This window comes from Strix uralensis, chromosome 21 (genome assembly GCF_047716275.1).
Source record: "Strix uralensis isolate ZFMK-TIS-50842 chromosome 21, bStrUra1, whole genome shotgun sequence".
Taxonomy (NCBI): domain Eukaryota; kingdom Metazoa; phylum Chordata; class Aves; order Strigiformes; family Strigidae; genus Strix; species Strix uralensis.
In genome coordinates this window covers 5,156,541-5,300,719 of record NC_133992.1, presented here as the reverse complement: position 1 = coordinate 5,300,719, position 144,179 = coordinate 5,156,541, and the positions used below count along the sequence as shown (strand labels likewise).

At 44.0% G+C, this 144,179-nt stretch overlaps 1 protein-coding gene across 1 annotated transcript; it reads left to right on the top strand.

The window, feature by feature from the left end:
- Nucleotides 1–26,691: 26,691 nt before the first annotated feature.
- BRINP1 (BMP/retinoic acid inducible neural specific 1) lies at nt 26,692–116,280 on the top strand. Its single transcript, XM_074891341.1, has 8 exons — nt 26,692–27,064; nt 55,854–56,121; nt 88,172–88,362; nt 93,559–93,728; nt 94,953–95,058; nt 101,668–101,904; nt 107,904–108,126; nt 114,604–116,280. Exons 2-8 carry the CDS (start codon nt 55,904–55,906, stop codon nt 115,742–115,744), a joined length of 2,286 nt encoding a protein of 761 aa, XP_074747442.1. The 5' UTR covers nt 26,692–27,064; nt 55,854–55,903; the 3' UTR covers nt 115,745–116,280.
- The last annotated feature ends 27,899 nt before the right edge of the window (nt 116,281–144,179 follow it).

Here is a 144,179-nt window from a genome sequence, read left to right as displayed (position 1 = left end):
CTATAAATCTCTCTCAGTCAGAGAGGAAGATTTATACTCACAGCTTGGAAACAACGCCTGTAGCATACATACACACACACACACTTACACGCACACACATTCCCACCCGGCAAAAACCAGCAGCTTTGCCAGAACTGAAACTGAAGACAAGGTGCAGTCCCAGGAACAGCTAAATTGCTTTCATGACTTTCCAGAAGCATTTTGAAGACAAATTGGGGGCTTGTGTTTTAAATGTATCCCAAATTTGCATTTTGATTGGCTAACAGGCCATGCAAATTCCACAGTAAAGTACTGATCTGTCAAAGGCATCTGACAGTTTTCAACAATTGCTGAAATGGCTTTAAAACAGACCTGAGAGACCTGGGGAGAGAAAAAAAAAAAAATCAAAAAACTCCGCCTGATGAGTGAGTTCTTTCATCTGCTAAAAGCTCTCCAAGCCCACAAGCCTGAGGCTGACTTTCAATAGAGTCAATGGAGAAATGTCTTCTAGACGGGGAATGATGAAGCCCTCCAATAGTCTCTCTCCCTTTCATTCACACTCTCTCTCTTTCACACATGTAACCATGTGTGAAGTCTCTCCTTCTCCCTCCAGAAAAAGTCCTATCCAGGCTGGTGCTGGGTCCCCTCACTTCTCATGGAAGTCGGAGATGTGTCTGCCATTCAGCATCTCATGGGGCTGAACGTTAGGATGGTCCTGCAGCCACAGGATCATGGGATCTTCTCCAGCGTGAATGATGTTGAGGCTTTAAGGTAATTTTATTATGAAGTAAAGGGATTCTTCACTTTACAATGTCTTTAAATGAGTCACAAGGGATTTTGGCACTTGGTTGCCTGTCAGACACAACCTGTTTCTGGATTCAACCAAGAGACAAAATATTTCCTAAGGACATGCCATAGGGAGGCATTAAACTACCCTGGATTCCACTTGGCAGTGTGAGATGAAGCTAGTTGCATGTTCCCACAGCAGGCCACTGCACAAGCACGTCAGCCAGAGCAAAAGAGGCTTTGAGATGCAGTGGCAAAGGGCCCACAGGGCTCTTTTGCCAGTTTGTCACAACATTTTTGGGAGACATAAGGCAACAGAAAGAGCCTAAATTTTCGAGGGTTCTACAGCTGCCCTGAGTTACATCTGCAAGCATTTTGTAAGTTCAAAAGATGTTCATATCCTGAAGCAAGTTGCAAAAACAAAAATTCAAGTAGTCTACAAAGTCAAAATGAGTAAAAGAAATATATAAACCCGATGTCTTTTGGTCAAGTGAAACTTTCTCTTTCAATAGGGTATAAATCTTTTTCTTTCATTTTGTCATGTATTGACAAAGCAAACAGAAGCCCTTCAATCCCATAATTTGCTAAGCTACAAAATGAGAAAGACATTGCGAACTGTCATTTTCCACATTGCACAGGAGATATCCTTTGGATGGTTTCCATCACCACCCCAAATCTTTGAGTGAAGAAGATATTAAAACTGGCCCTATCTCCATTTTAAAAAGACTTCAATCAATTTTCAGTTTGGGTTGAGAGAGTCCTGAGACAGTCACATCAAATAGAACCTGAAAAGCATTTAGAAGAATGATGGATAATGAAAACTGCAGTTTCAGGATACCAAGACTTCAAACTGTTTCTGAGTCCAGGGACTGAAAGATCTCACCCACTCCTTTTCTGTGTGAAAGAAGTCAGCTCATCTCTGGATGCCTTTTTATAGATCAGCCCGCGGACCTCTGCGGAGCCTTTAGGCCATCTCCATGCACAGTGACATAACAATGATGGATAAGAATCATTTACCATTTGTGGGGAGCGGCAGAGCAAAAACGATGTTTCTCAGGCCTGCCCCAAACTGTGGAGCCCAGCTCTGCACCGACCTGCCCCCTTTCCCAGAGCAGTGTGCAACTTCTCAGCCCGACAGCACATTCCTCTCCCTGCCCTACAGCTGAGCTCTGATACCCCAGCAGCTTGTATACTTTTGACCTCACACGCATTGCACAATCTGCCTATGAGTCTGTTCTTCCTTTTGCTTCATCTCAGTGATGCAGCATCAGCCTTAGGCGAACTCAGCTGTGAAAAAATGACTATGCCTTGAGGCTGAAAACCTTTTGAGATATGCATGCAGACTCTACCAGCTCCAACAGGTACTTTTACCTACTTGCTTCACTTCTCTTGCTCTTCCTGGTTTCAGGTGTGATGCATTCCCTCTGCGTGGTTCCTAGCACAAATCCTGCTGGATTCTGTTATGTGTCGTAAGGTGATATGTAAAATCATCCATAACATGGTGGGATGAGGAAAGAAGGTTGGCACTGAACTAGTGTGGTCTGGGAGAGATCAGTGGTACCTTTGGACTAGCTACACTGAGAAAAAAATAAGGTAATGTGTTTCGGACATATCTGTGAGAATGACAAGGCTGTGAAGGCAACATACTCTTTGTAGCGTGGTGCGATTCTCAAGTGCTTCAGGACTTGGGATCTATATGTCCCATGGGGATGGTGAATATTCCCTCCATGCTTGTCCCAGGTGACATGATCCCACCAGGATAAGGAGACAACTGAGTCTGGTGTGGAGGTGCAGAGGAGGAAGAGCTGCAGTCAAGGGCCCCCATCCCAGAGCTAATATCCCTGAAGTGTCTGATTCTGACCCAGCTCTGCACAATGATGTATGGCTTTCCCAGCCTGCATTAGCCTTGCATTAGCAATGACTGATGAATCTCTGCACCACTTGTCTTTGCATGCTCTGGATGAGGCCTCAGCAAATTACCTCAATCATCCGCTTCTCCTACACACAGCTTTGGCCTCACTGCACCTCTCCAGTCACCTCTTCCCCTTTTCTGTTCAATATATAGTCCCCAATCTTAACTTACTGGTTCCTTCCTTTAGTGTTCTCTCCCTATTTAACCCAAGCACATTAGTGACTTGGGTACCTATTTAATCCTTAGCTAAGGTCACTGGAGTTGTATCCTTGAAAGAGGAAAGAGCATGCAAGGTATTTTTCTCACTACATTCCCTCCTTCCCCAGGCCTCCCTCTAGGAGGATTTCCCCTTGGCCTTAGCTAATCAGATGATCCAGCTCAGTGAGTGGGGAGAGCTGCCTCAGGACAAAGTTCAAGCCTTTTTCTCCTCAACAGGTTCTTTGTGACAGTTCCCATTCAGCCTTTAGCAGCAAGTAGTTAGTTATTAATTTCCCATCTCCATCAGGTGGATAGTGCACAGGGTTGGCTGGTCTTGGGGCTTATAGACGTTTTCCACTCGGGAACAATTTTTTTTAACGTGTTGCCCTTGGCACAAACTGGATATCTTGGTGGGTTAAACACAAAGATGAGGAGGAGGTTGGAAGGAGAGGACAACGTGACTCCCATGCGCAACTCAGCGATTAGAACTGGATTTCTCTTTTCTTGTTCTTTCCCATTCTCCTCTCGTGCCTTGTAATGGTCATTGGTAGCAATTTGTGTCATGCCGTCCTGGGCTCTGAGATTCCGCAAATCCATTCATTACGGCCCCTAGGAACAAATCCCATCAAATCACCAGTCTATAAACTGCATTTCAGATATGTTATATGAGCACTGATTGCAAATCTGAAGACATTTCCATTTTGCCTGAGGCCAAGATTTTTAATTTAAAAAAAAAAAAAAAATCCCGTCAGGGTCTGTGCAAAGGCTCTTTAGATATTCCAACCAGCACAGTTTATTTAAAAATTCAATAAGGCAATTTTCATGCCAGCAAGGAAAAAGCAGCAGTGCTGGTGTCTGCACACCCAGTAAGGAGGAAGAAGCAGCCAGGATCTCATCTCTCAGACCCACTCAAGCCAGACTATGCTGCTACCTCATTTTAGCTCCTAACAGCCTACAGCCCAAAAATCAAGGTACCCTTTCTGCTTGACAATTAAATTTTCTCCAACAGTGGAACAAGGATTAGGGAGTGGAGTGCAGAAATGGCCCTTTTAGAATAATCTGCTGCCCAGGAGACACATTAGCTAACACAGAGCAAATATAAATGATCAAACCTATTTCTGGACTTCATGAGGCTGGTGGCAATGGTTAGGAGAAGTGAATGGTTAGCTTTGTGTAGACATAGCCATGGGAAGTGGACAGAAGGTAAGTTGAATGCATATCAAAAGCAGTTATTTGCTGCTTTCTGTGAACCATAAGGGGCTCCTTGGGAAGTAGAGACAAAACTGAATTGCTGTATTTAGACCAGAGATGAAGAAACATCCCTGGCTGCTCTAGAATAGTAGTAAAGGTAAATTCTACCACCTTATGGCCATTGCTATCTTGCTATCTGTTCCTCAGTCAGGCACAGACAACAGCCAAGACATCCCCTTGCCTTGACATGGCATCAGGACACGCCCAGGCCCAGTCTTTGGAGGTTTGGGAGGTTTCTATCCCATCGAGGAAAGAAGTAGCCAGAAATTTGTGGTGGTTACAGAGAAGAGAACACAGAGATCTCTATCCCCTATCCTTCCCCTTGAGACTTTAGCCCAAACACCCACCCCACCAGAGGAGCAGAGGCACCTGTGTGACTTCCCCCATGATAAGTATTCAGGTCTCAGCCCACTGGCAGAGGAGCTGAAGGACTTTCTGAGCCCGCTGCTAACGAGATCATTAAGACAAACACAGCGATTACATGAACCTTTCCAGTCAGAAGGATGAGGTGGGGTTTTAATTAAGGTAATTATACTCAGCTGGAAAGGCTATTTGCAAAGGCATTTGAAGTCTCTAGGAAGGTGCTGTGCTGACAAGCTGGGTTTAAAGATAGTAATACTGATAAAGTGTGTGAGACCTACTGCCTGGGTGGACCACTGGACTCAAGCTACCAACATTGTGAGTGTCTTGCTTGAGAAACCTGATGCTATGTGAGAGGTAGGCAACGCTTTGCCAGTGGCAATGTCAAGGATGAGTTTGTGCTGAAGCATGTCCATTATGGAGAGGACACTGCTCCCCAAGCTCAGGGGAGTTTTTGGTGTCAGCACTTTTTTCTCACCAAAGAGGACAAAGACTTTTAACTTCAGAAATGTTCCCAGGTCAGTAATTTGTGGGGAGTGGCCAGTATCTGTGTCAGGTCAGCTAGCATTTTGTGTTTGTAATTGAGTGGTTTGGGTGCTTTTTTTTGTTGTTGTTGTTGTTGCTAAACTCTTTTAGTGCGCTGATCTACGATTTCTACATGACAAGCCATTGCAACCTGAAATTGGGAACTTGACACTTTGGCAGTGTCACACTTATGACAATTCAAAACTTTTATGAATTGTAGAAAATGTGTCAGAACTGACCCTGGCCTGCAAGAAGTTGGGATTTTGACAAATCAATGCTTTCCTGTACAAGCCCCTATGGAAAACTTCTGATCACCTCTGTTTGTGTCCACTTTACTCCCTTTTTTCACTTTTTCTGACTAAAAGCCATTTACAAACCTATCACCCCTTGTTAGAGGCCTGTCTTTCTCTTCCTTTGTAACAGCTTTACTGAGTATTGGGGGTCCACAGCAAGGACATCTCATTGTTTCCTTATCCTCAGCAAGAAAGATAGAACAGATCAATGTGACTTACACTTTACCCTTTCCCATTCGGTGCTGCCTCTCATTTTGTTCTGCTTTTAATATCATCTTTATTGCAAGTCTGTTCTAATGCTGCCTGTTTATTTATGGCTATTACTGAGACGATGCTTTAATTGTCGGATCAGCGCCTCCAGTCCATCAGCAAAGGAGCAGGCAGCTCTTTATAAACATCATTTTTTATTTAGCTATGCCACATGCACGCACAACACACACACACAATTAGGAACAACAATGGTGTTATTCCCAATGAACCCTTGTGCAGTTCTTTGTCCTTTGCAAGACGGGGTAAAATTACAGCCTTTGAGTCTGTTTACTGTTCTTTCTGCACTGAGCATTTTGCCTTGTAGATCTGGAAAAAGGAAATTTAATTAGAGTAGTATTCAGGATGGTTTTTATATATATTTTCTACCAATTAGCATTTCATTAAGGCAGTTAAATTGCATTTGCCAGAGACAGACACAACCCATTGCAGAGTATTATTTTAAGATCTCATTTCTTTTTTTCATCTTGCAAGCTGAAAATGAAATCAGGTAGTGATTGATTAATTATTAATTCATTACTAGTGATTGGGTTGGGTTGGAACTGGTCGGGAGTGTGTGAGAGAGAGGGAGAAGTGCTAAGACACAATCTTGTTTTATTTCTCTGGACAACTTTGTGGGAGCTACCTGAGATGGACAGGCTCATCCTAAAGCTGAGCAGAGATGCTGGGCTGCCTTGTATGCCTGACACTGCCTGCTGCTGAGTGTTTCCTCACCCTGACCTCCCTGCAGGATAGATATGGTAGATAGAGAGTGGTAATATCTCATCAGTATCACGTCTGAAGCCTTTTGGGCAAGAACCATCCTACTCCTTGGTTAATGCCCCTCTTCCTCATGATGCAGCCCATCAGTGGGATGGATGACTGCTCTGCTGCTCTTTCTGGAGGGCTGATGAAACAGGACACATGCCCACATGTGGTGTGCTCCTGTTGGCTGGCACCAGCTCTCCAACCTGCGCCTCTGCCTTGCTCTAGAAGAGGGTTAAGCTTGCCTTCCCTTTCCTTTCTGCTTGCTCTGAAGGCTCCTCTCCATCCCTCCCTCTGCTTGCAGCATGGCTTTGTCTCTCTTCATTGCTCTCAAGGTCAACATTGATCAGATTGAGTACTTTACAGCTGCAGCCTTGGACGGGCAGAAAGAGAAATTGATTGCAGTCAATTCAGCAGCAGATTGAACTGTATTGACTTGTCCCCTATTCATGCAGACGTGGAACTTTGCTACCTTTTAATTACCACGGCTATCCCTTCTCAGCATCGATGGAATGGTTGGGTGTGTGCACAGGAGTGTGGGTGTTGTGGTTTAAATCCAGCTGGCAGCCAAACACCACGCAGCTGCTTGCTCACCTTCCATAGCCTGGGCGATGGGGGAATGTATTGAAGGGGTAAAGGGAGACTCGTATGTTGAGATAAAAACAGTTTAATAATTGGAATAAAATAAAACAATAATAATAATAGAAAGTACAAACGGGTAATGCACAATGCGATTGCTCACCACCTGCTGACTGATATCCAGCCTGTTCCTAGCTAGCAATCCCAAAATACCAAGATCCCGTAATTGCAATCCCAGAAGTGAGAGAGAATCCCCTCCTTCCCGGCCACCCCTCCTTTATATACTGAGCATGATGTTACATGATATGGAATATTTCATTGGCCAATTTGGGTCTGGTTCTCTGGCTGTGCTCCCTCCTAGCTTCGTGTACACCTGTGCATGGGCAGGACATGAGGAGTTGGAAAGTCCTTGATCTCATAGTAACACTGAAAACATCAGTTTATTATCAACATTCTTCTCATACCAAATCCCATACTGAATCCAGACCACAGCACTATTCTAGCTACTAATAAGAAAAATTAACTCTATTCCAGCTGAAACCAGGACAGTGGGGGACCATATGACCTTGAGGAAAGACCTCTCTGGAGGTCTGTAGGGATTTTTTTTTTCTGACCAGTCAGGACCACATGAGATAGAAGGACCAGTGCTGGTGGCCGGTGAGGGAATCCCAGGGATAGAGTCATCTTTCTTCTGTTTATAGTGACTCTTCTTGGAGGACTCTCTGACGTTGGAAGTGATTTGTTTTCCATAGTGGAAGCCGGCCATTTTCAAGAAAGTGGCATTCTGCTGAAGAAATGGCAGCCACTTGTGATATAAGGGTGCTGCTCCTTTGAACTGGACACACTTGGCAAGAAAGGCAGAGGTTCATCTGGCAGAAGTCACACTGTGAGAAACATTGCACTTTCCCTGTCTTTGAGCACACAGAGGAGGGGCATGCTGCTGCAAGCTTTCTCTAATAGCTGGATAAGCCAGTCTCCTGTTTAGCAAAGCTCTTTGGCCAAATCCTGAATTCTCTTGAGGAGGAAGAGCTGGTTTTGTGGTTCTTGCTAACATCTAGGAATCAGGAGAGACTGGGATGTGTTCAGCTGACTCCTGTGGAAAACAAGATGTACGTGATTGATTTCCATGGAGCTGCTCAGGCTTCTCACCCTGGACTCTGCTTCTGGCTCTGTCCGTGGGCTTGCAGGCTTCACCAGCACAGTAATTCATCGCTATCATAGAAAGTGCAGTTGGCATTTTTGAAAAGTGCAGGATTGGCAGCTTTAGAAGACTGAAATCCTCTGTTCATCTACTGAATTGATGCCAGTAGTACCAGCACTAGGAGTGAGAGAAGAGTAGTGATTCCAGCAGGGCTGGTGAATAACAGCTTTTTCAGCAAATTGAAAAGTAAAAAGGAAACCAGAACAACAAAATGACTTCCATTTAGGGTCAGAGAAAGTATTGCATTTTGATTATTTTCTTACCATTAAAACCATTCTGACTAAGACAACAACATTAAAGGAAATTTCAGAAAGAGGTAATTTTCAAAGTAGGGCTAAAATAAACACTTTAAAGACAAGTGGGGGAAAAAAGTTGGGTTTTTTTTTTTTCCCCCATCCCCTCTTCTTACACAGAGATCAGAAATTCTGTGCAGTGTGCTGATGTGACCAAATACACCATTTTAGCCTCCTTCCTGGGACTTATGTCCTACACACTTCTCCTATCTCCAGGACTATTTAAGTCTGGACCAGACACTTTTTGTAAGGATAGAATCACAGAATCATTTGGGTTGAGAGGGATTTTAAAGATCATCCAGTTCCAACCCCCCCGCCACAGGCAGGGACACCTTCCACTAGCCCAGGTTGCTCAAAGCCCCGTCCAACCTGGCCTTGAACCCTTCCAGGGAGGGGGCAGCCACAGCTTCTCTGGGCAACCTGTGCCAGTGTCTCACCACCCTCACAGGAAAGAAGACATTAGGATGGTAACCCCTGGCTGGGTTTGAGCACTATGTGTCCAGTCACTGAAAGCTGGATTAAGACAAACAATTAATTTTATATGAACTATTAAAACACCATCAGCTGGTCACAAACACAGGCCACAGTTTTTCTTAGAACCCAGACTAATGACCTGTAGGACTCTTTCCTAGGCCTCTCCATATGATGTGGGGTGGTTTTTTTGACTGACTGGGTAGGCAGTGATGTAGGGATCCTGATTTAGAGGCTTAGATGAAATAAGCGAAGGGGCTTCACCTTTTCAATTACCTGCCAAGGATAATAATCCTTTCTTCTAATCTTGCACCAGGCAAATGTACTGAGATGACATGTTTCATATCTGTATATGCATGACTATGACTTTAGCCCCTGCTTTCCAAAAAGTCATTGTATGAAAGTCATCCCTTGTCTTAGAAAAATCACAAACCCTCTGGACAGAATGGGCTCAGCCCTGTGCCAACTTCCATGGTGGAGGGATGGGGTTGTTATTGTTAGCAGACCAATGATATCTGTTGACTATTGCAATCCAAACATAACATAGACCAGCTTTACAGTATACAGCCCTTCCTCCTGCCCTTGTAGAGAGACCCTTCCTCTTTTCTTTGCAGCATCCCAAAGCGAACTGAATTCCAGCAGTTTAAAACTCCCAGGGAGAGAATGTACTGTGATAATCTCCCCCAGTTTCTAGCTGTTAAAATAAATTCTTCCCATGTTAGTAAGACTCCCCTGAGGCCTCAGGAGAACAGGTGCTCACTTGACCCAAGTGTCACCTGCACCTAATATATCACATCAGCCTCAGGGGAAAAAAATGCAGCCAAAGCTTCCCTCCCCACACCCACCCAGGGGAGGCCTGGCTCAGCACAACCACAGATGGAGACCTGCATGTGCGCTAGAAACGGCACAGAGCACTCCTCGCGAGGGAGAGATGGGATTTGCTCATTGTGTCACTTAGCCAGCCTGTCTGCTGCCATTTTCGAGGTGAGGCATGTATACCAAATGTCCTTCTACCAGGTGGCCATCCCCTGGCTTTTTGAAGAAGGCCTCTGGGTTCTTATGGCTTTCTGCTGCATAGCCAGTACTGCTGGTCTTGGTCATGGAGATGAACAGCTTCCTCTGATTTTGGTGAATGAGCATTTTCTTGTGCAACCCTCTCAGAAGTAGAAGGAAGTCAAACAAAAATTTTCTTTGGGGATTACATTCCTTCCTGCTGTAGAAAGTCCCGGGTCATCTAGTAACAACAGCTCTTCTGTCTTCTCCCACAGCAACATTAAATTGAAAAGTGTCACTCGAAGTAGCTTCAGTGATGATGCATCCAGAGGAAGACAATTCAACTACAGAAATCCAGGCCTGAATATGTGATTCTAGAGGTGTGTGGGAATATTATGATGAAAATAACAAGGCATGTCCTTTGTACACATGGTTCTGGTTGCCCACCGTTAGTTTCTAGAGGTGGGTTTAAAGGACAGTAAATCCTACCTCTTCTGAAGTTATTGGGGACAGAGATGCTATAAAAAGAAAGTAGAGAAGATTGCCCCTGATATTAATCAACAAGGGATGATAGAAGAGAGAGAGATGTCACTTTATCTGAATAACATCAAGACCCACATTACATCATTACAGCAGTTACCCCAAAGCCACAGCAGCCAGGTTATGCAATGATGGGCTTAAAACATAATTTGCATTCTGATCTTGTTCACTACAACCCAAACTCAAGGAGCACACATACTTAGGCTCTCATTTTTGTCCATATCTAATCATGTGTGCTAATTATTTAGCAGGTTATTAATTATTTTGCTAATTATTTAGACTCTGCATGTGACTGGTCATTCCAAATGATGTACAACATGGGTTAATTTCACACTTCATGCCATGTTTATGCCAAAGTCAAAAAGACATGTTTTTTTCATGATTAGAGAGGTGATTGTGGAACAGTTGTTCAACACAAGGTTCCTGGGAATCTCAGCTGGAATTTCTAAGTAGCCATCTCTCTTTGTGTTCGCTTCCAGGCTACATGAAGCTGAGCAGTCATGTTTTGCTGAATGCTATGTCACATGAGGACTTGCATAAACTTTCTATGAGCCTCTAGTTGCAAGTGTTTGGGAACCATCATCTAATATGGAAATAGGTTCAACAGGACCTTATGATTTAAGTGACCAATTGCTGCACAGTAATGATCAGCTTGTGAACAGTTCGAGCATCTGTTAAAAGAGGAGTCTGGGTTGTGAGACTAATGGTTTTGCACTGCAAAGATGCTTCAGAAAATTAAAATCTGTTCATGGAATACTCTGGCAGCAGTGAAAGAGTTTATATTTGTCTTGTAAATTCTTCACCAACCTCTAATAACAAACTGCTTGCAGAAAAAAAAATGGGGATGCACACAGAGAGACATGGGTAAATAGGAATCACTGCATTTATTTGGGGTGCAATGGTGAGCAAATGGAAGCAGATAAGAAATGCACTGATGCTTTCAAAAGACTTGAAGTCAGTTTTTCTGAGTGGCTGTCCATAATTTACTTCTCTGCCTCACTTCCCATAGAATCACAGAATCATCTAGGTTGGAAAGGACCTTGAAGATCATCTAGTCCAACCGTTAACCCAGCAGGGACAGATCCCAACTACACCATACCCCTCAGCGCTATGTCAACCCGCCTCTTGAACACCTCCAGGGATGGGGACTCCACCACCTCCCTGGGCAGCCCATTCCAACACCTGACTACCTGTTCTGTGAAGAAATACTTCCTAATATCTAGCCTAAACCTTCCCTGGCACAACTTGAGGCCATTACCTCTTGTCCTATCACTTATTACTTGGTTAAAGAGGCTCATCCCCAGCTTTCTGCAACTTCCAAGACATGTCTTGGCTAATACTGATACTCATTCAAGGATGGACACAGGTCCAGGGGGATGGGATGGGAAAAGAGGAAGAACAGAGAAGCGAAATAGCCTTACATCTCTGTCATGTCATCACAGTGCACACCAAGGAACTGCAGAAGAGAGGACAGTCAGCTCCAGAGTATGGGTGGAAAAGGCATGGACAAACTCTTTCCCATGATTCTCATTTCACTCCCATTATCAAGGCACGGGAAAAATACAGTCCTCAGTTGGGGAGCTAAAAGCTTGTGTGAGTTTTTCTTTGTAATCAGACTTACAAACTTTACCTGAGGGCCACCCGTAGAGCAAAACCCTCCTCACTGCAGCCATCTGGGAGTCACTAGAGGCAGGCTGAATATTGTTATTATTTATTCCTCTATTTGCTGTAACCAATTAAACAAAAGCTTACTCAGTCCATGAAGAGCAATAGCCTGGGGAGTGTGGGAGGGAGAGGCATTGTGAAGAGGCATTTTATCTTTGACACAGGCTCCTGGGCAGAGGATTGAAGGTCAATGCGTACACGTCATACTGGGCTGATTGCAGTGTTGACAACTGTTTACTTAATTTTATGAAATTATCAATTGATCTGTGATTGCAGAATCTAATCAATGCTGAGAAACTACAGTGTGTGGAAAAGCCAGTTGGGCTGGATTGTTCACCCTTCCCTGGCTCTGTGGGAGGGGTGTCTCCAGGAACCGTGCAGCTTCCTGGGACATGAGTTAATGCCACTTTCCCTTTTACAGTTTGGTAGGATGACAACCTTTACTATCAAATGCCTTGTTTCTTAGCTGACAGGTCATCCTGTCCTATTGTGGTTTAATTCAAGGAGCACAAATTTGCTCACCCACTACAGAAAATGACATAGAATTTTGAACGTATTAATGTTATGAAGATACTCACTTGGATTTGGCTCTGGGTGAAAAGTTTGCATATCACAAAAGAAGTCTCTGGCAACACTTTAAAGTAATTGAAGATCTCTGGGTATTGGCAATTCCATATCCCCAAGAAAGCAGTGCGAATTTCATCTTATGACAGTAATTATTAAAGAATGTTCAACAAACTTCCCATAAAAGGAAGCCACCATCTCTGAAACAAGGCAACCCTTGGGAATGCTCAGCAGTGTTTGCTGGAGCCTGAGAATGGAGTCAGAAAGGAGTATGGAACATCAGCAAGGGAAAATCTGATAATTTGTATTATTTACAAAATAATGAAAAGTGCAAGGTTTATCAAAAGGCATCCTGACAAAATATGGGAAAAAAGGACTTTATCAGTAATGTGCACTGGTGTAATATTAACTGGGTTGTTATAAATCTCATAATATCAATTACTTTCTGAAAGACCCAGATCCAGGTGTCATGATTTGGATAGTTCATCTTTTAGCTACTTTAAGAATCAAGTTTTCTGTTTTCATAGCAGAAAAGTTAGAAAATATCTTTTGTGACCGTTCTAAAGAATCAGAAAATAGAAGTAAAATAAAATATCTTTTTCTGTTTAAGTTAGTTTTGTATTTTTGAGAAAGTACCTTACACAGACTGTAGAGAAAAATGTTGTAATTCTTTAAATGCTTGAACTTATCAGTACTGAGCAACATGGAACTGGTGTCAACGTATGGATTTTTCTCCTGAAGCTTTCCCTTCAGAAGACTGAACAACCTCCTACGTCACCATTCTTTTTCTATCAGGATATAGTATTTTTTTAGCTATCTATACTATTTTTTCCTATATTATTTTCTAATCTAAGTACACAGCACTTCCCTTTCAACTCCTTTGCTCTGTCACTGGAAGAGAAATTATGCAGAAGTTGCGGTCCAGCGTTAACCAACCATTAATTAAAAGAATAATGGCACAAATGTTACTTCTACACTTTTGTAAGCATTCCTGCACACCTCAGCCTTCCAAAGTTGGTAAGCTTGACAAGATCCAGAACGCCAGGTGGGGTGATATTGATGATTTTGCCTGCTCTGACTAACCTTCAAAAGGCAGAAAGAACACGCATTAAGAAACCTTAGGAACATTCTCCTTGTTTTGTGTAGCAACTGATGAAACTACTGCAGTGAAAAAAATCAGGAAAACATTTCCATTAACTGCTATAGGAGAGCAATTCAGAGTTCTTGCAAAGACCAGGGCTCTATTGTACTAGGGGATGTTAAGACACATAAGTAGAGACATATCTGGTCCGAGGAGATTCCTGTCTGAATAGTCAGATGAGTTTTTGGAATCCAGAATATTCTAAAATTCTGTTTTCCAAGGTAACAGTACTGACTTAAGAATACAAGGCTTTTAAAATCAACAATAATAAAGGGATTTGGAATGGTGGAGTGTGACCTTTCTTCTGCAACGTAAGATTTGTTTGTTGGGGTTTTGGATGTATAAATGGACTGTTTTTTGCCAAATGATGGAAGCAATTCTCGTGTAATCAAAATGAAGCAAATAGACAAACCCTTGACATAATAGACATTAAACAAAGCCCTGACAGTAAGCTTCAGCTTATTGAAGCTCCATACATATGGAGCTTATAATGACAACTCAGACCAAAACAAAAACCCTTCTCTGAAATAGCAAAGAAAAAAAAACAAAAAAGGAGAAATTAGTTTTTCCTAGTCCCCTGCTTTGCAAAAGTGAAGGTAACTGTTCAGAGTCATGCTGGGGGTTGCTCAAGCAGTGAAGTTGTGATAATTGAAATTGGTACCTGTGTTCAAACACCTGCCAGAGTAGTTCTCTACCTTCATAGCCAGGTTTCTAAGCCTCTCTGGTACCCTACCACCAGTTGGCAGAAAACAGCTGTATCTGTTAAGTCCCACTGCTTTATTTCCAAGACCATGGTTCTTCTCAGAAGGCAGCAGAGAAATTGGAGAGGTTATCCCATGCCCTCTCCTGATCTGATTGAGGTGGCTCTAGGAAGCAAATGTATTTCCACTCTCCTTTTAAAATGTTTTACAGTTTAATAAAATGGAAAATCAAATTGCAAGAGAACAAAATGATTTTCATAAAAATTGTTGTGGGCAAAGGGGTCCTTTGGATAATAGCACTTTTATCTCTGTTTTTGAATCTTCAGGCTGCCCTAAATGCATGTAATAACAGTAAGTCATTCACAACATGCACATTCTCACAGAATTACTGTATTAAACAACTGTGTTAAACTGGTGGGGAGCAAAGGTATATCTTTTTTTATTATCCCTGCAAACAGAACAGAAGCTGATTGGTAGAAGCTGGCCTTGCTGCCATGGATAGATAAGATCTAAGCTTATGGAGGTCAGCTCGGACAGTCATCATTTACTGCTCGGAAACACTGTCCTGCAGTCACACAAAACTGCAGGTGGAGGAATGGAAATACATGGTGACATCTGGGGAGCCATAGTGGTGGAAGGGGCTTTTTTTTCTTTCATGGTAGAGATTTATACTTATAGACTACAAGTCAGACTGGAGAGCCATGGAGATGAGTCTTCCCTCTTAATCAGAAACGTTAAAACAAATCCTCAGTCAACAGTCTCTGCACAACCTGTACTGTTACTAACTAAGTTCAGGCTCTGGCTAAAACTAAAATGACTTTTTATCATTACAGCTGAGTCAAAGAACTGGAGAGCACTGAGTAAGCTGGTGATGATGGGGTGGGACTGTTGTCCTCAGAGCCCCTCTCCTTGTCCTGTCTCAAGTTACTTCTGCAATACATTGTCTGCAAGGGAAAGGGAATGTGACTGTAGATATGTGTGTGCTCCAGAGGCAAAGCATGGTCATTCCTCAATGCCAGCCCCTGCTCAGGGTTTACAGAGCAGAGATGGACAGAAATCACACTGCAGTCCTGCTATCTGCATTTCCCTTTGTGTGTCAAAGAGCACAGGGACTGTGGTTCTTTTCCCCCCCTACCTTGAATATCAGTCAGTAGGACAGAGGGTCAAGCACAGGGGATGGGAGGAATGAGAAATGCATAAGGCTGATCCACAGTGTCCTTTCCTACAAACTGTATCTCAAGGAGTACTCTGCTCAGTACTCAGTAAAGATCCAGGGAGATCATGTGAGGACTAAGTAAGACCCAAGTCAGAGTCCCAGACTCTGACCTCCTGGACTCATCTGCACAACCCATGGTGTCAGACTAAAAGTTTCTTTCTCTTTGTTTTTACTGTAAGTAGAATCCCAAGACTGAGAAGTTTTGTTGAAGTGAAAACCTTTTCCCTGCAAAGTTTGGTGTCAAAAGACTGACATTTTTGAGTGAAAAAACATTTCATCAGGGAATGTACATCTATCTCTATTCTGTAGGTATTGGTCAGTTTGTATGTTTATAACGAGTGCTGAGAAAGGAACATTTTGTCTCCTGTGAATACGGCCTGTTTGGGGAAACTATGTTTTTGATGGATTGCTCTCAGACCCCTCTGTTATTAGAGATGTTTCCCTGTTTGGACTCCAAGGGGTGGAAAAGTTTATCTTTAACAGCAGGAAGCAGATATATCATCATGTGGTAGAAATATTTCCCTTCATGTTGAGAACTCTTTAGTAACATTTCGGTGGAGAATAATTTTGAATTTTTCCTTTTCCCTTAAATTGTGAAACCTTTCCTAGTAGACCCTCAAAAGAAACACTGGCAGAGCTGAGGTGGTGAAAATGGGAACAACCTGTTATCTCTAGGGCCTCTAGACTTCCTTTATACACAAAGCCATGTTAGTTAATTCTTCACTTATTTCTGATGATATGAAGTCTTGGGTTTTGGGGCACTATGGACTGAAAGCTCCCATTAGAAGGTTGATCCAGGGCTTAGGAAACAGGCTTTCTATTTTGGAAATAATGGTTAAATTTGCTGTCTGGACACATCTTTTCTATGTTACTTTAAGGATAAGTCCCCTCAGGTTGTCAGGTTCTCATATATAAAAATGATAAGAATATTTCCACCTTATTCTAAATGTGTTATGAAATAAATCTAGAAGATTGAGGCTTTCTGTCTCCCTGTGTGCACACATATACATACCTACACTCCCTCCTCCCTTTCTGCAGAGACATTACTTCATTCTTACAGTAGATGCACAGCTTCTAAGAGGCAAAAGTGTTGGCTTGTCCCTGAACCTTCTTTTCTCTTTGCTGTGCAAAATAACATTCTAAAGATGACACAAAATTCTGCCACCAGACATCAATTTCACGGTGCTCTCTGTAGCTGAGGCACATCCTGGTTGAATGTGACTGTGAATAAGCTCATCAAAAGAGGAGTTTGTCTGTCCACTAAGATCTGAATCAAGTGGTACATAGTATAACAATGTGGGTCAAAATTCATTAACTGTATTTCCTAGTTATAGTTATGTATAATACATAAATAATGCTCAAATATTAACCAAACGATGTATTATTAATTATCATTCCTATTATTTGAGTCTGAAGAACGATAATATATTTTGGCCTAAACATAGGTGCTTTTTTGCTCTTCTTTTAGTCTATAACAAGCTGATGTATTTCTGTGTGGAGAACACAAAGCATGACATTACAGAACTGGGCTGGGAAAGCCAAAACCTGTTCCAGTGATCCACGGGGCAATTCTGATTAATGCTCTGACAGCTCTTGCTTGAGTTTCCCTACCTGCAGAAGTAATATGGAAACGGTGTCTCGTTAGAGTGAAGCTAAATTTATGTTTGTTAAGTACCTTCAGAATAGAGGTGTTTGGAGCTATACAAAGCAGCTAAGTGTGCATCTATGCACATTCTGACATACACTACCCTTTCTCAGGAAAAGACTGTATTAGAATATTTTGCCCAGTCAGAGGATTTGAGTCTACATCATCTTCAGCATCAGGGTCAGCACAACCTCATGTCCTAACATATTGCTCTTCTAAGAGTCTAGGGAACATCTCACCCAAGGGAACCTCAGGGCGCTGTGGATATATAAGCAGGGTCTCACCATATTTGGGGTTATCTTGTACACAATTCTCCACCTACCATTTCACTGGTGAGTGCACCGATTGGGAGTTTTGTCTATGGGTCCGATTAGAAACCCACTTGAAATCAAGAGGAGTCTTTCCTTTCAGCAAGCAGGATTTGAATGTGATAGTTTGCAAGACTGCTTGGGCCTCACTGGGATGAAAGGCACCGTCCTGAAATGTAATACAAAAAAGTTCCTTCTTCCACACATTCCTATTCACATGAATATAGGTACATCCACCTACTTCAGTACACTGAAATGAATATCTGCTATAAGAATAAAGCTTATCAAAGCCTAAACACAGTACAATCAGCCACGGTACAATCAGCCTTCTATGTAGATGCAAAACCTTACTGAGCAGCAGCAAAAAGAATTAAACTCAACAGAGGAAGACAGAGACTCATTAAAAAGAGTTATAACAAATCAGTTATCAGACGTTTAAAGAATAAACTTGTTAGAATAAACCTGTTAAATAAATCCTCAGCAAAGCTAATTAGGTCGGTGTTACATTGGCACAATGGCTCCCTTCTTCCATAGAAGACTTAACGATAGCATAAGCCTGTTAAAGGAATACACTAAGTATACAATAAGCCAGCTATTTAAAGGATACCTCAGTCAGTTCATCCTCTAAATCTGACCTACCTACAAATTGTCACTGGTGAGAAATATCTCCCAGGCTCCGAATGCCTATTGAAAACGCAGGCCCGTGTGCCTTGTCGTTTGTGAGAGAGACATCTATGGATGCACCCCTTTTTCCAAACAAAGGGACTGGTGACAGTTGTTGAAGAACTACATGATTGAGGGGTTTTTGTTTTCCTTTCTCTCTGTGTTGTACTCAAGGTGCAGATTAACCAACTGAACCTATTCTGAAAGCTTTAATGACAATATTGATCAACTATTGGTGAAGCAGCAAGGAAAGAATGAGAATAAAAATAATTACTTTGCCCCTATATAGTGGCTTTTGTCAGTGCATGTGTAAGGATGGATGGTTTGGAGATTAAAGATGTTTAACTGAGGCTTAGAATATCTGGGTTTGTCCCAGTTCTGCCTCTGGTTTTGTGTAAAACATACTCTTTCTACATCCCTCTCATAAACAACAGGGTGAACAGCAGGGTGACAACTGCTTCCTTTTGATTTCACGTGTTGCAATACTGAGGTCTGTGAGGCAAGCCTTAGAACTTCCCTCAAGATGATCTACAAAGCCAAATGAGGCTTTGGTGGAGTGTGTTAGCATTCCTGGATTGGCTTAGTCTTGCTAGCGTGGGTAACTGCAGGAGTAGAGATGTAGGTGCAAACCATGATGCTTTCAGTCCTAAGATTTTTGCAAATACCTCAATATGTTGCTACCATCGTGCCTTCATGCTGCTGTGTAGACAAAAATCTGGGTGAGTAACTGCAGTCAGCTCAGTTCTGGCTTCTGGGTGAAAGTTATACAAACAATAACCCTGCCAAAAGGAGAGCATTAGATTGGTGTATTATCACTTATATTACATAAATGGAGGCAGAAACGAACAAGAGTAAAGTGAACCCCTTGAGATTATGTGGCCATCCAGCAGCAGAGCCAAAAAGAGAACCCAGGTGTCCACGCTGGTCCTGCACATTTTATGCAATAGATCACTCCCTCCATAGGTGAACTGTTTCTTTTCCTCAAGAAACATGGGAAGAGTTAAATGCTGACTGGCTTGGAGGGAAATGATCTAAAACTCGCAGGTAAAGAAATGTTTATTTCTGGAGAAGGTGTCACAAGCAAAAGAAAAGCTTGAAAACAAGAATTGAACACTACATAAAGAAACACTTGACAGGCACAGCCCTTTAAGTTGCCTTGAGTGTCTGTGTGCAGAATTCATTGCTGGCAACCGAAAAACAGTGTCGGCTCTAAAGGCTGAACCTAGGGTAGGAATCTGCTGTAACAGCGCTGGGACACTGGGGATGACAGTGCTCCAGGGGAGACATCTGGGCTGGTTCAGAGCTGCCATGGACAAAGGGATACCAAGAGGGGAAAAGATGGGAAATAAGAGCCTGCAGGATCCCCTAGACTGAATTTCTGCCTAATGTTCAACCCACTCCTGAAGAAGTGCAGTGAATGAAATGTTCGGTATGGAAAGGTGGAACATGCTGGTACTAGAGTGTGTCTGGACAGCAGGAGGTGAAGAAGCATGTAGGCAAAGTTCCTTGTTAGTAATATTAGCATTAGCACGGAAAGGTAGCAGCTGAGTTCAGGACTGCTCAGGGAGAGGTGTGCATACACAGAGTAAGTAGCAGTCTTTGCTTTGGGAAGCATCCAAATAAAATAAACAAGATGGAGTTTTTATACACACTCTTTAAAATGCTGCTTGGGAAACTGTGGCATAAAAGCTACATCTAAACCGTCTGGCAGTTTCACACTGCACACTAAGATCTTGGTCCTAGACACCTGGGTAGGGTACACTGTGGCCTGTTCTTGGTTTACTTGACCGTGTTTCTGGAAACAGACTCATGAGTATTTTGCCTTGTCCTTTCCTGATTGGGCCCCTAACCAGAATGGCATGAGAGGCTGTGTTTATGCAGAGATTTTGTAAAGCACTTAGATGTATGTCTTTCAACATAGTTCTTGAAAATCGATCACATCAACTTTTTCTTAACAAGATGAAAAGTCACTATTGTATGTGAGAAATAACGTTGCTCAAGGCATGTGGTGACTGTATGGTAACAATAACCCCGCTTCTCAGGGTGCTGGTATGCACCAGCTATCAACCTTGTGACTCACTGCATACCTGAGGCAAAGTGCAGTTATCTCAGAGTAGCAGCACACTCTAAAACATGTAATTTCTTAGTGATTCAGATTCAAATTTTCTCCCAAATGAATAATAAATGATACCCCGGGGGGGAAGAATACTTCTTACTCCTCTTCCTATATTCAATATTTGCCAGGTATATCAGTTTGTCCAAAGATAATGGTGATAGTCCATTCTGACTTAGACTACTGTTGATGAAAAAGTGCACTTTGGTTGCCTGAATCTGTTGTAAAGTGGCGGAGTCCCTGCCCTGGTGATGTGGATCCTTGGGCTCCAGAAAATGGAATTTACCCCCTTTGTTGTGTGACAGATACCCAGGTGGCTTGGTCATTATTTATAAACCGGAGATAAAAAGACAAAGCCATGTTTTCCAGATGCTGAAAAAAAAAAAAAACCCTGTACAATTACAATATATCAGCATCAATTTAACAGTCATGCAGTTGAATGTGTATATATGTTATGACCTGATTTTATGCTGTGGGTGGTACCATTGTTCAGTACTACCATCTGATCATATGACCTTAGCATAGCCCTGCTAGATGTGCACTGGCTTTTCTTGGGTAAATCAGGAAAGAAGCACTGATCCTCTAACTCTCACTGACATGATTCAGAATTGGCTTAAACTACAGATGACAGTGGCTGTCCACGCCCTCCAGCAATCCCTGTTGATCAAGCTAAGAGATCTCTTTCTCATGCTTGGTTCATAAACATCAGGAGATATCAGTGCCTCTTGCTTTGCCATCTCCTTTGCAACGAACATTTTTGGGGCTGTGGGAGATACAGAACAGATGCAAGAACATAGATATGTTGGAGTGAGGAATAAGGAAAAAAAAGCTCAATTGAACATTCTAGTCCCTGCATTTGACTGCATGCGGTTTTCATCTACCAACATTTTTTTTGGAGTGGTCTGAAGTGCTGAGTGATTGCAGGTAGAGGCAGAGCGAGGCTTGAAGCCTTCTGTGCAGTGTACAGCTCATGATGGGCTGGGAGTTACGAGTAGTTCCCTTTTGAAAGCCTTAGTCCAAGTTCAGAAGGAAACTAAGCTGCAGGTGATGAATACTGATGACTTGTACTTGGTACCACACAATAGTAACAATAGAGAATATGAAAGATTGTTAATAAAGAGGATGGATTTATGACTAAGACGGGAAAATCAGCAGACATGGGTTCGTTTGCTTGCTCTTCCGTGCCCCTCAGCATTAGAGGAAAGTATTCAACTCCTCTAGCTTCATCCCTCTAAAATTTAGGAATTCAGTCTGAGCTGCTGATTTGGTTCCCTTTAGAGTCAACACAGAAAGAGCCAATTTCAGAAGGAAATTCATCCCATGTTGAAGATAGTGTCTAACATAACAGGAAGATTGGAGTTAAAATTACCCCTTTCTGTTAACTGGAGAGAATATTTAGACAAAAGCCTGACGCCAAATGCCTAGTCTGTTCTAATTCTCCATGAATTCAATGGATTAAATCATTAATTTTGCATCAGTTAGCCTTGGCCAGGAACCTTCATATCAATGACAGTTGGGAAGCAATCTTCTGAGCTGGAAAACAATCAGTTCTCACTGTTCTTTCTGCCCACTACATTTTCCTAGAACTGACCTTATAGTGGTCGCTGTCTTATTTTAGTCTCCAATGAGAGACAAACCATTATTATTTCTTTTTCACAAGACATCTGCTTCCTACCCGAGACCAGTAGGGAAAATTCTAAAAAAGCTAATCAGAAAGCTAGATCTCAGGAGATTGAGAATCTCGTTCTGCAATCCCCAGAAGCTCATGGGGCTCAGAACAAGTACCCTGAAAGGTGAGTGCCTAGGACAGCTGAAGTTCAATTTTGAAGCTGTGACATTTCTTCCTTTGTTTGATGCTGGAAAGGGATTTATCTCAAAAGTTAAATTTGGGATATGTTAATTTAGGAGCAGTGCAAAGATGGAGAAGCACCTACTTTAAGTTTAGTGAGTTCAGTGTTTTTCAGGCTTCCAGAGCTGCACTGAGGATGATTCAGTTTAATGCAGAGGAACCAGCTGTCAGAAACTCCTTTCAGGAAAAAAAAAAAAAAACACAACCAATTCTCAACCATTTCTTCCCACTCTGCTGGGAACTGCCAACATTTTTGCTTAGCTTGGCAGGGGATTCCAGCCTTCCCCCCAACCCCTGCTCAAGCCTTGACTGTAAACCTTTAATTCTGCATTGGGAATGGTGGAAATAGTCTTTGCTAGCTCCTTGCCTCTTAGCCCTGACACTTGAGCCCACTCCCAGACTTCTTCCCACCATCCATCAAAACAGCCTGGTATTGTCTGGCCACACAGCCCTTCATATCACCCATCCTGCTTTGTGAACAGTGAGACACCCACCCATGTGCTAAGGGGTACCAACAGCAAATTAATATGGTTGGTGCTTAGGAGTTAGATATCTCTGCAGCCAACACAAAGCACAGTCTAAATAAGATCACTACTTACTGTGATAATGTTTGCAGAGGAGAAAGAGGAAATACATTTCACAAGAGACTGGGAGAGCACCAGAATATCAATACAATGCTCACAAAGCAAGTTTAATCCATTTTTAGCCTATAATAAACAATGAAGTCTGCAAAACCTTGACAAGAATACATTCTGCATCCTCAAGGAGGGCAACACAACAGGATATGTGGAAAGAAAAAAGTTTGCCAGTAGCATGAGAAGAACGCAGAGTAGGATCTGATTATTTTCACCAGCTCATGGGACTCTGAAGTGAGTTTTTGCTGTAGAAACACAAATAGAAATGAAGTATTCACTGTATGCAGTTGGCTCATACAGCTCCTTTTGCACCAGATAATGGCACTTTGTACTGGCCTGTCTGGGATAGAGTTAATTTCCTTTATAGCAGCTCATGTGGCTCTGTGTTTTAGATTTGTGACCAAAACAAATGCTGTTAACACGCTGATGTTTTAGCTATTGCTGAACAGTGTTTGCACAATATCAAGGCCTTCTCTGTTTCTCACTCTGCTCCCCCAGTACATAGGTTGGGGGGTGCACAAGAGGTTGGGAGGGGACACGACCAGGTGAGTGAACTGAGCTGACCAAAGAGATATTCCATGCTATATAACATTGTGCTCAGCAATAAAAAGGGAAAAAGGGGGATTTTAGTTAAGTTAGCCAACTTTTACTTGGGAACCAGCTGGGTATTGGTCTACCCGTGGGAGTTGGTGAGTGACTGACTTCGCATCACTTGTTTTGTTTTCTCTTTCTCATCTTCTACTGCTCCTTCAGGTATTAACAAATTTTCTTCTGGCCACCAAGTTTTCTTGCTTTTACTCATCCTTCCCTCTTCCCCCATCCCACTGGAGTGGGGGGTGTGGGCAGCAAGCAAGCAGCTGTGCAGTGTGTAGTTGAATACTGTAGTTAACCCACACCCACAACACACTTGGAGCACACAGTGGAAACCCATTTGCTCATTTTAGTGGCAGCTGTTATGTGAACAACATGGACACTTCTCTCTGCTTTCTAGATCTCTCAGTTTCATGTGATGTCTTCCTAAACTTCTAATTGACCGTCCAAAATACTGTTTCTCCATCCTTGCCACCACCATAATTTTTCTTTTTTTTTGTGTGTGTAGTGCTTGCAAATGGGAGACTCTCTTTTTACAGCATGTGTGTTGTGAATTTCTGTTCTCCTTCATATCCTCCCTTGATTGACTAGTTTCTATTTTCTTCATGGGAAGAATATTATAGTTTAAAAAAATCTAAATATTGCTTTTAAGACAACTGTTGAAAGAGGAAAAAAAAAAAGGGAGGATTGGACATGCTGAAATTGTTAACAGATCAAAAAAAATGCTTAGTGAAAAAAGAAATAGAAATTCTTGTTCAATGGAGCTTTGCTGATTTGGGGTGAAGATCCAGGCTTTGTTCATTGCAGGGAGAAGGTGAGTTGAAATATCCAAGACTTAAAAGAAGAGACCACTGAAAAGAGAAAGCTACTGAAGTGAAATAATTTTGTTTTTAAAAATGGCATCCAGAAACCTTATCTTTGACACATAAGAACAGACACATAGCTAAATATGCTGTAACCTGCTTAGGTTTCCAAAGCAGCAAATTAAACCAGTGGACTATGCAGTGAGTGTCCATTCAGATGAGCAAAGCTCATTGAACACAACAATACTGTAAGAGAATATGTTGAATACTCAATGCACCAAATAATCCTCTTTTGATACAGAGACAGTAAAAGCTTTTGGGAAAGAGGCAGCAATAGTGTATGAATGAATTGGGGGGAAAAGAGAGAAAACATTCTGGGACAGGAAAATGATGGGCAAAACTACTGTCTTTGCTTTGTTTTATATTTTCCTCTTATTTTATTTTTATGACATTGATAGCAATTCTTATTTCCAGGCAGGACACCGATCCCAAGAGTTTGTTGACTCTTACTTTCTGGAAGAAGGTGTTACTTTGTAGAGAATATTTGAGTCTTTCTCTAGGTCCGTGAGATCTTTGGGTGCCTGAAGAGTATCATCTTACCTGTTTTCTCTCACTCCCGCTTCCCAGGAATATGAAATACCAGGCTGGGTGGTGCCAGGTCCTGCTAGGCCCAATCGCACAATAGCCTGCTCAGATGCGGTGCGGAAAGACACCCAGTATTGTTGCATTAGTTGAATCGGTAAATCCTGTGTGACTACAGCGCTTGTTCATGGAGCCTTTGCTTTGATCTCAAACAACCTCATGTAGGACAGAAGGATTCCTCTTCCATTTCTGGTAAAGGCCAAGAACACAATGAAAGAACACACTACTGATAACCCCAAATACCATTTATTTGTTTAAAAAAGTTGCTTTGCACTTGTTTATATGTTCTGTATAAGACCTGATCCCTCAATCTCCTCTGCCATGATGTAAGCCTTCTCTGTGGCCTCGTACCAGGGCAATCTGTGAGAATCAATTCAGCCTTTTATTTGAGCCGATGTGACAGGATCAGGGGTGGCTTACCAGGAAGTGTGCTTTGCAGCTGAACAGTCACTTGGAAAAAAGTAAAACTCAGGAGCTTTGGGTACACTGAAACTGAGATAAGCTAAGCTTCAGCCCTATCGGAACAGCCTGGAGTTTAACCAAACAGCTTCTAATTCTGCTTAGGAAAGATTTACTGAAGATTTAGCTTAAGACAATGTTCTGTAGCCACAGGGGATGGATGAGAGAAGGGCAGAGTGTCCTTGCAGGCCAGAGAAGGGGGATGGAAGGAGGGCGTCTCCCATTGCCCTCCTCGCCCCATATACCCTGCATAAGGTGATTTTTTTTCCCTTCTGTCAGCACAGCACAGCTTCTCCGAGGGGTCCCTGGCTGGAACCCTCACATATCGGCAGCAATTGTTAAACCCTCTTCCCACGCTGGGCTGCCTTTGCTGAGCTGCCGGGATTGGGCTGGATGGGTCATGTCCTTGAGGCACCCTCGTCTGCCTTCCCCATCCCAAACCTTCCCCGAGCCCAGCGGTGGGAATTCCGCCGGCCCTGCCAGGCGCGCTCACCCCAGCAGCCGGGCCCGGAGCCGCCGGGACCGCCCGCTGCCTCCCGGGGCGGCTGGGCCGGGCTCGGCTGGGCTCGGCTCGGCTGGGCTCGGCTCGGCTGGGCCGGGCTCTCCCGGTGGCGGGGGGGGGCGGAGCCCCGGGCCCGTCACCGCCCCCCCGGGCCGACGCTGTCCGCGGTGCTGAACCGCGCCCGCACGGCCGGGCGGGGGGGGGGCGACTCCTTCCCCCGCCCCCCCGAGCGGAGGGGGCACCCCGAGTGTGGAGTCGGGCTGGGGGACAGCCTGCCCTCCCCACATCACCCCCCCATACTCCCCCACACCCCCCCGCCATCAGCTGCCTGCTCGGCGGATCGGGCGCCGTGCTGCCTGGCTCCGGTGAGGAGAAAATCGAGGAGAGGCGGGGGGAGAGAAAAAAAAAAAAAAATTAAATGGGGCTGCCTGGAATCGCAACCTGTCCTGATGTAGTCTCCTCCCCAAATCCGAGGGGCAGACAAGTTTAGATCCCCCACAGCCCCGTCCAGCGGCCCTTCCCGGTCTCATCCTCCCTTCCCACAGCCCAGGCTCCGTCTGGCCAGAGCTTAAGTCCCTCCTTTTTGCCCCCCCCCCCCCCCCCCCCAGCCCCTCCTCTTCCCTAATTATATACAAAACAGTTCTTAGAATAAAATGGCCAGGCTGGGGCTCCTCCCTGCTTTCCTCTTCCCCATTCATCCTCTCCAGACCGCTCCAAGCCCCTCCCCCGGTGGCAAGCCCAGCCTCTCGCTTCCCTCCTGGAGCCCTTTTCATTTTTATTTCTAACCCCCTCTCCATTCTCCCTGCTGCCTCTGCTCCTTCCCCCGATGGCTACGAACTGAGCAGCAGAAGAGAGGGGGGGCACAGGAATAAGGGAAGGGGGAAAAAAAAAAAAGCAAGAAAAAAAAAAAAGGAAAAGGAAGAGAGGGGAAAAAAAAAAGGAATTTTTTTTTTTTTTTTTGCCTCTGCCCTTAATGCCCGCGATCTGGATCAAGGAAGGGGATTTTCTGTCTGAGCATGAAAAGGACTGCTAGAGCCCCAGGATTTTCACGCCTGCATTATCAGCCCAGCACCCAGTATGCGAGCTGGACAGAGAAGCTCTCCCACAAGTTCCTACCGAGCCGAATAAAACCCACGGGCGACCCGATCTCCGCCAGAGAGGGACATTAGCATCAGGTAAGGCGAGCGCTGCGCTGCGGCTGCAGCGATGTCCCTGCCCCGGGCTCCCCGTCCTGCCTCGGCCGCGTTGTGTAACGCGCCCCGCGGCGCCTCTCCGCGCCCAGCCGCGCACACCTTCGCCTTCCGCGTTGTACCCCCGCCCTGGGCAGCGCGGAGTTACGTGGGGGGGGTGGCGGGGGGGTGGATGGCAGGAGTCCCGCAGCCCGGTAAGCGATTGCGTGTGCGTGCGGGTGGTGAGCGTGGGGCCGAGATTCGCCGGCACTGGGAGGAGTGGGAAGACTGGGAGCGCTGGTTCCGACGGGGGCAAGACGCAGCCCCCGGAGGATGCCCGGCAAGAGGGGTTCAGCCCCCGACTCGGCTGGGCTGGCGGCGAGGCGGGGGTGGGAGGTAGCCAGGCTCCATCTGTATTCCGGAGTATCGATACATCCCGGAGGGGGGGGACCGTCCCCAAGGAGATGGTGTCATCTCCACTTAATCCACTGCTCCGTTTTAGCAAGTGACAAGCAAATCGCGGAGGAAAAGGAAAGTCTGTCGCCTTGAATCCCACACTGGGCTGATTGCCTCTACTTCTGGTAGGGACTGGGAGACAGCGGCAGAGCCGGGGGAGGGCAGCGATGGGGGGGGGGGGGGGGGCTGCATCCCACAGCGCAGGAGATTGGTTTTCCCCGGCTCAGCTCTCAGCGCTGCTCGCGAGGCTGGTGTGGAGCATAACTTTGCCTTTTCCAGTCTATGGGGAATAGGGGGACAGAGGGCATCTCCACGCCATTACATCATCCCCGAGGTCCAGCACAGCCTGGGTCTAAAGACCCCGCGACGATCCGAAGAGATCTGTAGGTGTGAGAGTGTGTTTTGGCTTTGGAGAGTCCCTCCGTGCCTTGACTTGGGAGTGGGGAAGGGGAGGGGATGTCACTTCCTAGGTGCAGTCTCCTCTCCATGGAGAGAAATAAGCAGCAGATGAACCGCTGGCAGTCTTAATGTATGAATTTAGCCTTGTGATTGACATCTGCACCAGGCAGGACAGAAGGGTCCTTCATGCTTTACTCTGGCTGCTCTTCTGGGTGCATAATAATAATTTGTTAATGGCAGTAAAGCTGCTTTCCCAAGAGTTGTAGAGAAGTATTTGGGGGATGGTGAGAGGAGGAGGTAGTGAGTAAAGAAGAGATGAGGCTTTGGTGTAAGAAATATGAAAGGTTGGGATTTTTTGTGTGTGATTTTTTTATTTGTTTAAATTCCTTATCAAGGAAAAAGATTGATCAGATCTGCTTGTGAGTGACAGACAGACAAACCTGGACTCTCTCCCTCCCACACACCGCACAGACGAGCAGTCGTGGTCTGCCTCGCATGCATGTACACGCTAAGCACACAAAACACACGCTGTGGGGCTCGCCCCGACCACCCCACGCTTAAACGCAGCATCTTGGTCTGGCTCCCGCATGGATGCAAGCACCTATTCAAGCTGTGCAGCCCCGCAGTTCCCCCGCACTCCGACACACAGACTTGATCTACAGATGAGCACACACCGTAACATGCAGAAATAACTGCTTTGATATTCTTTTTATTCAAACCAAACATTTGGATATTCACAGGAGCACACTCATGCTGTCGTCTTTGCAGGTCTGTCAGTAGGTGTTTGCTCCTCCAGCATAGTCTTCTCCCTTGTAGTTAGTCCCAGGCATCGATTTGGGGTTTGTCTGACTCCAAAGCCCTTTGCGACTCAGCAGAAAAAGCCTGGTCACATTTTGTGTGTCCACGTTTGTTTTACTGCTCTTTGCATGTTCCCAGGACTCAGTAATGGTTCCAGTACTGGAACAGACAAGCAGCAGCCAGGGGACCAGGGAATGGCTGGGGGAGCACTGGCAATCCCAGACCCATCGTGCCCTCTCTGATCAAGAGCTGGAGTCTGTGAGTATGGGAAGTGCTCTGCCAGAGTTACGCTGCTTTTTTCGTCCGCGAGTGTGTATGTGAGCACACGCACCTAGAGCTAAAACACGCGCAGTGCAAGGCTCCACTTCAGCCTTACCCTGGTTCAGAGCAGAACCCTCCCATCCTCAGAGTACAAATACTCCCGTGCCTTTGCAAGCCCCTTCAGTCAGAAAGGGCGCAGGGGAGGTGATGTCACTGCTGTTAGATGTATTTAACCAGCATCCCCCTCTGACCTTCCTCCCTTTCCCCTCTTTCCATCGGGCCTAGTGAGGAGGCTGTGCACCCCTCCAAGAGCAGGAATATAATAAGGCCAGCTCAAGTCTGCGTTAAAACTTTGGCAAGGAGGAACATATGATGAATTGGCCTGCTATAGGTAAAAGGTGTCCCAAAAGAGGTGACAGAGAGTGTATCTGTGTTCCCTCCTCACCTCCACTGTTTACTACATTGGAAGTATGTGTAAGGCTGACGCTAAACACTACGCAGGAATGGGTCTGCCAGCAGACAATAATCATTGTTGTCTGTGTAACAGAAATAGTTCAAAGCCAAATCCTTCCGTCTTTGCTCAGGCAGAAGCGCCGCTGCCTGCTCTGGGTGCCTTGCTCAGGGAAGCGCTGCAGAAACTGCCTCCAGTCCAGAACCGGCGCATCCGAATGCCTCTCCCTGCCCGCCTCCAGAACGGGATGTGGATTTATAGAGTTTAGCCAGGGCTCTCTGGCGACACGGCGTTTGCAGCTGCTGCAGAGGCGCTAAGAAGACAGGAAAAAATAATTAAAAATAAAAAAATCTCTAAAGATCAGAAATGAGGGTGAAGAGCCCCAAAACCAGCCCGAGGCGTGACATTCGTAGACGAAAAAGCAGGGAGGGAGCCGCTCCGCCGCCGACCCCCCCGCGGGAAGGACACCCCCCCTCCGCGCAGCTCCGCGCAGCTCCGCGCCCCGTTGCGCCAGCGCGCAGCCCCTCCGCGGCGGCGGAGCGGTCGGCGCCGCTGTGGCCCAGGAGGGGGCGCTGTGGCTCCACGCAGCGCCGGGGCGCGGAGCGGCGCGGAACGGCGCGGAGCCGGGGAGGAGGGGGGTGTGTTCGCCCGCCTCCCCCCTCCTCCCCACACCCCCCCCGCTCGCCTGCCCCGGCCTCGCGGAGCCGGAGCCAAGCGCTAATAATAATACGGGGGCGGGAGGGGGGGTGAACGCTAAATAACAACAGGGCTCCTCTTCTCCAGGCAGCCCAGGTGCAGCTGAATGGGCCGGGGCCGGATCCTGCCCGCTGCAAACCCGCCGGGGCGGGCGGGAGCTCTGCTGAGGATCTGGCCCCATCCATGCAGGAATCTTTTGCCCGGTGATGAAATGCAGCTACTTCTGGGACAGAGCCCAGCAGCTTTTCCGTGCCAGCAAATACTACAGGGGAAGTGAAAAATCACTTCATGCATTGAAAGTGCAGAGATGAACTTAGTGAGGCAGAATATAAATTACCCGGAGTTAGGTAGCTTGTGCCCTGTGGTTTGATTTACACCATCCCTCTTGCTAAAGTATCACGAGATTTTTAACAACCCTAAGGACCTTGGCCCATTTCCTTCCAGGCCGCGCTGAGCGGCTTCCCAGAAAGGGAGAATATCCCTGCTCAGAGAGATCTAAACAGACCCACGGACCATGGTCCGATCCTGCCGTTCTTCCTCTCGCCTGGAAGATGGCTGCCGTCCGGCGCAGGATGCTGAGCTACTGACTGGTGCTGAGCTGTGTCAGGGCAAAACGTCTCCTCCCAGCCCTGTGCGATGCTCCAGAGCATTCCCTGATGCCAGGGGAGGTTTTTCCCCGCTTGCTGTGCCTCTGCACTGCCACGTCCAGCCGACCTGGTGGGACTGGAGCTGGGTAGGACAGGGCTGCAGCAGGCTTGCGGCTTGTAATCGGTGAGGAAGAGGGAAAGAGTATCAAGCAGAGAGGCCTGGGGAAGGAAACTGGATATATCTACTGGATGCTTCTGTCTGGAGAGAGTGAAATATGGGCAGCGCTGGACTAGACAAATGAGGTGACATTCACCAGGGTTCAAGAGTAGGCGTAGGATAGCTGTTGCTGACTTGATGGGCTAAGCTGTACTGCTTCAGGGGAGAAAAAGTGCTAGGACTAGTGAGAGGGAGGAACAGGAAAAAGAGCAGGAATCAGAGGAGCAGCTGATTTAGACTGAGCTGAAGACAATTAAAGGACTCAAGTTTACTTCAGGGATGCTGGATCAGATCCTAAGTGAAGGTGGCATAAATTGGGCATAAACGTCATTTTGAGAAGGAGTTAAGAGTCAGGATTCCCTCTGTGGTTGGGTCGGGGGGTTTAATACAACATGTCTAAACCTTTGTGGCCCCCCGCTCAGTGAGCTGTTTTCTTGCAGCCTTGAAGCAGGACCTGCAAGCAGCATCGCAGGAGAGAGAGAAAGACGCTTATTTATTTTTGTTATTTGTTCTTCTGAAGTCATGTGCTCTACATCCATTTTATTGTTGCCTACAAGGCGCAGCTGACAGAGCCCACCTATGCACCAGCCGTGGCCGTGTCTGCTGACAGGCCGGCTCGAAGTGCAGTGCTGGGTGAGACTGGGACCCATGGCGGCACCAGTGCCCCTGCGGCTCTGGTGACGGCTTGACTCTAGGTGTTGGCAGAACATTCCCTGATGCTTGAACTCTCATCCACACGATTCCCTGCTCCCATTTCAGAAAAACAACTAGTTGCGCTGCTGATGGATCACCTCTTACAGTGGCAATAGAAATAACAGTAAGTCAGTGCAGCAGCAACTGATGGTAGCAAATAATCTAAAACAGCTTCAAATGGTGGCCTCCAGAGGAGGACAGAGTGAATGGCCTTTGCCAGACACATACTGTTGTTGTCCACTGTTTATATTGGTGATAGAAATGCTGGGCAGAGGTAGAAACCCAGGTGCCAGGAGCACCAATACAGCTTTCAAGCCCTAGAAAAAATTCTCCCTGTGTGTTAGCAGTGGGCAGTCTTCAGGGGAGTATTGCCATCACAGTGACATCTTTCCTCCCAGAGGTTCACAAATTATAACAAAGCCAGCTCTGGGATGACACACACCAAGCAGTGACACAAAAGCTTGCAAACCAAGCTATGAGAGGTTCTTATTCATAAGAGAAGCTCCAGAAGAAAACAATTTGCTCCAGGGCTTTTTGCTGGAAATCAAAACAGACTATAGGAGCAGAGGGAGCTCTCACACTTGCATCCATTCTCCCATACTGTCCAATTTCCAGCAGAGTAGCTCTGGTTCTTGCAGTCTGGTCATGCTTGGGACCTGTCTCATGGCTATCCTGATGGAAGGTGCACTCTTTCACCTGGTGGTTATAGAAGATAAAGCCTGGAGCCTTATGACAGGTCTTCTTATAGCTTGGACTTTTATATCTATGCATATTACAGCTGAAATATGTTGTACAGAGAGTACCTGTGAAAAGCTTGGAACCGCTTGCTGTAAATCATCACAGCCTGTCGAAGCCAGGGGAGTTAACTGGCTTCATGGTGAGTGAGGATCTCTTTCTTAGGGTTTGATTTAGAGTGTGATTTAGAACCTGGCCTGTGCTCTAGACTCTCCTGTGTCCATCATGATTTTGGATGCAGTTTTGGCCAGAAGTCCTGAGTTGGCACAACTGATCCTATTTAGCCATCTCTTTACCCTGCTGGAGCTGTGTATGAGGTTGTCAGATACATTGCTAACATTGGAGACCTTTGTGGTAATTTATCCTTGCAGTTGTGGATGCTGACTTGCTAAGCAGGGTGGAAGACGGGGAGGGTGAGCTTAAAAACCATTGCCTTGCACGGGCAGTACATTCCAGGTGTGGCTGCAGGGCCAGAAGAATAAATAAAAGAAGTTTCTTCAATAGTTCGGAGCAATAGTTAGAAAATTACACAGAAACCAAAACTAACCAAGGAAGGACGGAACAAAATGAACTGTGACCCTAGGGAGGAGGGTGACGATTCAGGGCAGGCCAGAGAACCAGGACGAGCAGGTGTGAATCTTTAGCTGGACTTCTGGGATCAGTGCAAGGGACAGCAGTGAGGCGGGCTACGAGTGCCGGAGCAGCCTGGCTGCTTTCGGCATGTGACTGCTCTTCACGGAGGTACAGATGGTGAGCGGGTAAGCGAAGCCCTCAGACATATGCTGGGGTACATATGTGGCTGTGGGTCCCTCCTGGCTAAGACCACCTCCTTGCCTAGAACATGAGGTTGGTAGAGTTATTCCAGACATTTCTCACACTGGCCTGTGCTGGGGGAGATTTGCAGTCAAAATCAAAGGTGTGTTTTGAGGGAGTGGGAAGAGCTCACAAGGTACAAGGGGAGACTGAAGAATGCTTGAGAAATACTGAGAAAGTCAAAGGAAAGAGCTAACAAAGACAGCATAATGTTTGTGCTAAAATTGTGAGCGGAGATAAAAAAGCAGCAACGAGGATACATGTAACGTAGCCTTAAGACCAGCAGCTATTTCTAGAATTGCTTATGTCATGTCGTCCAGATTCAGAGTTGTTTCTGCAAAACAACTCCAGGCTTCGCTGTTTTATGCCTGAGAATGCTGATAATGTGTTTATCTGCCATTTCCACTCTCTTAAAAGAGAACTATAAAGTATTTGAAAATGATGGTGGGTTGCTATACCATATTTTAGGCCAGTGAATAGATAAATCTAATCAGCCAGGGAAAAGCCACCAGTTAGTATTCTCCCACAGTATTTGTATGCTGCTGGCTTAAAGTAACCTAATAGCAGTAATTTGAGTTCTCCTAAGTATTTGGATAAAATCCTTTTTGTGCATTTAGAGATACATGTGTATCAATCCTCTTTGCTTTTTTTGGGGGAGAAGAGTTAATGTTAAAAGACAGTGATTGGAACTGGATGTGTTGCTCGGGGTATTTGCTGGTGACATGGAGGAAGGGGTGATACGTTTTGGTGATGGAGCTGAATCGGGCCTTATTAAGACTGGGAAAAATTGACAAGTGGTCTAACCAAACCAGTAGGACACAGAAGGGATCAGAAAGGCATGGATGAGTGCTATCACTGCTGGGATAACATTTCAGCTGTTGGGGGACATGCAAAGTCAGTAGTCGTCTCAGGACTGACAGTGTCACCAGGAAGCCTAGCTCTTGTGGCGATGGCTGTTTCTTTATTCAGTCATTTTATGCATTTGGTTTTCACGATATTCTGCAGTAATGGAATTAGTTATGAATTGCATGCAAACGTATTTTTTCGGGATTTTTTAGATCTGGTACCACGCAATTTCCTTGGGTGTCTCCAACTTTCTATGAGCAAGAGAAGGAGTGAATAACCATTTCCCATTGTCCATCTCTCCTCTGTTTGTGAATGGATAGACATCAAATCATACCCCTTGTGTAAGTGGCATGCAGGCCCCGCTTCTGCAGGGTATGGAATTGAGTGCTTAGATATTGCTCAAAGGATATCAGATACAGGCTTGCTTTCAAACATGCGCTCAAGTGTCGCTGACCCAGTGCAATCATGACTGCAAAGGGCCTGATTCTGCAACCTGATTCACGTAGACAAATTTTTAATTACAGTCCCATGGACATAATGAAACCTGTTTCCAGGATCAAAGTCTAAGCAACAGCAAATCCATACACATGCTGAGTGCAGAGTGAATCATGTTTATGATCTGCCGGAGTTCAGCTTCTTTGTTCCAAAATGCTGGCCAGGAAAGCAGAAGAAATATTCCCCGGGATATTATAAAGACTTACTTATCATCAGAGGGAGAATCAATGGAGATTGATGGCAAATTAGATGGATACTTGAGACATTAAAAGGAAGGATGGAAAATAGAAGTGATATTATAATTGAACCATATTAATATATTTTAAATGGCTTTACAAATATTAACAAGTTAAATAAGGAAAGTCTGGAAATAATAGTTTATTTAGTCCGGGAAAGCTAGGAGTAAGAAGGGACATTTGGGTTCCAGTACAAAAGTATATGAAGGTTAGAATGAAAAGTGATCAGAAGCATTTTAACGCTTTGATGATACAAGAACAAGGGGACACATCAAAATTAAAGGGCACAACTTTTAAAGCAAATTAAAAGGAAATAGTCCTTTCTTCAGTGTATAGTGAAGCTACACAATTCCCTGCTGCAGGATGTCGCTGAGATGAAAGTCTGGATGGATTTGAAGTGTAAAAGGCTACATAACTTTGTAGCAATTAATAGCATTTGCAGCTCTGCAATCTAGGACAATGGTAATCAGATCTCATGCTTCAAAGCAAAAGCTGACCATCTTCTGGGGTCAGGAAGGACATTTTCTCTCTGCATAGAAAGAACATAATATGGTTGGCCAGGTAATATGACTGGATATGGTCGATCCTGCTAGAAGCTATGTCAGCAAGAGATTAGCAAATTGCTTCTGTGGGTGCTGGATTAAGGTATTATAAAAAGGTTTTCATCAATGCCAGACAGAATATCAATCCAACAATCTCTTCTTCTGTGTCAACTCCCACAAAAGTAATTTCACTGATTACAGCAGATATTGAAGTAGGACATAAAATGGGTGGTTATAAGCAGCGGCAATGACCCTGAGCTGCACGTTTCAGTTTCCTCTATCACCACTGTTATCTGCAGGATGGTGCAGAGCTCAAATGAGCCTGGAGTCTTCCAGTGCCAGGTACTGTGCAGATGCAAGCTCCCTGCCCTCGAGGGCCTGCAGTCCAGACAGAGGAGGAGGAAAAGAAGCAGGGAATGGCGTCACCTCTGCTCAGTTCCAGAGAAAGTGCAGCACAAGGCTCAGGGATCAATTGAAATCCTATTAGAGTCAGTGGAAGCATTTCACTTTGCAGGAATAGGGGCTCAGGCTTGGCCTTGACAGATTTTGAAAGCAGTTGGTGGGAAGGTAACAGAACATTTTAGAAAACAGGACCCTAAATATCACAGTGGGATATGCTGAACACTTGGAAAATCAGCCTCCAAGGTGTTTGTAAAATGTCACCTTAAAGAATTTGCCCAAGCTTACGCAGGAAGGCTGCGTCAGAGATAAATGCCTGGGTGCATTAAATGTAGAGATTTAACCAAACTAGGCTTGTAGGAGTGACAGAGTGGAGAGAGATCAGTTACGGAGCCCATTAGTGTCCCATCTCCTCTCCCCACATTTCCTCTCCAGTGCCACAGCCCCCCGCAGCAGAGGGTCCCAAGGTGCCTCCCCCAGACAGAGGTCCACCCTGTCTGCCATGTGCTGGGCACAGTCCTGCATCCTGCCCATGCTCTTCCACCATCGCTGGGTCCATGTTGGTGGGAGGAAGAAGGAACCTGCCTTTCGCCATACTCTTCCTCTCCTATCAGCCATTTTTTTGCTGTTGCTGAAGACAGACGTTCAGCTGAAGAGAGAACAGGCTGTCGTAAACAGACAGGGGTGTTCAGCTTTGGCAGGTGACACTTGCTGAAGGCCACACGTCCAGTGGCCATAAGCATCTCTAGGTGAGCAGAGAGGAGACTACTCTTCCACGGTTTTCTGCACTGAGGCCGAGACAGGTAATAAAACTGGATTTCCTTCAGAAAGGTGGGAAGAATGAAAAGCTGATGGCTGTGAGGAAAGCATATATACTAGATGAGAGAGATGTGTGATGGGCTGGGAGGGAGGGAGGGGAGAGCTGGCAGGTAGGAACACAAAGTTCACTGGCAAGGCAAGTGTGAACGCTGAGACGAATTGCCACATCGGGACAAATGATTCCTTGGCTTCCTGGATTGCAAACAAGAGAGAGATGTGACCTGCGGGTGCAAGCCTGCCGATGAAGTGTTGTGTAGGTGTGATGATTACTGTGCTTACAGGCTTGGCTGGAAAGGGGAAGGATGGACAAGGGAGCTTTTGTTCTGCAAAATGCATGAGAAAGATGCATGCAAAAAAAAAAAGCTGTGAGGTAGGATTGCAGTTTACCTGCATTATTGGAAGACTGATTTCTGATGAAAGGAGCAGAGAAAGGAGGGGAATAGAATTTTATAGATGGCAAGAATGGGGATCAGAGCTTTAAAATGGCAGTTATGAGTTAGTATTCTTGAAGGATTGGTTGAAATGTGACTGCAGAGACCAGTGCTAGTTTCTGATTTCCAACCATCTACATTTAAAAAGAGAGAGAGAGAGACACCAGCAGACTGGACTCAGTGAAATTCTGCTGGATTTTCCCCAGGGAATGAGAATTGTCCCTGCATTTCGAGTACCTGGAAGACTTAAAACACTGACAAGGCTGAAAGGTGAGGCGAGGGTCGAAAGGGAGAATGGCTGGCAGGAATAAGTAGATTGCAGACTAGGCTGGATAATTCAGGGATCTGTAATAAAACTGCATGGTGATGGATAGTGAATAAAAGACTATAGGTATATTATGGTTTACGGAGCACAGGACAGATGTGTCTCTAAGGAGACTGTGATAAGGAGTGGAAGGTAGCAGCAGACCAGGAGCAGCAGCTGTTTTGGGATGCAACAGCATCGTGTGAATAAAGCAGCGCTGTAGCAAGCTAGTTCAATCCTGATGCTGTCACCGACTTGTTATATATGACCTTGGGCAGGTCACTTAGACTGATATCTTTCAGAAGAGCTTTTTAAATGCATGTGTTTCCATGCATAGGAGCTGAATTTCTTACAGTCAGTGCTGCAGTTCTGAGCCCTCCAGCTCACACAGTGGAAGTGAACCACCCAGGGAACTCGGCTACAAGTTTGGCATGAGGAAAAATCTGTATTTTTTTTAAGAATTCAGCAACCTGTGTCCTCAGGAAATATAGCCCCCCGAAGACTGGCATTGAGCAGTGCTGTGTCTTTACATTTCCAGTGCTAGGCAAAAGCAGCACTGGATTGCATCTATCTCCCTTCCACCCCAGCAAAATGGCGCAACGTTTAGAAATCTGGCCTGAATTAATTTCTCTTGTCATTGCCTAAGACCACTAATGAAGTTGGCTTTTACTGGAATATGTAAGGGAAGAATATGCTGATTGAATCCTTTTCCCTCCCTTGCACACAGATATGGGGCTTTTACTTACACAACACACACGATGAAGTGTGCAAGCGTGCATGTGCACACACACAAACACACACACACACACACACACACACACACACACACACACACGTTGTGCTTTAAGAAGCCCGAATCAAGACTGCCGTTTCAGTGCAGCATATTAGCCTTTTTACCAACTTCAGCATTTGCACTAAATAGCAATTAATGATAAAGCTGCTTACATTAAAAAGAAGAGCAAGAGAGGCTGATAAGTCCTTCCTACCAGTGGATTCTCCTGCAGTGCTTCTCATTACTTTGTTTGTTTTCAAGTTTGAAGACAGAAATTTTGCCCGTGGCATTTTTTTTCTCACTGCTTTTCCTCCAAGGGAGCTCCTTCTGTAGAGCCTTGAGACCAGCGAAATACAGTCCCCAAACCCTTCGTGTCTCAGATAACAGGGACACTTCTTTGATGCGGGGGGCATGACCCTCCCTCAGGTGCCATAATAGAGGTGGACAGAAGGGCTGGGGACAAATACACACTCTGCTGCCCTCGCACAGCATTACTGCTTCTCTGCAGACCTCCATAAATAAGATTTGGAGCTGGGGAAAAGGAAATCAACAGGAGAGCTGAGATATACTCCGGATTTTATTTTTATGTGTAATTTTAAAATTCCAGGCTCTTGAAAAGATATGAGGGCTGATTTCCAGCTCAATAATGCAGTATTTTTTTGGGTAAGATGCTCAGGATGCATTTACACGCCCCGTGTGCACTTGCAGAGTGTCTGAGTGTGCAGTGTCTTCTGGGACAGCGCTGAAGGACTGTGGAAGATGACAATAAGCCGTTGGAGGGTTTGTGCTTGCTCATATTGCCCACAACTGATGTTAATAAAGCAAAATAGACCCAGAACTGGGTTTCTTCTGAGTGGAAGCTTGTTTCCTCCTGAAGAAACCCCAAAAGCAAACTAATAGAAATGCAATGTTTATGGCTAAGGAATGCAGGAGCCAAGTTCTTTGACCATATAGAAACACCCAGAGATATTTAGATGCCTAATTCCTATATATGTGCCTGATTTTCTTTAAATCCACTGGATGCAGGAAACTAAGCAGGTGATGCTTCCCTAAATACCTCTGGGACTGAGATTGCCAGTGGGTGGCTGTGAGCAGGGTCCTACGCTTGAGAGATCAGATGCAGAAATGGATGCCAGACGAAGCCTGAGGAGCAGGATCCCCAGTACATGCTGTTCCCATCCCTGCGTGTCTGTGTCTCACTCAGAGTGCACTTCGGTGGTTCGAATCAGGGATGGCTGATTGCAGGGAGCTATGCCTTTTTTTTTGCTTAATGTCAGATGCACTTGGACCTCACACGTTCCAATTTCCTGTAGGGACCTCACGCCTATTTGGTTACATGTTAGAGACAGTGGTGCTTAAAAAAAAAAAAAAAAAAAGGAGAGCCAAGAGAAGCAAAAAGAAAAAATGCAGAGAAATAGAGGGTAAAAAGGGATGGTGTGACTGTCTTAAAATAAAACAGCATTACATGGCAATTTCTAATGGAAAAAGTAAATCCAGTCTCAGATTATTTCCTGGGAACTTTTCTTTCATTTTTGACACAAGGATTTGCTCATTTATTTTTCTGTAAATCTAATTATTTAACTTTAAATTCTCTGTTGAATGCAGGTTTAGACTAGAAGAGAGCAAAGGACTATGAAAATCATCAGCTTAAGAAACTCACAGAAACTCAGCCTTGCTGAGATCCCTCATGTTGTTATGAAGATCTGACAGACAGCTATTGTAATTCCTCGTAGGGATAGGTGAATAATGATTCTTTTTTTTTTTTTGGTCAGTTTGCTTCTGAAACAAAAAATGAAGGGAAAAAATAATTTTAGCAATTCAAACATAATTGGGATTGGGGGCAAAAATGAAAATACTTTTTTATATGTAGGACTAGAAGGAAAGGAGAATAGAAAATCACCTCAAAACTTCAAATTTTGCAGAAATGCATAGATTTTTTTCTCAACTGTATTATTTAACTTTTTTTAGTTGTTTGGGTTTTTTTTCCCCTTTCCTTCTAGATCCACTTTGTAAACATCTCAATATGGAGCGTTTAACTTAAGAAGTAAGTCATGTACTTTGATTCTTTTAAATTTTTCCCATCCCATTTTTTGTCAGTAACTATCTAATGGATTCAACCTGAATTAATAAACTTTGTCAGTCAATCCCCAAGCACTTTTTTGTGCCTAATTTTAGTATGTGTTAACAATAATGTCTCGCACCTTTAGTGCGTATGATTGCAGTTTCCTTTATGCTACACACAGTTAAAGACAATCCATACCTCAAAAAACATATACTCAAAGGATACACAGCAGTGGGAGATAAAAGGAGAAAATAAGATCTGTCTGAAGTTACAGAGTAAATCTGTAGCAGAAGCATATAGGGAAGCCTATGGTCTTGACTTCCATTCCCCCGCTCTCTCACTAGACTGTGGATTAATTATAAATCTCTTTCTCACCCATTAGATTTTTCTCATACTTCTTCTACTCCTGCACTTTCTCATTCACACCTTCAATTCTTTGTTACTCTTCCTTTAATTCAACTTTCCTTACTCTCCATTTTTGCACGCTTTTCTCTTTTCTCCTTCTCTTCCTCTCCTGTAGAAGGTTCCTAACGAAGTGGCAAGTGTTAATAATGTGTCTTGGCTGTGCCTGCTGTGACGGATAAAGAAGGAGCAAGGTGGGTGAAGGAGAAGACTAGCAAAGAGGCAGGGAAGGGGGTGATCTGAATTGATTTCAGACTCCAGGTGAGGGTGTGCAGGAAGGCAGAGGAACCATCTGTACACTCGGAAACCCTCACTGCAGTGGGAGCACAGAGTCCAAACCAAATGTCTAAGGAGGAGAGCATAAGCATATCTGAAAGGGGGGACTTGTATCCTCAGGGATACAGGAGCCAAAACGAGAGCAGGGATTTACAGGACGGGGAGATGTGTGGGTGAAGGGGAACCAGCAGATTCCTTCTCATTGCTGTGACAGGGCCTCAAACGCGGACGTCTCGCATATGATTTATCTCTACGAGTTTGTGTGCAGGGACTTCTAGTGCTTGAGTAAAATCAGATGCAAATATGCATATTCAATCAGACAGGGGTTACGGGTGCTCTCTGCGCGCTGGGCATTGCATGCTGGCAGGGATTAGACCGCCATCTGCTTGGTACAATGCACATCACAGGGTCGGTACCTGAATCCAGGATGTCGCTGGAACTCCTGCTGACTTCCTCAAGTCCTGCAGAATAACATTTTTGTCACTGGAGCCTCTGTTGTGTGGTTAATGGACAAATCTGGACAGAGCCTATGGATTTAGGGAGGAGAAGCATTTAAGGGGCAGATAGGAGAAGAGGCTGAAGAATCCGTACGTTGGGCTGACACCTATAGCTCCCTGAGGAACACAGGCCAAGCGCACAACAGCTGGTGGGGGGAAACCATGTTGATACCGTGGGAACAAAGATGTTGTCTAGTCTGCAATCCAGGCAGGAGGAGGGAGAAAAGAGAGATGTAAATTAGGAGGAAGCTTCCTCGAGCTGCTTTGGTCCAAAAATATTATACCAAGAATAAAATGTCCAAGAATGGCTGTCTGTCACTGTAAACAGTCACATTAGACATGATAGATAACTTCAGGCTATGTCTTCATGAGCACAGTAGACTCTAAATACCATTCTTTCTTTGGAAACTCCTTCCAAACACCTTTGATTTCACAGGGATAAGCCAGCTAGCTGCATTCCTGTTCTGCATTTGATTTACCACTCACAGAAAATTATTTATCTAGCTAGCTATTTATCATCTAATTCCATGGCTGCAATTGAGGAAAGTCTGTTTATTCCTTTTCCACAGCAGTGTCTCTTTCTCCACAGCTCTGACTAGCTGCTAGGTGCCCTGGGGAATGTCGAAGCAGAATTAATTAATCATGACCAACGATGGAGGTGTTTTTCAGATTTGGATTTGGCCAGCTGATTTCACAGGATCTTTCTGGGAGTCAGGCTGTTGAAGAAACAAATGTGACACCTGCTCTGGATTGCTTTCAGACAGAGTCACTTTGGGAGGCTGCAGAGACATGTAGGATCTGTCAAGCAGTGGGAGAAATCTAGCAGAAGTCAGCAGTGGTGGAGGGGACTGCTCACTCTCTTTGGCAGGACACCATGCCAATGAAACTGTAAACTACATTTTAACATGTCCTGTCCTGTTCCCAGCCTGAAAAGGTGTGAATCTTTTAGCATCTACAAGAAGGTCTTCTGAGCATTCATTCTGAATGTCCCCTTTGGAGCAGGAGCTGTGATGGCACCTGGCACATGCCAAACTGGAAGTCACCCCTTCAGCAGGCCCACGAGTGATGGCAACACTGGCCAACTGTACAGGCTGTGTTGAAGCAGCAGTGTTTGTTTTACAAATAGCTCTGAATTCTTCCAGACCCTCTTCCCTCTCTTTGTAGAGTCTAGTAGAGCATGTACTCTTCTTCCTGGTCAATGATTTCCTCCTGGCAATGGAGAAAGGTCAAGTGTCCATGCCAATTCTTTTTCATCTGTCAGCAGCCTTCAAATCCTCTGGCAATGAAGGGCTAATGATTTGCAGTGTCTGGCATGGATGGGCAATCTCTCCCTGCAGGAACATTCCTCCTTTCCAAAGAGACACCACAGTGTGGCTTGGAGTAATGAAGCATTTCCCTCAAGGACTCTTCCAGGGGGTAGTTCAGTGCTCGGTTGTACTGTTGCTGTCAGAGGGATGGGGCTACAGTATTACGGATGTGTTGATGACAAGGGAGAAGATCAACTTTAACGTAAATAATCCACAGATTTCAGAATTCATCATCCTCAAACATCTTTTTCTGCCTTGAACTTGTTCCATTGTTGCCTAACACAGAAACAAATTGAGGCACTTTTCTCCTTTCCTACCCCAGAGATGAGGCCACGTGTACAGAAATGTTGGCTGGGATGGAGCCATTTGTGGGGTGGGGAGGTGGAAACATCAGCTTTTAATGGAAGTCTCAGACTACAGCAGTACTCACTATTAGCAGAAAGCTGTAATCTATAGTGACAGGCCAGCTGGAGCAACAGTGGATAACCAGGCGAATCTGCATGCAGAGGTGCACTTGGAGCCGTTGCGTGGGGGAATTCAGATTTCAAATTGCAGTGCCTGGCGGTAGAGGCACGTCCCTTTAAGAGGAAAAGCAGACAGAAAAGCCCCCCGCTACTTTAAATAAACCTCCAAAGACTGGGGATGCTTCTTTTTATTCCCATTGCACAGAACACCACGCTCACCCCTGCGAAGCCCACACGGTGCTCAGGACTAACCCCTCTCTCCGAGGGGTTCCGGCAGCCTTGCAATGGGAAGGAGCAGCCCTTCCTGCCTATTTAAACTTTCTTTTAGCCTGATGAAAGGGAGGAGAAGGGAAACGAGGGTGGTCATGCATAGCCGTGCCTCTTGCTCCATCCACCATCACGCCCAGCCTTGTAATAGGGCCACAGGGCCCTGCCTTTGTGTACATTGTTCTCTGCACGTACGCTTAAAATGGACTCTCTGTCCTCTCGCGTTCAGCCCTGCAAAGGGGCACTGGCAGCCCTGCAGCACGCGGACCTCGGTACCGAGACCCGCTGCCCTCAATCTCTTATCGAACTGCAGTGAATGCACAGGAGCCGTTGGGGACATTTTCATCCATGAAATGACAAATCAATAGAGTTGCCTCATTACAGGCTCTGCTCCACACCGCCGTTCTCTCCTTCCCTTTTGCCACTTGCCTTGCCCTTTTTTTCAACCCATTTTTACCACCACCCACGCAGACTTGATGGCGCAAATTCATGGGTAGCAATTCCCCTCTGCTACACACGGAGGAGCAAAAATATGGTTTAAAATAAGAAAAAAAAAAAAATCAGGTCGACTTCCAAGAAAGAGGTGGAATATATCTTTTAAAAGTACCTAAGTGGTTTGGAAGCCAAAGGCCCCAGGAAGTCAATGGTATTCAGACTTTTAAATCCCTGATGCTCATGAAAACTTTACACCCAAATTCTACCCTGGGAAAAATCTGAATTTTCTTTTTTTTTTTTTTTTTAAAACAAGCAGAGAAGTTGTTTTTCTGATGTGCAGAGGGGAGTGGAGCTCTTGCAGTCATTGAGCTGACAAAGCTGCTTGGAAAATGGACATGCTATTTCCTTGGGAAATTCTTGCCTTTTGATTCATGGTTGTGTTCTTTTAAGCTCCAGTTTGAATGAGAACCGTGTTCCCACAAAGCTCTTATGGCCTAAAAATTCAAAAGCAATAATAATTTAAGATCATCAATATCTTCTGTTTCTGTGGTGCTAAAGCACTAAAATGCTATGGGAAATATTTAATATTGTATAATGATAACGTACAATAAATAAAACAACATCAAGTACTTTATGCAATATATAGTATATTTTAAACATATATCAATACAATACAGAATATGTAAAAATGTCTAAACAAATTAATTGAAACAACATAAAAATAATGTGTTTATCTCCTCAAAATGAAACATTTCAGTATAAGTGAAGAGAGAAAATCAAAATGATTTGTTTTGACACTTTAAACATAAAAAAGTTTGTCAAAATTGACATGTTCCCATGCAACGTTTCAATTTCAAGAGAACTGCATTTTCCTGTGAAAAACTGTTCTGTCAAAATTTTCTGACCAGCTCTACTTACAGTCTATCTAAACAGACAAACATCACAGCCAAGACTCTCAAATGCTCCAGGTGGTCAGAAGATAGATTTAGCACAGAGCAGAACAGTCTCAAAGAAGGAAATAAATAAAATTCACAGCTAGAGGTGGCCTTAAACTTGGGTACCAAACTGCTTTAATGCTTGAGATGCTCAGACCTGAGTGGTTTTAGACTTTAATCCTAGCAAGGACTGAGTTCCTTCAGTTTTTAGCAAATCTGTGTTGCAGGATTGGTGCGCCAATGGAAGAGGCTATTTGTGATGGTGAGATGCCAGTGCAGATTCTCAATATCCTCTGGGATTTTTCAGTTCTTGGCATTGGTTGGGGTCTAGCTAGTAAGAGCCCTCTGTGTTTGACAGATTAATACTGGTAAGTATGAGATGGCTTTATTTTCCACACATCCTTCTGTCACAGAGGAAATCCCAGGCTTAGGGCTTAGGGAATAGGCTGAAATGCAGTGCTGCAGGTAGATCGGCTCTGGCATTCGAGGCTGGTGAGAATGGCTTTGGCTACGAGTTCTCCCACCTTCATGATACACAGATTTTAAATCTTCTCATTATATAAATGCAGTTTCAGGTTAATTTGAGCTTCTAATTTAATATGCTGTTCCGAATTAAGAGTTAATATGATATTTGATTATCTTTTTGCAATGAGATCCAACCCAAGGCTCATTGACTTCAATAAACCTTCCAGCAGAACCTGCGTCTGCAGAGCCTGCGTAGATGCGTGCTTAGAGCAGGAGACCTACACTCAAGATTTCTGGCTTCTGTTTCAGAAGCTGCCAATAAAATGATGTTATTTGAGGCTATTACACATTCTAGCTCACATTTCTAGCCCGAATTTAAGCGCCTGTGCATGAATGTGTATGTAACTTCCCCTATATGGGGAGGCAAGGCAGTAGAAGGAGCTGAACCTGGGTGTTTCAGCCTCAGACCAGTGAATCCATCACCAAATGAATCCATCCTAAATACTTAAATCAGTGATTCATGTAACACACCTCTAAGTCACCGGGCAGCATCCATCAGGTACTTGCAGGGGTATCAAGCCCACAGCAGTGAGCAGTTATCCTCACCCTGGTTCTCCTTGCAGCTCTGTTCCTCTGCAGAGGTCTGAGCTGTGAGGGCTCACCTTGCCTCTGGAGTGTCCTGGCAGGACTGTTGCACAAGGCTCTAAGGCAGCGGCTGCAGGAGTTGCTAAATTCACAGGGAGATTTTTATGGCCATAGTGAATTCTTCATCCGCTCAGTGTGATAAGAGAGATGGGTCTGCCCAGGGCTAGAATTTGCAGCCGTCAACAACTGGGGGTCCCTTCTGCCTCCTCTCTTCAGCTGCCCCTGGTTCCTTGGCTTCATCCAGTGTGAATGGTGGCAGAACCTGGTGCCCATAGGAAGCCCTGAGTTAAATGGTGCTTTTCATCCTGGCAGGCAGGGCCGTCATTATCCAAGCAGCAGGAGCTGTACCAAGAGATGCAAAAGCCTGTGGATTTTAACCGCTTCTCCTCCAGTAAGAGCTGAGGAACACAAAAGACCCAGGTCAAGAGTTAAGGTCCTTTCTGAGGGACAAGAAAAACAGGTAGATAAGTAATTTTCAAGGATCATTAGGTAACCTCAGCTTCCTAGCATACCAAAACAAGCAGTGGTAGCTTGTGTTTCCCAAACCCTATGGAGCGGGATCACTCCATATGGCTGTGGTGGTAAAGTCCCTGCCCAGGAATGAACTTCAGAACAACAAAAATATTTCAAAGAATGTCAGGTGTGGGACAACAGTTGACCTTTTGGATTGAACATTACATTATTGCTCTTCAGGGCAGTTTTGGCATTGATTTTTTTTCCTTCAAGCTCTCTGTTTACAGGTTCAAATTGTTGCAATGGAATATATTAGAAAGTCAAGACTGGCACACAGAGCAGAACAGGCATGAAACCAAAAACCAGGGTTTCTGGATTCTGACACAGGCTTCTCTGAACTTACTTTTCAGATGACTGTCTTTCTCAGATTTCCAGTAAAGATTGTAGGGAACAGTATGATTTTTGTTCAGTGTATTGTGCATGGTTTGCAGGTGTTACTTGTTCCAAAATGCAAGACAAGTATTAAATGAATTTGGACATTTCCTTTTATGCATAAATTACAAAATCTATTTTGGCTCAGTCAAAACACACTGTTTAAGAAAACACTTCATTTTGATTTTTAATGTATATTACTCAACATGTAATGAAAAACAAAACACAATCTTGAACCAATCCTTTCCAAACAGAACACTCGACACATTCTGTTCCAAAGAAAAGCTGACTTTATCAAAATGCTTTTTTTCCCCTTAAATCAACAAATTTCTACAAAGTGTTTTGCCTCTGATGAATTGGCATTTTTCTGACATAAAACGAGCAATCCAAAAAAATTCTAAGCAGCTCTGTGGCAAGTCTTAGCTAATTCTGGAATAGTAGCATGAAGGTGCGTAGGAAGGGTACTGCAAGGAGACGTAGCATTGAGCTGGGACTTAAGAGATTTGGGTTGAATTCCTGAAGCAGTTATAAAATGATCTGGGACAAGCCATTAATTTACCCCATGTCTCAATTCCCATTCTGCAGGATGGGAAAAACAGCATTTTCTGATCTCCTAAAGCTACTGCAAGGATAAAAACCTATTAACACTTATGAGATTATTGGACTTTGATATGAGGTGTATAAATTATAGAATCATAGAATCCCAGAATGGTTTGGGTTGGGAGGGACCTTAAAGATCATCCAGTTCCAACCCCCCTGCCATGGGCAGGGACACCTTCCACTAGCCCAGGTTGCCCAAAGCCCCGTCCAACCTGGCCTTGAACCCTTCCAGGGAGGGGGCAGCCACAGCTTCTCTGGGCAACCTGTGCCAGGGCCTCACCACCCTCACAGGGAAGAATTTCTTGCTTATATCTAATCTAAATCTGCCCTCTTTCAGTTTAAAACCATTACCCCTCATCCTATCCCTACACCACCTGATACAGACCCCTTTCCCCCCTTTCCTGTAGCCCCTTTCAGTCCTGGGAGGCTGCTCTAAGGTCTCCCCGGAGCCTTCTCTCCTCCAGCTGAACCCCCCCAACTCTCTCAGCCTGTCCTCACAGGGAGGTGCTCCATCCCCCTGAGCATCTTCGTGGCCTCCTCTGGCCCCGCTCAAGCAGGTCCGTGTCCTTCTGATGTTGGTGCCCCCAGAGCTGGACCCAGCACTGCAAGGGGGTCTCTCAAGATCAGAGCAGAGGGGGAGAATCCCCTCCCTCGACCTGCTGCCCACACTGCTCTGGATGCAGCCCAGCACACGGGTGGCTCTCTGGGCCGCGAGTGCACATTGCTGGCTCACAGTCAGTTTTCCATCCACTAACACCCCCAAGTCTTTCTCCTTGGGGCTGCTCTTATTCCACTCATCACCCAGCCTGGATTTGTGCTTGGGATTGCCCCGACCCATGGGCAGGACCTTGCACTTGGCCTTGTTGAACTCCATGAGGTTTGCATGGTCCCACCTCTCCAGCCTGTCCAGGTCCCTCTGGGTGGCACATCCCTTCCCTCCAGCATGTTGACCCCACCACACAGCTCAGTGTCAGCGGTGAACTTGCTGAGGGTGCCTCGATCCCACTGCCCATGTCACCAACAATGATGTTAAACAATGCTGGTCCCAACACTGACCCCTGAGAATGCCACTCGTCACTGCTCAACACTTGGACATTGAGACATTGACCACAACTCTTTGAGTGCAACCATCCAGCCAATTCCTTATCCACTGAGTTGTCCATCCCTCAGATCCATGTCTCTCTAATTTAGAGACAATACTGAGGAAGACAGAAGACAGAGTTGCATTTTTGTGTAACTGAGAATGAAATTATGGGGAAGTGGACTAGCTGGGACAATAATTTAATAATAGTAGGAATAATTTCAAGTTCAGGGCAGTGTTTAATAGAAATCACTGCTCACCACCCACCATATTTTTTTTTTAATAAGCAGCTCAGAAAAGTGCAATTTATCATTACTATTATCGTCTATATTCATTCTATCTCTGCCACTTCACAAATGAGAGGAGTTCCTCACAAACATCTACAAAGCTAGCTCATTATCCAGCCTCCCTATTTATAACTCTCATTTATGACAATAGCTATCAAAATCTTGCCAACAGTAGGGCTGCTGGTGTGCTGACACCACTGCTCCACAGCCCGCTGAGCGGTATTATCTCACTGTTCCCTTGCGTTCCCCCATCTGTCCCTGGCCATCTGGTGTCCTTGGTCTTCTAATTAGATTGTAAGCTTTTTGGGGCATGGACTGCCTTTCTGGTTTCTGTTTGTACAGCACCTAGCACGATACAATTACAGTCTCAGATGCAGCAGAACTGTCTTCAGAATGTGATACTTCACCACATATCTGTGTGCACATGAAGAAGTTCCTTTTAATTCAGTTCCCAATCTACTGAGCATGGTTAGATGGATCCCCCTTTCCAAGTAGAGCCCTGAACCAAGCATCTGTGGATCCTGGATTTCAGAGCGGTGGCTTTGGCACCTTGGCTAGTAGATTTATGATGAGGACTAATGGAGTTTAATTCCCTCTGTCCAGCACCACCTGATGTTGTGACTTGATGGAGGTTGCATGCCTGCCACAGTTCTTCAGTTTCAAGCCGCCTCTCATCCTCATCATAATAACACCAGTAGTTTATAATTAGCTGAAGTGTGGGGACAAATGAGCTGAAAACAGGTACCTAGTTGTTACCAGTGTGATTCTCGCCTCGCTATAGGCAAGGAGTAATTAGAGTTTCTGCACAAAACCTGCTCCCTTTAGGCTGCTGGTTGAACTGCATTAATAAGGAAGGATTTGTAGGGTGTTTTTGGTTCACTGAATATTCTGACAAGTTGTAAGCAAAGTGTTGACAAACTGAAAAGAAAAAACCTTTTCTCCTCTAAGTCATTTGGGGTCAAAAGAAATATTTTTATCACTGTTCCCTCTTAGGAGGCTGGAAAGACAAATCAAAAAGAGAAAAAGGAAAAGCTCTGGTAATTTCAAATGGAAATCTGGAAATGTTTCCCCTTGGTGCTCTCACAACCAAACCACTGACATCTCCCAATCATTATTCTTTTCAGTATTAATAATTTGGCAAAAGTGAAGTGAATTCATGGACAGTGTTGGTATTTTTGGAGAGGTGTTTCTTATCCTCACCCAAAAATATTTCAGCTGGTGAATATGTCTCAGGTCTAACCACTCATGCATATTTTAAACTGAAATGGTTTAAAGGATAAGTGCAAATTTAGACATTGATCAGTGCAGAACTACCAAGTTTTGGGGAGGAGTTCACCCATCACTGCCTGAAATTGAGAAATCCCACTTCCATAAGGAAATAGCTTTACAATCATTTGGGATTTTACAACGTTGCATGCCGCAGTCATCGAGAAAGTCAGAGCCACTGCTGAATTGCAGCTCCATTTCTGACTCCAGTCAGATATCAGCATCTGTAGTTTGAGCTATAAAGACATCTAGGTCAGAAATGGCCAAATTCTGCTTTCCCAGGGCTCAGGTTTATCCACAGTAGTTCATATGACTTAACAAACCCCAGCAGATTGGCTTCCCCATCCCCTTCCATCCATGTTCCCTATTTTCCCCTGGTCCTGACACAGAAAAGATGTCCTCAGCTTGGTTGGATGGCTGGCCAGCGTTTCCAAAGGACAGCTAAGGCTGCTTCATGGGCGGTAACTGCCTTCCAGCACTTTCATGGGCCATCTCTGAATTAGGAGCAGAACATAAATGTTATTGCTCCAGTTGCACCCAGTGACCTAACACCAGTTAAATCCTAAAGGTGTAGGGCAGTAGTTACCTGTCCAGCAGGAATGTGAGTGTACAGTTAACTTAAAGCAGGGATAGATGACTAAAATCTAGAAGAGCGTCTCCCATACTTAAAATTAAGGATACACTTAAGCTGTTTGCTGAAATGAGGTCAGACGTTCGTCATTTTACAGGGTCGAGCTCTAAACTAACATAAGCTGTTTCATCTCTCCCTTGACACTTCAGTCTTTTACTAATTTATCAGCATCCTAAAGCAGTGTGTGAAGTTGCTGCAGCACAGAAGTGTTTCAGATACAAATAGCGATTGTTAGCCTCTTCCCTCTGGTAAATGGCAGCAGGCAGAAACCTCTCTCAACCTGCCAAGAACCAAATGTGGGACACAAGAAAGAGTTATTGGTGCATGAAGCTTAAAAATATAGAGGACTTATTTCTTTACTGCAAATAATGTGCTCACTAATTTCTCTTTCCTGAGTCTGCATTTCTGGTGGAAATAGTTTGCAACAATAAACATGAGAAAACAGAGGGATTTGTGCAAGATCAATTTGAATCTAATAGGAGGGATAAATGAAAGGTACAGAGGTTAGAAGAAAGGTAGAAAATTCCAGGAGGCAGAGGGGTAGTGCAGTGTTCATAGCAAGCGATGGAGAATCAGAGCTGCATTCTACCTTCCTGTTTATAGCAGCGATCTGGGGCTACACAGCCTCCCTCGTATGGAACAGACTTTGCAGTATCATTCTGTGAAAAATCTATCATTCTGAGCTATCCCACTGTATAAAAATTACCTTTTAAGTGGCTAAGTAGACACCCAGCTTTATTCCTTTCTTCTTATTTCAAGAAACAATGGGAGTAACAGCACTTGCCTGCCTTACTAGAGTGCTGAGAGCTTTAATTAATGTCTCTAATTCAATTTGAACTCCTTGGATAAAAGGCGCTGCCTTGTGACAGCAAAGGTATTGCCTAAAATAGAATATAATTAACACACAGATATCAATCACGATGAAATTAAGTGTACATTCAAATACAACTTGCACTTTACAGAAAGTACTTGCCTATTTTTCCTCCAAGAATCCTGAAGACTCATAAGACAAGTAACATTTCATGTTCCGGGCTGAATTCAGATTAGAACAGGCCATCTTAAACCACCTAACAAACTAACAGATTTCTCCTTTTGCACTGATGGATGTGCCTTCATGATGGACGATGCTGGAAACCGACTGTAATGTGACTCAGAATCAGAACATCTAACATTTTTTTCTCCTAGCACTTATTTACTGTGAGCTCTAGCCTATGTCCTAGCTCGCCCACCGGATCATGTTTATTAACAAATGTGACAATTGCATGATCATGTTTGTTGACATGAACCAGAAGGACCCAGATCACTGCATTGCTCTGTAGTGCTCCTGAGTGGAAATGGGCTTTGTAGCTTGGATTTTTTTTAACTGCTGCATTACAAAGCTTGCTGACACTTTGAGATGGTTGTCATTCATTGCTTATAGGACAGGAACCCCTAGGGAGCCATGTGGGCAGCGGGACTGTGTTTTGCTAGGTGCTATACCCAGATGATGGCCTCTCCAACAAGTTCATGGTCCAAGTATTCAAAAAAATACTATTGTGTTCCACGATGATAATTGGAAATTGGATAATTTGCATTGCCCAAGATCATAGAGGGTGTCTGGGGCAGAATTGAGCAGAACGCTGGATTCCCAGATCAAAACCCAGTGTCTGACTCCACCAAGCCTCCCCTTCAGTGCAGAGATTGCTTCTGTGCCAGATTTAGCTTTTAGCTAGTCTTGGGTCTCCTACCCAAGGGCTATATACTTGGACGCATTGCCTCCCTTCCACTTCTTCCCCCGTCCATTTTGTAAAATCCCCAGAACGTATCTTACATCAGTGGAGCCCTGTAAAGACACCTAACAAATTAATTTCAGATTCAAACTTGTTAGGAGCTAGATTGAATACACCTCACAATATTGCCTTAGACACAAAATAATCCCACTTTAGTAAGCTTTATAGCTTCCATGGGGACCAGCCCCGTGGTGTGTATTAATCTTTAATGTGAAACAACATCTCGACAGCAGCTACAGGGGGGAAAAAGATACTACTAAAAAATTAAAGTTGATGGTGTGATAGTTGTCTAGACCCAGTTGCGCTCTACCATCCCCCATTGCCGCAGGCACCATTCCCTGCTCTCAGCACTGATACAGCCAGGTTCCAGACTGGAGATGTGTCCATTTCTTCTAGAGATCTCAAGGCACATTCTCCCCATGTCTTAACCCTTGGTTAAGAGCCATCACAACTCTAATCATCCCGTCTCTAACTTTGACCTAAAAGGAAAGGAAGGGAGGATGAAGAGGTGCATGGGGGGAATTAGTGAATATCTCTTCTCCTTTATAAGCTGATATTTCCCCAATGTATGATGCTGGCATGTGGGAGGACACACTGGGATTTCTCTGAAATCCATTTCATTTGGCTCTTCTCATATTTCAGTTTGTACTTGCACTGTTCTGGGAACTGGAGGGGAGCTATCACTCCACTTCGGTATGTAAAAGCTCCCTTCCTCTCTTTGCAATAGAAATTCAATAGAAAGTGAAATGTTTAAAGGAAAACTGATCCAGGCTGGCTGATGAAGGAAGTCATTATGGACGAGTTTAATGAACAGACAACCAAGCGAGTTTGGACAATGTGTACAGAACAACTGATCGTTATCAGCAGCAAATCTGCATACCCGCCTAATGGCAAATATGCTGAGTTTGCAGCTGCTTACTGTGAAGGGACAACGCTGTAGATCTGCAAAGAGCAGCAAGGCAGAGAAGTAGCCTGGATGGAGAAGCAGGAGAAATGAACTTCTGAACTGGAATTTGGAAATGCTGAGGGTGGGATGTAGCTGGGAGTATTTCCCAGTAATCACCTCAGGTTCATGACCACCGTGAGTGGAAACAGAGATGTACTGTAGACCACCTGGAATATGCTCTATTCCCCTCAGTGTGGGGCTAGAAACTCCCCAAACCCCGGTTTTGTAAGGTAAAGTAGAAACAGTCCTTTCTGAGAGGCGAGGAACTAAAGCACTGGGAACTGCCACATTTATGGGTGAAGTAGGAGTCAGTGGTGAAGGCTAGTATTAAATACATGCCTCCAGAACAGGAACAACCTCCTCAGTCAGGAGCTACAGGTACCATTAGGTTTAATAACAGTAATATTCTATCTGCAATTAGAAAGAAGTTTATATGTGCCCAATAGAAAAAGCGAACATTCGTTGACTTTCCCATACTTAATTTGTTTAATTTCTTCATGTAATGCAACAGCAGACTGTCATTTTTAACCAGACTTACACAACTCCATTTTGTCAAGTGCTGCTGAGCTCACTGCAGCTCCACAAACACATGCTGTGCACACGTGCAGACTCCCACACACTCCGGCGCGCACACACACGCTTGGCACTTGTGCTCCCTGTCACACTCCGGGTTCAATCCACCCGCGCAGTAGACACGCGCGCTTGCTGCAGCTTTGCCATGCTCCCGGTGAAAGCTCTTGGAGCACGGGAGACAGCCACACCGACCACAAATGCTGATGTCCTCTGGTCTATACTATGCTGCTTACTACGCTGCTATACTATGCCGAGGTCTCCCGTTCACACGCAGCGCTGCAAACGTGCACGGCACCTCTAGCACACCTCAGTTTGGCCTCTCCTATGCTCTTAGTGAAACCTTTTCTCTCTGGGAATTACAAACGTTTACAGTGCTTATGGTGGACTCAGACTCAAAACCAGAAGGGTTTTCTGGAGATGTACAAATAAGCCTGACACTAAATCTCACTGTAGCAGAGCTCTGCATAGCTTAATTTCTCCCGCTTTAAAGAGTAGCTACAGTCTCTCTGCACTATATTCTGCAGAAATAGGTGGGTATCACCTGTCCTGAGGACAACTTTTGGCCAGGTTTGTGCTCCCAGAGTGGGGAATGCAGCCTCAAGATCGCTCTGCCTGCCCAGGCATGCCCACTGTGTTGGCACATCCTCCACAAAACTCAGCAAGGCAGCCAGATGGACAGGAGGTGGGCAGGAGGAGGAACACGTCCTGCGTACGGAGACGACTTTTTCAGAGCAGCATCAGCAACTTCCAGCGAGGAGGAGCACAACCCAACGCGCTGGGCTGCTGTTGCAGCTGTGTTGCAGTAGGAAGCAGAAGGGGCGGGGGCCCACGCCAGGCGCAGGGTGCCAGCTAAGCAAGCTGCTCACCTTCCACCAACGGAGCACACGGCTTCCTTTGGAGAGGGGCATCGCGCCAACAGCATGACTGCGGAGGCGGATGATCTAATGACTGAAACGCTGGAAATGGGAGTCAGGAGGCGAGGGCTCTCTTCCAGCTGTATCTGTGGCTTGCTGCGTAACCTTTGGCAAGGCATTTCACCCCTCTGTTTCCCTTCCCACTCATCATATGTCTTGTCTGTTTAGCCGTTAAACACATCGGGGAGAGGAGCTGGCTTGTCGCAGGGCTGGCCGCAGCCATCGTTTGACAGGGGGGTGCAGCAGGACAGCGGCTCTCCCACCACGTGAGTGACAGCGTGCCCTGCACCAGGTGGTGTGAAGCATCCCCTTAAGCTCCCTAGTAAATCTCCCACACTGAATATGCATGTTCAGTACATCACCCCGCAGAGCCTTGATCTTGGGAAAAGCCTTGAGGTCCTACCGTAATAGAAACAGCAACAGACCCTGTCCCCCTCCGCCAGACACACCTCCCAAACACCCAAGCAGGAGAGCAGGTTGAGGTGATTTTTATCTTTCAAAGTTTGGCAGGATTTCATAGTCGTGTGTGTGTGTGTGTGTGTGTGTGTGTGTGTCCACATGTGCTTGTCACTGAATCCTGGGTAATTATTTTGTTTTATTTCTTTTTTGGCAACACTTTAAAGCAAGAGCTGAGTCTTTATAGATTGCTCAGGTTGCATGGAGTATGGATTACAGATCATCAGAGAGACATGAAAGCAGAAGACACGTTTCTCTGGCACAGCATTAAAGGGACAATAAAGGGGTAATTGTAGCCTAGGGTGCAGCCACCTTCTGCGCCCAGTCTTCACTCGCCTTTGCGGCACTGCGGAGAACTTCACGAGGGAAATGATGGAAAAGCTGTGGTGAGGATGTCTCAGGTCAGGACCTGGTTATTTCAAAGGTGATATATGCTCAGGAGGTTAAAGTCACCACTTAGGTACATGAATAAAACACTGCCAAATACTCTAAACTGTAACACAGGCAGACTGAGGTCTTTTAAAACTTGATTTTTTATGTCTATTTTCACCCTGAGAGACAGTTGTCAAAGGATCAAAGCAATTCCCTTTTTTAAACTCTCTCTTTCTCTCCCTCCTCCCTCTCCTCCCCTCCATTTTTCTCTCTCTCTTTCCTTCCTCCTCTTCCCTCTCTTTTTCAACAGGACTCCACAGAATGGAGCAAGAATGAGAGAAAAAAGGCAGACAGAAAAGCATGAACTGGAGGCTTGTTGAGTTCCTCTACCTCCTGTTTATATGGGACCATATACTAGTACAGCCCTCCCACCAGGACCCAGCTGCTACCAACCAACATGTCTCCAAGGAATTTGATTGGCTTATTTCAGACAGGGGGCCTTTCCACCACTCACGGAGCTACTTATCCTTTGTGGAAAGACATCGTCAAGGATTTACAACCAGATATAAAATATACAGGTACGTTGGTTTCCTACAACACCTGTAGCTTGGATAAGTTGGGAGGTGGTGGGAACTCAGCCAGTTCCCATGGGCCTAAGGCTCGTAGTCAATGGGAGATGCATCATTGTCCCCATTCCACCTGGAAATGCTTCTTTGGTTCTTCATGGTCCTCAGCTGGCAATGCAAATTGCTTCAAGGACTCAGATGTAATGCTCTGATAGTGAGAAGAAGGCACTGCGATACCATGGCAATGTGCACAACATAGATCGAGATAAAAAGGGACCAAGGGTGTGGGTGTACTTCATTTGTGGTGACAGATAAGTTCACAGGCAGGTTCAAAAGCATGTTTTTCAAATCAATGTACCCATGGGCAGATCAAGCCTCCTTACCAAACTCACACATGTGAACTACCAATAGCTTGAGGTTCACATGGGCAAGAACAGACATAAATATGTCAAGACACACATCAGTATGGCAGTTCTCACACTGCTGTGCATAAGCCTTAGCTGTGTACTTCCTACCACAGACCTTTGCAGATTATCTCCATGTATGAGTTGGACTTGCCCCCAGAACTGTGATCTTGGTTTAAAAGTCTTCCAATTAAAAAACTACAGAGAATAGGCAGAATTTGGATTTTCCTTTACCATCTAGGTTTTGAAGCCTTTGTTGTTGCCTGTTTCAAGCTCTTCTTGCCAGCTGTGATATCCAGAAACACACTTTTCTTTTTTCATTTTAACAAGAAAAGCTGGGGTGTTCATATGAGCCTCCTATTAAAGCAGCAAGTGCTTTGGAGTGAAGGGGAATAAGCCAGCAAGTGTCATGAGATTTGTGCTAAAACCCAAAGAAACTGCAAAACTCTCATAGACATGTGCGCATTTACATAATTATATAGTCCTGTTGTGTTTCAGAAAGACACACTTGCAAACACAACCATGCAAACTAGTAGGTAGGAAAGTACTAGTGAATAGGCTCCTGGCAACATGCAACGCAGATACACATACACGATGACTGGGGAATGGGGGGAGCAGGGAAACCACATGTGTGCAGGCAGTGCTCTCCCATGGGCAGAGAGCCAAAAGCACTCGCAGAGCAATAGCAACATGCGAGACATCGTCTATGTGTGGGGAAGAAAAATGCGTTGTGCCTGTCCCATGGCCTCCAGGGAGTGCAGCATCCCCTCCCCTCGCACCAGCCCACAGAGCAAGGGCAAGTTAGCGTGGGTTCAAGATGTTGTCCTGGCTTGTCCTCTTAATTTAAAACAGCTCAGGGTGAAGACAGACCCAAAAACTAGAAATTATGCTGCTACGCTTCCACTAAGGATGTCTCACTGTCTTTGCTTCCACAGGAGAGCAGAGAAAACATGTCTTTTTCAAAAATACTTTCTTCCTGGTTGTGTATATCCCCAGTTCTCCTCCTGCCCTGCCTGACAACATACAATCTGATCGAGACTGCAAATCTCTGCCCCACGCAATGCCCCTGGCAGTGGCTTTGCCCTTTGCTAAAGAGCCATTCAGCCCTGAATGCCACCGCAGCAGTCTACGGGGGCTGTACTGGGAGAGAAATGCATGCAGTGTATGTGTTCAGACACATCTAAGAACTGTCACTGCAGGTCAGGCCAGAGATCCATCAAGCCTGGGATCCTGTCTCTAAGAATCATGGAGAAACAGGTCTGGAAGGACCTTGAGAGGTCATTTAATCCATGCCTCTTCCCCAAGGCAGACTCAGACATACCTGTGTCACATCAGACAGAGGTTTGGAGGCAACCTCTCCTGAAAGGTTTCCCGTGACAGCGAATTCACACCCAGAGCAGGCAGCCTGTGCTACGGCTTTGCTGTCGCCACTTTTATAAAGGAGCTAAAAGCTTGTTTGTATGTGAAGCCTGCAATTTCTAGCTTTATCTACTATGGGGTAAGGAACAAATTCCCCTTTGGTTTGTAGGAGACTGGTAGGAATTTGAAGGCTCATCTTGGTGTAGGATGAACTTTATATATGGGAGGCAGAAAGGGTTCTGTTTTTCTCCATTTCTGCTGGATATTGCCAAAGCACTTATGAAAGACACTTGTAGCATGGGGAGGACACAGCGTCCTCCTCCTTCCAACATGGGAGAAAAAGGGCAGCAGCACTGTGCATGCATGGGAGGTGTCTGAGAAGGGTCTTGCAGAGGGTCACAATACTGGAGAAATCATTATTCACAAAAGAAACTGGAGATGAGACAAAGTCCAGTGGAAGTGGTCAGGGATAGAGTTTAGAGACATGGCAAGTCCGCGAGGACACCCAGGGATGCATCTCATGGCCAAATACCATGCACTAAGCTGAAGGAGGGAGCTGAGGGCTTGAGGAAATCAGCCATGTGTGTCATGGTTTGAGCTGCTGGAAACACACTCTGGGAGTAACTTTTGCTCCCACTACAGTCAGCTGAGAATGAGGGGCTAACCCCATGTGCTTCAGCAGAGCAGATGGAGCCATTAGGTAGGAGGCTGGCTAGATGTTGGAGGTTTGTTTGTTTTTAATATCTGGCCCTGTTGGCAGAACTGGTCACTTAAAAACTGGGCCCATGCATTTTTTAAGGAGTGTCAAAAGCAGCCTAGCTATGGCGAATTAGTGGAGCTGCAGCCAGTTCTAGCAGTTAAGAGCTGGACTCTGAGCACACACACCCTCCAGAACATATCATTTTACTGAAACCCACAGGGGTGAAATCTCATTTTGTGGGATCCTTAAATTGACTTCGAGAATCTGTAAAGCTGTTGGGATTTTGTCAACTATTTAATTCCAACATAGAAGCCTCTTTCCTCCCAAATGATGTCTCTCAATTGCTCTTTGCACTAGACTAGCCCAAGGGAGGCACATATTCTACATTAAGGATCTTGCTCCTTTCCTTAGAAAAGCAGCTGATATGGAGCATGGGAATTTTCTGTGTAGTCTTCTCTTTTAATGTTCCTTTGCTCCCATAATTTTTTTGGTTGGCTGGTTTGTTCTTTGTCCTTTGGTCAGACAGTTCCTTGGGGCACTTGTGGTTTTGCTGAATGAGGTTTGACCCGATCACTGCTCTTCTCCTAAGGCCAATAGCAGCAGACCTCAAACCAGCCACAGTGACCAAGGATTTGGAGTGGATGTGAAATCAGGTGAGAGGACCTCACCCGTCCCTAATTGAAACACTGTCGCCTGTTTAGTGGTGATTTCCCCTGTGTCTTGCTGTGAGGGAGTATGGACACAGCGCATTAGGACCGTGTCATTTACATTGAAAACCCACAGAGATAAAGCCACTGTCAGTGCTACACAGCAGCATAAGGCAAAATGCAGCATTTTCTCATTTTTACAGGTGGTGTTAAAAAGGAAGCAACACCAAACTAAAACATGCAACACTCCTCCTTCCATCACAGCTGAAGTCCAGAAAGCTGTCAGCAGCATGCAAAGAGCCTGTTTTAGTTAGCACGGCTATTTTATACGCTGCATAAGCAGAATTGTTGTAGAACAGCATAGCTGCTGATATCTTTTCATAGAATGCCTGGACCCAGATCTACCACCCTAGCACGGAAAGGCAGTTCACTGTGACAGTCTCCAGAGGCTCATTCCCTCCTTCTGTGTATTTTCATTTTAGTAGATTTTAGGTCTCTTTTCTCGCAAACTTGCACCACTGATTTTCCTGGTACCCTCAGTCAAGGTTTGCACCTTGCATGTGGTATTAGGAGGAAAGCAAGAAAAGGGGGAGATGTTTTATATTAAATCACAAACAGTAGGGGTAGATACAATTTCATTAAGGAAGCACATTAATCAGCATCGATTCATACTAATAAGGCTGGTTTAGGGGGGCCTCTGGCAGGAAAATGCTGCTTTGATCATTATCTGTGCACTCTGATGCTAATGCAGATAGGATGGCAGATGCTGAGAGTGGTTTGTGGGATGTCTGAATATTCATTATCACTATCCTTGTTGTTGTTCCTAGTCATGAGAGCCTTGGCTACTAGGTACTGCACGAAGACTGGAAAACAGATGAAGCTCAGCTTGGCTTTGGGACTAGGGCACTGCTCAGACCAGAAAACATTCCTGTTACCACAGGACAGTAGTTAACAGCTTCAGTCCACTTCTTTGAAGTGTTGTCCTTTTTTCTTCTCCCAGAAACTGATTATTTAGCTATAAGGCAAAGCAAAAGAAGCAGTAGACTGAGCACTTGAACACACTATGCAAATAGCCAGTCAGAAGCACTGACACAGAGGCATTTCGCTAATGATGCTGCTCAGTTTAAACAAGTTCTAAAAAATCAAATCTTTTCTAGAAAAAGTGAGGTGAGACACAGGAGGCAAAGAGGGAAGTGGTGAGCTGGTCTCGTCCTGCCCGGTAGACAGGCTGCCATTGCCAGTTTTCCTACAGCAAAGCAGGGGCAGGTCACACCGCCTTAGACAGAGGGACTCACAGTCAGACTGGCAGAGGGGTAACGCAGGCAGTATCTATATTTTTGCCCCAGACTCATGGTGTGGCTGTGGGTAAGCTCACTTCTCCGTGCCTCGGTTCCCTCCTCACCCCCGTGAGAATGGGAGATGACAGCATTTGTCTGCTCTGCATTGCTGGGCAGACTTAATTAAATGCTGCAAGACGTTTGGACGTAAGGGACGACAGCAATATAAAGTGGATGATCAAACAGGGCTGGAAGGGGAATGTGCATATACAAGAAGAAATGTGGATTTTCCACGTGTGGGAGTTTAATTCTATTTTCTGAAATGACAGTAGGGACAGGGAAATCTGGCTCTCTGTATAAGAGAGCAGGGAAACCCTGGGGTATAAAAAGGAGATCTGCTCGCCTTGCAACTTCTCCTGCAGCGGGACCATTTAGAGGCTGCCTAATTTCATGAAACCCACAAATAGAGAATACTTCTGAGACCTCTGCCAAGTCTGGATGAAATGCACAACACATTCAAAACTTAGTGGGGGATGTGACAAGAAACCAGCCAGTCCTGCCCCATCCCTCCGCCTACAGAGTGACAAAACTGATTGCTTACGTACACTCATTACAGTAAGGTCCCTTGATATATAAAAAGGAAATACAGCTCCTGAGACAGGAAAGGTTGTAAGTAACTGGCTCCACAAGCTAGCTATAAATTGGTTGAGATGGTGCCTGGGGAAAAAAAGCTTTTTTTTCTTTCCCTCAAAAATTGTTTCATCAGGAAGGTGGTGCAGGTTTGGGACAGGTCAATGGAGAGGTGAGGGGTATCTCCATCCTTGGTGGTTTTCAAGGCTTGGCTGGACAAAGCCACGGCTGATATGCTCAAGAGCTGGTGATAGTCCTGCTTCAAGTGGGAGGTTGGATTAGGGACCCTCAGGGTCCCATCTAACCAACATTTCTGTGATTTCCCTGTTTCTCTGATTCAGAGTGGACGCTAAACTGGGTGCTCATAAAGGGATTTGCACTGCTGAATGCATTCGGCCACACTAGAGATTTTTATTTAGTCCTAGAAAACCCACAAATCTGAACAGCTACGTGCTCTCTAAATGTGTCATTCCCTTGGCAAAGAGGAAGAGAATTATCATGAAGCGAGGATCTTTGCTGTGCATGTAGCACGGGCTATGATTGACTTAGAAATGCATATGCTGTTCTGCTGCTTAAATTTTCCCTTAGAGGAAAAAAAATTTTAAAAGGGAAAAAAAAATTTGGTCTCACAAAACTGTCTCACAAAACTTTCAAACTTTTATGGCACCACAAATTAAAAACAATGAGCCAGATTCGCTGTGACATAAATATGTGAGGCTGTTGACTTCAAGGCAAATTCACCAATTTATTGGCTGGAGAATCTGTTTTAGCATATCCAGCATGGCCCACTGCCCCAGGACCTGCATACACAGAACCAGGGTTTATAAGGCTGCTTGCCCTGGCTGTCTGGCTGGGAGCATTATGAGCTTTTATTATTTCTAAGCAAAAGCAGAATGCAATTCCTACCTTCAGGCACTGGACTTGGACAATCTGGCTAGTGAATGTGAGGTTTCTGTGAGTGTTTTTAGCAGCTTCTATTACAGAAGTTTTGCCTTTCCTGACCAGACCTTCCAGGCAGGTTTCATGCAAACCTGTGATTTCCAAAACTGAGGAACTGATCTGGCAGAAAACTAATCTGGCAAGAAAAATGAAAAAAACCCAACAAAACCCAAACCTAATTTTCAACTAGATCACTTTTCCAGTCTCATTCATGCTGTGGTCAGGTGATAGTAAAGGGACAGGACTGTGTGGAGGAGGGAGAAAGGGAACTAAGGAGACTGGTGAGACTGCTGTTTTCAGCAGCAATGTGGATTAAAGTTGTATTAAAGTGGTTGTGAGAATGCATGCTAAGTTTTGGCAGAGACAAGATCTACTACAGCTGCTTCCACCATTTTTCCAGCCCATTCTTCTCCCATCTCTCCACTCCTCATTGACTCTTTTTGCTGTCTCTCTATTGCATTGAATTTAATCTACTGGTCACTAGAGCTGTACAAATAATTGATTTTGTGGTTCGCTGGTTGTACAGAACAAAAATAACATTAAAATGGGTTGATCTGCAATGGATGTTTGTTCAACTTTTCAGTAAAATGAGAAAATCAAAATGTTTCATTTTAGGCTCAGTGAATGCTTTAAGCTTTGCTGTTTGTTTTCATTTTATTAATCCAGTGAAAAACTTTTTGTTTTCAATTTTTAAGGCATAAAATATCATCTCAAAACACAAAGTCAACCAATGCCACTTAAAAATTGTCAAAAGGGAAACATTTTGATTTTGGGTTTATTTTGTTTAGCTGCTTGGTCTCCAACTTGCTCATTCAATTTATGTTGAATTTGCAAGTAGTTTTTATGTCCTTGAAATAGGGAAGGAGGAAAAAAAAAAAAAAAAAAAGACTGGCTGTCCTTATTATTCTCTTTGAGACTTTGAAATCTTAAAATTCCCCAGGGTTCAGCTTTGACTTCCCTTGAGTTCAGCTTTTAGCATCTTAGGATAAAGAATAAAAATTTTCCCAGCACTGCTGGGTGAGGGAGGCACAGCCAAGACGAGCAGTAGAATTGCAGCTTTGCTGTGGGAAGGCACGTGCTTGTTCAAAATGAAGCTGGATGCTGCGACCTGGGTGCTACTGACTTAAGACAAACTGTACAACACGGGTGCAGTCATAGTTCCTCTCTCACACACACACCCTGGCAAGTTTTCACTCCTGTTCCAGTTGTTTGAATGCCTGAAGCACCCAAAAAAGCACCGTGAGGTTCTTCTCAAACAGCATTAAGGTGATGCTTTGCACTGGTACAAACTGATAGGCACTGTTAGGCTTTTTAATCTTTGCTTTGGCTTTTTTAGTCATGCTGAAGTTCTGCTGACAAGGTTTTCCTATTAGGTTTTTATGCTATCTGTTTAAAGGGGACATCAACTTTTATGTTTTCCAGTCAGAGGCAAGGCTTTTTTAGGAGAGGCAACAGCAATTGAAGGACAGAGGGAGCTGAGATGAAAGGAGGCTCTTGCCTCTGCGTGGAATGAGCAATGGAAATCCGTACAGCATTGCATGGCAAAAAATACAAAATCTCCATAGTTTACATTATGCATGTAAACGAGTGATGTACATTGGTTTGTAATCAGTAAATGCCTTGTAAATAAATGTGTGTAAACCAAAAATTTAAATCTATTTCCATAGTGCATGTAAACAATGAAGCCTTCTAGTGTTCTCTTCAATGTAAATGTTAATCTAAAAATGACATTACTACAAGTTTATGCAACTTTACAAGAGAGCCACAATTTACATTCCTGTCTCACCAGCTCTAACACAGCAGCTTGGCAAACACGAGCCATTCAGTGATGGGCATAAACCAGCCAATTCCATCACATAGCCTCTCCTTTAGCCACAACCTTCATTCTTCATGCAGTTCAGGGACCAGTGTTGTTACATTCCCTGCATAATGCGTCTCCCTGCGTATGGGAAGCTTTTAATATATTTGCATAAGCAGAATAAAGGCAGGAGTGGGGGATGGCAGGGAATGGCTCGGGCTGAGCTGTACAGAGCTTAGTCCTGGGGGTGTTGGGCTGAGCAGACAAGGAGCTTGGCCCTCTTGGGGCTGGAGGAGCAGCTGCTCCGGCTGTGTTTAGATTCAGATGGTGAGGGCTTGCGAACATCACTGGCAGCTGCAGGACTTGACAGAAGGACACACCTCTCCTTCTCTTTGATATTCTTGAGAACACAGGGCAAACGGAAGCATAAATGGCACCAGCCTTTGATATGCTCAAAGCTGAGAAGATACAGGAACAGAACATCTGCCCAAGTTTTGGGGAAGGGCAGACCCTCATCTCCATGTGCAGCGCACGCCCAGGCCGTAGGGAATGGCACAGCAGTACAGTTGATAAGTTCGTATCTGATAGGGTGCTTGTGGTTAGGACACACCAGTTGCTCTGGAGAAAAGCATGCACTTAAGCTGTATGCCTAGAAAGCTGTATCACTCACTGGTTGCCCTGCCTGCTGACCAGGGTAAGCTCTAGTTGGATGGGCTGAGTGTTAGCACAGTTCTGCAGAGCTGCATGCTCAAGCACAAAAATTCCCTTTCTGAATCCAGAATGAGATATTTTAACTGTGCTCCCAATGAATCCCAGAAGGAGCACAGACAAATATTTTGAGTCGCTGAACCTTTCCAAAGAGATCTGCATCCTGCTGGGCTAGGAGGGAGCTGTCTACACAGTCCCCTCTGAGACCTTGTTTGGTGGGGGGGGTCTCTCCCCCTTTGCATGACAAGTGGAGGGCTTTGCCCAGCAGGCCTCCCAGGGCTGCTCCCCAGCATGCTGCGACAGCGATGACTCTGCACGTTCATCTCAGGTTTCTTCAGACCAGCAGACTATGGTCCAGTGGCTTGGGAGCATATTTTAAAGGTTAACAAGCCAAGGCAAAGCCTTCACTTTTTTTTTTTTTTTTTTTTTTTTTTTTTTTTGTGAGCAGATTATTAATTCTGCTTTTAAGTCAGGCAGATGCTTATTTCAGCAGAGAAGCTGTTACATTAAAAAAAAAAAAAAAGAAAAAAGTCATCCTGTTAGATGCATGGAATAATTTTGTTCTGGCACCAGTAGCACTGGGAGATGGCATGACTGTACCTATTATAGGGGTTTTTCTATTTCTGGATCCCTCTAATGTTTCCCTTGGGTTCCAGAAAGTAGTTTTTTTTCCTTTCTTTTTTGCTGATTGCCACCCACCAGCCTCTGTAAATGGAACAAGATGCATCCCACTGGGGCAGTCGGAGCCATCCAGGCTGGTTTCCTGTGTTAAACTACTAAGCTCAGGTACTGAACCCAAGGACACATCTGAAAAGAAACCCAAGAATCAGCTTTGCTGGCAGCAGGGAGGGAGAAGGGTTTGGGTCAGCCCTTTGTGCCAGGATCTCCTCTCCAGGCAGCATGAAATCAAACATGCTCGTGAAGCCTTGGCTTCACCTCCAGAGAGTCCTGGGCAGGCGGTACCTGGTCTGCTCCCGGGGCTCGGGGGGAGGCAGGATTTAGGCTGCAAGGTCTGCACTAGGGATGGATGGTGTTTGCTAGTGACCAAGCCTGGAAGCTCTGTGTCTTGGGCGATCAGACCCGATTTCACACCTGCAGCACTTCACAGCCTTCCACCACTGACACGGAGACCACAAAGTATTTTTTGAGGTTTCCTTTACCAGGGAGAAATTTTTGCTGGTTAAATACATCCCATCAAGTGGGAAATACCGAGAAGGAGGGGAGGAGAGGGGTTGGGACAGGAGCCGCTGGTGGCAGCGGTATTTACACCCAACTAGCTGTCTGGGCTGGAGGCACTCTGCAGCCCAGGGTGCAGGCAGGAGCTGCCTCATCCTCCCTCCCTGCCAGACTCTTCGCAGGACAGAGATCCTCCCCATCCCCATACTCTGAGGAGTGGGAAAGCCTCTGACTTGCTCCAGTGCCTGCCCTGAAAGGGAAGCCTTGAGGTCTGACACGAGCAGCTGTGAGCAGGGCCAGGCTGGAGCATAGCGGAGGGATGGGATTCTCTGAAGTCACTGCTATGCTTCTAAATCAAAGTCCCGCTGACAACACAGAGCACTAAATGCCTGCCTGGGGCTCTGCTCCTACAGTCATGTGACGACATCAGAATTTAAGCTTTAATTAAGAAACGAGTGCAGGGAGGGAGGGAAGATTCTCTAGCCCTTATGACTGCAAAAGAAAGCTTGGAAACATGACCTGAGTGCAACCAACATCTGCTTTAATGTGCAGATGGCTCCCAGCAGAGGGGTAAGCAGCCGGGAGAGGAAGCCATTACATCAAATTCCCAAGCAGGTCAGGCCTGCTTGTGCTTCTGCTTGCAGTGAAAGAGCTTACTTGGAGAAAGGAGAATTTCCAAAAAAGCTGTGCTATGGCAGAATTACACCAATATGCCCCCTCTTGCTGTACATGGCTCTCATGCGGCCTTGCAGGGCCAGATTTTACACTAACACAGCTTCTGCTTGTGGATAGCCATTGTCTAGAGGTGGCAAGTGCCAGCTGACTGCCCCTGTGTTCCTGCAGGCTGAACCCTGCCGATGGTGTGTGCCACTTTTTCAGCAGTGACATGAAAATTCTCTGCTCTGGGATTATGGCAGCAGGTGTTTTGCCTCCTGGAGTTCCTTAGCCCAAACTGAAGGGGCTCTTTTGTTATGCCTGTATGGCACGCTACCCTTCAATACTTGCTGGCCCAAAAAATCCATGCTGTGCTTTCTCCTGCCATCAGTTTCAGCAAGGGCAGGGAGCAACTAGATATTTTAGAGAACAGTTAAGGAGAAGCCTCTGGATGCTCTCCATCTCCCAGGGATAAACCTTTGGCAAAGTTCTTTGAAGAAGAACCCTATCTGATGGCTACCCTCTCAGCTAGCATACCAGCACCTGGAGGTTCAAATATCCCTGATATTGCAACAACCTCTCATTCCCATGAATGAATGTCATGAAAAGCCAGTGGAATAGCTGTTCCCCTATAACTTATCGCTGGGACCTGTCTCTGGACTCTGAATGACTTAGTGATAGCTCTTGCAAGCATCCTGACACTGACCCCCTTGCTGATGTGGCTAGAGATCTTGTTGTTTCTGCAGTAAAAGTGCCCCTGTGAAAGCTGCAAACAAAGGTTTCATGCACTGGTCACGACTGGCAGGTCTGCTGGAGCACAGACAGGATTTAAGCACTGATTTCAGTAGCTGAGAGTCACAGTGCACTCAGGGGATTCAGCTTGGATGAGGATGCGAACACTGACCAGTGAGGGACACTACCTCCCCACAGCGACCTGGAGGTGGAAGAAACAGCATTATGTTGGGAGGGCAAAGGTGTTTTCATTGTCCGTGAGTCCCTGCCCAACCTCATTTTGCTTTTCCTCCTTTTTACTTCATACTGGTTCTTTCCTGCTCAGCAAAGGAAAATCTGCCTATTGAGTATTCAGCATTAAATATTTCAGCGTTAGCTTCCAGCTCTTGAGCAAAAACCCAGAAAGAACATTACTTTTTACTCCCTTCCAAATGTCTGGGGCTCTCCCTGGGGAGTGCAGGCGCACAGCCTGGGTAAGGCTAATAAGAGAGCTTGGTACACACGGAGAACTGCATGTTGCATGGTTAAGAGCAAGCAGGAGAGACAGGAATAAGAAAATAAGATTGTTAGCTTCATCTCTGCTTAAAGCTAAATGAATAGTCCCCACCAGACTAATAGGTTCTCCTTGCATTTTGTCTTCCTTCTCCATTTTGCTCCCTTACCCCCCATTCATGCGCAGACTGTGAAAGTCTCAGATTCCCCCCTCCCACCCGTAAAAGACTCCTGACTGTTTCTTGGGAGTATTTGATATTTGAAATCTGTGCCATACCGATTCAGCAGGCAAGTGTTGCCGAGTCACATGATGAACTGCATCTCAAGACTATTTAATGTCTCTTCAAAGCCCACACTTTTAGAGTCCTGTGATTATGTAAGAGTCTCAACTCAATTTTTAAAGTAAGTTTACGGCCCTCATAATTGCAGAGGAAAACTTGATAATACCACTCCTACATACTCAGAAAGCAGAAGGCAAAAAAGAAGAAAAAAAATCCTGAAGTTTATCAGATTTAAAAGTCTCATGAATTTTAAAACCAATCTCTTAATTCTTTTTTGGAGCCTGACTCATGATTTTCAAACAGTTAGCAATATGGCTGTAGGGATTGTAAGGCTGGTTTGTTATCTTATTAGATAACTTACATAAAATATCCAAACCCATGGAGACTCAGAGATTGAGTATTGCACTTCAGTACACAGCTGGAGAGAACAGTGTCTTTTCTTCTGTATAGATGCTGAGGATCTCCTCTTAATCCAGGTCTCTAGTCACTACTGCAGCATAAATATTTCCCTAAATTATATTAGTGCTAATCATGTGAATGAGAATAGCCATAATATTGATCTTCATAATACTTAGGTTATTAAATTTGAGTTTGAAGGTAGTTTTGTGGGGCAATTCATAATAGTAAATCTCGTCAGCATGCATAAGCAGGGAAAGCAAGCCACAGAGCAATAGCACTGCAAACCCAGAGAGAAATACATTCTGGAGTCTTCCATCCTGCCACAAGATTGCACACGGAACAGACACATGTGAATAAGTTAGCAATGCCAGAACTGAAGTTTTGTTAATTGTTTGCTAATCTCAGATGAATCTAATTGATCTGAAAGGGGAGAAAAGCCTTTGGATGTTGAAAAACACTTGTTCCAATGTTTCTATGAGGTATATGCACCACCCAGGGGCACTTTATTCCTGTAATATTTACACGCACACAAAGACAGGGATGCTGGTGCGATAAAACAAAGGGGGATTGCCAACATTACTGTTCAGTGGTGGGTTTACCTTCCACACACATGTTTACTCAGGCTGTCCACATCCAGTTTAAGAGTCCTGCATACTGAAGAGGTAGGGAGGTAGCAGTGCATACCATGCTTGTAGCAGTCCACAGAGCCTCATAAACGCCTCTGTGCAGACAAGAGCATTGATGTTTGAGGTGCACACAGATATTGGGGTGGCTGAAGCATCTTGCATGGCCTGTGGTGGATTAAAGGAAATCTGAGAATACTTTCCTGTGAAATGGCTCTATAACAGTGGACAGAAAAAGTCTAACCAGCTCTTCTAGCATATAACAAAGGGGGAACCAAGATTGTGGAAGAAGCTGAATGCTACTACATGATAAGCTTACAGGACAAATGCCAACTGCATTTGGACTTAATTTTCTTCTGCAGAAGAGTCATAAAAATAAGTTTATTGTTTTCACGCCTGGGGACTGAGATATTTGCATCATGTCTTTTATAAAAGACAGTGCTTTATCTCCCCACTTGAACACATCAGCTCCATTGGTGACTGTCTCCTGTACAATTGCGGGTGAGCATCTGAAGGTAAAGACTTTATATGCACAGCTGCTGTCTGCTAGCTGGAATAGAAGTATCTCCGCTCTCTGTCAGAGTCTTGGCAACTGTTTGTAACCCTGGGGTGGGATTTTCACTCATAGTGGTGGGGACTGTGCACCAAAAGGGGAGCAGATCTGTGAAGTTCTACAAGGATGGAGAAAGGCAAATGACAGGATGGCAAAGTCTTTGCATTTTAGGTGTAATAAAATTGTCTCAGTGAGGTAGAAGAATATCTTCTCTAAAGTAAGGTTTTGTCAAAATGCTTTATTTTGTTCGTAGTGTAGTGTTTCAGTCTGATGAATTGGATTCAACATATCTTTGAAGCCCCAGCCTCTCTGGTCACTAGTAACTATGGCAAAAGGGAGAGATCTAAGAAATGAGCTATTTTGACAAAATTTTGTCTAGTGAAAACATTACAAGCTGTTTCAGATTCTTCCAGCATGGAACAAAGCCAGATTCTGCAGCCCTGAAAGTAGCTACAAAAAGGAATAATCTCCTGGACAGCTCCAGCTGCAACTGAAGTAGGAGCTCTCCCAAACGTGAGCGATTTAAGCTTTGTCTGGAGACACAAAACCGAAGCCCTTACCAATTACAGATGAGTTATCATCAGGTGCCACAGGGACAGTGCGAAGGGACTGAGTAGTAAAGGATTATCCAGTGCACACAGAAGTATTGAGCAACTCACTACTACCTCCTATTGTACTCATGCCAGTGGAAATCCTTCTTAGAATGGCATATTTTATTCAATTTTTAAGAGCTCTCAATTTTTCATTTAGGAAAGGAAGTTGGAGCAGCGTCCAATCTGTAATCAATCAGTCCGCCTTTGCAGAAAAGCTCTGAGGAAGCGCTCTTGCTCTTTGGTCCTTTATCTTCTCTGTGAACTCACAGAAATTATATTTCTGAATGGGATTAAGAGTGAGGGAGAGGGAGAACTACAGTCAGGGCAATCCTCAACTAAATCTTATAGACCGCCATCCTGTAGTAAGTAGCCCTACTGAAGCTATCCCCAACCATAGCACTTCTGCCTCCAGTGAGAAGCAGCAGATGATGCTTCAGATAAGCTTGGCCCAAACTTAAAAAAGGTATTTAAGCATTTTGTGTGGGTACTTAACTGCCTAAGTGTCAAATTCCTGGAGATTTTAGTAGGCATTAGAAAATCAGGAGATTTTGAACAGGGTCTGTCACAATCTTAAATGAGGCCATCCATAACATAAGCCATGAATTTATTATCCCTGGTAATAAATCACTAGAAATACACAATGATAGAAGGAGGAATAACAGACACCACTCATCCAGGGATCTCAAAGCTCTTTGCAGCCATTACTTAGAGTTCCTTATGATAGCTGAGGAAAATGCTGGGTTTTGTTTGTTTGTTTCGAATGAATAAATTAATCATTAGTAAAATATTATGCAGTTCATCAAATATATTATTCACTAGCTATTTGTCAAAATAACAGCTCAGTCATATATTATCAGAACTAAACATTTATAATGTGTGTATATCTAGTCATCAGATGATTTATTCAGGCTTTTGTGGAATGAGTTAGTTATTGACCAGTTTAAATCACTGCTCCCTTGGGAGGTAGAGGCGTATTAGGTTCTGAGCTCTTGGTAAAACTTGGACCATCTTTTTTGCTGAGTTGTTGTTCAGCACCTGACACCACAAGCAGAGTCCTGTGTCTGAGGTTCCTTTTGACACTACCTCAATAAAAATAGTTATAATTCTGTTTATCTATAGCCAATGCCAGGTCTATCTCAGGTAGGAAAATTCAACTACTTATTCAAGATCAAACTACGATCTGAGTTCTCCATGTTCTTGTAGGACCAGTGCCTGAACCCAATGCCAAGGTCCTCATCCCTTCTTAGATATCTCAACTCTTTGGTGTCTCCCCACCTCCCAGCTGCAGGAAAAGAGGGTTTAGGAATCCCAGTTCACTGCTCCGTGTGATAGATGACACAATTTTGGTAACGCTGGGAAAGAACAGAGGAGCCCTTTACCAGGTCCCTCCCAGCTCCCTCTCCCATGCCAGCAAGCTGGCCTCCTTCCAAAAGTGCCTCAGCAGAGCGAAGCTACGTGACTGACACTCACTGACTCCCCTTGTTCGTGACCAGCATCCCAGAAGGCTGCAGCTTCTTCCATGCCTTTATTGGTGTCAAACATCACAGCCTCTCCCCTGGGTTTTATTAGAGAAGCTGATGCCAAATCACCCAGCTTCCTCCTACTCGATAAAAAATGTTTATAACCCAGTAAATTCTAACATATCAGCAGCTTGTTATGGAGGGAAAAGGTCACTGGGAGAGACAGAAAAAAAAAAAAAAAAAAAAAAAAGGGTGCCCTTCCATTGGAAATTCTGCCTGGGTATATATGAAGGAGTCAGAGCCAGGAAAATATCTTTTGATATGATAAAGTCTCATAATAGAAAATGTTGCTGCAATACAGGCCTCGTTTCTTCAGATAAATATTTAATATAGATCACTAAAGATTAATCGAGTACAGAAAAGAGTCTTTCCTATGGTTGGTGTAAAGAAAACATCTTCTCGTTAATTTATTATGGAGCCTGAAATGAGAAAAATCCTATAGAGAGAAATGCAGGGTACGGTTTCCATAGAGAAGCAGCGCACCGCACCAGAATTTATTTAGTGTGTGGGCAGAGGCCTTCCCAGAACCAGCTGCAGCGTGGCGTTCGCATGATAAAAAATCCCAATGTAGGAAGAAGCCTCACAGTCTCATCGTGTTTTGATGATCCGACTCCTGCAGATCCCAGGGTTTCCAGAAATGGTGAGACAGTAGGAACTATGGGCTCTGGAGAGCACGCTCCACCCTGGATGAAGACTGTACGATGGCCTGTGTGACTTCACAAGCTGCTCCTCCAGGAAAGGGCATTCAGTCCTTTTAGAGTAAGGTGATGCCCCAAGCTCACTGCGAGGAGAGGAGCCCCCAGTCTGATCCCCAAGGCTGCTTGCTTTAGCCAGAAGTCCCATAAGCACCTCCCTGACGATTTCTCCAAGGCATTGTGGCCATTTCACACTGTGCTCCTATCTGTATTGGGCAGAAAAGAATTTTGGGTAGTGGTGTGAGATTTCCATCTCCCATGATGCTTGGATGCGTTTAGTCAGCTACATTTTGATGAATAAATGACAGGATCCCTTTGCTTTCTACAACATTGTCCACAGAAACCATCTCTCCAACTATTTTGCAGGATTAAATAGGACAGTTACAGAGAATAAATCATAAATAACAGCAGAGACAGTATGAGAGAGAAAATAAGACAGTCGCAGGCAAGGGAGGAGAGAAAAAAAGATACAATTACAGCTGAGACTGAAATGGAACAAAGAGTCAATGAGACAGAGAGATACTTGAAGGTTGTTCCAGATGGCCAGCCCCACTGATGTGAAGCCTCTTGCACCACCAGCACCCGCCACGTGTGAATGAGGCGTGACCACTTGCTCTTAAAGCATTGGAAGTGGGCAGGAGAACCTGGCAGATCTGTCTGTGCTCAGGGATGGGGGAAAGAGAGGAACCCCCTCCTGAACTGCATGTTTTAGAGACCAGAAACAACTCAGCGGAGAGGTAGGCTGTAACATTTTTCCACCTCTCCAACAAGCCAGGTCTAGTTGTTTCTCCAGAGGTGGTACTTTCTCCATTTTCCTACTTGACCTTTTCCTGTGGACACCTTTCCTGTTTGGGGAATGTTTGTGTCAAGCAGTTGACAAAATGCTAGTCCACATGTTTAGCTCTCCCCAGGAGAAAGGCCAAGGGAAGGAAGATTGAATGCCACCAGTCAGATCCTAGTCATGCTGCTCTGTGCATTGCTGGGAGGCATTCAGGAAATGTAGCCAAGAGGAAGATGGAAAAAGTATTGTTAGAAAAGGGTTGTCTTTAGTTTTGTGGTATACGCAATGCAGAGTGTCTCTTCTGCTGCTGCCATGCCTAGCTGATCTCACAGGACAACTTTTTTTGGCTCATGTGGAAGGCAGTGGAAGAACAGAGAGGCTTTAGCATCTGGCATCACAACCCAAGGAACATGGGACTAAAAGGACCCTCCAGGCTTCCAGTCTCCCACTCTGCCAGGCACAACATTTTGCCATTTGAAGAATGTTCCCCCCTAAACCTCTGGGACAGTGTGGGTGGTCCCTTTGCAGACTACATCTCCCAGGCCTCGGCTGCTCCCAGAACCCAAGTGACAACTGAAAACCTAAATAATAATTCTCTCTAGTTCTACCACAGGCTATTGGACTTGATACAGGTGTGACTGGATGGCAGGCTCTAGCCTGGGGCCATGGGGGGGAAAGACTAACAGATTTTTAATAGCAGCAGGGACTGTTTCAGTCATCTAATATAAAACTAATCTGTGTTTAGAACATTTATTTGTGGCATGTGGCACAGATCTGGTTAGGAGAATTGCAACAGCTAAACTACCCCCAGGATAACCTGGGGCTGATCAAGGGGCTCTTATTTTCATCTCTGCAAACACTGCGACTGCACTGCAGTTTGGCCCCTATCACCTTGGCAGGGGCTTTCATCAGCCCTGCCCCTCCGACTCTGTCTGTCATGCTTCATACTCCCGCCACAGTGAGCCACAGATATAATCTATGGAACACAAACATGATTTTATAATAAGTTTTCTATGCAGCCAGGATAAAATGCCAAACAGAATCAGAAAACAATCAGTCAGTGAAACTCGGCACTGCTGATGAGTGCGCTGTTTGTGATGGTTCAGTGCCCAGGAAGATTGAGGCTTTAAATACAGCCGCCACCTGCCCTTCCAAACACGGGGATACGTGGGGCAAGGAGACAGGGGCAGGCAGGACGACGGGGCTCAGGGCAGTGGGAATACCACAGTGTATCCCCTGTTCGGAGTAAGTTAAAACAGAGCAGAGCTGCAGAAAGGCACCTTAGTATGGAGTCGCTGCTTCTTAAATCCGGAGATCAGCAAATGTGCCAGCAGCTGGGCTTTGCGAGTGACAGTGTGAGGCTCAGGGACAAACAGGGCTGGCGACAGTCTGAGATAAACGTGCACTTGCTGTGGAGGCCTCTGGGTGATGCTCTTGCACAGGGCCCTATAATTGATTCACAGAATCACAGAATCATCTAGGTTGGAAAGGACCTTGAAGATCATCTAGTCCAACCGTTAACCCAGCACTGACAGTTCCCAACTACACCAGATCCCTCAGCGCTATGTCAACCTGCCTCTTAAACCCCTCCAGGGATGGGGACTCCACCACCTCCCTGGGCAGCCCATTCCAACGCCCAACAACCCGTTCTGTAAAGAAATGCTTCCTAATATCTAGTCTAAACCTTCCCTGGCACAACTTGAGGCCATTCCCTCTTGTCCTATCGTTTATTATTTGGTTAAAGGGGCTCATCCCCAGCTCTCTGCAACCTCCTTTCAGGTATTCCTCCCACTATAGGCAGTTTTAGGATGCTTCTCCCCACATCAGGCTTGCAACAGCCCCTGCCCTCAACTGGTTGAAGTTTACATCGGGTTCTACGTCTTGCCACGAGAATATCATCTGTAGGAGCCTACATCTGTACTGCTCGACACAATGCAACGGTGCGGAGGGAAAAAAAGGAGGGCTGGGAAGTGTGAAGAGGGGAAGCAACTCCGCCAAAGAGCAGGAGAAAGAAAAATATTGCATATCTTGGATTGGAGGGGTTGTGCTAAAAAGCATCCTGCTGGCTTGAGCAGCCGCTCAGCTAATTGGGCAGTTTACCTAGTTCAGGAGAGGGTAGGGCCATACTCCAGGGGATAACTACTGAGCCCCTGGCAAGGAGGCAGACTTTCACCTGTCCCCCTTCTTCCTGACACTTGCTCAGGCACTGGGAGTTGTGAGGTTTGTACTCCATAGCAGGAAATGTTAGGACCAGCGCTCTACTAGACTGCACAGATTTTTAATTTTTTTTTTCTCCAGTATTTGTAAGAGTTGGCGTATTCATACTAGCTTTTTCCTGTCTTCTTTAAGTACTCCAGGCTTGAGTCATATAATTGTATAACTCACAACTTCCATTTAAAAAAATAAGAATAGGGTATCTTTTAGGATTGCAAAGAAAAACCAGACAATATGAGTCTTTAAATCTCAAAACCCAGAAGGCACATAAAAAGCATTGCAGATATTGTTGTTTTGTTCAGCAGATAAATATATACATATGCATGGGCTTCAAAATTCTGGAGTCCAGTTCATTATTTCTGAGTAGAGGCTCAGATGTGCAATAGCACATCATCCCTTATTCAGCCATATCTATGGCTTTAGATAGCATAAGAGCTGCCGCTTTCACTTTGCCCAGTCCTCGCCCCCTGAAATAGCCATGAAGGGAGGTCTTAGCTTTTCTGCAGCATCTGATCCCCCCAGACTAAGTTTCCAGTATCTTGCCTCAGAGAGATCCTGACTTTAACTTAACACAAACAAAAAAGCCTACCATGAAAGAAAGCAGCACAGGCGAGAGGGAAAGAACCAACCTCATAGAAGCTCTCACCCAGACTCAGCAAAGGATTCCCAAGCCACGATAAAAGCGCAAAGCAAATACCTTCCAAGCCAAAATGAAAATCTGAGCCATAAGAGTCCCCTTCACCCTCTATTTAAGTGCCTATTAAACTTAAAAAACCCCAAACCTCCCCCTCAAAAAACCCCCAAACACCACTCCCCTGCAAAAAATAAATAAAAAAAAAAAAAAAAAAAAAATCCCCAAATCCCCAACCCTCCCCACACAGCTGACCTCTCTTTCCCCCTAAATAGACCTTGAATGGTGAGGCTATAAATCTCTGCAGCTGGCTTTATCCTATGCTATAGGAAAGAGCCCTGTGTTCAGGGAAGGGGACTGTGCCCTTTGCTTGGCAGCAGGTCTTGGCTCCAGCTTGCTGTCCCAAACCCTAAATTTTCATACAGGAGAGGAGCTCTGCTTGCAGCTTAGAGACCTGCTGGGCTTTAAGACTGCCTTTGCATGTGGGCTGGATGCTGCCTGCACTGAAGTTGAGGAAGTTTTGCTCTTAACTTCTCCGAGACCTAAATTTCACATCTGGAACTTAGCATGAGTGGGTTTTTCTTTGTAGCTGAATTAAGCCATTTGTGCAGACAGGTGCTTATGTGGCTCTGTGCGCACTGCGAGGCAGTTTGCATGTACTGCCCTTTCACTGAACTCCCTCCACCATGCTGCAGATTTTATGCCCGCAACATGAGTATAACAACCCCTCTCAGCTATTTTAGGTGTGTTTGAGGCTTAGTCGGTTAAGGAAGCACTCTGATGGTCCTCTTTACACTAAAACTGTCCTGGCTATGGTATATTCATAAAATTGTAGGAATTTGGACAGGCACAACCTGAAGTGGTACAGGCTAGCATCTCTGGAGGCCTTAGAGGTCTTCAACCTTCTCTCCCAGACCATCCAGTATGTTATTCTTTGCTGATTGGAACACAGTGGAGCTGGCAATCGACATAGCCTTCTGAAGGAAGAGGTTTGCATTTCATTAGATTGATTTCACAGCCTTTGGGGTCCTATTACCTCATGGAAGATAAATGCCAGGGGTGTGCATTTGATCCCTCTTGCTTTTGCTATAGATCAGGTCCAACACTCCCCCTGTGGCATGACTCCAGCTCTCTCCACTTCATGTTTTTTCACTGTTTGCATCTTCCCCAAGGGGCTGGGATTTGGGAATCTATGTGCAGTGGTGATTTTTCTAATAGGCACGTACTTCTGCCCAGCTTCTGTCCTCTGTGGCCTTTGTGGGGTTGTGTTTGCACTTTGCCACCCTGACCCTTAGCCTTATTGAGTATGCTGTGGGAAGCATTGCAGCCTGCCAAACTGAGCCCTGTGCAGGCAGCAAGGACCCTGGGCAGGATGGGCAAAGGCAAAATGGGCAGCGAGTTTGGCCATGACCCCACCACTTACTTTAGTTCTTGCTGGTGAAATACTTTGTCCTGCCTCTAGACCTGAGTTAATTTTGTTCATGGCTGTCCTGTATTCTGGGTCTTTTCCTTGGAGAAGCTGTTCATCTCCTGCTACCTTAGCTTCTCTGTCTACAATGACACATTTGTTTAAAAGTGCTTTGAGATCTGTGTATCAAAGTCACAAATAACAGCTAAAGGAAACATGACTCATGATTGGGAAATTGCTAAGCATGTGCCTGAATAACCAAGTGCTTCAGAGCTTCACAAACAGATCTCAGAAAACAAAAGCATTTGCATTCACTAGTCTCTGTTCCCTGGATAGCACAGGACAAAAACAAAGCTTTTCGTTTATGAAATGTTGCACAAAAATCATGGTTGTCTTTTTATTGCAGGCCACTTTGCAGAATGCAAAAAGATTGCCTTTCTTCAAGAGTTTCTGAATTTTTATTTTATTGTAGTCTTTTTATTTCCTTCATCAAAACATGTCTGAGTTTGAAATGGCATGACTAGGAATGAAAATTAAATACATCAAAACTGATTTTTGTTGAAATGAGATTTTGGAGCAACCAGGGACTGTTCAAGGCTTTCTCACAGCTTGTGTTCAGTTTTTTTGCTAAAGAGGGATGTAGTCTGAGGAAATGGGTCACCTTTTTCCTAGAGAAAATTTCTTCAATTTTACTGTAATTCTGAAATGTCACAGGCTTTTTGGGACAGGTTTTTTTTTTTTAATCTTGAACAAAGCAAAAATGTCTCTGATTATGGATGGCTTGAATTTTGCTGCTGCTATACTCTGCATCCTAATTTTTTTTTTTTAGCCCTTTGCCTCTTACCTTATACCCTTTACTAGTAATTTCAGGCCCGGTTACCATCCGAATCCTATACTGAGAGGGGACAGTCTCTGCATATAGCAACAGTGTATGTCCCTGCTTGCTGGATGTCACTGTTAAAATAGCAGCCCTTGGCGAGTGGCCTGAACATAACAGCACAGCTTGGAAACCAAAGGGATGTTGAGCCACAGCTCTTAGGGTGAAGGCCCAGAAATGGGTGTTCTGAGGAACCATGAGAAGGAACCACTGCTTTCTCCTAAACCAACTTGGAGGAAATAATGTCACAACACTAAAGGAATAAAGTAGGAAAGATCAGTGTGGGAGGGGAGTGTGGTTGTATTTTATGATGTCAAAACAGTTTTTGTTCACTTGCACTCTTACACCTCCACCATGTACTCATGAATGCTTTCTGCAAGGTCCCTTGCAGCGGCATGGGTGATGAAGGATGCTATTCTTCATCACATGTTCTGGGTTATTCTGAGGCTGGTGACCATGTGTTAGATCTAGGTATGCTTTTAGGAGCAGGCAGTGATTGGTTTGTCTGTCCTGTTGCATCTCTGCAGGTCATGATTTCCCTACATACTCTTTACATGCAGCCTGGAGCATGCCCTTCCAGCTGAAGGATATTCACTGGCAGGGAAGGGTATGGACCCCCTTCACTTCACTTAACCTGGACAAAAGCCCCTCAGCTGGCTTGCAGCACAAGATCCCTGATGTAAACGGGTGGCTTTGCCAACTGGCTGCCTTTAGGCATCCAAGCCACCCACCAGTACCTGCCTTACAGGATTGCTAGCGTCTCCATCAGCTGAGAATGACTCAGGGGCGAGGGGGTGGGCGGGAGGGGACAGCTTTCCTGTCACTGCCTTCTCTTGCTGAGCCCACCAGTGTGGTAGCTGTGCCCAGATGGCTCTGCCAGGACTGCCATGAGGGCACTGCTGGGTGTAGGAGGCAACGGGGGGCTTTGTATTTTAACATAATTTTTTTTTATCTCCCGACATGGTGAATTTGAGCATTTGCCAAGTGAGTAGCACAACTGACCAGAGGGGGGTGATGGCTCCATTTTCTAACAACACTTCAAGTTTTGAAACATGGTTGCATGCTGCGTTGGAGAAAATTTTGTGCTTTTTGAGAAAAAGGGCAATCAAGGCTAAATTTCCAATACTTACCTTCCCAGCATTGACAAATGCTGTGCTTAAGTTGCCAGTAGTGCAGTAGACAGGTACCCTAGCCTGTAACGTGAGAAATTAAGGTTCAAGTCCACATTTTTCACAGTTTTTTCATCTGAGTTAACTGTGAATCATGATAAGTAAAGAGCAAAGCTTGGGGCTGTGGTGTCACAGGCTGAGGTTATCAGCTTGCTACAGCTAAAATGAGGAAAAAAGCCTGTAGTCCACACACCTATATCTTCAAGAAATGAAGCAAGTGCAATTTAATGAAATGACTTGTTCCAAACTGTTCTTGTTACAGCCTTTGATTCATGCTGTTGTGCTCATATGAACACTGGTAAGCAGTGAATCTAGATGGTGAATTTTGGGGCAAGGCAGGCCTAGCTTGCTGAAGGGCTCTGTGGGGTAAAGAGTGTTCACCATTACTTAACATGAGCCAGTTCTCCCCTGGGTGATTTTTTTATCTGCTCTATAAATTAAAAACTGTCTGCCTGTCTTCTATTTCAAACTTACTTTCAAAAGTAACAGATTTAAATACTTTCATGTACTACTTAGCCATAAGAGGAGTCCAAACAAACACTTCAGTGTGAAAGGGTCTCCTTTTTTGTTTTGTTGTTTGTTTTTTTCTTTTCCCCCATACCAATTGCTACAACACAAGACTGAATAATCTGGGTCCTTCTCCTGTCTATGTCCCATGCTCCTATACAGCCTTAGTTAACTGACTGACCATCCTGTGTCTTAGCCTCCCTTCCAACCTGTTGTTGGCTAAGTCTAATTGGCTGATGTATGCCATCAGCTCTCTGGACAAAGATCATGTGTTGATCGAAGAAGTGTACAAGAAGGAAATTGGAAGAAGTGTGGAGAAGAGAACCTAAAATTGTACCAGTTATTCCAGGTTTCTTCAAGACTACTTTAAAATTCCTTCCAATGACTTGGATGTTTCCATCTATTGCTTCAAAAGTGCTGCCCTCTGAAAGCATCTTCTTGACAGCTCCTTGACTTCCCAGGATCTACTTGATCCCAAATTCTGGGTCAAACTCATAGAAACATAAATCTAGGAGACCATGCTATGAAAAATAATATCAGTGTCATTGTACTCATAACTATAGAACTCAAAATGCCTGATTCAAAGATGAGTTTCTCTAGGCTACCTCAGGTATTTTAGTGAGGAATTGCTCTGGCTGCCTCTCTCATGATTTTTCATCATAATTCACAGTAAAGCAATGGGTGTCTATATTGTCCATTCCAGTGCTTGGAGCACAGGTCCCTGCAGCTTGTTAGAATAGCTTCCTCGGTAGCTTAATAAACCATGTCTGGTTTAGGTAAGCTTTTAGGAAGAAAACAGCAGCAGAACAGAACATTTCCTATTGTTGATAATGTTTGTTAAGCTGCAGCGGAGCTAACAACTCTGGGAGCTCTTGTAGAGATGTCACTCTGGCTTCTAGCAGCTAGTATCAACAGCTATGTAAGTTGTAGTGGCTTAGAAGTGCCGTCAGCCCAATGTTGAAAACAGCTGAAATGGTGTTAACAGTAATGGGAACTACTTACAAGCAAGTCTACAGGGTGGACAAGGCTTAAACAGGCTGGTGTTGGAAAGGGTATCTCTAGTGCCTGAGGTGTGTGCTTTTTGCAATTAAATCAGCACAAAGAGCATTATGGGGAAAGTTGAGCAGAATAAATGTCCCACAAGTAGTTTGCACTGTAACCTGATGGATGTGATGAAAGGGAATTGTAGCAGCTGACTCGGGAGAAATATGGGAACAGATCAATAGATGACAGATGAAGGCAGCTGGTGAGTTTACTCTGTGTTGAAGAAGTCTAGAAGTTACTATGTGTTATCTGAGGATGCATAAACATGTAACTTGGAGGTGACCCCATTCAGCTGAAGGGGTAGTAACCTGCTCTGTTTGCTTGTGATTGCCTGATTGCAATGGTAGCTATGTTTAGATTTGAAGTCAGAGCTAGGAATCATAGCCACGTCCTGACCATGGTCAAATCTAATAATTTAATAATAAGCAAACTTAGTAATGATCAAATTTAATGACCTATCTTTTAACTTGTACTTACCTATGCTGAATCACTCTTCTTTGACTCTCTAGTAATAAATTTATTCCAGCTTCATCTTTTTTTAAACAAATCGATCTTTTCAGTGCCCAACAATTACATGTTGCCTCCTAAGAGACCCAAGTGTAGTCCCATCCTAAGAGAGAACACAAGACTCAGTCATGTCTGTCTGATTGGTTTTTAATTTGGTACTGGAACAATCTGTTTACCAAGGCGCTTTCAAGGTTGCATGAAATCCACCTATCTTTGAAGCAATTTTCTTTCTTTTTCCTTCTTGAAAACTTCATGTCATTCTGGACCTATTAGTTACCTTCCTCTCCTTCTACAAAAAAGTTTTCAACCCTTGGAACAATTAAATATTTTTAAGAAGAATATCAGAGAGATGAAAACAAAACTCTGTTTGTAACAGGAAAATCCAACAGGCTAAATAATTACCCAGGAAAGGGGAAGCAGTTGAGGTTTCAGATACCTCAGCCAACACCAAACACACGGTCAAAGTATAGACCAAGTTAAAAACAACAGAAGATCTTCCATCGTCCTGTGGAGACAGGTGAAGCAGTAAGTAGTCCAACAGCGTTGTTTTATTTCTGCCATATGATTCTGCTGAATCATCCAAACACTGACGGTCTTCTCCTTGGGTTCAGTCCTACCCAGGTAAATGCCCTTATAGGAATAAAACTCCTGCAGACACCACAGCATTTATCAATAGATCAATAGTCAATTTATTTATCTAATTCACCTGCCAGCTGTCATACGTGAGCCTGTCTGCTTGCCTGGTTGTTATGCAAAATGCTGTCAGACTTTCAGCTTAAGTGATTTCTTTTTCATACTTTCATGGAATTAGGTTTTTGTATTTTTTTATTCTCTTTTGTGACAGAGCTTCATCCTCTCTCTAATTTGGAACTAGTTTGAATCTATGGAGTGGAGTTTTCTTAAATAGATTAGGGGGGATGAGTGCCAAACCCTCACAGGAAACTCATTCTTGTAGGTCCTTTGAAAAGCTCAGCTTTGAAGACTGACTTCTTCATGCTGGCCTAGATAGAGAAGAGGCCAAGCTGCAGAGGAAACTGCTAAAGGAATATTGCACTGCTCAGCCTGGGGCTGTCTGGCATTTTGAGGGCACAGACTAGAAATAAAACGTCACTGACCCCACCGTAATCACAGATACCCTGTACAGACTCATATTAAGCCAGATCTGGCAGTAGAAGATAAGCATTATAGTGCTGTTGTTATGCTCGTATCCTGCCCCCGTGGCATTGTTTGCAGTCAAGGGCTCACACTAACCTGGAAGAGCTATCGCCCTGGCGACTGCAGATAAACGTGACTTTGTACAGCCCATGACTGGGACAATTAGGCTGAGAAAAGGAAAGACAAAACAAAAACCCCAAACCAACAGCTCTGTTGTAGGAGCATCTGGGAGGATTCTGGAAGACTTTGGGCTAAGCTCCTGATGCTAAGACAAAACTTGTTTTTTACCTGAGCAAGACCTAAAATCTGCCTGTTTTGGTTCACACTCATTCTAACAGCTAATAACACTTGTCTGCAGCATACATAGGGGTGTCCAAAAACATCTGTCTTAATGATTGTGAGGTGTTTAGGTGAAAACAAGGGGCAAAGATATGTCTAGGCACATGCCATTGTGCGTACACCAAAATCCAGGAGAGAAGAAGGCTCTAGGAGTTCTCTGTCTCTGCCTGGGGATCCCACTGACATCAGAGACTCAATAATGTGTGCAGTATGCCGGGTAGAGGACATTAAGCAACGTTTGCATCTTGCTGTTACTGAAGAGGGTGCCACCTTTTGAAAGGCTCTGTCTGCTCATCACCTATGGGAGCAGTTGATGGCTTTTGAGCTATGATCTATAAAAAAGATAAAGAACTGCTGAACAGAAAGGAGCTGGTGCCTTCTCTTTGCCCAGTTTCCAGGGAGTGATGGGGCTGGTCCTGTTTGCCAAACGTGCGCTGTGAGTGGGATGTGCTAACTGCCCTGAAGGCAATATATCCTGCAGCAGGAGGTGTTGGGGTGTTCTAGTTAGCATGACAGTTAGAGGCTTTGTTCAGTGTCTTCCTGCTCTGCTTCTTTTCCTTTTTCAAAGAGACTGTCTCAACCGTTGTTTAATGCATTTAATTTCTTTTTGGTTTCCAGCGCCAGCCCCCGAGGTCTGTACTGAACTTGTTTCTTCACTTGTGTCCTTTGGTGGCCTTGGCCATTTGAAGATGGGGAATTTAATTTGCTCTGATGGCCTCTCTCTTTCAGACTTCCCTCCCTGGGTAGAGATGCTCAAGACCTTGGATTCTGCTAGCCTCTCTGCTGGTGCAGTGGGGGGTCTGGGTGATATACCCACTTCAGGCTTTTGAATTTTCCTCCCTCCTCCATATTTTTCCCCCTTTTTTCTGTTTCCCTGGAGGGGTCATAGTGCTAATGAGCACTGAGACATCCTTAGTGGCTCCCTCGGTCTCTGACATGCATGGCCTTGATGGCGAGCTCATTAACACAAGCTCTGAAGGGGCAAATATTTTTCTCAGATATAGACATATACAAATAAAATGTATCTCCTTACTGTGACAGAGAGGAAGGCCTGAACTATGTGTATTTGCCTCCCTCAGGCAGTATTTCATCCCTCTATTTCCTCTCGTCTCCCTTCCCCCCGCTTCCTACCCCTTCAGCCATTAGAAGAGTAGGCTCTTCAGTGCTTTCACCAGACATTAGAGTGCAGATTCCCCTCCGCTGACCTGGCAGGCATTTTCCTGGGTACGCTCCACATTAGCATGGGCTGTCTACACCGGCGAGACATTAGAGCATAGACAAGTGCCTCTCCCCCCACTACTCAGACGTTAGGTCATAGTTTCTCCTTATCCCATCTCTGCATCAGGGATACAGACTCTTCCTCCTCCTTGCTAAGAGGTTTATCATCTTTCCAAAGCCCTTAAAAGCTTCCCCACTGGCAGAAGTTCAAGTCCTTGCTAGGGATTTCCCCTGAGGGTCAGAATACTCTGTACTAATCTAACTGTATCATGGGGTGCCATCATAATCCTGGTCAAGTCTTTGCAACTTCTTCAACTGGAAAATGAGCAAGGAACAGTGCAATATTTCTCTTTTATAAAGTGCCTTGAGACCTGTAGAGGCCTCACCTGTGCTTTCCAGTCAGTGGCATTGAGACTGTGGTGTCACTGATGGTTCTGAGAAGCGATGATCTGTGAAATGGCATCTGAGTGATTTCTGGGAGGAATGATTTCACTGCCCTTTTGCACACATCATCCATGAATCCAAGGCCTTGGTAGATCCTCCAAAGATTCACAGATTCAAGGATTCAGTGATGACAAACACGAGAGCATGCTTACCTAGCCCAGTGCCATGGATTCAGTTTTGGTCAATAGCAGCTGCTTTGGCAAAAAAATGCAAGTAAGTAGCACTGAAAGCTAATAGAAAACTTGTTCATGGGGGTGCTTCTTCACAGACTTAAGGAGTTACAGGTTGGATCATTGCCTAAGGCCAGAGCTATACTGTTCCCTGCAAAGATCTCTTTATCACCTCAATAATAATAAATGATTTCATTATCCATATCCATTAATGTTAAGTCTGTTTTCCGAAATTGTATCATAATCTTGGCCTCGGGTGCATCTTACAGCACAGAGTTCTACGGGTTGCATGGCAGACTGCTAGTATTTAGGGGACTGCTTTCAATGTAAAATATTCTGGAACTGGGAAAGCCAAGTTTAAGATGTATTTGTGGTCACTAATCAGGAAGCTTAATAATACCATATCATTTGCTTGACCATTCCCAACCAATCAACAGCACCCAAAGAAAGAATACAGCCAAACTCTATGCAAAACCTTAAAGAAAAAAGGCAAGCTTAAAAAATGTCACTAAGTAAATTCAAATAATGCATAAATTAGAGGGAATTGTAACTGGCTCATGGATATTCTATGAGCAGAAGATAAACATCTAAGTTAGTTGCATAAATTATTCATCATAACGTATTTGCTCAGCTTTTCTCATCAGCTGTGGAAGCCACACATCCAAGCATTTGGAGAGTATAATAGAACTGGGCTTTTACCTCAATGATATGCCCTAGGAGTAGGAAGCCCTGGGGAGGGATGTCATGCATAAGAACTGAGTGGAAAAGTCTCCTTCACTGTGATTTTTTAGATGTGGCTTATTCCAAGGGCTTGTCTACTGTGTGAATGGCAACTGGAATTGTCCCTTGGCATCAGGCAAGGCTGAGGATATGGCAATAATTTCTTCTAAACTCCTCCTTTTGCCTCCTGACAGTGGTGTCATGAGATGATGTTGGAGCTGATGTAAAAAATGAACCCAGTTTCCCTTTGAACACACTGTTTACTGAATTTTACTTCTCTGTTCCTACCTTCTTCCATCTTTATTGCCCACTGCTTTCCACTCCATGATCCTATTGTAACTGTGCCCTGTCCATCTCCACACACTGACTGAATGGAGACACTCCCAGGGTTTGGGTGCTGATATATCAACAGGGCCCTAATTGATCAGTTGCATGTTTCAGCTCTACGGACTTTGCTTTGGACTTGACAGTAACAAAAGCAAACTCTCTGTGCTTTGTTGGGGAACATGAAGCATTCCCCCAGCCCTTTCTGAAAGCATGCTGGCTCTGGAGGGCTCTAGTCACTCCTGACTTTATTGATAATGCTTGCAGGAAGCAGTAATCTCAGAGCAAAAGTGTGCTTGAGTTTTTCAGGAAGTAATAACTGTCTCTTTGGAGAGGAAGCACAGATGGCATTATTTCTGTGCTTGCTAGTTATGATCTTTATAATAGGAACATGGGAACCTCTATTTATTATAAAACCTTGCCTGCCTTTTAGCATCCAGATCTGCATCTTCTCATGCAGCGTAGGTGCTGAAGGGACCATTCCTTCTTCATGCAAAGGGGATTGCCTTGTATAGGGAGGCCTGGGACTGCAACTCTAATCAGTAGTGATTAGAGCAACCTCTCTGTGTAGTGTCAGAGAGAAGCTAATTGCCTTTTAAGGTTTCACCTGTTATTAAAATCAACTGTGGGACCCCCAAACATATCCCTTCCACAGATACTAAGTACTGGGCTTTTACACTATTCTGGGAGCGCAGAGAAAAAAACCTGTATTCTGCAGTGAATACATGGAGGTTGGTAATGTATTCATTATCTGCTGAGAACTTTGGAGCCAATGGCCTATGTTTTCTCCACTCCTGGTATTAAGATCCTGGTGTACGGGGCTTTTTTGGCCTTTTGACAGAGGTTTTTCTAGGAAAGATTGACGTTTCTACTGATTTCAAGGTTTGACACTAATGACTCTTAGGATGTGGTAAGAGGGGTGTTTTGCTTTGGCATTTTTACTTGGCTTGTGAAAGCGTGGGAGCTACAGAAGGGATATTAGCTCAGGTGTAAGGAGATATTTTGAAGTAAAAAGCTGGCACTTTGCTATTTTGATGAATGCAACTGCTGTTAGGCAGCCTGGGGTGTTGTGATGAGGTGCAATCAAAATAAATAATTGTATTAAGAAAAATAACCTAACACACACAAAGTGGACTGGGTGTGGAATCAACCTGGGAAAAAAAAAAGATCTGTTTTGTGATCCTGGATCTGCAACAGACTTAGAGCATCTCCTAAATTTGCCTGCATGTCAGGTTCTCTACCAGCAAAGTGGGATTGCCAGTGCTGGTTGACACACATTGATAGAAAGTGCTGCGTCAGTGCCAGGTATTGTCATTCCTATTATTTAAATGAAATTTTTGTCTTAAACCTGAGTTACAGGAATAAATGAATGAAAAGTGACAGAGAAGCTTGTGACTTGATTATCTGGGAGATAGCTTAAGATAGTGCAGGTGAGTTGTAGGAGAGTAGTTATATATAATATCCTTTCCTTTTAAGACGGCCTTACTCAATATTTTTCAAAAGACATTAATAGGTTTCTCATCTTTTAGGTGCTCAGCTGGTGATGTATTTCAGAGGCCTGATTTTTAGATCGCAGGTGTGCAAGGTTTTCTCTAGGCATTTCCCTCTGTGTCGTTTCAAAATGGATACCTGCAATAAAGAGCTGCTTTTGCAAACATTAACTTTATTTTTATCCAGTTGCTATCAGTTTAAAAGAAGGGATTTGAAAATCACTTTATAGGGGGGTTTTTAAAAAAAAAGAAAGAAAAGCAACCAACCTCCATTTTCATCCTGGCCTCTGCTTATAACTGAATCGATCCTTTTAGATGGCTTATCAAATGTATTGTTTTCAAAATGATCTTTTGCTGCACTCCTGGTGCTGAAAGATTAAGATGTTTGGAAAAAGTGTGTTTCCTTCAGCCTTGCTTTGCAAAATCATGCCAGGAAGTCTTGTGGACACAGGGATATAGAAATGATCAGACTGGTCTAGATCTACAGTCTGTCTGACTGACCAGCTCTTTTTCTGACAGAAATCAGAATTTGCTGCTTTATGGAGAGGTGTAAGACCGCAAAATGTGTGAGGGTGAAAGGACCAGCCTGCTTTCTTTGTAGAAAAATTCAGCCCTCTGCCAAACATCCCTGGAGACTCTGAGGCTAACTCCTCATCGCCCCAGCCCCTGATCCTCAAAGTGTGTTGTTACTGTGCAGTAATGTCTTGCTTTTCCTCTCCTCCCCCTTCCCCTCTGTCTAGCTTTGTGGCCTCACGTGTGTATCCATGTGGGGATGTCCAACAGGATTGTCCCCTTCTCCATCCTCCTTTCCTGCCATTGGTGGTCCTCCCTGCCTCTCCAGACTCAAAACCTGACCCCTGTTGTGTTTCTGTGTTGTCGCATAGGGAGTTTGCCCGTTGGAAGGTGAGGAACACAGCCATCGAGCGGAGGGACCTGCTCCACAATCCACTGCCCCTGATGCCTGAGTTTCAGAGGAGCATCCGCCTCCTGGGCAGGAGACCCACCACACAGCAGTTCATTGATACCATCATCAAAAAGTACGGCACCCACATCCTCATCTCTGCTACCCTGGGAGGTAGGTGGCAACCTGGGCTGTTTTCTTACACGGGTGTTGGCGGTGGGGTGGTGAAGGCACTGGGCAGCACCTGCAAACCTTGGCCATGCCGCATGGAGACTGGCTGGTAGCACAGAGCCAGGCTGCATCTCCCCCAGCCAAAGCCCGTCAGATGGTGTGAAAATCCCCAGAGTACGAATAGCCTTTGCAAATGAATTCATGGCGCAATGCGTGTGAGTTCAGCATCTGTGATACGTGTGCACCTGTGCTCCTCCGACAATGGCGTCTGTGTGCTGGTGTGTATCAAGATAAACACGCTTCATTTAGCCGGGGAGCCTGTCTGTCATTCCTGCCCCTCTGTCCTTAAACTGACAGTAGAATGTGTTGATCCCTCTGTTTTTTTCAGAATGAAGCCAAATGCAGGGAGAAAAGCAGCCTTTCTTGATGGAACTGGAGGAATTTTAAAAAGCTCCCGGAAAAGGGAGTTCAAGGAGTTGGTCAGGGAGTGTGTGCAGCAGGGAAAGAGACGGCCAGAAAGGCCTGTGCTGAATGCATAAGTGAAAGCAGTAACATGGAGTAGACTTCTGAAAAAAACAATAGTTAAGTAAAGTTCAAAATAAATAGGCAAGGACAGCAGAGAAGTTTGCATGTGCAAGCAGGGTGTGTCGGTGATGACATAAGACAGAGTGCTGTAGGGCCATTAACACATGAGCATGCACGGCTGTTGGTGCTGCATAAACACTTCAAGTACTGACTGTTAAAAACAGGAGGGGTGAAAATCAGCTCCTCTTGATATTTGCTGCTGACTTGTTTTTTTTTCTCTCTCTTGTACTTTTTTTGCCATTCTTTATCCCTTTCGGGTGTATATTTAAATGCCTTTTTTTGAGAACTACTATCTGTAAGAGCGATTCTGCAGCGGTCAAGGGTCTTAATTCTAGTACAAAATTTGTGGCTGTTGCTTCTTCTAATGTACCTGACTTCCAGCCTTGCCGCACTGTGAAGTTTGCAGTGAACTTTGAGGAATTTCTGGCCATCTGTCTGTTCCCAAAGCATTCTGCAGACACTGGGATGAGACAGAGATGAGATTAGATGTGTGCATATGATTCATGCACAAATTAGGTGGTAGGTAAATTGGCTCAGATCCATTGAAGTCAAATGGCCTCTCGTATGGCAAACGTCCTTCAAAGATCCTCAAGCTGCTCTTCCAGTCCAAGCACTCAAACCATCCACTCCATCAGCAAGAAATGTGAAAGTGGGTTTCCATGCACTGAAGAATACAAGTGATTGCCTTAATGAAGTCTGCGTAAAGATAAACTCATTTTTATTGAGAAAATTGCTTTTCAGGGCCATATTTCACAGAGCCCAAGCCAGCCAAGTAAGAATCCAGTAAAGTGTTGAGAACTGGTTTAGTGGGTTTACTTTTCTTCCCATTGACATGCCTTTTTCTTCTTTCCACTCACATCCATGGGTATTCAAAATAAGAAAGACCTTTGATGGTAAAATATATTTTTAATTTTGCCTGGGTGAGGTTGTGAATTATTCACAGGGGCTTGTTTCTTCTCCTGATTTTTACAACACAACAAATTTAAATATGCAGAGACTTGTAACAAGAACTGGTGTTGGAGAGGAGTGCTAAATGCTCCATCAGCCCAGAGCATGGTGAGCAATGGTAGGGGAGAAAAGAAGGATTTATCTTGGCAATGGCAGTCCCAGAGAAAATGTAGATGAAGCTGGGCATGCATTATGCAAGGAGGACACACTCTAATCACAGTCTGTGGGCTAAACAAGACCACTGGGATATAAAACCAGACATGTCCTGGCACCCTTGCTTTCCCAAGACCTATGTCTCCTCAGAAAAGTTACAAGAATTCTGCTTTGGATTACAGTTATTTGTAACTTAGCCTGATGTCTTATTAAGTTGCAAACGAGTGACAAACACACAGGAAATTGTCTTGCTTTTAAATGCCAGCTGTTGCATGGACCCCAGGAGGCTGGGTGATGGATCAGGCCAGCCCACCTGAATACAGCAGCTATTTTCACACCTGGCCACATGAGGAACGGCTCTGATGCCTTTCAACCTAGAGAGCAGCCAGGTTCCCCTGGAGCCTAATAAAAAACCAGCTCTGCTCCAGTTTTGTTCTGACAAAGGGATTGGTGAAGGGTCATTTTGAGGGCATCCATGCTCCGGGATGGAGCACACAGAGCTAAAAGCCAATTTGCAGGGAAAGCCCTGAAGGAAAGACAACTTTGAACATAGCATCCGCTTAATAAACGAGAAATTAAGACTTAATAATGCAGCAAAAGTCTATTAACCTCTCTTGATCTAAGGGTTGCTTTCTCATGCGCACTCTCCATGGGGATACTGTGCTTTTCCAGGCCTGCACACATGTATACAGAATAGATTTTCAGCAACATTATTTCTGCTCAGCCCTTTTCACTCCTACGGACAGTATCTGTCCCTCAGGAGAAGCATCAAATATCCTGGGCTTTGCTTTCCTGGTTTTTTCTTCTTCCTCCCAGTGGAGGGGTCCAAACACCTCAGGGAGGAAAAATGACAGCTTTTGTGGGGAAATCGCTGATCTCCGCTACCCTAGAGCACAGGTTTCTCCTGTCTGATGTCTAGGAGCTGTCTCAACTGCTCATTGTCTGCTCTGTGTTGTCTGGGGACTAAAAGCTAATGGTGAATCTCCTGGTGATCTGAAACCAGTGTTGTTGCCTGATGAAATTCGGCCCATGTTTTCTGGTTGCTCTCTGTCCAAGGGATCTCCAATATCAACATTCCTCTACTAAAATTAACTTGTCTGGACTGAAAGATCCTGATTTTTTCACCTTGGCTATTAAAAGAAGGCATGATATTTTTCCAGAAAAAGCTGTTTTTTCCAGTTACTGATGGAATTGAGGAAGGGTTGATACCTGAATCCCACAGGTTCCTCTGAGAATCGCAGCTAAGGGGAGAATTATCCCTGGTCTTCCCTCTCCTTTCACAGCCTCATGAAATGGAGGGAAAGCATCATTAATGTCTGCTGCATCTCCATGCAGGTAAATACTTCCATTACATGAGACACACAAAACTTTCGGCTCAAAATACACCACTTTCGCACCAATCCAGCCTATCTTCCCCCAGGCCTTTTGGCTAACTTCCATGCAGGCACCTTTTTGGTGACAAAAGAGTTGCCTCATGAAAAGTCACAAAGTCTGACCTTCCTTCAGATCTCCCTGTAAGACTCGCCTCAAAGATGAAACTTGAAAATGCATTGACAGCAGCCAGGCATCTGGTGTGCGTAGACTGCTGTTCCTCACACTAATCACAGTCATCTTATTACCTTGTGCTTCGCCGGCTGTTTGTTGTATACCCCTGTTGTGTTTCATCAGATACATGGGGTTTAAATCCTCTGGGACAAGAACCATCTTTCTGCTGTTTGTGTGGATGGAGTCTGATGTGACAGAGCCTTCATCCCTGCCAAGGTCTCCTCACACCGCCCAACACATAATAATGTTAATGGTGATAAAGGACATCAAAGCTGGTCATTTTCCAGGGAAAGTGTTTTTGTGAGAAGTAACAATGATGATAGTGTTACTACTACAACTTTGATTGTGGTCAAAGGATAGCATGTTATTTTTAACAAAATATTAAAGAGAGAGTTTTACATGCCAAACTTTTCTACTTAGCTCCTGTGAAGCCAATTAAAAGATTTCAACTGATCGATTCTTTTGATGAAAGGTATCTTCTTTACACTAAAAATTTCCATTTTTCATCTCAAAGCCAAAGGCTCAATCTTCAACATACCAATCGCTTGAAAAACTGAAAACTAATAAAATATTTTGATTTTCAGCCAGAATATTTTTGGTTTCTTTTCAGGCATTTGGCTTCCAGATAAAAGCTGGAAAATTTCCAGGGAAAGCAAGGGGGAGGGCTTACTGTGGTTTGTTTTTTTTTTTTTGCATGTATGCAGTAAAAGAAATGATTTGGACAAATCAAACTATTTCAGCTAATACGAATTTTTAAGAAAAGTAAGTGCTTGTTCTCTTAAAAAAACAAAAAGACAAAAATGCTGAAGAGCAAAATATTTCTTGGCCTAAAAAGTGGTGATGCATTTTTTTGACCATGCTATCATTGCCAGAGGCAATGAATTCATCAGTGGTTCATCTATCAAATCAGAACAAGTACCATTCTTCTCATTAAAAGAGCTATGTAGAAATGGCACATTCCTACCCTAGGTATCTATTATCTTCATTTATTAAAATCAGAACTTCAAATGTTAAGAATGCAGGATGGTATTCTACCTTTTTACCCCTATAACGCCAGCCTTATGTTAAGAATGAACTGGATTTTAATCTGGCTCATACAGCACAAATGGAACTTTTAGGTAAATATTACTTCTCAGCTTTGTGTCCTTTTCATATATCTTTTGTTAGATTCAGGTTTCCGCTGATGTTTAGGAAGTTTGGTGCTGTCGGGTCTTAACTGCTTCACTCCTAGATTCTCTGTGATGACTGTCTCAAAATGACCTGTTGTCCCTTATCTTTCACAATATTTTTCACTCTCCACTTAAAATCACTGAATGAGACTCTAGGAGAGGAGGAGAAAAAAAAAAGTAGAAAGGGTGGCTGGTTTAACTTAACTTTCTCATTTGCTCTTTCCTGTGATTGCTCTCCTTCACTCAGCCCCCTGCCCTTGCTGTTTTGCATGGTAACCAGAAGCTGAAGAGGTACAACTAGCATTTGTTTGTTCCCTGTACCCACCTACGTACCTGTGTCCTATTTGCAACTTAAATCATAATTTGTTCCTTCTAGAAACCAGGTCAGAGAGAATTGTTTAAAAGTGGCATCTTCTCCAGTCAGGTGTGTATTGTTCCAGAGGCACTGCTCACAGAGAAGAGTGTTCCTCAAGAGGGACAAATGGTCTGAATTCTTTCCAACAGTTGTGGTAAAGCTATGCTGGCTAATAAACATCCAAAATGTTATCTACTCCATTTAGTGGAGCTGATCTACAAGTGTGGTGGACCTGTCCTTTCTGGCTGAACAGAGAAGGAGGCTCCTATACACTACACTGAGGTTCCAATACTGGTGAGGAAGGGTGGGTTCATTTAAGAGTGCTTTAGGTGTTGGTCTTTTCTTTCTTTAGGTGCAACATGTGACATCATGTGTTCCTGTTCAGATGACCCTTTATGGCAGCCTCCTGGGCCTTACTGAAATCTCCTTTTCTTTCTGCTGCAGGAGAGGAGGCCTTGACCATGTACATGGACAAAAGCCGCCTTGACAGAAAGTCAGGAAACGCTACCCAGAGCGTTGAAGCATTGCACCAGCTTGCTTCCTCCTACTTTGTAGACCGTGATGGCACCATGAGGAGACTCCATGAGATCCAGATCTCTACCGGAGCAATCAAGGTACTGTATCTTGCCTTGGGAAGAGAAAGAAGATTGTGAGTCCATACCAGTACTGTAGGGATATGGGGCAGGACTTTGCCAGTGTGATGTCTTTTTGATCACAAGTTGTTTTGTTCCCACACTCTTTTCCCACAGTAAATTGTTCTCTTATGGACCTTACTGAAGAATTGATTTCCCCAGGGCCAGTAATATCTGGAAAGAGGTGGGCATTCAGTGTGATGGTTATGTAGGATAGGAGACTCCCACTGTGTGTGGCAGTGACCTCTGGAAGGGAGAGGGGACAGATAATGCAGATCAGCAATGCAGGTTTTGGAAGGGAAAGGCAGGTCTGTGAAATGGGCAACCCCATGCAACGCAGAAGTATTTTCCTCTTGTGGGTGTAAGACTGCTAAACATCCCTCAGATGAATTTAGTACAAGAAAAGGTGAAAAACTCAGTGTGGCATTACTGAGGCATCTGGAATGAAATGGACTGAGAGACAGCTTGGGAGTTGCAGCAGGAAGGAAGGGGAGTTTCTCAGAGCGTACAGAATAGGGAAAATGGCTCTGCAGACAAAGGCTGCCTTCTCTGAAAGCAATCATCCTATACTGGGGAGGGATTTTATTGTTGCAGAGTTCACTCCAGGGAAGGTGATGTGGATGGAGTCATCATTGTTAGCCATTTCTGAAAGGTTTCAGCTCTTGTTATTGTTCTGTGGTGTCTCATGGCTGAGTCTGTTCCCTTCTGGATGGGAAATCGAATTGAGATATTGAAACAGTGACAGCAGATAATCGCCCTTTGTGAATTCAGGAAGAGCAGCTCTCCTCCATGGCTGAAACCAACAGCAACAACCACAGCAACAGCACTGCAGGTCATCTGTGCCTCCATCTATCCTCAGCACAAGGATGGTATGCACATATGTTGTGGGAGCACTAAGCACCATTGTGGGCTGGCAATCCATCTCTGTATCTTGCTTTCCAGTAAGAGAAGCCAGGGAATAATTCCTCTACTGGCTTCTGATGTTCTCCAGTGATCCTCTATGAAGAAACATCAATCTTCAGGACCTCACTGTCAAGTTCAGAATAACATGCAGTACCGTAAAGCAAGCAGATACAATTCACTCTGTTTTTTTCAGCTTTTGTGTCACACATTAGTTATGTTTATCCAGTATAGGGCATTTTTTCTCAGTTAAGATGTGATGCTGCAATCAAAGGGAATGCTCTCTCTTTTCTATATCCTCCATAGGTAACAGAAACTCGGACTGGCCCCCTGGGCTGTAACAGCTATGACAATCTGGACTCTGTGAGTTCTGTCCTTCTGCAAAGCACTGAAAGCAAACTCCACCTGCAAGGTAGGGCACAGGAATGAGGGAGATGGTAATACTGAGCATAGAGGGGTGTGTGTGTGTGTGTGTGTGTGTGTGTGTGAAATGAAAGAGGGGTGGCCTTTTTTCTAGCCTTTTCGCCTCCTCTGTTTGCTGTGATTGCCTTCACCATAAGTTCCCTGAAGCAGGACCAGTGGCTTCTGGTGGTTTCATATGAAGCCTTAGCACAGCAGAGCCAGGGTTCAACAGGGACTGAGCTAAAGGCGCAAGGAACTGCAGACTGGACCCCAGTGGGTGCCTCCTGCCATTGAATTTTGATGGACTTCAGTACATTATATGTACACTGATATAAATAAATGTGAACTTTTCCATTATTATTGAAGGGGCATTCTGTCCACGTCTCTCTTTGTCCCTCCCAAATTACTGATTTGCGTAAGAGGTTTACAGATCAGCTTTTGGGACTCTCTAATGACCATAATCTTTGGGAAAAGTCACAGAGGTTTTATTTGGAAGCTAGAAGCCATGGCTTCAGTCCCAGTTGGGGATCTAGTCCAGAAGTCAACATATAGAGGTCATGACTGAATTAATAAATAAATACATGCTGGTTAGCAAGAAGTCAACTTCAGTATAAGGAGGAAATTCACTGGGCGTGTAATTTACTAAGGTTATTCCCAAGTTTTTGACAAAATAAGGAAATGTGGGATTTAATTGCTCATTTGCCCAGATGGTTTTATTTCTGGAATCCTTGTACTTGCACAAATTTTAATTTTTCAGATGAATGGGCTACATTACATCTTCCGCTTTGAGTATAATTTGGCAAGTGCTGTTTTAATCTTGGTTTCACAGAAACTGGGTTTCATTTACTGAGTCATGTTGTGGATATATTATTATTGTTGTTATTATTTGCCTTTAAAAATAATAGGCAGGTTGTTTTCACTATTCCGGTGATTATCTAAATCACTGAGTTCTGGTTCTTACCTAATTAACAATAAACAATTTGAAGCTTTTTATATGCTGTGATGATGGCTGCTGGTAATGAAAACCCAAGGACTGCACATCAGATAACTAGGTAAACAGCTAAATAAGCAGACACATCAGTTTATAGGCAGACAAACTGGTAAGTAGGTAAATCGATATATCTCTATTGGCTATCTGATCCTACAAGAGAAGAGAAAAAGCAAGACACCTGGGAGAGAGAAGGAGGTGGAGGAAGAGGGAAAACTTAGGAGAGAGAGGGACTGTAAGGTGGATGAGGCTGTGATTTCTGATGGGAACAGAGGACCTCAGGGGTCAACCACACATGAGTTTCATGGAGATTCATGGTACCAGTGCAGAGAGAGGCCAGACCCGCGCCAAGGGAGACAGCAAGGGAAGAAAGGAAGGTAAGAACTCTTCCTAACAGAACAAAGTGACCTTTAAAGCTACACCTGAGTGTTTTCTGCCTAATCTGGAGTGTGGTTCTTGGGATAATTACCCAGGATCCTTCCTCTGCTCTGAGAGGCCTCATTAGGAATTAGTCACAGGGCTGCAGGTAATGGATCGTGACTGAGTCTCCTCTGATCTGATTAGCAGTCGAGCATGAGCTGCTGACAGAAATCCATGTTACTACCTTCGTGTCACTCTGGCTCTGAGGCTGGCTCAATAAAAGAGCAACATCTTCGTGACAGGGAGAATTTCTGTTTCTGAACTTGCTTTGTGCTGCCCAGCCCTGAGAGTCGTGGTTTCAAAGATGTGCCCTTTAGGAGATGCAATGGTCAGACCCAGAGCTGAGGTACCTTCATGCCCACATGTAGGGTTTGGGAAGGTCAGCCAGCCTGGAGGTTTAGTGGAGGACCTGGATGCAGGCACAGTGCAGGGTGTCTGGTTCTGCACCTGTGGTTACATGGAATGAAAAGCATCACTAATTTATAAACCAGTGTCCTTGTGGACCCAGCACGCACGTACATCTGTGTCAGATGCCTGCACTAGGATATATACACATTTACTGCAGTAGGTCTCCCTTTGTCCTAGCTCTACCTGGGGGCAGGTTTCCTGTCCTGTGCATGGGGAGGGCTGTGCAGTGATGCAACCTCCCGCACAGGAGTGGGGGGGATCTTGTTAGGGCCCAGGATCTCACAGGTGACTGCGCTTATTTGCACTTAATATCCTCCTGTCCCTGTCACCAGCATGAAAACATCCCGTCACCTGCCTCCGCCTCCCGTGTGGCTGACGCACGAGCTGCCTGTGCTGCCTGGAAAAGGAGTAAGCCAGAGCATGGGAGGGGAAGATGCTTTACAGCAGTCTGGTGGGAAACAGGAATTTGTGTTCCCTGGAATAAAGCCCTAGGCTGAAATTTGAAAATTTGAGTGAAAAAAAAAAATCAACATTTTGAAAAGTTTTGGGAAACTAAATTTCCAGAGACATACCCCTTTGCACATGTGATATGTGTCAATACTGCAACGTGGCACTATTGCAATAAGGTAAAATCTGTATGTGCTATTCTAAACATTTCAACATTAAAAAGGAAATATTGCATATTAGGTAGTTTGTTATATTAAATATGGTAATAGTGTATTAAAGTTTGCATTACAATTAATACTAAAGTCTTTGCTAAGATGGACAGAGCAGTAATGAAAACATAAAATATTTCAGCTTTTCAGCAACAAAATGAGGAAGTATGAAATACATTTAGACCCTTCCCTGTCAAAAGTGCTTTTGGAGTCAACATGCTCTCACAAAATGCTTCAATGAAGCTGCATTTTCAACAGAGAACTCTTCTGTGCAAAATGTTTCAAATAGCTCTAATTTAGAGCTGAGGAAATTTACCTCTTTTAATGCAGAAAACCTTTTATATACAGTCCAAAACCAAACATCTCTCTCTAATAGTTTTTCTAGGTGAATTAAGGACATATTCCCTTGTCAGACACTTCATATTCTGCCTGTAGTTATCTCAGAAAAACCTATACCAAAGCTGTGCTGCTCTTAATTTTTAAAGAGGAACTTCATGCTTTACAGTCTGGCAGAATTCCTTCTTCTGATCAATAAGTTACCTTCAAAACTAAGATATTCTCCCTAACACTCATCACCAGCAAACTTATCTTCTGCATCTATTATCAGCTACTGATGTTGCTGTGGAGCATGAGCCCATTCCTTGTGCACCCTGGCTTGGATTGAGGTGTTCACCCCATGAAAATGGTCCAGTATCTCAGTCTTTAAGACCAGGTTGCCCCCCTGCTTGGCTGCTGACATGAGAAAACACTGAAAGATTAATTTTTTTTTTTTTTTTAACGTTTGCAATATTCAAAGAAATTTCTTGGAGAACAAACCAGCATCTGGGGATGTTTTATTAAGGCTGTGTCTGGCAGCAGGGCTTTCCCAGCTAGCAATGGCTGGCTGAAAGCTGCTCTGTGGGGCTGGTGTGCTGTTACAGTCCTTGGGACTACAGTTTTCCTGCTTTAAAGGTGGCAACAGAAGCACCCAGAGCAGTGGTCTCAACTAGTATGGCCTTACAATCTCACGTCTGTAAAGATTACCTTAAAAATTATTAATCACACCATGCTTTACTGACTGCTGTAATCAACACAATCTCAGTGATATTTAGTCACTGGGTGTGGCATGGAACTACATATGAACGAAGAGGGTCCCAGGATTGAGTGAGATGCTACTGGCCCAGTACTTGTAAAATATCTTGCTAGGATCTGGTCACAAGGATGCTCAATATAAACCCAGAAATATTGATATGAATCTGCCCTTGCGTGGGTATTTTTTTATTTCCATATGTCAAGGTACAAATGTGGAAGCAGGCATGGTTGTATTTCACACTGATTTCTTCCACAAGGAAATTCTTGTCTGGAAGATCTCTGAGTCACGTTTAATCCCTACAGCATGTTTGCAGTTTTAAAGTTATGGCTTTGCGTTTGGTGTATGCACACTCATGTTTTGATAAGTAGCTGGATTTGTGTGTCACCTGTGTTCCTGGTCTAAGCACATATTTGACTATGTGTTGCTTGTTAAATGCTACAATTAACTGCATGGAATCCAGCAGAACTGCTTACCTGATTAAAGTTAAGTATTTATATAAGTGTTTTTTTAATTGGTGCTAAGTGTACAGGGGGTCTGATTACCTCTTAAACATGAGATTATTTCTTACAAGAGGTTATCCTGGAAATGTGTTTTTTAGAAACTATGAGTTCTGTGGACAAAAAGCAAGCATCCACATGAGGCACTCTGCAGTGTAGGATGGGACCATGTTATGTTTCAGAGATTACAGGGTATTCATGTTTCTGCATGTGCTGAGGTACACAATGGATGTCCCTTGCAATGGGAAGTGTTTCCCTGAAACTTTAGTTGCTCTTTCTACCCCTATTCCCTCCAGGAAAAAAAAAAAAAAAAAGCTAGTATCATCTGTAGCTGGGACTAGACAGGTTGTCATCCAAGTTAAAATTCAAAGAGAAAATATGGTGAGCTGAAGATCCTGTGGTCATTTGGGCCTCTTATTCAAAGGCTGAGGCCAGGGCAGATTTCTCCTCCATGAAGCAGAGAGTGGAAAGATTTATTCATGGGACTTGGACCATCAATAAATGAGGTCAACATACACCAAGAAGTCCAGCCTCTGCTTCTGTGAGCTTGCAATCTCTATGAGTACAACAGCATTCAGGCTGTCCAAGGTCCTTTTGTAGGAAAGTCTTGGAGCCTGGCAGGTGGGACCATCCCTAATGTCTGTGTGAAGGTTTGAAAAGGCACCATCCTTCTGTGGTATTTGCTTCAGATAAATCTCTAAAAGAGACTGAACTTCAGTACTTCCTGATGACGACAGGAAGAAAGCTGAGCTGCTTCTTGAGAAACACCTCAGGAAAGACCAAAAGGACCTCAAAATGCTTAGACTAGTTTTGAGGTGGTTGCAGGGATGCCATAGACTGTGGTCAGCCCCTTGCATGTTCCCTCCCTTCCCTGCAACAGCACTGCAGAAGAGGCAGCAGGAGCTACGCAGACACAGTGCCTCCAAATGCCAGACTTGAAATCCTTCCTTGTGCAAGTGTCACAAACGTCTTCTTCAGCTGAAGGTTGCTCTGTGTTACTCCTGCCTGGCGGCTGCCGCTGCTCCATGCTCGGCTGCGAATTAGGTCAGACAGCTCACTGCCACCAGGCATGATGCTCACACAGACCATGCCCTGGCAATAGCAGAAGGGGGAGAGGAAACAGAGGTCCTTGTGCCTTCAGCAACCTCCTGATCTCCCCAAACTTGGTCTTCCAAAGGGACCTTGTCAAGGCTGAGGTGTCTCTGTGGAACCAAAAGCAAAAGGGTAATGGGAGTCCTGGGGCCACTGCCCACCACTTTTCTCTTGTCTTGAACATGACCCATCACCGAGATGAGCCTGAACTCCTGAAAGGAGTCACAGCCCTTCTTGCCCTTCCTGCACACTCTCATCCTCTGAATTATTGTCTTATTTTCATTCCACTTCAATGAGCTGTCAGCCACAGATACAGTAATTCAGCGCAATAGAAACACAAACAGATGGGTAATTGACCCGCGTGCCTTCATTACACTGGAGTTCAGTGCTGCTGTTCAAGCCATAAACTCCTTTATCTGCCACTCCAAAATCCCTGGGCCTTTTACAAGGAAGGCGAAGCAGGCCAGACTTCCTGCAAAAGGCTTGCTCAGAGTTATTGTCATCTCTGCTTCGTGCACCACAGACGCTAACAGAGTCTGACAATTAGGACTCACCAGGTAGAAGGGAACAGCTGTGAATCCTCAGGGATGTCTGCAGGGAGCCTGGAGACAAGGGGTGGAGAAGGACAGGATTCAAAATCATGTATACTGTACACAGGGCAAATGCTTAAACTGTTATCCTGTCCTCTGGTACCTGAGCAAGCGTACACCTACCCTAATGCCTGCACAGATGGATGGATACACAAACACTTGTTATGGAGAAAGAGACATGGGGATAGATCTCTCAGCTAATGTAAATCTTCAGAGCACCACTGAAATCATTGGCACTAAATCCATTTGCACTTTTATAGGATTTGGGAAGTAGCCTTCCTACCAGGGAGTGACCTGAAAAGACTCAGGTACCCACCTCCTGTGTTTATACCGTGGGAGCTGGGCGCTTAACTCTGCAAGGGTCTTTTATAAATCCCTCCTTGTATTATTTTCCTTTCTTCTGTTTTCCTTCCTTTCTTCTTTTCTCTCTCTGTGTGTAGTTTCCTTGTTTCTGTGGTACCAAGCCTATTTAGTGTCTCTCAAAACAGGTCAGAACAGCATAACGCTCATCACTTCTGAACTGGCACTTGGTTGCAAAGTATAAAAAAACCTGCACCTGGGAATAAGGAAGGCTTTGCATTCAGGTGCTTTGTACTGTACTGGGATCCAGGACTGGGATGAAGGGGGTACGCTGGGCATTGGGAAGGGGGAACTTACTCGTCACCTTTCTCTCATAGAGCAGATGGGCTCTGTTCTCTGCTAACTCTTGCACTGGAGGTGTGCAATTTGTACCCCACCTTCCTTACTCATGACAGCTCCAATCCCAGCAGCTTTTAATTCCTCAGCATCACTTTCCCAAGCTGTTAATGAAACGGGTTTTGAAATGCACAACAGATACCTGCAATGACATTTCCCCCCCCTCCCCCCCACATCCCTGCCTCTTGTTTCTATGCCAGGTCTCCAGATCATCTTCCCTCAGTATTTACAAGAGAAGTTTGTCCAGTCTGCCTTGAGTTACATCATGTGCAATGGCGAGGGGGAGTACATCTGCCGGAACAGCCAGTGCGGCTGCCAGTGTGCGGAGGAGTTCCCGCAGTGCAACTGCCCCATCACCGACATCCAGATCATGGAATACACACTAGCAAACATGGCCAAGACCTGGACAGAAGCCTATAAAGATCTGGAGAATTCAGGTAACCGAGGAAAACACATTTTCTGATTGATTTATTTAAAAGAAAACACGTTACATTACACCAGTTAAGAATCTTTTCTTTCCTCAATATAATGCTCCAGTTTGGATAAAAAATAGAGGATATTGAACCCAAAACCATGCTTTTAGTCTTGAGGGAGTGCCTTTTTTTCCCTATTGCATGTACAGACAAAACCACATGCCATGTGTAATTCTATGTGTAAAGGGATATTTTCCATGGAAGAATTTGTTTGATTTAAAAATCTGATTTTTCATACCAAACCAGCACAGAATCTCTAATAGTTCTACAGCGAAACTTCCACAATATGAATGATGCAGAAATTGCTTTTCAGATTTGCATGAATGATTTATTCTGCTTTGGTGAAAGGCAATTCAGAGATAGAGAGCACAGGCCAGATGACACCTCATTTGAGATAGAGAGGAGAAGGGAAAATGACTTCTCTCTCCTACAGTGCCGATGTCTGCTGGTGTGAACATTTCTTTTCTCCCTCCACTTTCTCACGGGGTGACACGGGGGATGTCAGTGGGGTTTGTTCCACGTTGGTGCTGGTAACACCCATAGAAGGTGGGCTATATTACTTACATGATATGCGGTCTCAAGGGCTTGAGATATGAAAGAGAGCAATACTATCAGTGCAATTACATCCTTTTCTTTATCAGGTGTTCTGCCTACCCTGAAGCCACATGGGCAGTAAGCAGAACTTAATCAAGAACTTATGCCTGTGCTAACTCTCATCTCTAAGTGTTAGCCAGTTACTTTACAACACATTTTCTTTAAATGATTATTGTCATAACTGTCCAGGTCTCCATGTGTGGTGGTTTTACCTCAGCTGGCAACTAAGGCCCACACAGCTGCTTGATCACTCCTTCCCGGTGGGATGGGGGAGAGAATCAGAAGGGTAAAAGCGAGAAAATTCATGAGTTGATATAGACGGTTTAATAGGTAAAGCAAAAGCCACGCAAGCAAATGAAGCAAAATACAAAATTCATACACCACTTCCCATCGCAGGCAGGTGTTCAGCCATCTCCAGGAAAGCAGGGCTCCATCACATGTAACGGTGACTTGGGAAGACAAATGCCATCATTCCAAATGTCCCCTCCTTCCCTCTTCTTTCCCCAGCTTTATATGCTGAGCAGGACATCATAGGGTGCGGAATATCCCTTTGGTCAGGTGGGGTCAGTTGTCCCAGCTGTGTCCCCTCCCAATTTCTTGTGTACCCCCAGCCTGCTCATTGGTGGGGTGGGGTGAGGAGCAGAAAAGGCCTTGGCTCTGTGTAAGCACTGCTCATCAGTAATGAAAACATCTCTGTCATATCAATGCTGCTTTCAGCACAAATGCTAAACATAGGCCCATATCAGCTATTATGAAGAAAATTAACTTTATCCCATCCAAAATCAGCACACTGTGTTAGGAAAGAAAATGATGAGGGAAGGGACCATTTAGCTCCATTCAAGACACTGAAGAATTCTTCTTCAGAAGTCTTCCCAGAAGCAATTTCTTTCTTCACGTTGAAGGTCACCTTAATCCCCTTAATGACTGAAATGAAGCAGCCTATGATGTTTCCTCAATGGGCTGTTGAGGCCTGCTTCGTACTTCAATATGTGAACCCTACTGGCGTGTCTGCTGTTGCACAGATTCTCATGTCCAACTCATGCTGTCAAGCTGGTGCTCAGCTGAACTAAGTCAGAGTAGTAGTTAATGTCAAGGCTGATGACTCTCTTGACAAGATCCCCCCATATACTATGGGGAGCCACAAGGCTGGGGCAGTTCCAGAAGCAGGTCACTAGCTGAAGAGGTCAGTGGTTTTCTGGAAGTTTCTATAGATTCATGGGTGGGGTGGGTACACCAGGGCGCACCAGAAATGTGGATTTCAGAAGCTTCTGCTAGCTTAGTACTACACAGATTAGGGTTACTGGCAGTGCCTACCAGCACAGCTCTGCCACTAGTTACGTGTTACTAGTTGCTAGTTCTAGCATAGGATCTTCACACAAGATGCTCAAGAGCTGCATGTTGACCACCACTCATCAAACCCCTTTACATTGCCAGGGGATCTAATCCATGCAGACACTTAGAAGGTGAGAGCCCTGTGGAGAGAGAAGAATTACAGTCCCACAGTGATTGTTTTACTCTTACATTCTGTACTTGTTGCACTCGATCTAAGCAAAGACTGTGGTGGATAATTATATTCAGTCTCCCTCCCCTTGAGATTTCAACAGGAGAAGGTGTTTTTCATTTGCCGTGTTAAAGTGACACATTGCAGTGCAATTCTCTGCTGTGCTATAGCCATATTCCACCCAGGGCTGGAGGCTTTTCAGGGCTAGATGGAGTGATTATCTTTATGTTTAAAGCTGCTGCATCTCATTCATCACTTTGTTGCATCATGCGTGAACTTATCCTTTGAGATGAAAGTTGCTATCACAAAAGAATATAGTATTAGTATTTTGCTCCTTTGTTTTCATAAATATTCCCAGTAACTGGAGGATTTTCTTCATTATGAACAGCAGAAAAATCTCTAATGACATCGGAAGGCTTTTCCAATAAAGTGGGCTGAAAGGCACGTGAGTGCTCTGAAAGCAAATACCATTTGCACAGGAAGCTGCTGATAGCCTAAAAGATCTATATTCTGTTTCTGATCTGTGTTGGATTCCTACATCAATCTGAAAAAATCATGCGGGGCAAATCAAGAGTTGGTGTGATTTGAGATAGCATCTTCAAAGTCAAGGAGGCTGCAGTGAACCGATGCTGCTTTAAAACAGCTGAGGATCTCTCTTAGTCCTGTGCTTCATTGCTCATGCGTAAATTGAGAAAATTAACAAATTCTTGGTATTTTGCTATGGCTGGCCAAGAAGTTCTGCATCAGAACTGATTCTGGATTTTAAAACAGCCTTTTGATTAAAAGTGGGTTTTTTTGCCATACTATTGCTTTCTGATGAAAATGTGATTTTTTTAATGTGAAAAGACAACCACTGGAAAAATGAAAGTTTCATCTCTGAAAGAGATGTTTGACATGGCTATTTCACTGTGATGCCACCACTCTTCTCCAGAGGCTGGACCCTCTGGCCCGTACCACCTGCGATGGTGAGTCATTGCCATGGGACCGCCTGCAGGGACAGGGTGACTCGGCAAAACGAGAGGCCATATTGTGTTATGGGGGATGTAGTCCTAGCCATCACCAACACTTTCTGCGCAGATAAATAAAATAAAACCAAATGCAAACAGAATTATTAGTTAATTAGAGATTCTCAGGGTTAAGAATGAGCTATTCCCAGAAAGGTACAAGGCTTAGCTCAATGCAGCTATAGTCTTGGTTGGGGCCTCCAGGGATAATTCTAAATAAATATAAATAAATAATGAAGAAACTATTCTTTTTGGAAAGTATTTTCTTTTTTCACCCCCTTTTTTTAAAACAACCCCATCCAGCTTTTATTTTGCCAGTTTTCTTTGCTCATTTGTTTTTCCCCCAACGTTGCACTGCAGTATCAAAATGTGCACACTGCACTGAAATTTCTCCCTTACCCGTCTCTATGAAAAATGTAGCACATTCATCATCAGAGGGAAAAGAGCTTGGTCTTTTGCACAAACAGGCTTTTGAGGAAATTGATTTATAAGGGGCGGGAAGCAAATGCAAGGCTTTTACTGCTGAAAGGTACCAGGAGTAATCAGCATGGTCAACAGAAGCAATTATACATGATGATAGTTTCAGAGGACCACTGAACAGGAGAGAATCATTTTTGGGGAGGAGAAGGGCACTGAAAGCAGCATTTCAAATACAGTGAAAACCTGAGAGATAATTTAAAAAAAAAAAAAGAATCTCAGTTATCTTTGGGGAAGAAAGGAGACAAACAGATGTCCTGTGGATCTTGATAGTACAATGATGATAATTATTTTTATTAGGTGATCGGTTTCACCATGTGATGAGTAGGACATGAACATCCATTTACCATCTATGTAATGATGGTACTGACTAATGCATAGATATTCTTTGTTAGGCAGTTAAGCATGAACTGCAGGTTGCAGAATAATAGGAAATCTGTTATGCAAATATCTATAAGCTTTGTATGATAGGTTGTAATTTATCTGGTCTGATTTTCCCCAATAATTCTATGGATTTTTTGAAAAGCCTTTACAAGCTTTCATGTTTTGGGGTTTTTTTGGCTATTGTCCTCTTTTCCTTCTGAAAATGGGATGAAGGAATTTTAAAAAAGAAATTATTAGGAAAGGAAGAAAAATAATGTAGATAATTTACAGGAAAAGATGGCTGCATTTCTTGTTGAATACTTTGTGGGGTTTATGGCAGGGCTCTAGTCCAACCTCCCTCTAGAAGCAGAACTACACCAGCACTAGATCAGTCAGCCACAGTTTTGTCTAGCAGAGTCTAAAATGAGAGATTCTTCTACATCTCTGGGCAGTATGTTCCAGTGCTGCATTAACTCCAAGTGAAGAAGTTTTTCAATAAATCATTTGATCTTCTCAAGCTGTGAACCGTCTATTACTCCTTGTTTTATCATCTGTTTCTAAAAAGAGAGTTTCTCTCCTTCATGTTTGTAAGTACCATTTAAGCAGTTGTAGGCTGTAATTAGATTTCCCCTTGGACTCTTCTTTACCAGATTAAACTGCAGCTCCCTCCACTTTATAGGACCTGTGCTGCAGGCCCTTGACCATCTTGGTAGCCCTCAGCTGTGCCCTCCCCAGTTTCTCAACACCCATCTTTAATTGGGTGTCCCTAAAGCTGGCAGGGAAATGCAGGTGCAACCTCGGTAGTGCCAAGAAGAGGGAAATATTAACTTCCCCAGCCTACTGGATTTAGCCCAGTATGCAGTTTGTGTTATCTCCAGTGAGAACATAGAGTTGAGGCACATTCAGCATGGTGCCCACCATAACGCCCAGGACATTTCTAGCAGCTGTTTTTCAACTGGTTGTTTCCAATCTTGTTCTCTCCTGGTGCAGAACTTTGTTCTTTTCTTTATTGCACTTTATGGGGTTTTTGATGGCCCACTCCTCATGTTTCTCAAGGTCTCAGTGTGTTGAACACAGTCCTCTGGTATAAAAATTGTGTTATTTTCTACTGAGAAAGTTGGAACCATCTGTTTTTTCTATACGAGGATGTCCCAGCCTGGTAAGCAGAGTCTAAGCAAACTATACTTCACAGTTAGGAAGAAAGGGGGGGTCATAAACAGAAACAGTATCCCATTTTCTGTTTTGTGATGAAAAAACTCAAAACAAACACTACATAATGTTTTTTTCATTATCAAACAAAATCAAACAGAAACAAAGTGATCACAAAACAACATTTAACAGCACTTTTTTTTATCAATTACATTTTTTCCTTTGGCTAAAATTGACACATTTTGTTCTGACCTTAGCTTTGAAAACTATTTTACTTTATTTTCATCGTTACATAAAGGAACTCATTTAACTTCAAATGAAGTTAAATGAGAAAAAAAGAATCAGAATGCTCTTTTTAAAAAATGAGAAAACAGGACATTTTAACACAACCCAAACCATTCCTCTGGGGATTTTTTAAAGCTTTTTTTTCCCTCTTTTTTAATGATACAGCCAAAGTGATTTGACTTCAACAACAAATGGCATTTTAGGAGCAGCTTAAAAACAATTTAAATGAGAACTCTTTAGCTGACAATGATTACAACTCACTGCTTTTTGTTCATAACCCCTAGACTATAATCCCATGCTCCAGGGACTTCTCTTTCTTTATTTCTCCACCTTGTACACATTAACTGTATTGTTTCACCCTAATACTCTCTGGGTTTCATTTCCTATATCGGAGCAGTAACAACCATGGAATTAGTGGGCTTCCTGGGGCAGAATGAGAGACCAGTGAGCTAATGGACATCACCTTCCTTTAGCAGAGCACTGATGGCCTCACACATCATTGCTGTTTCTCCATCCTTCCAATGAAAAGCTTTGTAACGTCATTATAGTTCAGAAACCTCTGTATTTCTCCACGTTTTTGTGTGTTCCAGATGAGTTTAAATCGTTCATGAAAAGGCTACCTAGCAACCACTTCCTGACCATTGGGAGCATCCACCAGCACTGGGGGAATGACTGGGATCTGCAGAACCGTTACAAGCTGCTGCAGAGCTCCCTGGAAGCCCAGCGCCAGAAGATCCAGCGGACTGCCCGCAAACTCTTTGGCCTCAGTGTCCGGTGTCGGCACAATCCTAACCACCAGCTGCCTAGAGAAAGGTTCGTTCCTCACTCCTTGGGGATGGGTGTGGTGTGATGGGTGGCTGATGGAGCTGAGCCTGGGCTTGGGCCTAAACCCAACAGCCAAAGTGTTTGGATACAGGGTGTGCTGACATGGAGGTTTGGGGGAAAACGGTAAAGTCTGGGATTGGGTTGAAATTTCTGGAGGTGTAAGTAACCTTTATCACATCCCTAAGCATAATCACATCCCTTCTGTGTGGTCTTACATACCCAGGTGAAGGGCAGCCGCTTATTCTGTAGCGTTCTGCAAGAATATTACAGGGCTGACATTGACAGCCAAGCAGACTAAGCTGCTTTTTAAGCAGTTTTGCCTCATGTACCACAGCCAAACTTTAAGCTTCCATTTGCTGTTAAAGTGGACATATGGAGCACAAGATGCTTCAGCCCATTTTTGAGTTGTGCTCCTCAATGAGTACAGCCAGAGTGAAAGAGAAGCTTTAGTTTCACTTGGAATAGAGCACATCTCTTCTACAAAATGCAGAGTAAACCTGCACTGACCAGAAGCCTCGCAATGTTATTACAGATGGAGAGAGTAGATTTTCCATTACAGCTACAGCAACTATTGATATCCAATAGTCACCTCCTGCTGGCTCCTTTCAGCCCTGACCTATGGCTGAGTTTGAGTTTGCTTCCAATCATTTTTGGAGACTTGCATCCATGAATTTTAATAAACATCACTTACTCTTTCTTTCTACGTTGTCTGGAGTGAAGTAAAACTGAAAATCTTGGAAAAAATTAGTCCAAGTGCCTTTTCTTCCATGCTCTCTTGGAAGGGTCAGGCCAAGTTAACATTTGTAGAGAAACTGTTTTTTCACCCCCTTCATTAGCTAAATATTCAGACACAAAAGCAAATTAACTGATTGCTTGCTGTCTCCTTTTGTCATCCAGCCCCCTGGCTGCTAAACACACCAAGTTTTCATTTCATCACTGTGCAGCTCAGGAAAATCTTCCAGGGCTTAACATCTCTTTAATTACCAAGAAATCTCATATTACTGGACAAAGACTTGATGGGCTTCCTAGGGATGAGAAGAAATATCTATTAAGTTTAAGAGATTATGAAAAAAAGTCTTTGGAGAACTTCCTAAAATTGGCCCATTCCTGCCAATTGGCTGAGCTGCTATAAACAAGCCAACTGGTGGAGGAGTCACAAGCATGTCCAGGCATTATTTTGAGTTGTGCCACAACAACAAAGCAAAGCAGCAGCGAGCAAATATCCAGCCAACCATGTTTCTGCAAAGCATTCAGATAAATATGTCTTTAGCATTTCTGTTCTATTTTAAAAAGTCAGCCACGCAGAAAGGGAGCCTCCAACTAATACTATAAAATCTGGGGGAAGGAGGACGAAATGGATGATGGCAGCTGGGTTTTTAACTGACTGATGTGCTTGATTTGTTTAAGTCAACACCACCAGGCATATTATAATTTCTTTTCTTATTTGTCATTCTGCATTTGTAGCTACACAGGGGAGGGGCTCTGTAGACAGATATGTAGTGGAAGAGGTATGCATTTCATCGTGCTTTACACAGAGCTTGGAAATACTCTAATTTTCTAATTGTTACTGCACAGAACGACAGATGCTTATCAAGCGTGCCAGTGGCTTTGAAAGGATGGAAAGGTTCTATTAAGAGCAAGCCTCTCTCTCTTTAATACACATAATAGTAAGCCAGTATTATATATTCAGAAGCAATGTAAAAAAGAAATAGGATTGCTGTTGATTGTCTTCAGGGAAAGGAAGAGTTGGTGTTTCCAAAAGAAAGAAAAAGTAGGGATTTTGGCAATTAGGCTGATTCTCCATGACCTTTTGCAATAGCTAAGAAGGAGATATGTGTATATATATATATATGCATGTGTGTGTGTATATATATATATATTTGTGCTGCACTGCTTTTGCTTAAAAAACACCTCTTTGCAAACAAGTTTGTTTAAAAAGAAACCACTCCTCAGTTGTTAAAGCTTCCATGTTGAATGAGCACCTATAGTTGCATTTTAAAACTCTGGATGTAAAATATAAATAACATCCAAAGGAATGGGGGGTTGATACATGTTTTGGACTCCAGCCAAATTGTCATTAGTTAAGAATACATCTCACAGCTGCTGAGAATAAAAATAGCATTTTTTACTTCACTGTTCCATACAGAAAGTCCAAAAGTACCTCCACAGCAGCTAGTGCTGGTTGGAAAGTGAAAGGTGAGTTTGAAAAGGAAAACTTGTTAAATCCCTACCTTTTCACTTACAATTCTAAAAAAAGAATCTCTCCTGCTGGATTAGGGTTTTGGTTGTGGGTTTTTTTTTTTTATGGTTTTATTTTTTTGGGTTTTTTTGTTGGTTTTTTTGATTCTGTATGGTCTGGTTTTCTAATCAGCTCAGACACCATTTACAACAAAGCTGCATCTTTGTCTCAAGGGACACCCATCAGCCTCTTTCCTTCCCCAGACCTGATTAATCCTGAAGAATGACAAGTCAGGAGGAAAGAAAATTATTCATCACCTTTCTGTATAACCTGACCTCTGCTTCTGGTCTGAAAGCCCAGCACTGTCCTGCAAAACATTTCTTTTTTTTTTGTCATAACAGATCGGTTTCAAATGGTGAAACAGCTCTGCACGATTACCTGGCTTTCAGGTCCCAGCATTGCCAGGGGACTGCATGTCTCCAGTGAGCAACAGCAGGAAAATACTGCAAAATAACCCTCACTCACAGCTTTGCCTGGATGTAATTTTTTTTTTTCATTTTAGTTTTGGAATGTAAGATATTAAAGTTAAACGTAAAATTTCTTGACAGTGACCCTTGAAGACGTCGTTTTCCTTTTTTAAATTCCACATGCGCTAGTACTTTATACTTTGAACTGGCAAAGGTAGTGAACGTTAGGCAAAATCACTTTTACAATGATATTAAGAGGGACAAAGATAAACTGATGACTCCTTAATGAAAGAGAAAATAATTAAAATGAAAACCTGTGGCTACTCTGCTACCGGCTTTCAGCTTTGAAACAGTGGCTCTTTTCAGCTTCCTTCTGCCCTGACATCTCTTGGTTATATTCACACGAATCTCAGCCATCATAGGTGTGTGTTTTAAGAAGTTATCTCCTGTCACATGAGGGCTGTGACTCTTCCTACATATATTCTTATTCTGTCCCAGTTGCAAGACAAAAGGGGGTAATTTATACCACTTTTTTCCTCTCTTTCACCCTATCACACTTCCCATTGTCATATTTGTAGCCAATGCCCAGTTCTGCCCTGGATTCTGCATTTTCATTTAATTATGTCCTTTATTGCTGCCATCAGCAGATGGTGGGTAGCCTTCTTTTTTTTTTTTTTTTTTTTTTTTATTTCTGTCCTACTTATGTCTTTGCTGAATGCTTACACACACACACACCAAAAAAACCCAACCCTCTTTCTCCTGATCTCCTCCCATCCTTCCTCCACAAAGTTGATCTGGGGAACAGGAAAATTACTAGTTTTGATTGCAAGATATCATCCAAGACTCCTTTCTCGTTTTGCTCTGCTGACTGCCAGTATAAGAGAAGGATAGAAGGATAGCATTTTTTTTTTCCTAAGACAGAACACACCTAAGACAGACAGGGTATGGTCATCTGACTCTAATTTTTATTGTGTGCCCCGCTGTGTAGCCTGGCAGTCCTCGTCCCATGAATTCAATGACATCATCAACATGTAAAATATGTGTAAAGCATCAAGCCAGCACTACACAAATACACTGGGAATCCTGTGCACGAGCGAGTGCGTGAGGAAATCAGGAGAGTCCTGTTCACTTGCACAGAGCTGGAATTGAGATCCATGCATGGGAGTTGTTCAGCATGTGTTTGGCTGTCATTTGCATATGTACCTGTATGAGGCTGTTGGCAGCTGTGTGAAAGTGGTGGCAGAATGTGCACACACACACACTTCTGACAGTGCTAAATACCTCATCAAACCCACCTCAGAAACCACCTTTAGTCCTATGAGCAACCACTACTACCTCATCTGGAAGCCCAGTCCCATAAAAAGCAACAAATGTGACCATGGAGAGAGCTGTGGAACTCAGGGAAATACTGTCCTCACTTCACAGACAGGGGTAGGGATGCTGAGAGGGTACCTGATGGTGCTGGACGTTACCATCTATCTGCCACCAGCCTGCTGCCTCAGCTCTTCATTTTCTTTGTGCCACCGGCTTGTCCTTGTTTTGGTAGAAATTATGGTAGGAGTGGTCCTAGGGATGAGGCTTGGGGCTGCAGGAGATATTCCCTTCAAAGCAACCTCTGATTTTCATCACTGTCATCAAGCCCAATCATGGGAAGAGGCAGCATGCAGGAACCTTGTGCTTCCCTTCAGCAATTTCCCCAACCCAGCGAACCCAGGCAGCCAGTGTGTGTATATTGGAGGGGTGCTTTGGTTTTAGTTCATCCTTCACTTGCTCATTATCCCTCATCTTCATGCTTAGATTAGTGGTTAGAAGCAAAGAAAGATGCTTTCAAGGAGGTGCGTGGAGGAACCAAGGTGGGTTCACAGCACCTTAGGGAGACTGGAAGTTGGAATCTGAGTGCCTTGTTAAATTCAAGTGCATCTGGCTGGCTTTCCAAATGGAACTTCAAGGGTTCAGATGGGGTAAAAAAAAATGTTGTATTGCTGAAAACGTGAGCAAAAAACTCACCTATGAGCAGAAGGCAAACTTGGCCCCCAGGGGAGGGTTTTGAGAGTGCTTCTTGCTGTCAGCAATGCCATCACACTGTGCTGTGCTGCCCCTACCCTCCCAAGTAGAGCTGTCCTAGAAACCAGGAGGAGCCCTGTGCACTTTTGCTAGGGATCAGGGCTGTCACTCTCTCCCTCTACAGAAGGTATTTATAGAGGTCACTGTCCTGCTCCCAAGCCGACCTTGTCTTTTCCACTAGCAGGAGAGCTCCTGTTAGCTGTGAATAGGGGAAAGAGACCCTGACAGCCCTCTAGCAGAGGAGGAATGTGAAAATTCTCTCTTCCCACATCCAAGGCTTCAGAGTTTTCCTGCTAATGCACTTCCTTTTTCCTCATTTTGTCTCTTTTTTCCCCCCCCCTTTCACTATTTCTTCTTGCTGCTTTTCATTCCTGCCTGTCCTCTGTCTTTCAGTTGTTGCTGTTGTTTCAGTTTTCCCCTTTCTCCATTCCTATTCCTCCTGCCCATTGCATTTCTCTCATTTTTTCTTTTACCTGAACATTTCCCCCCTCTTTCTTCCCCTACCCTTTCTGCTTCTGCTCCTTGATTATTTCTTTCCTTCCAGTGCTTTCCTCTGTCTTATACTCATCCCTCCACTCGCTCCCTCCCCCTAATCATCTTGCTGTTCTTTGCTGCTGTATCATTTAATGCCTTCTTTGATACAGCCTACAGCTTAATGATTATTCGGAGGTCAGGCGATGCAGGTGCCATGAATTTCACTAATCCAGCTCTGAGAGCCTCTGTCCATAATCACTCCTCCCGTTCTACAGGGACTGAATCCTAATTTGTCATTAGCCAGTCCTCTCACTGCAGTGCTACCAAGAACTTTTTGCCCAGAGGAGACAATGAAGTATTCATTAGCTGAGGGGAAGGCGGAGGGGAGGGAGCAGGCGGCTGAACAAGGCGTTCTGCTGAAGGCTGCTGAGAAAGGAGTCGCTGTGCTGAGATTTCCCGGGTTGGTGAAGATGGGGGCAGCAAGGCAACATTGCAAGTGGGTTATACAAAAAGCAAACGTGGGTTAGAGTGGCATTCATTAGGAGTCGTTCCAGGGCTGCAGGACATGGAGGTGAGGGCGATGATATAGCAATTATGGGAGTGGTGGGGCCTGGGAATGGGCAAGTGTGGCTGCTTGTTAAGGGGAGAGGCTGTAAGAGGAGGTTAATTAGCAGCAAGGGTTTTTTTAAAGGAGAAGCTGTTCTAGCAGCTTTGCCTCTATGCACCCTGTCTTCTACTCTCTCTTCTGCTGTTATTGAGCTCTGCACCATAAGCAGAGGTTACTACTGGCTCTGCCTCATCCCATTACAAGTCTGTTATTGGAGAGTGGGGGGAATTGTCAATGACATGGAGAGGAGTTTTCTCCTGCCAGTCTAGGAGTTAGCTGACCTGCAATGTCTGATAGCACCTCAGCCTCTGGCATGGCTTTATCAGCTCCATTCCCATGGTTGAACTTTGTCACTGTGGCACTGATGGGATCCTTGGCAGGCAACTCTGCCAGTCTCGGCTCCTAGAGCAGTGTGAAGAGACTTCAGATGAACAGCTCTAACTTCTAGCTATTTCTTAGAGGGCTTTTGCTCTCCACCAAAGGAGTAAACAACAGATGAAAGAATCAATCTAGAAATAGACTGGAATAGCTCCCAGATGCCACAGCAGGGCATCAGTGTTCTGAGAGCTCTGCCTCAGATATATCCCTGAAAACACTGTGGCTCTAGCAAGATGCCAACATGAAAGACTCTGTGAGGCTCTACAATGCTAATGCTTTCTTACTCCTACCTGCAGGACAATACAGGAATGGCTTACCCGGGTCCAGTCGCTGCTCTACTGCAATGAGAATGGGTTCTGGGGGACCTTTCTGGAAAGCCAACGGAGCTGCGTTTGCCACGGTGGCACCAGCCTGTGCCAGCGCCCCATCCCCTGCATCATTGGGGGCAACAACAGCTGTGCCATGTGCAGCCTTGCCAACATCTCTCTCTGCGGCTCATGTAACAAGGGCTATAAGCTTTACCGGGGTCGCTGCGAGCCTCAGAACGTAGACTCGGAGCGGAGTGAGCAGTTCATCAGCTTTGAGACGGACTTGGACTTCCAAGACCTAGAGCTGAAGTACCTGCTGCAGAAGATGGACTCTCGCCTGTATGTGCACACCACTTTCATCAGCAATGAGATCCGCCTGGACACCTTCTTCGACCCCAGGTGGCGCAAACGCATGTCCCTCACCTTGAAGAGCAACAAGAACCGGATGGACTTCATCCACATGGTGATTGGGATCTCCATGAGAATCTGCCAGATGCGCAACAGCAGCCTGGACCCTATGTTCTTTGTCTATGTCAACCCGTTCAGTGGGAGTCACTCTGAGGGCTGGAACATGCCCTTTGGGGAGTACGGCTACCCACGCTGGGAGAAAATCCGCCTCCAAAACAGCCAGTGCTACAACTGGACCCTGCTACTGGGCAACCGGTGGAAAACCTTTTTTGAGACCGTCCACATCTACCTACGCAGCCGGACTCGGCTGCCCTCCCTCCTGCGTAATGAGACTGGCCAAGGGCCCGTGGACCTTTCTGACCCCACCAAGCGTCAGTTCTACATCAAGATCTCAGATGTGCAGGTGTATGGCTACAGCCTGCGTTTTAATGCCGACCTACTGCGCAGTGCTGTGCAGCAGGTCAACCAGTCGTACACGCAAGGTGGGCAGTTCTATTCTTCCTCCTCCGTCATGCTCTTGCTGCTGGATATTCGGGACCGAATCAATAGACTGGCGCCTCCCGTAGCCCCAGGGAAGCCCCAGCTGGATCTGTTCTCTTGTATGCTCAAGCACCGCCTGAGACTCACCAACAGCGAGATCATCCGTGTGAACCACGCTCTAGATCTGTACAACACCGAGATCCTCAAACAGTCGGACCAGATGACAGCCAAACTCTGCTAACCCGGACTTTTCGATGGACATGTTGGTGATTGATCCTTTTGCTGTAAAAAAATAAAAGAGAAAAAAAAAAAAAGAGAAAAAAGTAAAAAGAAAGAAAGCAAAGCAGGGGGGGAAGTAAAGAAAGGGGGAAAAACAAGATTTGTAAAATGTAATTAATATACAAAAGAGAAAAAAAAGAGGAAATTCTTCATTTGTTGAAAACTAAACCCGTTCTAGCAGCTGTATAAAACTGTCAGGCATGTTTGTTATTTCTATAATCCATCATAAAAGGGTAACACCTTACTCTCTCTTGACCTTGGGGGTGTTGCTTGCTAGTCCTCAGGGGCAGCAGAGTAAATAAAGGGAGGAGCAGAGAGAGGGAAACTTCTGTAATGAACTGTAAAGTTTTCTGCTATGCAGGTGCCAAGACAAAGACAAACAAAAAAAGTCAAAGCAAACAAACAAGAGTTATATGTAAATGTAAAAGAACTGCCATTATTCCTATAGTGGGAGTAAATGGTTAAAGATAAAAGATATTTCTTCTTCTTGAGATTTATGCCAGCTTTATGTTGAGTTATTCATGCAGCCTGTGCTGAGCTTTGCTGGAGGACAGAAGGTGATGGCAGTCCTTTGAGAGTAAAACTAATGCCTCATTGGTGAGAAGACACAGGAGAGGTGGCGGGTGGGTGCAGGTCTAAGGTGTCTCCACTTTGGGATTTCCATCTTGGAAGACTTCTCACCAGAGGTAGAGTCTCAGCATTTGCTGAAGAATAGGATGTGTCAGGTGGGATTACTCTGTCAGATTAATTTGCTGAACTGGAGTTCATGCCCTGCCACAGACTGCTGTTGCCTTCAGTGATGTCAGAGCTTAACCCCTTGAGGATCAGCACCTGTAAATCTTCGGAGTCACTCATCTTTAAGGTACTTCAACAGAGTCCCTAAACCAGAGAAAGCCAAAATCGTATGCCAGTTTGATAAACCTAGACTTAAAGGCAAACCTGAATTTGGCTTTTTGCCTCATGTTCTGGGTTTTCCGATAACACTGGGCAACCCTCATCACCACAAAAATCAAAGCACAATGCAAGAAAATAGATTTCCAAGGAAACCTAGAGACACTGAAGGGTACACATGTCATTTTTGGGTTTTGGGGAAGGAAAAATTCCATTTACTTTCTTATGTTTCTGTGGCTGTGAATAATATCCTTGTTTCACTTACACTTTCTTTGTCCACAAAAAAAGAAGACAGAAAACAGATGAGGAAATTTTATTAAAATATCTGCAAAAGCACTAAAAAGGAGGGGGGGGGAAGGGAAGAGCACAATAACCAAATCTACCCTGAATTTGCAGGATAAAGCCAAATTTAAAAGGGTGGAGTTATCAAAAAAATAACTAAAATAACTAAAAGGTGGGTAAAACTTTGTGGAGTGTGTGTGTGTTCACATGTGTTTGGATTTTAAAAAAATAATATATTGAATGGAGCGTATGAATGTAGGATCAGCTGAGCTGGGTGATGAAGCCTGGACACAGTGGGAGGGGAGTAGTGGTGTGTTTCTCTTAATCTCACTGGTTTTTAGTTAATGTTGATTGTGAGAAGTGCTAACGAGAGACTAGAATTTCTGCACTCCTAGAAGGGAGAGATAAATTTCTGATCCTGCTGGCTTCTAGAGCTGGAGGAGTATCCTGGGGAAAAACAGGCCTGAGCAGGAGGGACAGCCCTGATTCAAAGTCCAAGATTCAGATCTGGCTCGAGGTTTAACGTGTTGATTCAATCGAGTTCAAAATAGTCTTGTAGAAATTTTGACCTTCTTATTTGGAGACTTTGGCTCAGAATCTGAGAACATCAGTTCTTCTGGAAAGAGCTAAATGCATTGTGGTGTTATTCATGTGACACCAGGGACTTAGACAATGAAGTTTGACTTCAGGTTTAGTTTAAATTGTGTGACTTTGGTTGATACTCATCCAAATTGAGAAGGCATTAGATACCATAAGGAAAATATGCATTCACTGGACTCTCCTGCTGAACTAGCAATTGAGGGCATAAGAGAAAAAAGAAAGGAGTCCTAGTCACAAAAGTACACATCAGTCCCTCTCTGTCTACCAAAAAGGTGGGGAAGTGCATGCATCTGAAGAAGTGCTGAGTGAATTAAACAATGAAGAGGTTTCTAGGGACATCCATCAATTTCCATTGGTAGTAACTTTGTGTTTTCCCTAACTTGCATTGAGATCTCCTTCTATCTCTACTGGTCAGTTTCAGAAACAAGAGGTTTCAAGTTTGCCTACTTTTCCCAGTTTGTTCATTTGTTTGTTTTTCATTTGATTGGTCTTTGCTTTGTGTAGTAGACATTCGTGCTTATAGACCCCACCATTCAGAGAGGATTCTTTATAGTTGTGATGTTCCTGCATCTGCTTTCTGATAAGAGAAAATTCACCAGCAATAGTATGCATGGAAGTTAGTTTTCAGCAAACACTAGAGAGTGTTCATGGGAAATGAATGTCAAATTTGTAATTATGAGTGGAAATAATGTTCCTGACAGTTACATCTATCCAAGCAGGGAATAGAAATGTACTGTTTAATTTACATGTATGACCCAAAGAGCTGACATAGAAAAGAACTATAGTTATTGCTCTAAAAATACTGAATACTTCTTATGAGAAACCTATAGCCTAAGATGCAGTCTGCATTCAGTGATGGGTTTCCTTCATGACTGGGAATAGTGAACGTGCTAACACAAAGTGAAATTAATTTGATAAATTGCTTCCCCGTGAGATAAGTATCCAACTCTAGTGACTAGAAGCCAGAGAAGTTGCAATTAAATCTCAGATCTCGTAGGTAAGGAGCAACACATTAGCTAAAACTTGCCTCTTATTTGTGGGACTGTTACAGATCAAATCAGTTGCTCTCATGTATCTTTAATGATGCCTTGGGATGATCAGCCCCCAGTTATACTGGGCTTCAGCAAGGGGAGCAGCACTGTAAACCTTAAGCAAGACATTGGGTGACCACAGAACATTAAATCACTGCTGTTCACTTCAGACCCAAGCAATGGTAGACAGCCGTGGAGTTAGAGAGGCCTTGTCTAACATGAGCTAGCTTTTCCACCGTGGCTGGGAGTGGTGAAGCTGGAGCATAGAAAACCAGTGTGGGGAGATGGAAGGAAGTTTGGCATAGATATGCTGTCAATGTGTGGAACTTACCTTGGGACTACCTGATGGTGCATCACGGCACCAGGGTATGATGACACAACACAAAAATCTATAGCCATGTTGCAACATGGCTACATAACATATTGTGATGGAATGAAGCCAAAATAACAAGAATAAATTTCCTCATCCTTCAGGGTAGAGGAAAATGAAGATATCTGGCAGCTCAGCCACCATTTTGGGCTCAAGGTTTATGCCAGAGACAAAAAAGAAAAAAAAAAACAACCAAACAACAAACAACCCAATCAAATGTGGCCTGGACCATGCTACACTCTGCTTTTGATGCTAGAACAGAAATGTCTCCCTCAAACAGGGCACATGGTCTGCTTCGACAGCTCAGCCCTTCCCCAGGTAAGGGGACAGCCTGTGGCAGCCAGATCCAGAACCAGATCCCACATGTTTGTTTTAGGGTACTTGTTCTTCAGGCAATAGAAGATCTGGTGTACCTCTGTCCTGATAAGAGAAAGTAGTTCAGATCCACCTAGAAAGGCCACACCAGTGCTACAGTGGTGCTAATGGGCTTCTGAGGAAATTATGTCCAAGTCTTCCACTTGATCAGAAAAAGATGTTTTACAAGACAATGACTAGAATGGAGATTAATTAATAGAGGAAAATTAGATGGTGCCCAGAGAATTCTTTCACCCATAAAACCAGATTCACTAAGCTGCATGATCAGTAGGTATTGTTAAAGAGTTTAATAATAAAAGGGACCTTCATACTTTGAAATATGAGTGACCATTCTCTGTATGAGAATGAAACTCAGCTTCCTTCCCCTGTACAAGGAGTTAGGGAGCAATCCATAAGACTGTTCAGCTAAGCTCATACAGAGCTGGTCCTACCAAATCATGGCAGAAACTTGACCCTTGCTGCAATTAAATTAGGGACTGCATGAAAGCTGAAGCTTCCAAATAACTCAGAGAAAAAAAAAAGAAAAGCCAGATGCCAGGTGTCCCAAAGGCAAAGCATGGCAAAAACAGCAGGTAGAGCAGAATCTACCTGCTTCTTCCCTTCAAACGCAGAAGACTTCTGGGATCAATTGCTTCAAGTCACATGAGAGAATGCATTGGGAGCTTACTAAGAAATGTGCTTTTTTAAGTTATTCAAATTTAAACTTAACCAGCCGATGTGGCAGAAAGCAAAGGACGTCAGCAAGTCTTATTAATATGCTGATGCTACGGCTTCAGAAGTGTACAGAATGCCCATTTGGATCAGGGCTAAGAGCACAGCATGGAGTTGCCATGGAAACATGGGGAGGCTATTAATTAGCTATCACATGAAATCATCAGGAAGAATCTGGACCTCAGCAGCTTTGCCCTCCTCAGAGGCAAAGGGCACAGCCCCAGTGTCCCTGTAGTCAGACCCAATGACCCCTCCATAGCTCCAGCAGCAACCACCATCCTGGAGTAGAAATGTCTTCTGGGAGGCACAAGAAGTGGGTGGATAAGTAAGGGGGAGGGGGCAACAAGGGCAGAAGGCAGAGAAGTAAATACAGGATGGAGATGTTTTCTCCACTTACTTCCCTTTTCCCAGGAAGCCTGTTTTCTGATGCATAAAAGAGACCTGCTGCTTTTTGAGCTGGTGGGACTTATGCCAGTGACCTCAAAGAAATCAAGACTGGCCGCCTCAATTAATGGAGTTAGCATCTTTCTGGGTGAGCTGCGCCTGGGATGAGTGAATGTTAATACTCCCTGGTGCTGTCCTGCTCCCCAGAGCCATCTCTGGCCATGCTAAACCAGGAATTCCTTTCCCCAAAGGGAAACATGGGCAAGTAAGGAGGTTTACTGGCCATTCGCCCAGCCTTCCTCCAGAGCCAGAATCCACCTCCAGCCCAGCCTGTCTGTATATGTTCCTGTGACAGCTGTGATGGACTTCAGCTGCCATGTACAGGATGTTCTTTTTAGCCCACTTGCTAAAACACCACTTAGGAGGACATTTGGCAGATGGCATCTCCTGCACCAGGGTGTAGCAAGATCCCTAGCCTGGCTGCTCAGTTCCCAGTGCTGGAGGAGAAATGTTGAATGGCAATCCAAACTGTGTGCTCCTGCCTCCAGCTAAAGCTCTTTCCTTGATGAATCTACCCTGGTGCTTGTTGGAAGGAACAAATGCCACAAGGATTAGGTGCTGCAGTTTCTTGTCTGGAAGCAGAGGCAGAGGAGGGTGGTCAGTGGTGTGTGTTAGGGGAGAGGCAGAAGGGAGACAGATGAGACAAGGCATTAGGAGGTCATGAGGGAAACATTTCCATGTTCTTTCCACCCTGAAAAGTTTGAAATTATACATTTAGACCTGCTGGACCCAGTCAGACTATAGGCCTTCTCATCCAAGATACTTCTTCTAATCCACATGTCAGTTAACATCCCCTCACATTTTCTTTGTGACTTTTTCCAGTAAACATTTTTTCCATAATCTAAAACGGCCTTCTCTTAATGTCATCAGGATTATTGTTCTGTAAATTAAATAAATATGGAAAACTGTGAGGACTAAAAGCTATATAAAAACCTTGATGGAAATTTCAGTCCTTCCTCCTGAATTTTCAACTGACAAACAATGGGTGCTTTGTACAAATACATTGTTCAACCAAAAATTACTCCTTTTGTTTAACAAGAAAAAACCCAAATGGTACCAGTCTATGCCCCTTGAATATGCAAAACAAGCCTCTCACATCCAAGACTGTCCATATGAATCCTGACCACAAGAAACAGGCGAGCAGTGATACTCCCCAGCCTACCAACTCTGCAGCTTCTCAGATAAATACCGACAATGATACCACCACACACTGTGGTGAAAGTGGGTCTCACAATAGGAGTATCCTTCCAGTCTGAGCTGGATTAAGTTTAGGAGGACACATGACGTGGGATGTAGCTAGCTAAACATCTTAATGGTGTTTACTGCTATTAAAGACGTCTACAGGAACAGCCCCAGGTTCACCATTTTGTGTCCCCATCTTCAGTGTTTATCTGTGCAATTGCTGAGTGGTTCCTGTTGGCCTCCAGTACTTGCTTTTCAGACAAAAAGGAAATTTGACCTTGTGTAGAGACCTAGAAAAAAACAGGCCATGGGTCCCTCCCCAGGAGAACTACAAAAGGTATTGCTAGAAAAAATAATCACAGCAGTAGAACCTGTGCAGGAGCAAGATCTGGTTAGGTGACCCTGAACAGACATAGGCAGGCACAAAAGAAATTGGATTACTGACCTCACCACTCAGGGAGCGCTCCTTTCACTCCCCAAACCCATCCTGTCTCTCATCATCTCCTCTTTTATGTTTTGGCTCAGTAATGAACAAAACCAGCCCATTAACTATTATATATAATACACATCATGTAAGTGCAGCTTAAAATAATATTTTAATGCCACCAAAAATTCAAACAAATTGAACTGAGCAAAGAAGCAAAATGAAATGAGAAAAGCACACAGACTCATGCTGTTTATTAGGGATAATTTTGCCAGTGATAAATTGCTGTGAGATGCCTTAGCTTTTAACAACACAACAGCTTCCAGTAGAAAATGTCCAACTGGATTATTTTGACTGAAATTTTAAAGGACGTCTAAAAAAAGAGAAATTTAAAGTCAAGATTTTCTGATTGAAACATGTGGGATGGATAAAACTTTTTAGAGTATCTGGGCTAACCCTGGTTTTTATTACTGTTAGTCATGTTGTCTAGAACATAGATTTGCCCAAATAGGAAAAAGAAGTTCAACTGGGATGATATTCCAGGGTGCTCACAGATCTCCTTGAACAGGGTATGCCAAGGGGAGCTGAAGGTCAAGAGTTCTCAAAGGTGTTGCCAGGAACAGAGGAAAGAGCGCTTGGATTATGGTGCTGCTAAATTCAAGTGAGGAAGCCAAGAGACTTAATGTGACATCACGAAGACAGAAACACAACTTGCACTTTTTGTATTTCTATATACAGGTATATATTTAGTTAAGTTTTGATATATATTTCCATTAGATTTCTTTTAACTTATTTACAGATATCTATTCATTTATCTATTAATCTATATTTTGAGGTCTTGATTACAATCCAAGTCTCATTGTGTTTGGTCCTGGGCATACACAGAGTTAAAACAAGCTTGTCATTTAAATAGATGTGATCAGTTTAGGGCTGGCCTGATTTTTATAGGTGGGAAAGTCCAAGATGGACGGAGACTGGCTTGTTATGACAAAACCTGCACAGAACTGGGACCAGAGTCTGCCTCGAGTGTCATTCTTAAGACCATTGTATGAAGAAGAGGAGAGACAACAGAGCAGGACTGGTTATTCCAGGTATGCTTTTATTCGCACTGACAGTTCCTGATGTCTGAGTGTTCCACCCTCACATGGATTGACAGTGACCTTGATAAAGACATATGTGCTACCATGATGTGGATTTTGTTTCAGACTTGTGACACCCCAAATGGTTAGGTCAAGCCTGAATGAACTGCCTTTGCCTGATTTTTGTGCAAAGAGAAGCCCATAATAGAAATTTTCTAGAGATGAAGCAATCCTTATTTCAGTCTGTTTTCTGGGGCAGGCTTCTTGACAGCATGCAGCATCTCCTTCTGAGCTGGGCTGTGGTGTAGTTTAGGACTGAATTTTGTTCTGCAATGTGATGACAGGATCATATTATACAAATGTCATACATCTAACTACTGAGATCTGGTTTTCAAACTTTCCTAAGACATTTAGACTCAGGGTTCTGTTAAGATTCATTCCAGGACGAGAAAATAAAACCTGGATATTGGCTGGGTTGGATTTAGGCACTAATACTGATCTTTTTGTGTTTTTACAAGCTACTCGATGAAGAGAGTTCACTCCTGACTTACTCCAGGATACTCGGGAACTATCTCCATACTTTCAGTCTCTCTTGATATGAAAATCTAATCATGTTCATTGCTCAAAATCAACTCTGGTTGACGACTAATGCAAAAAGGCTCAGCCTAAGCAATCAGCTTGTTCAGGAAATGTAGATAAGAAACCCTCCCGAGTTGCTTTGAAAGTCAATAGACTTTGGTTTAGAAGGATTAGTGAAGGGATCAGTCCTGAAAGGTGCTGAGTGTGATGGATTGCAATACTGAGTGTCTGCGTGTATGCAGGCAGATGCATGAAAGTCAAAGGTACTGTGCAAAACCACGTAAGTTAAGATCATGCCCACATATTTTTCTGGCTCAATTTCTCAATAACTGGTAATGTGTGTTGAGCTCTGGGGGAATCCCAGATCTCAGGGCTATAAAGGCCTAGGAGTCCCAAGATAAAAAAACAAAAAAAATTGCTATCCTGAATTACTTTTTTAATCTCAGTGGCTGGGTCTGGTTCAGAAGCCTAGGCAGCTGTGATGGAGCATACACAGAGCCTTTCAGACCCCGATGAACACTTACGTAGCACCCTGGAGCAGACAGCGAAGTGCACAACGTGTGTCCAAATGAACACCAATTGTATCGCTTCTTAATGAGAATTAATATCTCTGATATAACTCTGGGGGACCTCAGTCATGCACCAAGACCCCAGAGTAGCTGGCATTTTACTGAGACATAAGAAAAAGGTGATCTGGTTTCAAGAAGCTTCTCAGAAGAACACTAATTAAGAGGAAGATGCATGTGGCACCAGCTGAAGTTCCCAGTGGGTTTTCAAGGGTCAGTCCCATAAAGATGGACCAGTCCTTCATCTGTTTTTAGGGTGGTTTTTTTGCTGCCCTTTCTTCCCAGGAACAGGAGCCATTGCTTTTGTCACTCTGCATATATTTCTGTTTGCAAAGTGGTTTTTTACCTCTCTGATATTCTTTATAGGGTGACCAGCATTTCCTTCAGGTCAGCATTACTTGTGTATTTGTTATAGCATCCACTTAATGAAACTAAAGACCAGCAAATTTAGAACAAGAAATAGAATAAAAGCCAAGTAGATGACATGAACATGAGAAACTCGTGCTTCAAAGAGTATTTATTTAAAACAAGAAAGAGGACAGAAGTAGATGTTAAAAGAGTTGCCTGTGGTCACATAGTTAGTCAGTGGCAGAAGCAAAGAAAAAAAAACCCAAATGTATCTTTTGCAGCAGTGCTCCAGTCACATCCAGCCCATGTCAGTGGTCTTCAAAGTCTGTACCTACAGAAGCAAGAGTCAACTGGGAAATTTAGGGTTTGTTGCCAGGGTGAAGGGAGCTAAGGAGCCAAAAACACATGCCTACTGTGTGGCTACTTTATTCACCAGTTGTAGAATAGCTCTCATTTCTCTGAAATATCAGGTATTGGCCAGAGGCAAGGTATTAAATTCCAGGGTACCTGGTTATTCAAACAGACCTGGCATATCCTACCTTTCTGCACTCTCCTGTAAAACAACAATGCCATTTCTCCCATCATTATGCATCACACATCAGGCTGGCTGTTCATTAACAGCTCTGACCTGAATCTGTCACTTTACAACAAACTCCTGTAGGATTCCAGGTTTACTGCCACATAACTGGTTTATTATACACAGAAGGCTGTAATAAGCTGATTAAAAAACCTTCCTTTTTTTTTTTTGAAGACTTAATATATACTTTTCTGACATCAGATAAGTACAAAATAAACCCGAAGCTTCACCCAAAATGCATTATGCAAAGAAATCTGTCACTATAAAAAGCCTAAACCACAGAGGGCTCCCTGTACCAACTCCTCTCTGCACCGCCTTGGCTGCATAAGAGGGAGTCCTGTTGTGACAATTGTTAATTCTTTAAAAACCTTGAGTCAAACCATCCTTTCTATGATTCAGCTGGTGCAAGACACCTTTCCTCCCTAGAAATGCAGCTTTCTGGAACAATATTTTCATTCTAAGGAGGAAAGTTGTAAAGTTAAATGGAAAGTCCTATTCTCAAAGTTTAAGATAAAAGGCAACAGCCCCTCATATTTCAGCTCAGGAATCTCAGGACAGCCTTCTTGAACAGAAACTCTGGTAAATGATTGAAAGAGGCAAGGGCTTCTCTGCTTCATTTTGATTACTTCATGCCAGATGAGACAGAACTGGCCAAATGCTAAAATGGAAATGAAGTGTTTCAATAATTTCCCATTACAAATGTCAACAAAAATTATATTTTGCTGAATTTGCATTTCTGTAAGAGAAAACTGTTCAGCTGGGGAAAAGAATTGGTCAGCTCTATTGGCAGAGCTGGTTATGAGAAGTGAAGTTCATCACATCTCTGCTAATGGGGTGTGAAAAGTTGGCCTCACTGAGTACATGTAGACCTTTCTTACTGCTCCTGAGAGGCCTTGGAAGAAGGAGTGATCACTGATTACTCTGTCTCCTGTCTACACTGCTGTAACATGCTGATGAAGACAGGGCTGGGGTGTGAGAAGCCCATGGATTTGCTAAATGTGCTTACAACCCCCACCCTGATCTTCAGGCCAGTCTGCAAAAGTTGATGTCCGTCACACTTCCCATGGCTAATGCTCTGTAGAAGGAATCAGCCATGATGGCAAGCCATCACACAGCACCCAAATTGACTCTTGCCCTTGTGTGGCTTCCCACCGCCCCAGAAAATTATTTTGTGTGTATATTTTTTCAACTCAAAGTGGTGGAGGTAGCAAAGGAGCTGTGTTGCAGCCCTGCTAGCATGGCACAGAGCACACGCTGCTTACTGCAGGAGATGACTTGAGGATGGCTGGTAGTAATGCGAAGGAGTAAAGTCTGTTCTGATCATGGTGAAGAACTGTTCTAGATAGAGAGAACCAAAATTGGTACACACACAGATAACTAAAATAGACCCAGGAGGAAAATATTCTGATAGCTACAGGAGTGTTTAACTTAGAGGGAACAAGGTGATTGCTCCAAAAGAAGTCAGCGATTATGTGGGATGTGATTGCCCTGGGTATAGGACCTTGGAGTAAGACGGTGGCACATATGGCCAAGTAGAACAGTGTTTTTGCAAAATAGAAGGCAGAATTAGGATGATCATCTGCAATATTTTAAAGCACGACTTTAAAAGCCCAACTTAAAAAGGAGAGAAGGTGTTTCGAGTCTAACATCTAAGCTGTTGGTAGTGACAGGGCTTTACAGTGTGTGCTGTACAATCAGTGAACAAAAGCCCCAGATATTTCTGTTAATCAAAGCCCATCTTTTGAATCAGTTTTTGGGTTTTTCCTCTTGTTGCAATCACTGGCCAGCACAAGCTGAATTATAGTGTTCTTTATTAACTGGCACTGCTTGCTCCACCTTAATTAGTGCAGACCAGTGGAGTTAAGGTGAATGAGGTGAACATTAGATGCAATTTTATCATTGATGTTGAAAAGGCAACCAGACCTCAACTTTTCTCTCTGTAAGTACATGCCTTCCTTTTGTGAGATGATCAATAACACTTCCACTGGAGGAGGTGGGCAAAGCACCTTTCAGAACTGATAATTGTGAAGGATCCAAATCTTTTCTAATAAAATCTTTCAAAACCTTTACAAAATTTCTAGTGAAGGCCAGCTTTCCTAGGAGACCTATAATTATTGAGAGCAAAAGAGAGAAGAGATGAGAGTTATCAACGTGTTTCATATAAATAGGACCAATTCAAACAAGAGATCTGAAAGGCAGGGATATGTGGGAAAAAAGTGGAAATAAATAAATAAATATAATAATAATAATTATAATAATAATAATAAAGAAAAAATATCATTATACTTTATACAAACCATAAAGCATACACACATTCTGTGATTTCCCAGAGGTCTCCTGGCTGATTCTATTTTCTCATAAAAACCTTTCTTATAAAAATCTTTACACACTGCACCCACAACTTCTATCTCAGCAATACAAAATGTACATTCAGACTGCAGGACATCCCAAAAGATTTATTCCCTTGATGCTGCTTTTCCTCTTCTTTTTCATGTTTTAAAGTCAAATATTTATCATTTGGCATCTTCTATGTTTTTCTTTGATCCTTGAAAGAAAGAAAAATCCCTTCTCATTGCCCTCACTCTGGAAAACCATGAAGGCAGAGGCTCCATCATTTTCAGTGGAAGATGCAATAGGATGATCAACTTAAGATAGCCAATGGCTGCAAAACAGTTGTTTTTACCAAACTGTGGCAACATGATGACATCCTGGCACATTCAAAAACTTGGCATCCAGGAGGGAAAAATACTAATTCAGGTTGAGAAAGACACACAAACATCTTCCTTACCTTTGAAAACATGTGTTTTATACTCACATCATACACATTATGGCACAGCCTGTTTTATGCTGAATCATCTTGATCTGGCCCTTTCTAAGGAAGAGTAGGGATCAAAAAAAAGTGTTTTCTATGCAGTATGGTCAGTGCATCCCATGCTTTTGTCTGAAGCATTAATGGGGAATGTCTGTGGGAGGGCTGTGCTGGGTTTATCCTGATCCAAAGGTGTTTTCCTTCACCTGCATTTGCCTGGACCATTGTCCAGACTGAAAAATGAAGGTGTTGATCCTGTCTCCTTGCTGAGAAAGTGTGATATAGATAATTGGTGAAACAGTGTGGGACAGTGTGCAAAAAGGACCAAAAGTGAAATTAAAAATCCAGTGATGTCCCTGTCTACAACCACAGACAAGCACACACAGACTCCTCAGGCAGCTCTGCCTGTGTCTGCTGCCTCCAGCGTGGAGATTTGATGCACAGGACACTGGTGGATGGGGGCAACACTCCCCCAGCATCACCCCTGCCCCTGCTCTGCGTGTGGCATCCCTTGATGGTGTTTCAGCCAGAGGTGTATCTCCCTGGCACCAAGGTCCTTCAGCCCTTTTGGAAGTCAGCCTCTTGTTCCTTTTCACACCTATTTGCCTGTGGAGGCTCGGTTCTTCATGTCTTCCACTTAGTGCACAGGTGAGAGGAGACCAGTCAAAAAGAAAAGGATGAAAAAACAAACACAAAAAGGGGGGAAAATACCCACTTAGCAACAACTGAAATCCTCCTCAAACATCCATATGAGAGCCAGATTCTCTGAGGTAGCAGTAAGGACAGGAGGTGGGAGAAAAAGGAAAAGAAAAAAAAAAAAAAAATTATTACACTGAAAACTCACTTGAAAGAAGCAGGGGAACATGGGTCTGAGCCAGGCTGCAGCTCAGCTCCCGTTACTGCTGCTGTGTTGAGCAGTGCTTATCATTCTGTGTAGTTCAGGGAGCTTTCAGGTGATTGCTCTAAAAATACCTTATCTGCAATGGTTAAAAATAATTTCCTCCTTTCTATTTATTGACCTCCCTCTTTACCTTTATGACCTCCCATTCCCAAACAGCTCCAAAGTATTTAAAAATAACAATCTGTCTTTCTTCCTTCCCAGCCTAATTTGATTAGTTTATAGAGTTCTGTTTAATTGGGTGCATGCGGAAAACGAAGACCTAAAAGAGGAGCTTCGCATTTGCTGTTTAGTGTGACACTCAGTGTGATCTTTCACAGGAACGAACAACACTCCTCGCACACTGTCCTTGAATATGTTTTGGGTGATTCAAATAAGAACTGCTTGCTTTTGAGCTACTGCTTTGTTGTCCTGGTGGTCTATAGTCTGAGGAAGAAGTGTGCTCTGGGAAAGAGACACTTCAGATTGAGGGGAAAACAGTAGACAGAGGAGCAAATGGCAACAACTTTGTAGATGGATTAATGGCTGCATCTTATTCCAGTTACAGCTTGTCCTTGCTGAGCCTTCTCCTGCTACACGCACGAGCCAGCACTGCGAGGCGCCTGGGCAGTGTAGCTGGCCCCGTGTCTTCTCAGACGTTGTTTAATTGTTGCCTCTCATGGTTTGAAGTGGGCATTTATTTCTTCATTTTTGATCTTCTGACAGCAACAGGAAGCAATCTTGAACTCATCAAAGAGGATGAACTCCATAACACTGCCACTTCAGACTGAATTGTCTCTTTAAGGCACCAGATGGACACTTTCTTTAAACGTTGACTAACATAAGGGATAAGACTGTGCTTGCGGGAGTCCACAGGTGTAGCTATGGAAGGAAGGGCTGTGCGGGATGTCTGTCCTGGTTTTATTTGGAAGGACAATTTAGAATTACATTGTTCATCCTTTGCTAGAGACAGGGTATTATTTAGCAAGCAATAGTATCAAATGCAGAGTTTAAAAAGTCCAGCAGAATGGATACAGATGCACTTCATTTAATTCAGTACTTTCATGCTCCTCACTTTGTGACTGGGGACACAGAGAACAGCAGCCACTTCGTGCTGCAAGCACAGCTTTTTATAAGGACTTTGCAGTACCTTCTGCCCTATTAACACTTGCTGTATTCTACTCCCAGGCTTAATTATTCATCTTATACCCAAAAGTGCAGCAATGATTAAACTGAAGAGCAGTTAGGCATTTTCAAATGGAAGCGATGCTGCAGCGTTGGAAAGATGCGTATTTCAAGGGTATGAGTTTGTCCCTCTCCCCCTGCCCAGATCTCCTCTCCACTGAGCATTGCCTCCTGTGTTCCTCCACTGCTCAATCTTTAAAGCACCTCTCTTTGTTTCCCTTTCTCCCCCCTCTCACAATTACGTCTTTTAGCTCTCTCGTGCCATTACCTTTCCCCTCTGCTGATTTGCCTCTGCAACTGAATTTTCTCTATTGCTCTCCGCAGGTTTGGATGAAAGCCCATTGAAGACAACTGAAATTTTCTTACTGACTGTTGGAAGTTATTGTTGAAAGGAGGAAACATTAAGGATAACAAAACTTAACTGCACATTTCTGCCTATGAATTGGGGATGGGTCAAGTGACTTTTCTTTATGTTTCCAACAGGCTTTAGTTTGTCTGAGTCTATGAAACTTGAGCAAACCATTTCAGTACTATTTTTGAAGGACAAAGATGTGCAGGTCCCAGGAGAAATCACAAAATAGTGCTTTGAAGGGGCCATCTACTGAGAAGTAAGCCTTCTCACCTCGTTCTGAATTTTGAAAACTTGAGAAGAATGCGAGTAACTGAAGATGGCTAATTTCTGCTACCAAAAAGTTAGGCTTTCAGTTGAAACTAGTCATTTAAGCCATAGAAAGAGAGACTGTTACCTTTGGAGGATGAGTCATCCCACCCACTTTAGGCACTGTACATAGGAAGAGGTGACTCATTCTTTGGAGATGCCTCCCTTTCTCTTCACAGCCTGTAGAGGAGGGCTAGATCACTGGCTCAGACATCTAAACTTTTCCATGGCTAAAACTGGGTTAAATTAATCCTTACTTTGCTGAACAGATATTGCCATGTTTCACAATAAGAACTGTGACAGACACCCAACCACTGTTGCTCTGTGATCCCGCAAGTGGAACTGCAGCAAGTGGAGCTGCAGGATGGACCTCCTGTCTTGTCCTAAACAGGTCTGAAGTAATGGCTGCCCATCAGTGAGTCAGTTCAGGTTCAAACTGTGGCCTCAGCTGAATTCTCCCGGGAGACAGCAGGAATTCTTGTTGTGGGTGAGTAAGTAGTGGGTGAGCACTCAGAGTCCAGCTTGATTTCAAAAGCCTCTTCCCCCTACTTTGCCACCACACTTGGACATTGCACCCCATGGGCTGTGGTGCCTTCTTTCCATCGAGCTTCTCGTCCTTAGTCACCTGATTCTATTTTGATCCCTCTAACAGGCTTGGCTTACTGTCCCTGACACTACTAGGACATCCCAAAATCCTGAGGCAGGTAGGAACTGAGTACAAGACCTGGTTTCATTTTCCAAATATACCTCCAGCTAGGCTAGCTATGGCCATGCTCACTGTCTCAGAAGTACCCAGTCCAGCACTTCACACAGTTATTGGAGTGCAGCCAGTTCTCTGGTGAGAGAGCATAAGAGCAATGTTCAGGTTTTTCATTTCCAGAAAATCACATGACGGGAAAGAAGTTAGGACTTGTTCTTGCTCTCTCTTCCTCATAGTTTCTCCCTTGCATTTTTGTTGAGGGCTGCATCAGTACATTCATTTATAAAACTGACCTGAAGACAAATGCGCACAAGCTTTTCTTGCCTTCCCATTGCTATCTTGGAGGCAAGGCTCCAGTTTTTAACCATATGACACAGCAAGATAAGCCTTACAATAAAAAGCAAACAATGCAAGGCCAGCCCCGGGCCTCCAACCGTGATCTCCGTTTGTTCAGCATTTTCCCAGGAGGTTGCTGGAGATACCTGTGAATAAGGCTGAATGCAGAGAGTCAACTTTGCCGAAGCAAAGAGCACAGCATTCTGGGTTATTAAACCATTTGTCTTACAGCCCTGGGGAAAAGGAGTTTGCTACAGAAAGTCACAAATGGACTGAGTTTGCTTGTCTCGAGCCTGCTTCTCTCCATTTTGCTGCATCCCCAGCTTGGCACCATTGTAGCATGAGCACCAACTTCTGGTGAGGAGAGAGCAGAGACTGAGAAATGCAAAAAAAGAATGTGTCAGTAAAGTTATTTTTGAAACTGTCTCTGGCTCTTGTCTGCATTATCTCCAGATATCCCCTCGACAGTATTTTTTCGTTGTTCATGATAGGTTGAGGGGTTTTTTTCAACACAGCGTTATAAGAAGAGTTAATACTGTCAAAAAATTCACTCTTAGAGTAAACTATATTCTCCATGGCATGGTAATACAATATGCTGTTAAATTCTTTCACTCAGGAGGGAATAAAGGATATTTGAGCATAAATGCATTATCCACAATCCACAATAGCACAGCCTATCCCCCTGTGGATAATGCTATTAGTGCTACATTTCAAATTAAAAAGCATATGCTCTTCTTCTTTCAAAAACAAGGGAGTGCTGCCCACTTCCTTCACTTGACTAAAAACAAAAGCTTTTAAAGTGATAAAACAGCATTCATTTGATAAAAACAACCATCTGCATCTGATTTAGCTAAGTGTTCGCATTTAAAGACAAATTGCTGGTTAGGGAAAAATTAAATATAAGCATGAAGGTTGACTTGATTTGACCACAAATCGGTATCTGCTATCCCCACTAGTACTAACCCTAATTTTGACACTAAATCCTGACCTTGAATAGCAAATCCTGATTAAGGGCTCTTTAAACCATTTTACTTACAACCCCTCAAATAAACATGTTCCCAAACTCACCCTCTCCCTTCTCAACCTATTAGTCTGCATTAGTTAAAGTGGGTTGCTTATTAAGTTTTTTATATCTTCAGAATAATTTGGAAAGACACCAAGGTCTTAATGTACCAGATTTTCATAACGCAACATGATATTAACAAACATCAAACTCCATCAATGATCTGTGCAGCAGGCATCCTTAAAGCATGTAATTAAGATAACGCAAGATAACATCAGCCACAAAAAAGAAAGCGGAGGAGGGAACACAAATGCAGTTTTCTGAGCAGGCCGCATTGAGATCGTCCCTTTGAGATCAGGACATAACAGCAACATGGGAACACTGAAAATGCTATTCTGATAGTGCACTAAACTGTGATGAACAGTATGGTGCACGGATCATCCTCAGAAGAGCAGCGAGTACAGCCAGGATGGGAGATGAATAGTTGAATATACAAGTGTCATTTTAGAAATGGTTATACAGACTTTTATCAAAAAGTCCTCAAGTGTTTTAACCTTTCCTTGATTTTTAAATCAATAAAGAATATAATAAAGGCAACAATACCCACCTGTTAGTTCTTTTCATCAGTAGATCTCACAGGCTTTGCAAAAAGAGTCAGCATTTTGAATTCCACACAAGTTATCTCCATCTGCTGGGCACCCCCCCAAAGGTTAATGTACCCATGGGGGTGTGTGCACTGGAGGGCAGGAGGGGTGCTAACAAAACATGCAATAGTGAAACCAAAATCATCACTATTATCACTTTGCACTTTCAAGAATCACCCAGAGTCCCCCATCTGCTGGGCTATTTCTGCTCAGTTTAGGAGGAGCGAAGTGGAAAAAGTGGTTTCTTTCCAAAACGTTTCCATAGACTTGAGAAATGTTTGTGGCCGTGCACACCTCCTGATGTCTTTTCACTGGTAAACGGCTGGATATTTTCGTGCTGGAAAGCGTGGTTGTGGATGTGTCTGATGTTCCTTTTCCTAGCATAGCTGAATACATCCATACACAACTGAACATGTATATTTAGCTGTTAAAAAAAAAAAAAAATCCCAACGTTTTGTGACAAGTTTATTTCCCACCACAAAGTTTCATCCATTTGGGCAAAACTTTCTGCAATCCCAAACAGCAATAGACAACCCCAAATATATATTTTAAATAACATCAGAGAGGAGAGATTACAAAGCATATTTCAGATGCATAAGTAAGTCCAGGCTAATAAAACCCCCTTTCCTCACTCACAACCCCCAGTGTCAGGCAGAAAAGTAAACCAATTTGTCACTGCTGCTGCCTAGTGCCAGGATAAAAGTGTGTGCTATTCCCATTCCTTTGCCAGAGGTCACTGGGGGCAGTGTCTCAAAGACTGTCTGAAGGAAAACAAATGAGTGCAAACATAATAAATTGCAAGGAAGAAGCTCTGTCGTGACTAGTGGGAAGGCAGGGGGGGATGATAACTTTTGGGGGGAGCAGGAGAAAAAAAGATGTGCACTGCTCATCTGGCGCAAGACTATTTTAATCACTTTGCAAGGGGATGGCTCGTTTCAAGGACAAATGGATAATACATGTTTCGCTAGGGCCGATAGTGAGATAGTGAGTATCTTTGAATGTACTGATACAGCAATTAAGCGAACTAGTGTCCTTGGGCAGCTGCTGAGGCTTCTTGAAAGTGGGATTTTAGACAGCACTTCAAGTCTTTCCTCACTAACAGTAGGGATGCACAGAAAACATGCTACTGTGCATGCTGGCAAGAGCGGGACATCTGTCTGGGATATCATTCCCTCCTCCACAGCTATTGTGTGAGGCCACGGAGTTCTGACCTGGCACGTTCCCTATTCTAACCTGCTCCTTCACAGGGGTAGATGGTGGGACATCTCGATGCCATTCCCATGTGAAATGTAGAGGTGCTTGTCGGTAATATGGGGCAGTAAATCATGAACTTTTGTACCCTTGAGCTGTTGCGCGTAGGATCAATTAATCCAAAAAACGTGCAACTGGGCTTGCTTTCCTGTGCGTCTTGGACAAATTTATTTTATGGGGTTATAAAACTAGATCCTTCTTCTGGCATCCTCAAATGCACAGGGATGAGTCCAGCACTGCCAGTTTACACTAGCAATGCATGCACAGCAGATCTCCGAAGACCTCTAGAGAAACAACAGCACAACAGATGCCATTTTGGCTGACAACAGAAACTGTGAAAAAAGCCCTACAAAGCTGGAAGTCTTACAAAGCTTAACAGCTAGATCTACAAACCCAGTGTCAGTCTCCTATCAGGAATGGACTGGGTACACACTGAGACATCAGTTATCTGATGACCAGTGGGTTGCAAGAGTTTCATAAAGGAGTGAAACAAACCCTCGGTTACCACTTTTCTCCCCAACTCTGACATGTCCAGACCAGTACATCCACACTGAGTCACTCTCCATGCTCGGGGTCACCCAGAGGGAAGTTACATTGTACCTGTGCACTGCAATGATTAACCTCTAGCCACAGGTTTATCAGGCTAATTTTGCTTTAGAAATTCCTTCTAATTTATTAGACTTATTTTGCCTTTCTGTGAGTTATCCTCCTACAGCTGAGATCATTAATTCTTCGGATTTATTTGCCAAATATTTTTTCCTGGAATTATTTTTCTGTGCCATAACTTAGTTGAATTGTAAGCTTCTGCAGGTTGTCTCTTTTGTTCTGTGTTTGTAGTCCATCTAGCACTTTGATTGGGGGCACACTGTCCCTCTGTGAGATATATATATATATATATAAAAAAGTAGGCAGTACATTGTTAGCACTCTGTATCCCATGTTCATGTTGCGCTGGTTAGTTCTGACACAACCCAGAGTTCACATGCTGTGTATCGGTCCCCCTGATTTCATATACATTTCTCCATCAAAGCAGGTTGTTAGAGCTAAAGCTTAGAAACAAAGTCAAGTTCCTTCTAATATTCCCCAGTAGTCATTCCCAAGCATAGGAAAAAGAGGTTCAGACACTGAGCAAACAAAAGATGTATTAATTAGGCTGTTATTTCTGGAAAGTGTTTTGAGGTATTTTCCCATTGTTATTTTGTTCTCTTTTGTGGACTGCCTGTGCCTTGTGACCCCACCTGACACTCTCACCACCATTCTCGCTCTTTCAAGGTATCTTTTATTGCCAAACAAAGGGAAAAATATATATTTGAATGTGGCCACCAGATAGGCCATTGCTAACATCTCTATGCTAGAAAAAGACATTGCAGAATGAAGACATCATTGGTGTTATCAGGAAGCCAGGTGTGGGAAGAGAGGACTGAGGTTTTATCACACATTACAAGGATTAAAGGTTGCCAGCCTTGACTTTGGCCACACTAGGGCAGATTCTCAACTGGTGTAAACCGAAGTAGCTTCCATGAAAAAGATTGATCTCTGTTATATCACAGAATCACAGAATCTCGTGACTTCACTGCAGTTGCAGAACATGTGATGGAAAGAGACCTCAAAGGTCATTGCGTCCAGCCCCCTGCTATCTCAGGCAACTGCATCACACAATCCCACTCATAATCTGATGAAGCTTCATCATAAAACTAGTCAGGTTGCTGCTTGCCACCCACTCCTCCTGCTGAAGGCTGTTCCAGAGCTTCCCTCCTCTGCTGGCTGCAAACCTCCTTCCAGCTTTCAAACAGAATTTATTAAATGGAATCCATTTCGGCTTGCTTTCTGAATGCACAATTTTATTCCAGCTGGGGGAGGAAGCAGAGGATAGTGGGACTTCTTTGCTCTTCATTTGTTCCACAGACCTGGGAAAACATTCCCCAGATGTTGGAAGCCCACTGCATGGATGAGGGGTAGGGCTCAGCTTTCAATTCATACCTTTCCTTCTCTTTGTGCGTGGCATGCTACTGAACCATTTCATTTCAGTCTTTTCTTCAAAGATCACTTTCTCATAGGCAGAGCTATCTCCTCATGGTGAGACTTACCCCAGGACAATTAATAGCAAGGAGGAAATATCTATACCAGTTTTTGTCCAAAATCCCCAGTGAACCACAATAAGTCTACAGGCAGTTTACTCACAAGGGGTGCAGAGGATCACCAGGCCAAACTTGAACATAATTAAATCCCGTGAGCTTCACAGTGAGTGGAAAGATAGGTTACTTCTGCCCCCTGGACCTTGAATGTGCTATGACAGTTTAACATGGAGAGTAAATTAGACATTATCCATTCAGGTTCATCTCATTAAGATACTTCATATTGGGTCCACCATAATTTTGACCAACTGGGAGCTAGAGGCAACACCAATGCCATCATGAGTGTGGCTGCATCAATAGTGAACTGGAAATAGAAGCCTATACTGCTGTTCGGACTTATTCTGCACCTACCACTGGTGACAGGTAAAAGTCCTCTCAGTCTTAGCCCAACCTGATATCAGGTTACAGCCTGGTCTATCAAGACATGTCCTGGGCTTGGATCCTCCTGAGAACACTGTGGTTATGTTTAGCCAAGAAGGTTTCAAAGCTTGGTATACACTTTGTTTTTCTTTCTCCACAGAAATAAAACATTTTTGACTAGCATTTTCACCTTGCTGAATATGAAAAATATCAAAGGAAATAGGCTTTATTAAAAAAGAGTATAATCAGTTCAACATGAAAGATTTCTCAGGAGGGATGTGATCAGATGAAGGGAGAATTGACTTCTGGACTTCCATTTGTCTGCAAAAAATATACCATTGTTTTGGCTGGGTTTTTAGGACTAAATGACAGTGATTAAGAGATTCATTTAGTAAGCTTATGTTCCTTCCTTCCAGGCACACTCTCCCTGGAGGAGTTAAATTGGAAATCCAAAGAGGCTTCTGACAGTGGGGAGCTCAGAGGAGGTGTAGAGAGCATATTTCATCAGTTTCCAAGGGTGGCAGGTAGTGATTTCAAGTGAGGAAGCATGAGAAGGTTGTAGTCTCTGCTCAGCCCTAGCTGACTTCAAGCTCTCAAGGTGTAGGAATAGGTGTATCCACAGACCCAATTCTGCTAAAAGACAGTGAAACTGGTTGATGTATTTTCCTCAGAAGCTTCCGAAGAGAGTTTTGCCTCAGTAGTACAGTAATAATGTCAGAATTTAGCTAAAAATTTTTAAAGACTCCTTTCATTGCTGCTGCCCCATCAACTACATTTTTGTTTTTACTTGTGACATTTGTGACAAGCCAGTACATGAAAACTTAAGCCCTTGCTTTGGTAGGGATTGATCCTGTGAGATACTGGGCATGCTGGCCCCAATTCTGTGCAGTACTTAAATATCTGTTTAGCTCTGAAGATACTGTAAAGCACTTTGCCTTGAGCAAGGGCAAGGGGATCAGCAGCTTGCAGGACTGAGCCTTCTGAGGATGAATCACATGGCTGCGGCTGGAAAGATCCAAAGCTGGACGCAGGGTATTTGCCCTGAGGTGGGAATGTTACTGACAGTGTAGAAAGCCCACGATGACTCTCAGGCACACTCAGAGTGAACTCTTGACTTGCCCTGGGCAAGAGGAGCCCACCCTTGGAAGAAATACACCTTGTTGGTGGGGACCGCTCTGTTCTTGTAGTGTCCTCTTACCAGGCCACCATCAACAGGGACAACCCAAAAGGTTGACACTCACAGATACTGAGTGAGAAAAACCTCTAAAACACAATCCCAACAGCTCCAGGATAAGTACAAGCTCTTTTCTGTTATACTCTTCCTTCTTTCTTTGTCTTTCTCAGACTAATTTTTCAATTATTTTCTTTCTTTTTGTCTGCTCTCTTTTCTCCTTTCTTCCTATAAACCTTTGCTCTTCCACCTCCATCTCCCTCCATTGCCCTTTTTATGTTAATGCCATCTTATCCTCCTGTTCTTTTGACTGACTTTTTTCCATCCTGATCTGTCATGGCAAATCACGTTCTCCTGCCATTCTCTTATTTTCCTTCCTTTCCCTTGAGTCTGTTCCAGTCCTTCCCCCTCCTCCTTGCCTCTCACAACTTTTCTCTGGCTCCAAGGCTGTCCCACTCTTGGGCTCCCCGGAAGAGGTGTGCAGCAGTTGACACCAGGAATGTGAGCCCTGGACATAAGGTGATGCTGCTTGGTTGTGCTCTTTGGGAGCCCCGAAGAGTGTGGCCATTTAACAAGGACATGGGAGCACACCTGCCCCTAACAGGCTTTGAAAATTGACTTCAGAAGCACGAAATAGGTCGATAAAAACAAGACATGAAATTGATGTCAGAGGTTGGGTTTATATATGACAATAAATAGCTTCATATGCTTGAATTTCTCCCTCAGTTGGGAGGCTCCCGGCTCTTGGCCAAGTAAATAGGCTCTGCAGCATATAGAAATTAAGTGACAGAGTCAGAGCAGGGGACAAGAGCAGTTGTTGAAGGCAACATGGACACCAGCTGCTTATACCTTATAGGTAACCCTACCCAAGGTGTCCGTCATTAAGCCAGGCAAAAAGGTAATAATATATTTGTATTTAATTTTTTTTACTGTGTGGCAGTATTTTAGATTATAAAATAATGTCAGAGCAGGGGGTGTACATAATAACTTGCAATAAAAAGAAAAACTGCTGGAAGATTTTCCCTTATAGGCTTATTTTGTCAAGTATTGTTCCACATTTACTTTTTTCCCTCTTAAACTAAGAAATAGATCCTCCCTCTGCATTGTGAGAACCACCTTTTGAAGACAAGAAAGAAAGAATGGGAATAAAATAGTAAAACATAAAATAAACCCTGGAGCCCATGTCTCTACTCCCAAGTGAAAAGAGATTTCAAAGAGAAGTATTTGTAATTTAGATTTCTGAACAGCACTGAAGAGGAGCCCGACTATTGACTCTTTCCCACTGCAGATGCCGAGGCCACAGTCCCCTGTCACTGATGGTGATAGAAGATCTACGAATAAACCCGAGAACAACTACCCAAACCCCTCCAGCTATTTAGTCAAATGACTTCTGAAAGTCACTCAGATGACTTGGATCAGGGCTTTATCAGCCTGGCTTCCCCCCATATCCTCTCATATTGCCCGGAGATGCCAAATCCTGCCACACTGAGGAACCTGCCTTAAGCTGCCACCATCATACCCTAAAAGGGACCTGTGGCTGGGGCAAACATTTGGATGTTGTTATTGCTTCTCTTACAGCACACAGGAGAGAGGGCAGCAGAGCCTGAGGGGAGACCTGGAGCAGACCCAGGTCTCAGAGGATGGTTGTTGCCAGGATAAAAATGGTTTGAGCAACATCTCAGTGGCCCAGCCTAGCTGTGGCACTCAAGTCGTGGTACCTATTGCATATTGACATAGGACTAGTATTTTCTTCTTCTTCAGCCTTCTCCAGATGTAGATGACACTTGCTACATCACATCCTCACAAGTCTGGTCTGAAGGCAATGTTGTTGCTTTCCCAGCTTGACTACTGACTTTAGTGGAAACAGGACGGGGAAATTTGGGCTAGCTTTAATTTTGCAATAGCTCAACAATCATTTATCTTCTCAGGTAGCAAGTCTCCAGTGTCCACCTCCCATCTTCGTCACTGCCAAGGACCACTGGCCTTACTCTGCTCCAGCAAAAGCACTCAGTCAGCACAGCAAGGTGAACCGAATGCGCTGACTTTAATTTGGATGAGAAATGAATTGCAATAAGATCCCCATCACCACCAGCAGCCCCCTACGGCTCAGAGATATTTGAGTGAGAGTGGTACTGAACAAGGGGAAAATATAATAACAGGGACCTTGCTGGATGCTCTCCACCCCCTCGTCCCATGACTGTTTATTAAAGGTGAATTCCTGAGGGTGTTTGGAATCTACTGCTGACTAGCAGAGATAATAACATTGAAAGCTTTGATGAGACCAGCCTGAGATTTCAAATTTCTGAATCTATATGAGTTTTTTAACTCCTGAGGGGTTAATATATCCAGGTGAGAAAGTGGACAACTGACCTCGGATCACCACAGCTGGAGCTACAGGAGATGATGTGGATCACAGTACAGCCCCTGTCAGGCTCCTTCGGCTCCTTCGAGACCCCTGTGTGGACCTGCAGCCCCACTTCCGAGGTGGAAATAACAGCAGCAGAGTTGGGTGCGCTCTAGTACGGGCGTGCCCTCCTCTAACATCTCTTCCTGCCTTCAGCAGGGCTGATGCCTCCTCTTATCCTGCTCTTGCTACAGCACAGTGCCCAGCACGTGGTATTTTGGAAACCAGTTGATTTCTGCAATACCAGGAGAGGGGTTTGACCCACACCATCAATGGCAAGTTTAAAAATACATCAGTTGAAACTGGGTATCACTGAAAGTGGCTTTGTCTCACAAAATGACACTCCTGTGACTGTTTTCTTCTTAACCAGTGGCCACCCTCATCCATATCTCTTCTTAATGCAAGGTATTACCATACCCATTTTGCCTGACAGATTTTTGCAGACATATTTCTGCTCGCTTTGCTTGAACTCCAGGTTGGCCGAGCCTCTGCTAACTTCCCTTGTGAAGGTGTGCTGTCACAAGGCTTGTCATTTTTCTTGTGCACAGCACTTTCAGACCAGATTTTGTTCACAGGTAGGTGAAGGCAGGCCTTTGCTCTTATACAGTGAGATCCAGGCTATATTCAAAATCTTCACCAAACTTTATTTGGATGCTTTAAAATTCCAGGAGTTGTATCTGAAATCATCTGGGTAAAGATTTTCTGAAAGTGAGCTCTCCAGTCACAAATATACCACTGCCTAACAAATATAAACTCCCTTGAATTTGAGGGAATAACAAAAGTTCTGTATCTTAAACTTTGGAAGTTTTTCCATTCTGACTCTAGTAATTCCAAAAGTTTACAAGGCAAAAGTCCTGACCTATGTACAGTATGGAGGATCTAGGCTTGGAGCAGTGAGATCTGAAATTATCTGGCTCTAGGAATCCCTCTAATTTGAAGAATACAGGGGCCCTGAAAACATCCAAGCAGAAGAGATGCTTTTCCACTACCCCCCCCCCATCCTCCTCAGACTTTATGATTTGAGCTGAAAAGAAATTGTGGAATTTTTTCACAGCTCAATTTAAAATTGGGAAGTTACATAACTAGAACCAGAATGAGAACTGGTGCCTGGACACACAAAGACAAGAACCTCCTGGGACTGGTCCTTTGAGACAGACGATCAAATAAATTTCTCCAGAACCTGGGACTGAAATCCTGAGAAGAACACAACCAAATGAGCAGGACAGAAGGAGGGACATTGCCAGCTGTTCCCAACACAAACCTTGTGTAATTAACAGGTGCTGTAAATGAAGTAAAGCCAACTTGACAGTCGCAGCTGGATTGTCTTCTTTGCTGAGCTTTGTCTCCTTCTGACCAAGTGCAGACATCAGCATCTCTCCCCTTTTGGGGTGCCAGATGCATCTCTGAAACCCTTGTGACTAGCCCAGCTCAGGCCTGGCTGCTTTTCTATGCTAACCAGCCTTTTGCACAACAGACGTCTCTGCCCATTTGTGGTGACCTTTGCTGAGCCACCCTGGCACTAGCAGCCAAAGGCTTCTGCTGACTTTGGATGACTGCTTCTCCTTTCCAATTCTGTTATTGTTCTCTGCTGGATTACCTGCTGCTGCAGAACTCCCTTAATGTCAAGCAGAAAAAACGGATCGGGTGCAAATGTGGGGAAAAGAACTCAGAGGCTATTATGATGGAAATAGTTTAGCTTCAGTCACCTTTGCTATTAAGCTCATTACAGAAGTCTGTGGTATCTAGGGTGCCTCCTCACTGCTCCTCCTCACAGAGAGCTGAGACCTGGTAACTGTCTGCACACCCCTTGATTACATGGTCAGCTTCCTAGTTCACCCAACAAAAAGCAGGGTTAGTGGGAAAGACAAGCTTTGACTGCCGAGTTCTCCTTTCTGGATGCATGCAGAGCACTAAAAACCCTTCCAGTGGCATGATGTATCTCCCCCTTCTTCCTACCCTGTCTCTGTACACCTTCCTTTGTCCCAAAACCTTTCTGCGTCTCTCCATGTGTCAAGCATTCCTGATTTCACCTCTCCTCTACACAGCTTTCTGTTCCTTGCCAAACCTCCTCTTCTTCTATAGGGACTCAAACCATTCCCTGTATGAAATCACTCCAACTTGGTGGTCTCCTTGCTCCAACCTGCAGACACGCCAATGTCAGAATGTCAATGGTCTATTTCAACAATTTTATTTCTCCATCCCCACCTGCTGCTGTGAGGAAGTTCACTGTAGTCTAGTGGCTCTCCTTCCCCTTGGTGGAGCTGGTGGTGACTGACATGGCTCCTGGGCACTGGAGGGATCATATGTGTGCTTGAATATGACCCGTAGCTGAGAATGAAGCTCCACAGAGACACATGGGATGCATGACCCTGGAGAGGGAGAGTGAAAGCATAAATCCAAAGTGAAAAACTGCATGTGGGACAACTGCAGGAATTGCTCAGAGGAGGCTAGTGACGGCAATAATTGAAGCTTAGGATCTTCAGAACAGCCCCCATCTGCGCTGATTTCTTCCTTTCATTTCCATGCTTTCCTGCTTCACCCTTGATCTATCCTATGAAGTTTGTGTGTGTCCCCAGTTGCCAACCTGACAGCCCCTGATGATGGGTTGCTGATCCCATGAATCACAGAGCTCTTAAGCCTTTTCTTATCCCTTCCAAACACATCTCTTCACTCGGGATGATGCAGTGAGCTTCTCACATATCTCTCAGTTGCCTGGTTACCAGGTTAACACTGATGACAAATGCTGGATGACAGTTTGTTTAACACTGCTTCCTCCATGATCTGGGCTTCAGCCTTCTCTATTCCTAACCTCATGCAGTGTCAAGTCTTCAGATGCTTTTGTTCACAGTATCTCTTTCCAGTAACTAGCCTCCTGCATCCTATGTTCAGTCTAGACTATCCTGTAATCTCCAGTGTCCTCTGCTTGAACTACCTTGTCACATTGTCACAGACCAGTTTGCCCAGGATCCCTCAAAAAAATTCTATGATTTAATACCTCCATTCTCAAGAAGACTGTTGCAGAAAAGATCAATGCTTTTCCTCTCCCCTGCACTAGAAAGAAGATATATCCATATATCATTGATCCCCTACCTTATAAGCTTTCAGTCTTGAAGAGAGATGTCTATCGTTATATGATCACATGTGACCTCATATAATAGGATATAATCTTACTGTTGCAACTGTATTATAAAGGAATAATATGAATAATAATGCACATAACTGCCAAATGTCTCCTTCCATCACTCACATGCAGATGATGTCTTTTAAAACACAGGCCACCTCTCTTTCACATATTTATAGTGTTGAGCACAATGTGGCTCCTACATGTTCCCATAATGCAAAAGATATCTTTAAACCCAGATTTCCTTCTATCTTGAAAATGAGGAAGGGCTTTCATATTCCTTAA

Coding starts and splice junctions, on each gene's coding strand:
- BRINP1 (XM_074891341.1), top strand. CDS start 55,904: ATGAACTGGAGGCTTGTTGAGTTCCTCTACCTCCTGTTTATATGGGAC. Junction 56,122..88,171: donor ACCAGATATAAAATATACAG/GTACGTTGGTTT, acceptor GTTGTCGCATAG/GGAGTTTGCCCGTTGGAAGG. Junction 93,729..94,952: donor TCTCTACCGGAGCAATCAAG/GTACTGTATCTT, acceptor TATCCTCCATAG/GTAACAGAAACTCGGACTGG.